The sequence below is a fragment of the Hyperolius riggenbachi genome, chromosome 2 (genome assembly GCF_040937935.1).
Source record: "Hyperolius riggenbachi isolate aHypRig1 chromosome 2, aHypRig1.pri, whole genome shotgun sequence".
Lineage (NCBI taxonomy): Eukaryota > Metazoa > Chordata > Amphibia > Anura > Hyperoliidae > Hyperolius > Hyperolius riggenbachi.
Genome location: NC_090647.1, coordinates 370,776,724 through 370,920,902, shown reverse-complemented (window position 1 = coordinate 370,920,902; position 144,179 = coordinate 370,776,724). Strand labels below are relative to the sequence as shown.

The 144,179-nt window shown below is 44.8% G+C and overlaps 1 protein-coding gene and 2 long non-coding RNA genes across 4 annotated transcripts in view; 2 read left to right on the top strand and 1 right to left on the bottom strand.

Moving 5' to 3' along the window:
- Nucleotides 1–2,543, top strand: part of SLC16A1 (solute carrier family 16 member 1) — an 85,084-nt gene extending 82,541 nt beyond the window's left edge. Inside the window, exon 5 of the mRNA XM_068269726.1 lies at nt 397–2,543. Coding sequence (XP_068125827.1) covers nt 397–650 — 254 coding nt within the window. The 3' untranslated portion in view covers nt 651–2,543. The remainder of the gene's footprint in view (nt 1–396) is intronic.
- Nucleotides 2,544–65,049: 62,506 nt separating this feature from the next.
- On the bottom strand, nt 65,050–138,292 carry LOC137544492 (uncharacterized). 2 transcript variants are annotated; one of them, XR_011025883.1, is made up of 4 exons: nt 138,116–138,292; nt 130,057–130,207; nt 110,303–110,442; nt 65,050–65,188 (listed from the first exon to the last, which is right to left on the bottom strand). It is a non-coding gene; the product is annotated as an uncharacterized lncRNA (long non-coding RNA). The 2 variants fall into 2 exon arrangements; XR_011025884.1 differs by lacking the exon at nt 130,057–130,207.
- Nucleotides 92,542–137,382, top strand: LOC137544491 (uncharacterized). Its single transcript, XR_011025882.1, has 3 exons — nt 92,542–92,677; nt 99,401–99,510; nt 134,169–137,382. It is a non-coding gene; the product is annotated as an uncharacterized lncRNA (long non-coding RNA).
- Nucleotides 138,293–144,179: the final 5,887 nt, after the last annotated feature.

Sequence of the window (144,179 nt, the reverse complement as noted above, 5' to 3'; positions counted from 1 at the left end):
TCCCGGGGGAGCAGGTAGGAGAGGGAGGGGGGAGAATGTCGCCGCGGGGGGGGGCTTTGAGGTGCCCCCCCCGCAAAATGCCTGCAAGTAGGAGCGATCAGACCCCCCCTGCACATCATCCCCATAGGGGGGAAAAAAGGGGGGCGATCTGATCGCTCTGTGTGGCCACGGATCTGTGCTGGGGGCTGCAGAGCCCACCCAGCACAGATCCAAACAAACAGCGCTGGTCCTTAAGGGGGGGTAAAGGGTGGGTCCTCAAGTGGTTAAGTGGTTAGAAGGCAATATGGCAGCTTCCGTAGGTCTCACACCTCAGGTTCCTTTTAAGTTCACAGGACAGTTCTGTTAGTGTTGTTACATTCCGGTTAACTTTTTTTTTTTTTTTTTTTTTAATTCTAGGCAAATTAAATGACATGTACGGAGACTACAAGTATACATATCAAGCTTGTGGGATTGTGCTGATCATAGCCTCCATTTACTTATTTGTTGGAATGACCATCCATTACAGACTTCTTGCAAGAGAGGCAAAAGCGGAAGAGAAAAAGAGCAAGGAAGCAAATGGTGGTGAAGCAGACCATAGAGCCATTAATGAACTGGCAGTTCTCCCTCAGAATTCTGACGACGTTGTAAAAGAGGAGGAAAGCAACATATGAGACTGGCTTTAATATATATATTTTTTGTAAAAAAGTGCTGTGTGGATCCTGTCAACAGACACACTCGTACTGCACATTAGTCCCGTGTAGACTTGTATTTTTAAGCCTTATTTGAAACATATTTTTTATGTTTAAACTTTCACAAACATTTCATTAGACAAACTAAATGTTGCTTTTTTTTCAGGTATACGAATGTTAATACGTGCCTTATTCATGCTTTCATTATTTTAATCTTGTAGTTTATTTTATTTGCTGACTTCTATGGGTGTAACAAAAATCCACCCATTAGATGGGTTTTTATTCAACAGGGAAAAGTAGAGAATACAAACAGCCTAACCATTCTCAGTGCTTGGGTTCCGTCTTCCAAGACTTTCATCATCACATTAAAGTTCAGATGCCGCTATGATCAAATATTGGAATTAATCTCTACCCCTGAGGTGGCTGCCTTCTTAATCTCATGGGTTTTACAGACAGGTTTCATATTTTTGATTGTCATAGAGAAACTGATATATTAGGATTTGATTGCTTCTGTAATGTAGATGCTGTGTGAATTTATGAAATCTGTGCAGGTATGGTGTGCTCTTCAGTATTAACTTCTTCACTGCCGGAGAAGGCTGTTAGATATCTTTTAAGCTCTCCAGCGTCCAAAGGTGTGAGCCTTTCCGGGACTGTGACCAAGTCTCAGATCTTTCAGGGTTTGACTTGCATTTGCTGGTCAGTCCATAATTAATGCTACTGCTGAGCAGAGTGAAGAAATAAGGCCAGTGCACTGTTTTTTTTTTTTTTGTTTTTTTCCATTTTATACATGTATAGAATATTCCACTATTTAAGTTTTGAGACTTATTTGCTTAATATACAGGGGCTAGTAAACTGCATTTTTAAAAGTTAACTAATTGCATTAACTTTTTTCAAGTATGATAGGTCTGGAATTTTTTCCCATTTTAAAATTTGTGCTCTTAATGAAATGCATTGTTCGTTTTTTTTTTTTTTTTGTGTTTGCCCATGTAACACCGCTGCCGTTTGGCTTAGCACACTTCCCTGATTATCTCATATCATTTTGGTGAGCATAGCACATCCTAATAATTGTTTAACAATGTAGAAGGATGGTATTGGCAGCCACTTCTCGTGGCTTGTCAGTAGTTGTTTCCATTTTCATGAATATTAATCATGCCAAACGGCTTTTTGTTTAGTTTTCTTAGTACACAAACTCTTCATATTGGAGAGCCTTAAATGGCCTTACTACCTTCATTTCAAATTGCAGCTGATTTTGCTGTTTGAATCTAGGTTGTTCTACTGGCTTCTCGCTCTGAAGCAGCTAGTAATGTGCATGTAATAGTCCCAAACAAGAGCTGGTAAATGGGAACTTGTCAAGATGGCTGTGCTTCAGTCAAAGCTACCAATACCTGACTTGGAGTCAATTCAATAGTAAAGCAAGTGTATGTTGCACATGTAGGCTCTGCTTTAGCACTGCTTAAGCAGAAGTTTCATGTACTTGAATAGTAGCTTTGGTCCTGACAAGTAAGCCATTCCAACAGGTTCCTTTAAAAAAGTTACAAACCTGAATCCCTACCTCCTTAACATCAACAGGCCTGCTGGGTTGTACTATTGCTACCTCCTTTCTTTTTGTTTTAGTGATTTGCTAGTCTTGTATAGTAATTGTCATCAGAGTGAGAGTTTATATTTATATATGCCTTGTCTCCACTTAAAATGACACTTCAGCTGTCTCTAGGCATTCAGTAGAGGTAAAATGTGATTGGTCTAGTTCAACACTTCACTGCTAGAGCAGCAGACTGCTTGTTAACAGTATGGATGAAATGTTTGTTTGATATGGCCCATGTGAAGATTGATGTACTGTATGCAACTTGTTTTAAATAAAGAAAATATTTTATTTAACTAGACTTTCATGGTTTTTTTTTTTTTTTTGTTTTTTTTTTTCTCTTTTTCGATGAATTTATCATTTGAGAGATATATTGATTTTCACCTCAGGTTTCCTTTCAAGGGTTTACAACGAAAGCAAGTCTTAAGGGGGGAAAAAACACCTATGGAGAAGGAAGGCTCTGGGTCCTACAGAGACTGCAGTTCCTCACAGCCACTTTGTTCCAGCACTGTGACCCATGTTTCAATCTGCCGTCACATGAGGCTTTGGGAGCTCAACTGCTCCCACAGATTGGGGGGGAGGGGCGGTTGGGGGGAGAGCTCTGCAATGTGCAGGCGTGTGTGCGGATACCTTTAGTGGCCTCAATTCACTAAAGGCAGTTGGGTAAAATTTAGAGCTGTAAAATACCACATTCGGTATTTTTCTTTCCTTTTTAAGCATTACTGAATACAGTAATCCTTAGTGAATTAAGGCCAATGTGCTCAGAACACAGCATCCACAACATCCAGTCAACATCCCTTGGATCCCTCGGATTAATACAGTTGTACATGGAACGGTAGTGGGGGTGCTGAGGTAAGGATTAATTAAAAGAAAAATAGTAGTCAGTGCAATGTTAGTAAATGTTAATCGTCCCAGTCAGTCAAATTTTATATTCCCTTAAGGTGCTCTTGACTGCCACCTGCACCTTGTTCTTGGAAGGAAAAAGGTATTATGTAGAGTTGTCATTAGTAACAACAAGCAATATTACTGAAGCATTAGTACTTTTAGCAGCTGCTCTGTATCCTTGCTAGAGGTCAAGCAGCACAGGGCTTTATATGGATAGAAAGAAACCAAGGTTTCTAACACTTCTCAAGTCTAAGGCTACTTTCACAGTGGGACGTTGCGTTTTGATGCGACATTAAAGTCGCAACGCAAACAACGCAACGACCCAAAAATGTCACAATGGAACTCTAAGCCCTGTTATCGTCGCATACAGGCAATGAAAAGTGTGCTTCCAGGTCATTACTGAGCATGTGCAAACAGTCCAACGCAGTTAATAACGTGTATAACGCACAGAATGCAGCACTTTCTAATAATGCTACACGTTACACACAAATGCAACGTGTGCACTGTGAATGTTGCACAGACTTAGTATTGCTGTGCGTTAGCACACGTTAAAGTATTTTCTAACGTGACTAACAACGCACTGTGAAAGAGGCCTCAATAGAGTATACATGGGCCTCATGGCAGTATTCTGAGCTGAATTCAGTGAAATGTTTGCATTTCAATTGAAACTATGGCCCTGATTCAATAAATGTTTTTCCTTGCAGGAGATGTTTTCATAATTTAATGAAATATCTTTTTCAGTTGTAAGCATTCAAAAATGTAATCAAAGCAAGATTGAAGCCAAGCTTTTAAAGCTTATTTTTAATCTACAGCTACTCTCACATGGGTGACTGATGCGGGTGCACATCCAATGCCTATAGCTTTCTGCTGGTGGCTAACTGATCTGCTGTTTGTAGCGAGCTGCCTCATGGTGTAAATGGAGATTTACACTACATAGAAGTCAGTGAATCCCATGCTTTCTATAGGAGCTGTTCCAATTCTGCTGCAGATTAAGTGGGCATGCTTAAAGTGTACCCGTGTCGACATGTAACATCATGAGCTAAACTTGTATCCACAGGACAAAGTACATTAATAACTAGGAAGTTTTGCTTGAAAGTGTTAAATTCTAGGCATGGAAGTGACAGTTTGTCTTGTGGGTACCTTGTCAGCTATATAGTAAGCACTGATGAGCAAATTTAGCCAAGTTTTCCTGGCAGAATACAACTTCTGAGAGGGCAAGGAGAGATAAAATACACAATTGACCTTTTTCTTACTCTTTGACACTTAATAGGCTGCCACTGGTTAGAGACCGTTAAACTTTTCACCTTTGTAAATGTTTAAATATTAAAAAAAAACAAAACCTGCAATACTTGGTCATTTTTTTAGGTTTAGGAGGATAAATATGAGGAGTAGGAGGATAAATTGTTTATCTCATCAGTTTATTTTCACCTCAGGTTCACTTTAAAGCTGCCAATTCTAAACGCAAACTTGTGTCTTACACACTTTTTTCCAGGCTCTGCGGAAGCCTATGAAAACCGTTGAAAGCCTATGATTAACAGTGTTCATTCTTACTAGGCCCTTTCCCATATCCGTTCACTTGTCATCTTCTGCCTTCATCTGTCCTTTTCACTTTCTGCATTGTTGCTGGGGACAAGTGACTTAGAGAATCTGTACTCTAAAATTCTTACAATAAAAAGCATACCATTCTATTCATTGTTCTCCTGGGCCCCTCTGTGCAGTTTCTGCCACTCCCTGCTGCAATCCTGGCTTGTAATTGCCAGTTTTAGGCAGTGTTTACAAACAAGACATGGCTTCTAACCAGCATGTAATAGGCTGAGAGGAGCATAGTCTGTGACTCACGCAGAGCCTGGAGGGGGCGTGGAGAGGGTGTGTATAGCTTCTATCCTATCACAAGCAGAGCAGCACATTCCTGCCTTCGTGCCTGAGCCCGACAAAGGAAAGAAAATTAGATTATATAACCTAATACAGCCACTGTGCAACTAGGAAAGGTTGCAGTAAGACAGACCACATTAGAACATGTATAGGATAGAAGAAATAAGGCTGAAAATGTTGTTAGTCTCTTAAATACCGATGGAAGCCCTGGTAGTTACTCATTGGTTTGAAACGGACCAATAGGAATTCTCCCTCTCCACTGAGTGGAAATACCAAAGTAGCTGTAGATCAGACTGGACACACAACAGAAGGTAACGTAAACGATACAAGCACTGAATGCACCTACAGTGATGTGAAAAACTATTTGCCCCCTTCCTGATTTCTTATTCTTTTGCATGTTTGTCACACTTAAATGTTTCTGCTAATCAAAAAACATTAACTATTAGTCAAAGATAACATAATTGAACACAAAATGCAGTTTTAAATGATGGTTTTTATTTAGTGAGAAAAAAAAACCTCAAAACCTACATAGCCCTGTGTGAAAAAGAAATTGCCCCCTGAGCCTAATAACTGGTTGAGCCACCCTTAGCAACAATAACTGCAATCAAGCGTTTGCGATAACTTGCAACGTGTCTTTTACAGCGCTCTGGAGGAATTTTGGCCCACTCATCTTTGCAGAATTGTTGTAATTCAGCTTTATTTGAGGGTTTTCTAGCATGAACCGCCTTTTTAATGTCATGCCTCAACATCTCAATAGGATTCAGGTCAGGACTTTGACTAGGCCACTCCAAAGTCGTCTTTTTGTTTTTTCTTCAGCCATTCAGAGGTGGATTTGCTGGTGTGTTTTGGGTCATTGTCCTGCTGCAGCACCCAAGATCGCTTCAGCTTGACTTGATGAACAGATGGCCGGACATTCTCTTTCAGAATTTTTTGGTAGACAGTAGAATTCATGGTTCCATCTATCACAACAAGCCTTCCAGGTCCTGAAGCAGCAAAACAACCCCAGACCATCACACTACCACCACCATATTTTACTGTTGGTATGATGTTCTTTTGCTGAAATGCTGTTACTTCTACGCCAGATGTAACGGGACACGCACCTTCCAAAAAGTTCAACTTTTGTCTCGTCAATCCACAAGGTATTTTCCCAAAAGTATTGGCAATCATTGAGATGTTTTTTTGCAGAATTGAGACTAGCCTTAATGTTTTGCTTAAAAGTGGTTTGCACCTTGGATATCTGCCATGCAGTCCGTTTTTGCCCAGTCTTTCTTATGGTGGAGTCGTAACACTGACCTTAATTGAGGCAAGTGAGGCCTGCAGTTCTTTAGATGTTGTCCTGGGGTCTTTTGTGGCCTCTCGGATGAGTTTTCTCTGCGCTCTTGGGGTAATTTTGGTCAGCCGGCCACTCCTGGGAAGGTTCATCACTGTTCCATGTTTCTGCCATTTGTAGATAATCTCACTGTGGTTCGCTGGAGTCCCAACGCTTTAGAAATGGCTTTATAACCTTTACCAGACTGATATATCTCCATTACTTTTGTTCTCATTTTGTTCCTGAATTTGGATCTTGGCATGATGTCTAGCTTTTGAGGTGCTTTTGGTCTACTTCTCTGTGTCAGATAGCTCCTATTTACCGGTAAGTGATTTCTTGATTGAAACAGGTGTGTCAGTAATCAGGCCTGGGGGTGACTACAGAAATTGAACTCAGGTGTGATAAACCAGTTATTTTTTTAACAAGGGGGCAATCACTTTTTCACACAGGGCCCTGTAGCTTTGGAATATTTTTTTTTTTTTCTCACTAAATAATAAAAACCATCATTTAAAACCACATTTTGTGTTCAATTATGTTATCTTTGACTAATAGTTAACGGTTTTTGATGAGCAGAAACATTCAAGTGCGACAAAACTGCAAATGAATAAGAAATCAGGAAGGGGGCAAATAGTTTTTCACATCACTGTATGTACAATGGTTACTATTGTGAACCATGTCTAACTTTTTTTTTTTTTGGCCCGAATTTACCAAGCTTTTTTGGGGGCAATCCACATCCAGTAGTGAAACCCAGACAATTAATTTTTTGTTTACTCGGTATTTGTAAGGTGTTTGAGTGTATCTGAATCTTCGAATATCATTTAGCCCTTAAAGTAACCTGAGCAGCATTATTAAAAAAAAAAAATGCTAAAAAGAAACTAATCTCCTCCACCTAAGGGAGGTATGTAAACTGTGCATGCTGTGAGGGGAAAACACAAACACTTATGCACCCCCCCCCCATACCCGCATAAAAGAAGCCTTTATCTTCTCTGCCACTAAGTCACAGGTTACCGGTAGTTCTTTGTATGTCCATGGACATGTGATGCATGCTGGGATTTGTAGTTCCCATTGATGTGATTAAAACCAGCGGGAACTTGCACCTGTGCTGCAGAAGAGAGAAGATGGAAGCTTCTATATGGGCATGGAGCAGCCCAACTAGGTAAGTGAATGTATTCCCCCCCCCACAGCATGCAGTGTTTGAACTTCACTTAGGGGGGGTTCGTTTGCAAATGTGTTTTTTTTTTTGTTTTTTTTTTTGTTTTTCCTTGAATCTTTTAACCTGCATTTCTGTCTGGATTTATGGGTCTAAAAGCGGTACTTTTTTTTTTTTTTTTTTTTTCCCCCAAGAATTTTCGGCCTCCACTTCTTGTGTCATAACTCCTAAAATGTCATAATAAAGGTATTTTAGACATCCCATGTATAATAAGACTAGAACACAATTGTTGAAGTAATTACATTTTATGAATAAACTTAAAAAATAGTGAAAGTGTACAAATAAGACACCAGGCTATACAGTATGTACATATACCAAATACATCTCCCGCGTGAGGTATATTTTGGAACAGGGAATGGCACAGAGTGACATTACAATCTGGGCACTAGAAAGGCGATTCCTTTCGGACTTTGTTCCCTTTGCTACTTTGCTATCAGTCTTAGGTAGCAGGCAGAGAGTCAAAATCCAGGCAGAGGTTGGTACAGGTGGCAGACAGAGTAGTCAAATCCAGGCAAAAATCGGTAACCGTAAAGCTATGTACTCACGGTGCAATTTTTGCCGACGACCAATGATTTTTGAGCACTTAACGGTTGTTTCTGCGATATTGTGATATTGATACAGACACACAGCCACGTGAACGTTGCGCTGCAATAACTATCATGGTGGATCAGATCGCTAAGATCCCCAACAACTCTCGCAAAGTACAGTGATCGCTGGAAGTCTCGTTTGCTCCGTGTAATGTCACGCATACCCGCCGGCAGGAACAGGCACCGCTGACAGTTGTCAAGGGGACGTCGCAGGACCCGTCGGGTGGTGAGTATGGAGAGTAAGGCAGATCAGCAGATGCACTTAGTTCAGAGGCAGTTGGGAACCAAATGGCTATATTGTTTATATCCTGTGCTTTCAAGTGAGCTTCTCTGCCATGGCAGTCAGGTGACACAGCGGAGCGATCAAATTACAACTTGGGATTAGAGACAAATGAGGAGAAATTAAACAGGCTAAACTCTCTATATACATAGGGTGCATTTCTCTGTTTTCCTTCTGCCCTATGCAAAAGTTCAGGTCCACTTAAAATTTTTGTGCCGATGACGATCCACTATTTTGATTGGCCGGCCGGACCCCGGAAGAAAAGTGGGGACATGGAGATAGTAGCTGGAGTCCCGATCACCCGTGGGACTCAAACGCTCCGCAAAGCAAGTATTTCCTTACCACGAGCTGAGCTCGGGATTACCACGCTGGGCTTATGTTTCCTACCCCAAGATGAGCTCGGGGATACTGCCAGGAAGGAAGGACACCTGAAGTGAGATGGATATGGAGACTGCCATATTTATTTCCTTTTTAATCAATACCTGTTGCCTGGCTATCCTTCTGATACCCTGCCTTTAATACCTTTTAGCCATAGACCCTGAATAAGCATATACATATCAGGTTATTCTGACACTTTTTTGTCTGCTGCATGCTTGTTTCTGGTGTGATTTAGACACTACTGCAACTAAACAGAACAGCAGGGCTGCCAGGCAACTGTTATTATTAAAGTATCCAAGTCCAGTGCTGAAAGGTAGATTTGGGTATAGTCAGCGTATAGGTGATATTAGAAGCCAAAAGAACTGATGAGCTGACCAACACCATACGTGTAGATAGAGAAAAGGAGAGGTAAAACAGTTAGAAGTTGTGGCGAGGAGGTGCTGCCGGAGTGAGTGACTCTGAAGGTCCTATCTGTGAGATGAGGAGAGCCAGGAGAGAGCAAGACTCTGAATGTCCATGGATTAGTTGATTTGGAGAAGGAGAGGGTGGTCCACCGTGTCAAAAGCAGAAGAGAGATCTAGGAGTATGAGAATGGAGTAGAGGTTGTTGGTTACTTTGAGTATGGCAGCTTCAGTTGAGTGGCTGGAGCTAGATTTGAGGTAATCATAAAATTAGCGGTGAGGTGACTAAGTCAGTGTAGACGTGTCACTCAAGTAGTTTGGAAGAGCAGGGGAGGAGAGAAATAGGGTGGCAGTTGGGCAGGGAAGAGTCAAGGTTTTTTGAGTATTAGACTTATGAGGGCTTGAGTATGGATGGAAAGATGCCTTTGGATAGACAAAGGTTGAAGAGGGAGGGTAAGGCAGGTGAGATGGTAGAGGATAAGTGAGTAATGAGGTGAGAGGGCCTGGGGTCGAAGGGGCATGTAGTGTGACATGACTTAGAGATGAGATGAAAGTGATTTCAGATAGTGGTGAGAAGATTGTTAAGGATAGGCTTGTGTTTTTTTTTTTTTTTTTTTTTTTTTTTTTTAACCCTACAGGAGACTGAAATGCAGGGTGTGTGGGTGGGGGGGGGGGGGGCGTAGGAGGTAGTTGATTGTAGCAAAGAGATTTTTTTGGTTGTAGGACTGTGAGGAGATTAGTGAGGAAAAGTGTGTGTGTGTGTGTGTGTGTGTGTGTGTGTGTGTGTGTGTGTGTGTGTGTGTGTGTGTGTGTGTGTGTGTGTGTGTGTGTGTGTCTTTGTAACTCTGGAAGTGCTCAGGCAAAACTTTTTTTTTTTTTTTGTGTAGCGTGGCTTAGCTGGTGTGGGAAGCAGGGGGTAGTGCAGGGTAACTGGTGGGGGGCAGCAGAGGTTAGGGTAGCTTATAGATGGTTTGGTGGGAAAAAGGTCCATTAGAAGCCCCTGTACTATAGACTCACAAGTTTTTTTTTGTTTGTTTGTTTTGTTTTCTTTTTTTACCTCTAAATCTAGGTGCATCTTATAGTCCAAAAAAAATATGGTAAGTTCTCACTGTATGTACTGAGTTATAGTTCCCAAAATCCTACAACTTTTATATATGCACGATACTGAGCAAGACTGCATGTGCATGCTATAAACCAGCTGCTATCTTTTTCTTCTGTAGACACACATGCTTAAAGCGGGGGACTTAAGGCCAAGCAACAATGGCAGTTTTATGTTCTTGATTCTATATTAACAACTTCTTACAAAATGGCAGTTTTATAAACGTCCAATATGTGCACTATTAGTGAAAATAGGGGCCCACGGTAGCACACGCGCATTGAAACCCTTCAGCCTATGGTATGTAGTTGTTAAACCAACACTTACCAAGAATGCAGCAGTATATATACTCCCTACGTAGTTCCCGTTCCCTGTTACTATTCCTGTTCCAGGGGCATAGATATGTCGTTTTCTTTTAAAGAGATACTCCGACCAAGAATTGAACTTTATCCCAATCAGTAGCTGATACCCCCTTTTACATGAGAAATCTATTACTTTTCACAAACAGACCATCAGGGGGCACTGTATGACTGTTATTGTGGTGAAACCCTTCCCACAAAGAAATTCTGAGTACTGTGGTACATCTGGCAGTTTCCTGTCTGTGAACCTTGTTGCATTGTGGGAAATAGCTGTTTACAGCTGTTTCCAACTGCCAAAAAGCATGCAGCAACTACATCACCTGACAACAGTAAAAATGTCACCATGTGAATCAGGGATTTAAAAGATTTTACAATGGCTAAACACTAACTAAATCATTTATACATATAATTATTGTAAAAATGAAGCACTTTTTTATTACATTATTTTCACTGGAATGCACAACACACATTCGTGCCTGTGATCAATGATCACCATCATTGCGAAAATGAAAGTGAAAACATAAACGTACTAATTTACTGTTCACAGTACATAGGAATATAATGCAGGGTGACATCTAGTGTCGGTTCTGTCAGATTTGCTTACTTTTTCGCGATCGTGGTCCTTTAAACATAAAATATACAGTATATGCCTCCTATCTGTGACTATTCAAGTAGATACAAGTAGTTTTGTTTTTTCCCAGTTGTACTATTTGTAGCAAAAAGTACACTATTGCAGTACAAAAAAGACCCTTAGAAACTAGCATAGTAAAATAGTAAAAAGACCATCTGCTTTTCAAGATACTTGTTTAATGATTTCTTAAGACATTGATGTTTTACGATTCTACCAAGTAATGTTACCCTGTTCACTTCTCATGAATTCATTTACAATTTTGGCATTTGGGTTGACGTCAAAATGCTTAACCAGATTAAAGGAAAGTCAAGGTTATTATAGACTTAAAGGGTACCTGAACTGACATGTTGCATATGATAAAAATGATAAACTTGTATATACAGTTTGAAAAAGAAAAAAGAGAAGCGTGCACCTTCCGTCCAAAGGTTTATTCCTGGCAATGTGACTGTTTCAAACCATACGATTCTTCAATATTCCATGTTGCATAGTGTCATACATCAAACATCATTTACAACCAGCATCGATGTGGCTTACGTATCCATGTACGAGTGGGTCATCAGATGGGAGGTGTGTACAATGGTGGTTAGCGACGGCTGTTTCGCATCTCCTGACGCTTGGTCACGCTGCGTACCACTCCTAATGGAGTCCGTGAGCTTCCGGCATTAAGACGGGGTATTAAGTCTCGCCCCTTCCGGCCGCATCACTTCCTCCGTGTTAGAGCTGGTTACTGTGACTACGGAGATGCCTCTCTAAGGGTCACAAGACGGAAATTCAAGTTCCGTCTCTTTTCTAAGAGCCAAAACCCACACAATCGGCCTCCGCAAAAGTGCGGAAAAGGAGTACATACTATTGTATGCCAGCGTCACAAGTTAAGGCGAACAGTGCAGCAATAATAGGCACCTGTTCGTCAATACAACTATATCTAGTGGCGTTTTAAGGCTATGTGTGTAGGGGGCTCTGTTAACCCCTCAGAAGGCTAAGTTCCGCAGTCTCAGCAACTAGATAAGGTGACTACAGTGACTTGTGACAAATACCAAGTGACTATTAAAAAATGGGGATAAATCCAATGCTACATTAAGGTTCTCCATTGTTAAAACAAGAGTGGGCATCCTAGCTCTGGGATAATTTAACCCTATAGAGATACCTAAGTGAAAGATAAACCCAGATATAAGCAAAGCTCTTATTCGCCTATTTGAAGTGAGTATAATTAAAAGGGGGCCGCTCCTACTGGTCATTCCGAAACTTTACCTCCCCAGAAGTCTGGAGAATTGGAATTAGGGCCTCCCACCTATCATCATATGTCTGGGGGTTCATAAAAACATATACTCATTTTCTTACAACATTACATTACGCCCAAATTGAGCTATCTCAGGGGTCTAGCATACAGGAAAGTTCTGTTTTTTCATTAAGGCCTAGGGGGCCCATAGCTTCAGTTCTCAATATCAACCTTGTTTCTCTCCTTAACAACAATTTTTCTCTATCTCCCCCTCTTTGGGGGATCTCTTGCTTCTCCAGGGCTGCATATCTTAAATTGTACTGGTCAGTTACATGTTCAGCCCTCATGTGTTCTATGAGTCGAGTACAGCCTTTTCCCGATTTTTATAGAACCCATATGTTCTCCAAATCTTACTTTCAATGGTCTAGTGGTCTGTCCTATGTAAAAAACGGTCTCGGACAAAAATCCATTCCGGGGGCATGTCAGACATTGGTCCAGGTACGTGGACGACGTCCTGGTGGTCTGGTCTGGAACTGAAAATGAATTTATGGAGTTCATGCAATACTTGAACACCAATGATGTAAATATGCAATTTACGTCAGAGATTGATGAACATGAGGTAACCTTTTTGGACATTAAATTAATGGTAGAAAATAACCACTTAATTACAAAGGGTTTTAGAAAAAGCACCGCTACCAATTCCATTCTTCATGCACAAAGTTTCCATCCGAGACATGTAGTAGAAGCCATCCCCTATGGCCAATATTTGAGGTTAAGGCGTAATAACAGCAGGGACAAAGATTTTCATATGCAGGCGGATGAACTAACTTCTAGGTTTCAGAAAAGAGGTTATGATATGGACTTGCTTAAAAGATCCAGATTAAGGGAATGGAAACAAACCAGGAAATCGTTATTGATTCCAAAAGAAAGAGATAGTGCCAGTACAGCAAGAATGACATTCACGTTCGATTATTCCTCGATGGCCGATCGGGTTAGAAAAGCCATACATTCGAACTGGTCCATAATTGAGAGAGATCCCGATTTGAAAATGATGTCAAGTACAACTTCCAGGGTGGCGTTTAGACGCGCCTCTACGTTGGGGAATATATTAACTAGAAGTGAGTTTATTTCACCTAGAAACAAAGATTGGTTGAGTGCTACCCTACCTCTAGGGAACCATAAGTGTGGTCATTGTAAATGGTGTAAAAGATTGCTTACTCAGAAATCCATTAAAGTAGGCAAAGAATGGGTGCAGATAAAAAACTTTTTTACTTGTCAAACAGATTTTGTGGTGTACACGTTGATCTGTCCATGTGACCGGTTTTACATAGGACAGACCACTAGACCATTGAAAGTAAGATTTGGAGAACATATGAGTTCTATAAAATCGGGAAAAGGCTGTACTCGACTCATAGAACACATGAGGGCTGAACATGTAACTGACAAGTTCAATTTAAGATATGCAGCCCTGGAGAAGCAAGAGATCCCCCAAAGAGGGGGAGATAGAGAAAAATTGTTGTTAAGGAGAGAAACAAGGTTGATATTGAGAACTGAAGCTATGGTCCCCCTAGGCCTTAATAAAAAAACAGAACTTTCCTGTATGCTAGACCCCTAAAATAGCTAAATTTGGGCGTAATGTTGTAAGAAAATGAGTATGTTTTTATGAACCCCCAGACATATGATGATAGGTGGGAGGCCCTAATTACAATTCTCCAGACTTATGGGGAGGTAAAGTTTCGGCATGACCAGTAGGAGCGGCCCCCTTTTAATTATACTCACTTCAAATAGGCGAATAAGAGCTTTGCTTATATCTGGGTTTATCTTTCACTTAGGTATCTCTATAGGGTTAAATTATCCCAGAGCTAGGATGCCCACTCTTGTTATAACAATGGAGAACCTTAATGTAGCATTGGATTTATCCCCATTTTTTAATAGTCACAAGTTTTATTTGTCACAAGTCACTGTAGTCACCTTATCTAGTTGCTGAGACTGCGGAACTTAGCCTTCTGAGGGGTTAACAGAGCCCCCTACACACATAGCCTTAAAACGCCACTAGATATAATTGTATTGACGAACAGGTGCCTATTATTGCTGCACTGTTCGCCTTAACTTGTGACGCTGGCATACAATAGTATGTACTCCTTTTCCGCACTTTTGCGGAGGCTGATTGTGTGGGTTTTGGCTCTTAGAAAAGAGGCGGAACTTGAATTTCCGTCTTGTGACCCTTAGAGAGGCATCTCCGTAGTCACAGCAACCAGCTCTAACACGGAGGAAGTGATGCGGCCGGAAGGGGCGGGACTTAATACCCCGTCTTAATGCCGGAAGCTCACCAACTCCATTAGGAGGGGTACGCAGCGTGACCAAGCGTCAGGAGACGCGAAACAGCCGTCGCTAACCACCATTGTACCCACCTCCCATCTGATGACCCACTCGTACATGGATACGTAAGCCACATCTATGCTGGTTGTAAATGATGTTTGATGTATGACACTATGCAACATGGAATATTGAAGAATCGTATGGTTTGAAACCGTCACATTGCCAGGAATAAACCTTTGGACGGAAGGTGCACGCTTCTCTTTTTTTCTTTTTCAAGTTGTTGAATTGTTTCTTCTCATGTCCTTATGCGGAGCACACGTCCTGTGACTAGTGATACAGTGTTGCTAATAGTGGGTCACAGAATGCTATGCTGTAGTGGAACCACGTAGTGAAGCTCACCATAATAATTCTTCGTTAAGGGATGTGCCACACAATTGCTTTTTGATCTATATGCTGACAGTTCTTGTATATACAGTGCCATTCCTGTATAGAAATGGGCTGGGTTTTTTTTATTTTAATTTTTTTTACAATTTCTCACTGTATGGGTTGAGAATTCAGGTATGCAAAATAGTTTCTCGGCAGATTGAAGCATAAATGCAACCTGATTAACCAGCATTAAAACTCTTGCCTTGCATAGAACAACTTTTGAGTCTGTGGAATGCGTACGAGAGCGAACGGCGCAGGAGACAGCCGGTATATGGCTGATCTTGCTGCTGCACAAGTCCCAGCCGTATTAAATACTATTCCCCCTCCAGGCCGCCATGGATTGTAGTCAATGAAATAATTCGGCTTCCAGCAATTGCTGGAAGCCGAATTATTATGTTTTAAAAGTAACTTCAGCTCCGTCTTCTGACAGCGCTGAAGTTACTCCCTGTGCGCTGCTATAGCCGTAATTCCTATTACGGCCTATGGTGGCACCGGCTGCACCGAAATCTCCATGCGCTGATTTCAGCGTGTTCGCGTGGAATAGAGAAGGTTTATGCTTCATAGATTCTGGCTCTGGAACACTTAAAGAATGTATTTCAGCCGAGACCATAGAAACCTCAAACTGTCTGTTGAGAAACTATTTTAAAATACAAAATAAATGATTCATTTTCATGTCAAGTTTGCTTAAAGCTAAAGACAGACAGAGAGGTAGCAAATGGTTATACAACATAGCACATGGTTGTCTATGTGAACAGGGTATAAGTTGCATGATCATTTGAATTTACAGAGACCCAGCAATTCAAGTGCGGGTTAGTCCTTGGGAAGGGTGTCATAGCTGGGGTTGCAAGATCAAGGAGGACACACAAAGGGTGGGGGAAAGACCATGCCAACAGCTTAAAGAGTCTGAAGTGAGAATAAATCTCGCTTCAGACCTCAGATAGCAGGGGCATGTGTGCCCCTGCTAAACCGCAGCTATCCCGTGGCTTAACGGGGGTCCTTGATCCCCCAAATCTCCTCCGTACAGCCAGGGAGCGCTTCCTGGTTGGGGCAGGGCTAACCGCCGCAGCCCTGCCCCACACACGTCTGTCAGCGCGTATCTCCGCCTCTCCCCCGCCCCTCTCAGTCTTCCTTCACTGAGAGGGGCGGGGGAGAGGCGGCGATGCGCCGCTGATAGACGCGACTGGAGGCAGGGCTGCAGCCGTTAGCCCTGCCTCCAGGAGCGACCAAGTCTGCGACCAAGTGTTGCAGTGGGGGGGTGAAGGGACCCCCGTTTAGCCGCGGGATAGCGGCGGTTTAGCAGGGGCACACATGTCCCTGCTAACTATGAGCTCTGAAGCGAGATTTATTCTCGCTTCAGAGTCTCTCTTTAAAGCGGACCCAAACCAAACATTTTTTTTAATTAAAAATACTTTAGTTGCACCACTCTGACACATACAAACATAAACACTCCTTCAAACCTATGATCATTTCAGTGCATGCTTTTCACCCTCCTCTTTTCATATCTAGGGTTATACTGGGGGCAGCCATTAGCAATTCCTCCATTGCCGGACACCATTTACTCCACCAGTTTGCCGGATTTTGTCCCGGCAATTTGAAAGGAAGGGAGGGGTTCCTCCAATAAATGTAAAATTGTTTATATTTGTCATCATGCAGCTGAAAAAAGGCTGCTATTATTATAATCTAGAAAATAGATTTTATTTCTGAAATCTTATATTTTTTATTTGGGTCCACTTTAAAATCTAAAGGGTGAGGGAGGGACACATAAGGTAGGGCTGTGGCAAAGGTGCTCAGCTGAGAGAGTTAGTGTGGTAGATGGGGGGATAGGCCATTTTAAAGAAATGTTTAGAGGGCTTGCTTTAAAGTGTTGAAGGAAGAAGCGAGTCTGGGGGGGGGGGGGGGGGAGAGTGAGGTTCCATAGGATGGGGGCATCTCTTGAAAAGTCCTTTAGTCGTGCATGGGAGTGAGAAATGTGTGGGGCAGTCAGGCGGAGATCATAGGAGGATTGGAGGGGGGTGGGCAGGTATATACCTGTAGATGAGCTCAGATATGTGGGTTGAGCAGGTCTTGTGCACAGATTTGTAGTCCAGGCACAGAATCTTAACTCATCCTGAAACAGATATGGAGCCAGTGTAGGGCTTTGCAGATGGGAGAAGTGGAAGCAGAGCGGTGGGAAGAATGGATGAGAATGGATGAGTCTAGCTGCTGCGTTCATGACTGATTGAAGGGGTGCAATGCATTTCAAGGGGAGGCTAGACATTTGAGATTCAAACAATAGTATTCAAGGCAAGAATGTTCATTCCAACCCTTTTCTTCTAAGTGTAATGGCAGCTAATAACGTAATCTTCAATGCCAAGAATGGGGATTTTGCAAGCAAAATGTTTACATTTATTTTCTCAAAACTTATATCTATGTATAAAGGTAGCCATACATCTAGCGATATATGGGCAGATTCGACCAAGAGACCAATCTCTCTCTTATTGAATCTGATGAGAGATCTGTCAGCTGCCCATACACCACAGGCCGAATCGATCCAGAATATGCCTTGTACGCCACATCCGCCGCCCCAACGCTGTGCCCCCCTAATGAAAAATGTCCCCCATGCAGGTATACTGTACATTACCTGTCTGCTGCCTTCACTTGTCCCCCTGCTGGCTTCCTGGATTCCTCCACTGCATACACGCCCCCCCCCACGTGGTTTCGAAGTAACAGCGTGCGTGTGATGCCACATGCGCGCCCTTACTAGGAAACCACGTGGGGCGTGTATGTATGAACAGGAGAATGTGCCCAGAGGTAGTGGACAAGCGGAGGCCACGGACAGGTAATGTACACTTGCACGGGTCACTGGGGGGAAATTTCACATTAGGAGAGGGACAGTGCAGGGGGTTTCGTCGATCATTGCAAAATTTCACACCGTTCTTGCCGCGCACTCGATCGAGCAAATCGGCCCTACATCTTGCAGCATGCGTGATCCACCATGTTCGCCTCGAAATTGGTCGCATTGTCGGGCATGCACTTGGCGGCACTGATTTTCTTCCAATTCGAATATAATCGAATCGGATGGTCGATTTGCAAAGTTGTTATACCCTTACTTTCTCCTGTCCACAGAGAGCGATGTCTTAATCCTGAGTGGGGACAGGCTTGTTCTCCCCACCTGCCTCTTCAGTGGTAGCCTTTGAGGTAACCCTGGTTTGTAAGTATAACACTTACGCTTCATATTGCATCCTTCCCTTGTCCAGTACATACTACACTATAGTGGGTTCTCTCTTTCCCCTTTTATATCTTTACAAGTTCGGATGGTCGATTGGCCGCCAAGTTGTCTGATGAATGGCCAACTTTGTTTTTAACTGATGCTGTTGAGTGCCCTTTGTCAGTATTGGAACATCTTAGAATCCTTGTACTGCATAATAGTACAGCTGCGTAAATAGTAAAACATTTCCAATCAAATTTGTACCTCTTTAACCTCCCTGGCGGGAACGCAGTTTCAGAGGCTGCGTCCGCCGGGAGGATTTTTTTTTATAACAAAATGTGTTTTATATCGATTAGCTAGCTAACTATGTCCCCCAAGCCCCGCCGCACCATTTAGCACTCCCCGATCGCCGCTGGCAATACGTACCCCTCCACTATCCCGCGAGAGCCGCAGCTTCCCATTGAGCTTCACTCGTCGCGATGACGACGATCGGAGATGACGTCATCCGCAGTCCTGATCACCGCCATAGCGAGGCCTGTAGCTGATTGGGAGGTGGCGCCATTGCGGGATCCCTGGGGGGTACGTATTACAGCGGCGATCGGGGGGGGAGCGGAGGCACTTGGGGAACTAAGTGCTAGCTAACAGATATAAAACACATTTTGCTACATAAAATCCTCCCGGGCCATGTGATCCCCTGCGGCGGCTAGCCCGAGCTTAGCTCGGGCTTACCGCCAGGGGGGTTAAATGGAACCTAAACTCAAAAAAAAAATTCCTCTTACCTGGGGCTTCTACCAGCCCCCTGCAGCTATCCTGTGCCCTCACAGCTCCTCCGGTCCCCCGCCACCAGCTAGTTTCGTTTTTGCCGACTCTAACTTGGCAGGCTGCCCCGCGTACCTTTGCATGCGTTCCTGCTGGTGCAGGAGGCTATAGCGGACGGCAACACTTATCTTTGTATGTACAAAGAAACTAGCCTTTTTCGAGTTTAGGTTCCCTTTAATGAAGTTTTGAAACGTGGTGTTCAACCAGCTTTCATAAAATCAAAAATGCCAATCCGAACTATCAGATTAATATCCGTTTTAATTCTTAAATCGTCATAATGTTCAAAATTACACTAATCTTGGCATATCCAAACTATTTGTGCTCATTAAATAAATGCACAACAGGTTTCATGTATTCAATCTGATGTTTCTGCTTGCCTCCACTCTAGAACTAGGAGATCGCTTTGCCTGCCAAGGGGCCAGAAAGCACAAAATACAATTTAAATAGCCACATCCTCCTACCTAGCCTCAGTGCTTACCTGTCCCCTGGACAGACAGGATACAATCTCCAGACTAGCTGGGAGGTCTGAGGGTAAGGCCAGCCCTGTCTCTGCCTGCCTGCGGGAGTCTTCAGATGGAGACTCTGCATGGCGATCCTCTAATGGTGTGGAGGTCCGGGTAGTCGATGGGCACGGAGGGCAGGCCTAAGCATGCAGCAGATGCACCTCTGCAGGCATGGTGGAAATTCGCCTCCAGCTACCCGATAGTAGCACTGAGCAAAGTACGGCGTTTCCACTTGAGGCTCCGGCAGAAGTATTGACTTGGTGGCTCCCGGAACTTCCGCCGGCGGGGGGTGGACCTCAAGCGTCGTGGGAATGCCGCACACGTCTATTTAAGACGCATGGTCACGTAGATGCAGCGGCATAGTGTGCTGGAGCAGCGTTCCCTCTGCCATCCGCAATGGAGGATACCTCTCAGGGCAGGGACAATATGGAGCATACTGACACCGACCAGGTAAGGTCTTGTTTTTGTCAGTACTTATGGGGCAAAAGCTTTTTTTGTGTTGTACTCTGTTTGGCATTGTTTCTGCTTGTGTGTTTCAGAACCTCACACCACAAGGGAATGTGGTGTATGCCAGAAAAAGCTAGCTCCCTCCTATCTCAAACCCCTGTGCAATGCCTGTTTACTACAAGTGGTAAAACTTAAGTGGTGACATGTTTAATGTTATCTAAGTTTTAGGATCATTTAGTAGAAAGGTTTTTAGCTGCAAAGGAAGCCCCCACTTTACCGTCCACTCCTCAGGTAGTCCCACCAGTCTTGGATTCAAACATACCTAGTATATTTGGGGCACAGAGGGTTGCTGATTCCTCCTAAGAGGAGTTAGAGCATGTAGGGGAATCTTCCGCTCAGGAAGGAGACACCCAGAGGCTCTGATAGAGGAAAATTTAAACTGCTACCTGATCAGTCTACTGAATTGTTAGAGTACATTTGCACGGCTTTGAATATTCCTATTGATAAGCCTAAACCTGCTTCTATTGAGGATGATATGTATTCAGAACAGCTGGTTCAGAAACTGGTGTTTTTTCCTGTGCACAAAACAATGATTGATTTAATTGTGGGTGAGTGGAAACGGCCTAATAAGAGGCTGTTTATTACAAAATCATTTAACCAGTTCACCCCCAAGGGTTTTTATCCTAACGGACCAGAGCAATGTTCAGTTGTCAGTGTTCCTCCCTTTTATTCCCTAATAACTTTACTACTTATCACAAGAAAATGATCTATACCTCGTTTTTTTCGCCACCAATTAGGCTTTCTGTGGATAGTACATTTTGCTAAGAATTTTTTTATTCTAAATGCGTTTTAATGAGAAAAACAGAAAAAAAAGAAGAAAAATCATTATTTCTCAGTTTTCAACCATTATAGTTTTAAAATTAAACATTCTCCTGTGGATAAAACAAACACGTTTTATTTGCCCAGTTGTCCCGATTATTAAACAGTTTAAATGATGTCCCTATCACAATGTATGGCGACAGTATATTATTTTGAAATATAAGTGTTATTTTTCTGTTGTTTTTTTTTATTCTGGCCATAATTACAAGCCCCTATGTAATAAATTAAAACTAATTTCCCCCCATAAAATATAAATTAACAAAGCTGAGTCCCTAAGGCAACTATTTATTTATTTTTTTTAGCTGATTTTTTTTTTTTTACAAGTGTTTTTTTTTTGGGGGGGGGGGGGGGGGGGGTTGGAAGTGTAATTTTATTAAGATCTGTATGTACTTGAAAATGAATGTATTTTGTAGGTGTAATATACTTTTTGGCCACAAGATGGCGCTAGTGAACACTCATAGGAAATGTTTACTTTTTTTTTTTCTTCTTTTCTTCACTTTATTTAATTGTTACATTTCCTGTTATTGTGAATGGACGTAGCCGCTGTTCGCGGTCACGTCCATTCACTCCAGGCACTGCGATTGGGTAGAGGACCATTCGGTCCTCTTCCCCAATCACCCAGCACGGAAGCCCGACGGAAACAGCGGCGGTAGCGGCGCACACACGGCGGTAGCAGCGGCGGGAACGCGGGACGCATTAAAACGTCATGTTGCTGTTAATAGCGGTAAGCATGACGTTTTAATACGTTAGGATGTCAGTAATTGGTTAAGAGGTGAAATCCTTTTAGGTTGCTTTCCCAGTGGGACGTTATAGGCGCACGTTAGAGCAGCCTGTAACGCAGCCCAACTTACAGTAATGAAAAATCAATGGGCTGTTTACAGTGCCCACGTTGCGTTACAGTGTAACGCTGCACGTTCAAAGAAAGTGCAGCATGCTTTGCGTTATAGCTGGTTTTAGCTGCGTTAGACTGTTTGCACATGCTCAATAAGGGAAGAGTCCGCTATTGTTCCTAGCCACATGGCTAATTAATATTCACTGCACTGTAGTGTTGTCCAGATCATGAACAATTCGGATCTTTGGATCTTTTTTGTGAGTCGAATCATCCGGATCATCACAGTGAAGGATTCAGTTCACAGTGGATCTCTGGTATAAACAGGAACTGCAGCTTCTGTGCACAAGCACAATCTTCCTGCTGCATTTCTCCCTTCCCCATTAGCACCCTCAATGTGCCCTCATTCTCCTGCCCCTCTCACTCTGCTGCACCCCTGCTTCCCTAGTAAAATCATCCGAATCATTGAAAAGATCTGGACTTCCCAGGATAGCACCAAGAGCCTCATAACACGGCTCAATCTGACATCCAACTTCAACACCACCATGGGTTGCGTTAGGGGCACGTTATGCGACCTTAACGTCCCCAAAAACGCAACGTCTTGGTGTGAAAGAGGCCTTAACGAGGAGGTAGCCAAGTGGTCGAAATGTCCTAAAATTGATGCTGCCATTTCATAATTATTTCAAAGATTCAGCTATCCCTTTTAAGGATACGGGATTGCTTAAAGGCTGAGAAGGATATGGATTTTTCCTTTTAAATTAATACCAGTTGACTGACTCTCCTGCTGATCCTGTGTCTCTAATACTTTTAGCCACAGCCCCTGAACAAGCATATGCAGATCAGGTGCTCTGACTGAAGTCAGACTGGATTAGCTGCATGTTTGTTTCAGGGGTGAGATCCAGATACTACTGCAGCAAATTGATCAGCAGGAGAGTCGGACAACTAATACTGTTCAAAAGGAAACCTCCATATCCCTCTCAGTTTAGGTTCCCTTTAAGGATATATCTGATAGGAAAATGTAAACTCTACTCAAAAAAGCCTGGGAGGCAATTTCTGCATAGTTATCTCCTAATTTAGCAGCCACCTGCACTGCTCGTTGTTTAATTTTATGGCTGCAGGAGAGATGCAGGCTCGTTTGAAAGATGGTGCTCCACTTGAAAACATTTCCCTGTCAGCTGCCACTATGAAGCTAGCAGCTAAGGTCCTTGCGGATGCTTCTAGTGAGGCTGTCAGAATTTCTGCCAGGAGTCTAGCCTTAATGAATTCTGTTTGCAGACTTTTATGGCTAAAAAATTGGAAAGGTGCTATGGCAACTAAAGTTAAACTGTGTGGCCTCCCATTTGAAGGAGACCTGTTGTTCGGTTCAGCCCTTGAGCAAGCTCTAGAAAGGGCAACTGTAAAGAAAAATACTTTTTCTCCTTTAAAGAAAAAACATGCCTCTAGAAAAAGATTTCGGGGCCATAGAAAAAATTATAGAGGTAAGGAACTGAATAAATAGCAAGTGAAAAAAGAACTCAAAGCCAAAGGCTTCCTCTTCAATCCACAATCCTCAAACACCTCCAAACAACCTAATACTGAACAATGACTATGTTCAGGTGGGGGGCAGGTTGAAAGCATTTTTCTAAGCCTGGCAAAACATTTCAAAAAGCAAATATATTTGCCAGACAACAAGGAAGGGTACAGAATTCAATTTTCAAGACAACCTCCCAAAAATTTCAGTGACAAGTTTTTTACAGTCCCCAGTGAAGCAGTGGAGAATCTTTTCCGGATGGGGGTTATGGAAGAGGTTCCAGTTCAGGAGAGGAAGGGGGTTTTACTCCACTCTTCCTGGTTCCAAAACTGAATGGCGATTTCCGCCTGATTATAAGTCTTCGGTTTTTTTACTGTTTTGTAAAATACAAAAAATTTTGCATGGAATCAATTTCTTCTACAATTCAGCTTCTGGAAAAGGATTACTTCAGGGCGTCCAAGAATCTTATGGATGCATATTATCATGTACTCATTCTGCCAGCTCACTAGAAATATCTGAGAGCAGCAGTTCGCATTCAATCCCAGATCCTTCATATGCAGTTCAAGGCACACCTATTTGGGATTTCAAGTGCTCCCAGGATCTTAAAGATCATGATAGAAGTTGCAGCTCATCTGAGAATGCAGAAGATCATTCTAGTACCATATGTAGATGGTCTGCTGGTAGTTGCAAAATTCAAGTATACGCTCCAAGAGCATATTCAGATGGTTCTGACAGTTCTGAAGGACCTGGGATGGATCTTGAATCTAAAGAAATCTGACCTTACATGAGATCAGAGAAAACATTTCCGGGGGTAACTCTGGACACTGTGTGGATCAGGTGATCACTTGTACTCAGGAACTTCTGAGAGCAAAGTTTGTCACAGTAAGACAAGCTATGTCTCTCCTAGGCAAGTACTCCGCATGTATCCCTGCTGTAGCCTAGGCACAGGCAAACTACAGAATGTTCCAACAGACAATACTGTGTCAGTGGTCAGGCAGACAGGAGTATCTAGAGCAAAAGATCGACTTGTCAAATCCAGTGATTCATTCTCTGAACTGGTGGACTTCCAGGCAAAAGGTGTAAGTTGGATCTTGCAAAATCCAGTGATTATTACGACAGGTGAGTACCTCTGGGGATGGGGAGCTCATCTGGGTCGAGAATACATCCAAGGCAGGTGGTCTCCAATAGAAAAGACCTTCTCATCCAATCACAAAGAGTTGTTGGCAATCTGGAAGTCTCTACAGAGATGGGAAAATCTGCTCCTTAACAAAAACATGATTGTCCACTCAATCAGACGTCAGTAACTCACATAAACAAGCAAGGAGGGACTCACAGTCCTCCGCTAATCTCTCTATCTCTGCAGATCTTCCGCTGGGCAGAGAACAAGGTTCTTTCCTTAAAGCCGGTACACCTCAGAGGAAAGGACAATGTTCTAGCAGATTGGTTAAGCCGCCAGGAGCTAAATCAGAGCAACTGGTGTCTGAACAAAGAGGTATTTCTGATGATTTGCAGCAAGTGGGGTCTTCCATCCGTAGACCTGTTTGCTGCCTGGAACGATGCACTTCTTCCCAGATTCTGCTCCCTTAATCCCAGAGGCTCTCCAATATGTCTAGATGCATTTCTGCTTCACTGGGGTCTGGAGAGAGCATTTGTACACCCACCATTGAAGTTAATTGGCAAGGTACTTCAGAAAACAATCAAGGATCAGGCCACGATAATTCTTATCGCTCCAGACTGGCCAAGCAGGCATTGGTATCCTCTAGTACTCTCCCTAGCAGTAGAGGAACCTATGGTCCTGCCAATCAGGGAAGATCGGCTGTATCCGGGACAAATATGCCATCCCTCAGTGGCTAGTCTGAACCTGAAGGCATGGCTTTTGAGCGTCGCCTATTATTGAATAAAGACCTATTTGACAAAGTAGGCACTACCCTGCTTTATGCAAGGAAACCTGTCACTTCCACCATCTATCTCAGGATTTGGAAAGTGTTTTGTGAATTTAACAAAGACACTCCAGAAAATCTTAAAGTAAAATTTTCAATCCCAAATACTCTAGAGTCCCTGCAAAAATGGCTAGATATAGGTCTAAAATTGAACACCCTTAAGGTGCAGTTAGCAGCCCTGGGTGCATACTTTGATTTTCCGTTTACCTCAAATTCTTTGATTAAAAAGTTTATTAAGGCAGTGAAAAGGAAAACCGTGGTGAAGAAACAGACTGTTCCGCCTTGGGACTTGAACTTAGTCCTAAATTTTCTTACCACGTTCCCCTTTGAGCCTTTGCATCAAATCTCCATTAGAGACTTAACGCTGAAAACGTTTGCTTGTAGCAGTGAATACAGCCAGGCCTATAGGGGAAATAGAAGCCTTAATCATAAAGCCACCATTCATGACTATCCAACCGGATAGAATCACTTTTAAGTTACCTCCAAATTTTTCTTCAAAAGTTGTCACAGATTTCCACAGAGAACAGGAAATCTTTATCCCTTCCTTTTGTCCGAATCCTTCAAACCGAAAGGAAGAGAAGTTTAGTTCCCTGGATGTCAGGAAAATTATTTAGTTTTATTTAGATAAAACTGCTGAGTGGAGAAAGGATAATTTATTTGTTCAGTTTCAGGGTGCTTGTAAAGGTTTAAGAGCATCCAATCGTACTTTAAAGGTAATGTAACCCGGGTTTTTTTTTTGGTTTTTTTTAAAGGCAGATACTCATCTAAGGAGAGGGAAGGCTCGGTCCTAATGAGCCATCCCTCTCCTCTCCCGGTGGCCCCGGTGCTGCGCTGGCTCCTCCGTTCTCGTCCCCCGCCGAGGGGACATCGGAAGTCTTTGGGAGCCGAGTCCTCCCGAAGACAGGCGGCACGAACGCGGCATAGAGGGCGCGTGCGCAGTGTAGAGCGGCCTGTCTTTGGCAGCACTCGGGCTCCCGAAGCATTTTCGAAGCCTCCCTTCGGCCGGGAGACAGCTGTATTTGACCGAAACGGTTGGATACCGCTACGGGGAAGCCAGGTCAGCAGCGGGCACCGGAAGAGGAGAGGGAGTGTTCTATGGGACCCAGAGCCTCCCTCTCCTTAAGTGAGTATCTGACTTTAAAAAAAAAAAAAAAACGGTTCCCATTAGCTTTAAGTAACGGAAGGTCAGCCAGCCCCTGTTAATGTCAAAGCACACTCTACTAGGGCTATCTCCTCTTCCTGGTCAGAAAGGAATTCTGCCTCAATACTCCAAATTTGTAAGGCTGCCACATGGTCCTCTTATGACACCTTCATAAAGCACTACCGTTTGGATTTACCGAGTCATCAAGACTTGGGGTTTGGTTGCAAAGTGTTATCTGCGGTTGTCCCGCCCTGAGAGAGAGAATAGTCGAACTCTCCTACTTCTATCCTGAGTAGAGGCAAGCAGAAGTAAAAAGAAAAAAGACTGGGTCTCCACCTGGATAAATGCAGTTATAGCACTATTTTCTTGCACCATAGTGACAAAACACAACGTTTCGGCCAGCAGGCCTTTATCAAGTGTTACAAAACAGATTCAGTACTCACAAATATATTACACACCATGAATAAAAAACACCGGGCACCTACTTAAAGGGGCAGTACATTAGATCCAAAAAAAGTTTCTAAAAAGCATTTTAAATTGAATTCATCGTTCAGTCCTTTAGGTGCTAAAGTATTTAGCATATTGATCTATCTATGCTCACGTCTAAGCAAGGTTGTCTGTCCGTCCATTCCTTCCGCAATAATGACTTTTTCAAGTACGCACCAACGTAGTTCACCAACCGTGTGAGCACAATCGTAAAAGTGTTTCCCTATGGGAGATTTAAATTTCCTATTAGGATCATCATGGTATTTTCTATATAAACTGATATTACTGCGGTGCTCGTTAATCCTCACTCTGACCTCTCGGGAAGTTTGGCCCACATAGCCCATCCCACAGGGGCATTTAAAAAAAATAGACTACATTAGATGTGACACAAGAAAAAGGTCCATTAATATTAATTTTAAAGCACCTATTACGTATTACATCTAATGATGCTGCTTATGCTAAACAAGCAAAAAAACTTGTTGAAAATTTTACAGCACGTGGATATGCTAGAAAGGAAGTTGAGGATACAGCACAATTGGTTGCGCAACTGGATAGGAAAGATCTAAGAAAGAAGGCGACTAGAGTACAGGATTTTAGGGAAGTACAGTTTATTTCTACGTATGATAATCATGCAAACCTAGTGAAAAAAACAAATTTGGAAAACTGGTCATTGATCGAAGCAGATCCTTTGCTGTCTAAGGTGTTTTTCTCCCCTCCATCTTTTGTTTATCGGAAAGGAAAAAGTTTACGAGACAAACTAGTGAGAGCTGATATTAAAAAACATATTGTCCAACAGCAGGGGAGTAGCTAGAAATGACTGGGCCCCATAGCAAAAATGTTTTATGGGCCCCCCTCACGACCTTCCAACCCCACGGACCTCGGACCTCCCACCCAAACATTCCTCCAGGACCCTCCACCACAACATTCCCACACCCAGTATAGGTAGCCAGGTCTATCGGTGTCTTCAGAATAGGTGACCAGGTGTATAGATGTCCCCAGAACAGGTAGCCAGGGGGAGAGATGTCCCCAGAACAGGTAGCCAGGGGTATATGTGCCCAGTATATGTAGGCAGGGGTACAGGGCCGGTTCTAGACTGGCACATATTAGGGGGCAGTCAAAAATGGGTAGGGGGCAACATGTTCGAGGAAATTTTAAAAATGGGTGTGGCCATGATGTCATGTGGCTGGGGCTAAATAATGTAGTTATACTAGTTAATGTACTTACATAAAAAAAAAAATGAAGTAAATGCACATAATGACAGACAGCATTTCCCCAGTAAATGCATGTAATGAGAGACAGCATTTCCCCACTAAATGCACATACGACAGCTTTTCACCAGTAAATGCACATCATAAGAGACAGCTTTTCACCAGTAAATGCACATAAGAGACAGCTTTTCACCAGTAAATGCACATAATTAGAGACAGCTTTTCACCAGTAAATGCACATAAGAGCCAGCTTTTCACCAGTAAATGCACATAAGACAGCTTTTCACCAGTAAATGCACATAATAAAAGACAGCTTTTCACTAGTAAATGCACATAATTAGAGACAGCTTTTCTCCAGTAAATGCACAGAAGAGCCAGCTTTTCACCAGTAAATGCACATAAGACAGCTTTTCACCAGTAAATGCACATAATTAGAGACAGGTTTTCCCCAGTAAATGCACATAAGAGACAACTTTTCACCAGTAAATGCACATAATAACAAACAGCCAGTGTCCCCAGTATATGTAGTCAGGGGTATATATGTCCCCAGTATATGTAGGCAGGGTTATATGTGCCCAGTATATGTGGCCAGGGATATACAGGATCTTCTCCAAAAATTAGCATATTGTGATAAAGTTCATCATTTTCTGTAATGTACTGATAAACTTTAGACTTTCATATATTTTAGATTCATTACACACAACTGAAGTAGTTCAAAGCCTTTTATTGTTATAATAGTGATGATTTTGGCATACAGCTCATGAAAACCCCAAATTCCTATCTCAAAAAATTAGCATATCACGAAAAGGGTCTCTAAACGAGCTACTAACCTAATCATCTGAATCAACTAATTAACTCTAAACACCTGCAAAAGATTCCTGAGGCTTTTAAAACTCCCAGGCAGATTCATTACTCAAAACCACAATCATGGGTAAGACTGCCTACCTGACTGCTGTCCAGAAGGCCATCATTGACACCCTCAAGCAAGAGGGTAAGACACAGAAAGAAATTTCTGAATGAATAGCCTGTTCCCAGAGTGCTGTATCAAGGCACCTCAGTGGGAAGTCTGTGGGAAGGAAAAAGTGTGGCAGAAAATGCTCCACAACGAGAAGAGGTGACTGGACCCTGAGGAAGATTGTGGAGAAGGACCGATTCCAGACCTTGGGGGACCTGCGGAAGCAGTGGACTGAGTCTGGAGTAGAAACATCCTGAGCCACCGTGTACAGGTGTGTGCAGGAAATGGGCTACAGGTGCCGCATTCCCCAGGTCAAGCCACTTTTGAACCAGAAACAGCGTCAGAAGCGCCTAACCTGGGCTACAGAGAAGCAGCACTGGACTGTTGCTCAGTGGTCCAAAGTACTTTTTTCGGATGAAAGCAAGATTTGCACGTCATTCGGAAATCAAGGTGCCAGAGTCTGGAGGAAGACTGGGGAGAGGAAAATGCCGAAATGCCTGAAGTCCAGTGTCAAGTACAGGTCAGGCACTTCTGCCGCTGTTTCTGGTTCAAAAGTGGCTTTACCTGGGGAATGCGGCACCTGTAGCCCATTTCCTGTACATGCCTGTACACGGTGGCTCTGGATGTTTCTACTCCAGACTCAGTCCACTGCTTCCACAGGTCCCCCAAGGTATGGAATCGGTCCATCTCTACAATCTTCCTCAGGGTCCGGTCACCTCTTCTCATTGTGCAGCGTTTTCTGCCACACTTTTTCCTTCCCACAGACTTCCCACTGAGGTGCCTTGATACAGCACTCTGGGAACAGCCTATTTGTTCAGAAATGTATTTCTGTGTGTTACCCTCTTGCTTGAGGGTGTCAATGATGGCCTTCTGGACAGCAGTCAGGTCGGCAGTCTTACCCATGATTGCGGTTTTGAGTAATGAACCAGGCTGGGAGTTTTAAAAGCCTCAGGAATATTTTGCAGGGGTTTAGAGTTAATTAGTTGATTCAGATGATTAGGTTAATAGCTCGTTTAGAGAACCATTTCGTGATATGCTAATTTTTTGAGATAGGAATTTTGGGTTTTCATGAGCTATATGCCAAAATCATCAATATTATAACAATAATAGGCTTTGAACTACTTCAGTTGTGTGTAATGAATCTAAAATATATGAAAGTCTAAAGTTTATCAGTACATTACAGAAAATAATGAACTTTATCACAATATTCTAATTTTTTGAGAAGATCCTGTATGTGCCCAGTATATGTAGCCAGCGGTATATATGTCCCCAGTATATGTAGCCAGAGGTATATATGTCCCCAGTATATGTAGCCAGAGGTATATGTCCCCAGTATATATAGGCAGGGGTATATGTGCCCAGTATATGTAGCCAGATGTATATATGCCCAGTATATGTAGCCAGATGTATATATGTCCCCAGTATATATAGGCAGGGGTATATGTGCCCAGTATATGTAGCCAGATGTATATATGCCCAGTATATGTAGCCAGGGGTATATGTGCCAAGTATATGTAGCCCGAGGTATGTATGTCCCCAGTATATGTAAACAGAGGTATATGTCCCTAGTATATGTAGGCAGGGGTATATGTGCCCAGTATATGTAGCCAGAGGTATATGTATATATGTCCCCAGTATATGTAGCCAGAGGTATATATGTCCCCAGTATATGTAGCCAGAGGTATATATGTCCCCAGTATATGTAGCCAGAGGTATATATGTCCCCAGTATATGTAGGCAGGGGTATATGTGCCCAGTATATGTAGCCAGAGGTATATATGCCCAGTATATGTAGCCAGGGGTATATGTGCCCAGTATATGTAGTAAGGGGTATATGTACCCAGTATATGTAGGCAGGGGTATATGTCCCCAGTATATGTAGCCAGAGGTATATATGTCCCCAGTATATGTAGGCAGGGGTATATATGCCCAGTATATGTAGCCAGAGGTATATGTGTCCCCAGTATATGTAGCCAGAGGTATATATGTCCCCAGTATATGTAGCCACAGGTATATATCCCCAGTATATGTAGGCAGGGGTATATGTGCCCAGTATATGTAGCCAGAGATATGTCCCCAGTATATGTAGGCAGGAGTATATGTGCCCAGTATATGTAGCCAGGGGGTATGTGTCCCCAGGGCCGGATTCACAGTTTAGGAGCCTATAGGCACAGAAGTTCTGGTGCCCTAAGCCCCGCCCATCAACACCAGCCACACACCCCAACTCACGCCCCCTTTTCTTACGCAAGCTAATGTAAATATTACCAAAGGCAATTAGAGAATACCAACAATAGGCAGATATTGCCAATGACATGCAGAATTTACCAAATGTAGGCTATTACCAACAACAAGCAGATGTAGATTTAGGTGATGGGTGGATTCTATGGATAGGAAGGTGGTGGTAGGCAATATGGATGGTCTGTGAGTTGATGCAAATTTGATTACAATTAGCCTGCATGTTAAAAGTAAGCCAAATCAATATCAGCTGCAGGGGTCAAATTTAAATTGGTGTGGCCTCTTTCAAACAGGAGGCTGAGCTGTGCGGCACCAGCACAGAGCACTAGCAATTCTAAGGGCCAGCAGGTACTGATCAGTCTAATATATTGGCAGGCTGGCAGTGTTTGGTTGATTCTTGTGGCGGGCTGGTATTATTCTGTTAATCCTAGTGCCAGACTGGTAGTGATTGGTTAAACCTAGTGCTAGGCTGGTAGTGGTTGGTTAAACCTAGTGCTAGGCTGGTAGTGGTTGGTTGATTGTAGTGACTGGCAGACAGTAATTGGTCGGTTCTAGTGGCAGACAGACAGTACATTGATGCATTGTTAGATCGATTCAAAGAGAAAAGGGTTGCCGGCACTACAAAGTCTGAAACCGTATCACTGGGAATAAGGAAGGAGAGATGTTCTAAAGGCCACCTTGTTATTGTAATAGATACTGCGTGCTCATGACAGATGAATGGAATACACACATTGGATCAGCATCAATAGGAAAAACAGTGGTAGCCTCTACCGTTTTTGCCCTGCACCCACCACCGCCACCTTTTGACATGGTAGGACATCCTCCTCTTGCAACTGTTTGAATGCACAAGATGTTTGCACTTGACGAATTTTGCACTTGACGAATTTTTCATTGATGATGATGTTTTGTACCTACCTTTTAAATGTCACAATTTTTGATAAAACCATGGTGATTTACTTCAACCTGAAACACCATTAAAACAGCAATCACTGCAGTGCCTGACTCAACTGTTTTTCCTATTGATGCTGATACATTGATGCATTGTTCCCCTCCTCACAGCTAGTGGGAAGCAGCTGTGTCATGCCTCCCCACATAGAAACCACACACTGTTCGGGTATACCAAAGTGATGTCGCACTAAGGACTGAGCTTGAGGCCCCGTTTACACTTAATCAGTTGGTACACATTTTTTTTTCTTCTCCATAGCAGTGCATTATGAAAAATCTTTCAGTTAAAATGTGAAGAGTGTGAACTGAGCCATAGGAAAACATGGGCATTACTTTGAAAATCAGTTGTCCTTTCAGTTTTAACTGAGAGCAACTGATTAAGTGTAAATGAAGCCTAATCCTTACAGGTGACACTTATAATAATAGGAGACTCATCAGTCCTCAAAGCATACCTTAATCCTAAACATATGAAAGATAGATAGAGAGAGAGAGAGAGAGTGTGTGTTGAGCATATGCTTACAGCATCTCCCAATGTCTGCATCTGTTTGCCCGGTATCCTCCCCGCTCAAAGGGTCCTGGTCGGCACCCTGTGACCCTCACATACTATGCTGTGCATGTGCAGTTTGTCCGCGTAAAACACTTGGGGTTCCACTTACCAGCAAGCGCGGTCACAAGGCGCTCAAGCGCACATACTGTGCATGCACAGCGTAGTATGTCTGGGTCAGAAGGTGCCGACCAGGACCCTTAGAATGGGGAAGAAAACAAGCAAACAGAGGCAGACACCGGGCCACGGGAGGTGCAATAAGCATATGTACAACTCCCCTCACACACACAGAGCATCAATTTGAGGATATGTTTAGGACCAAGGTATCCCTTAAAAGAAATATCACGCATTTGTGAAAATGTGATCTACTTACCTGTTGCTTCCTCCAGCCCTTGAAAGATTGTGTCCCTCACCGTAGCTCCGCTCCGAGCTGGTCTTCCAGGGTCACCTCGGTTGCAGATGCTGACCCAGCGAGGTCGGTATCTTCTGCACCTGCACAGAATGCTCCCGGCTACGTGAGCGTGATCACGCAGGCTCAGAAGATACCGACCTCGTCGGGGCAGCATCTGCAACCGAGGTGACCCTGGGAGACCAGCTTGGAGCGGAGCTACGGTGAGGGACACAATCTTCCAAGGATGGAGGAAGCAACAGGTAATTAGATCACATTTTCTTTAAAATACCTGATATTTCCTTTAACCCTCGCTGACCACTGATATCCCCACTTCTCTAGCTGAGAGACTACATTAATCCCGCCTTCTAAACCGTGTCCCCTGCTGAGGCAATCCTATGCATCCCTTTACTCTTTTAACCACTTGCCGACCGCGCACTCATACCGCGCGTTGGCAAAGTGGCAGCTGCAGGACCAGCGACGCAGTTCTGCGTCGCCGGCTGCAGGCTAATTAATCAGGAAGCCGCTCGCGCGAGCGGCTGCTTCCTGTTAATTCACGGCGGGGGGCTCTGTGAATAGCCTGCGGGCCGCCGATCGCGGCTCGCAGGCTAAATGTTAACACAAGCGGAAATAATCTGCTATGTTTACATTTTTACAACGCTGCTAACAGTAGCAGCGTTGTACCAGATCAGCGATCCCCAGCCAATCAGCGGCCGGGGATCGCTGTCACATGACAGGCAGGAGCCTGTTAGAGGCTGCACAGGACAGATCCGTTCCTGTGCAGCCTCGGATCTCCAGGGAAGGGAGGGAGGAGAGGGAGGGGGGGGGAATTTCGCCGCGGAGGGGGGCTTTGAGGTGCCCCTCCCCGCAACACCCAGGCAGGCAGGAGCGATCAGACCCCCCCAGCACATCATTCCCCGAGTGGGGAAAAAAGGGGGGCGATCTGGTCGCTCTGCCTGGTGTTTGATCTGTGCTGGGTGCTGCACAGCCCACCCAGCACAAATCAGCTAAAACAGCGCTGGTCCTTAAGGGTGGGTCCTCAAGTGGTTAAGTGCCCCCCCCCCATCTGACACCTACAACCTGGCTTTCAGCAGCGTTTCCATAGGGGGACACCTCAGCACTGACCAGCTGTCACCTGACCTGATTACAGCAGCAATGACATCTGATCAGGTCAGGTGACAATTGGACTTAGCTGAGGTGTCACCCTTTGTAAACACTGGGAAGCATCACAGGATTGTCTCAGCAGGGGATACTGTTCAGAAGGGGGGGGGGAGGGGGGGGCATTATAGTTTCAGCTAGAAAAAGCAGGGGGGAGGATCAATTAGGGTCCTTAGCCTCTCTCTGTCTCCCTGCATGACCAGTCACAACTTTGTCCCTGTACCTGGCTGCAGATCTCGCTGGCTGCAATGCAGGTCTGTGTAGCTGCACGCTGTGATTGGAATAGCATGATAGCAGTGGCATCTTCAAATGTTCCGCCGGGCACAGGCTAAACCAATAGACATGGGGAGGGGGAATGGGGGGCAGAGCTGTGGCCTGCAGCAATCATCATCAAGCCATTTGTTTACAGCATTCCGTGCTGCTCTCCCCACCACTCGCTGTCACTTTACTAACAGGACCTTTGCCTGCACCATGTGAGAAGGAGGGGTACAGAGCTTTCCGTGCTTAGCCTAGCTCTGCTTTCTCTTCCTCCCTCCCCCTACACACTTTGAAGTAACCAAAATGTCTCCCCTAATAGCTCCGGGGGGGGGGGCTACAGAGTGGAAATATAAACAAAGCCAGCCGGGACAGTGCACAGAGCCGCTCTCATCTACCTGACACCCCCGCCTGTAGCCTGCTCGCAGCCGAAAGGCAGTGCTGCGTCCTGACTCCCTGTGTGTAGCACTGTACACAGTGATAGGCGGGGAGTCCGACACTCGCTGTGCGGCTGACATCTGATGCGGGCAGCCAGGGAGGGGGGGCCCGGACGGCAGCCGCATCATAATTAAGAAAAAAAAAGTCCCCCGACTCACACGGGCCCCCTGTGGCGTAGGGGCCCCATAGCAAAGCTATGGTGGCTATACCGAATGCTACGCCACTGTCCAACAGAATACGTTCCTGCCAAAAAAGATGTGAACATTTGCTTGTTTTAATTGCCAAAATTGTTCCAGCATTATAAAAGGCGACCACGTTAGACATCCTACTAGGGGCTATAAAATTAATATTAATGGACATTAGTCTTGTGTCACATCTAATGTAGTCTATTTTTTTAAAATGCCCCTGTGGGATGGACTATGTGGGCCAAACTTCCTGAGGGGTCAGAGTGAGGATTAACGAGCACCGGAGTAATATTGGTTTGTATAGAAAATGCCATGATGATCCTAATGGGAAATTTGATTCTTCCATAGGGAAACACTTTTATGATTGTGATCACACAGTTGGTGAACTACGTTGGTCATTATTGCGGAAGGAATGGACGGACAGACATCCTTGCTTAGACGTGAGCATAAATGGATCAATAAGCTAAGTACTTTATCACCAAAGGCCCCGTTCACATTACAAACGCGGACGGGCACGCACGCGGAACGCAACGCGTACGAACGCACGCCATCCGCGTTTGTATGCGTTGCGTGGCTGATCCCTTCACTGAAAAGTGAATGGGACAGCCATGCGTTTTGGCAAAAAATGCGTGCAGCATGCATTCCCGGACCGCACAGGTCCGGAACGCATGCAGTGTGAACATCAGACATTGCACTCTATGCAATGTCTGATGTCGTGCGTGTCGGCCACCTGCATGCGTTTCCAAAACGCGGCTGGAAACGCGTGCAGTGTGAACAGGGCCTAATGGACTGAACGATGAATTCAAATTAAAATGCTTTTTATGAACATTTCTTGGATCTAATGTACTGCCCCTTTAAATTTGGCCATTTGTTCTTTAAGTATGTGCCTGCGTGTTTTGGGCGTGTTTTTATTTATTCATGGTGTGTAATATATTTGTGAGCATTTGTCATTTTGTAGCACCACGCAGAAAAACAATTACCGGTAAGTGTAATTATTGGCTTCTGTGGGTGCCTACACTATCTACCTATTAACTATCGCAAAAATTGTAAAATTTAAAATCCATAAACATTTAAAAATGTACATTTCTCCCAGAGTAACATGCATTATAACTTACTTTTTTCCTGTGTCACATGTGCCTGTGCACATATGCAATTCAATTTTTCTCCTAAGTTTTCTCCTAGGTGATATTTTCACACCTCGTCATAAAATGCTTTTCAGACCACCGCCAAGCAAGAAAATACTCAAAATAATGTTGATAGTACTTTTAACTAGCGTTTTGGGTATTTGTTAGTGTAAAGGGTAAGTGTAAAATGCTTAAAAGTTATTTAAAAGAGAATATGAAAATTATCTACTAGGAAATAAAGCAAGAAAAAAAGTTGCATATGGGCCCCAGTCTCTTACAATTTCCTTATGGGAGATTCTCATTTATTTCTTTGTTTGCAAAAGCACTCAGGGCTTGTTCACACCTAGGGAGATTTCGCCACAATTGGTTTTGTCAGTAAAACTCACTTTTTGTGATGGCATAACACAAAAATAGAGGGGATCTGTTTATTCCCATTGTCTCTTACCCCTGTAGTAGGGGAGCCAGATTCCTAGCCAATAACCTAGTATTGCATAAGCTGGTAATAGGTAGTAATAAGAAGGGTCTCGTTAGTATAAATTAATTTTCCCTTCTTAAAACTAAGTATTTGTTAATAATTCAGCTTTAAAGGGAACCTGCGGTGAGAACCATATGGAGGCTGACCTATTATTTATTTTTAAAAGGAAATAAACTATGAAGGAAATACATTCTGAAGTTTGTAGATGACACAACAGTAGTTGGTCTCATACAAAACGGGGACGAGTCTGCATACAGGCATGTAGTGGGACAGCTTTCTTCCTGGTGCAGCAGCAACAACTTGGAACTACATACTCTTAAACAATCATGGAGATGATAATAGACTTTAGGAGATCTCCCTCCAGCACCTCACCTTAACCATAAATGGATCCACAATAACCCAGTTAGAGTCATTCAAGTTTCTTGGGTCCACAATCTCAAACAACCTAAAATGGGACAACCATACTGCCACTATCGTCAAGAAAATGCAACAGAGGATGTATCTTCTATGGCAGTTAAAAAGCTTTGGCCTACGTAAAAATGTAATGGTGCAGTTCTACACTGCAATCATCAAATCCACCATGACATCATCTGACTGTATGGTTTGGCTCCTACTCAACATTCGAAAAGGGGAGGCTGCAGTGCATCATCCGAACAGCGGAAAGGATAATTGGCTGTAGCTTACCGTCCCTGCAGGAAATTGCCTCTGACCCCTCTCACCCTGCTCACTCCATCTTCCATCGCATGCCTTCAGGAGTAAGATTTCCGATCAATCGCAACTAAAACCTCTAGACACAGAAACAGCTTTTTTCCTCAGGCGATAGCCATGCTTAATGCAGAACCACGCTAATGCTGCTAGGACTTGAAAGTAATCAGCACAAAACTGAAAAGAAACAATTCTCACCTTACTTCCTGCCACTATACTTGCATACTGTTCTTGACTTGTAATATATATACTGTCTGTCCTTGTATTGTTTTTTTTGTTTGTTAAGCAACTGCCAAGACAAATTCCTTGTAAAAGCAAACTTGGCGAAATAATTTGATTCTGATTCTAAACATGGCAGCCTCCATATACTTCTCACTTCATGTTTCCAGTAAGTGAGCAACTGTGGTTTCCCATGATGCCTGATTCCCAGATATGACAATCATCTCTGAAAGTGAGGCACACATCCGAACCGTTGGTGTATAGTGAACCTCTAGCTAATAAATTTTACAGAGCCACATCAACTCAACATGCATACAGCTAAAAGATTTCAGAGGGCCTGAGTCCACTAATGCAGTTGTGTCCACTTTTCAGCATTTGTAACATTGATGTGTAACTGAACAACGGACACAACTACGTCTGTGGGCCCAGGTCCTTACTAAAAAGTAATGCAAAATGTAATTTTGCCACCTTCAAATTACATTTAGCATTGCTTTTTAATAGAGGGCTTGTTGGTCTTTTAGTCCTTTGAACTTTAACCCCCCTGGCGGTATTCCCGAGCTGAGCTCGGTCTAGGTAGCAGGAGCTGGAAGCGGTAAGCCCAAGTTAAGTTCAGGCTGGCCAAAACTGCCGCTCCTGCCTGTTACCTGTATCCCACGCGTGATCAGTGCTGGCTAGCAGGACTCCAGACTTCTCAGCCCGGCCACTGGGATCCCCTTCAGCTTTGCTTTTCTTACGCGATCCCGGTGGCTTATCAGCAGCGACGCGTATGGCGTGGGGGCAGCACCAATTTTTTAAAGTGGATCTGAATTTTTGCACAGGGCAGGGGGAGAACATAGAGAAAATGTGCCTTGTATGTACTGTATATAGAGAATTTAGCCTGTCTGATACCCCATCTGGACCCCTTTCTGCACAGGGCAGAAGGTGAACATAGAGAAATGCGCCCTCTATTTAGCCTGTCTGATCCCCTCAATCTGCTGCACTGCACACAAGGTAAACCGAGAGAAATGCAGCATGTATACATGTAGAGAGTTTAGCCTATCTAATTTCTCATTTGTCTCTAATCACAAGTTGTAATTTGATCTCTCCCCTGTGTCACCTGACTGCTATGGCAGATAAGCTCATTTGAAAGCACAGGATGTTAACATTATAGTCATTTGGGTTCCCAACTGTTTCTGCATTACTGTTACCGATTTTTGCCTGGATTTTGACTACTCTCTGCCTGTCGCCTGTACCGACCTCTGCCTGGATTTTGACTACTCTCTGCCTGCCGCCTGTACTGACCTCTGCCTGGATTTTGACTACTCTCTGCCTGCCGCCTGTACCGACCTCTGCCTGGATTTTGACTACTCTCTGCCTGCCGCCTGTACCGACCTCTGCCTGGATTTTGACTACTCTCTGCCTGCCGCCTGTACCGACCTCTGCCTGGATTTTGACTACTCTCTGCCTGCCGCCTGTACCGACCTCTGCCTGGATTTTGACTACTCTCTGCCTGCCGCCTGTACCGACCTCTGCCTGGATTTTGACTACTCTCTGCCTGCCGCCTGTACCGACCTCTGCCTGGATTTTGACTACTCTCTGCCTGCCGCCTGTACCGACCTCTGCCTGGATTTTGACTACTCTCTGCCTGCCGCCTGTACCGACCTCTGCCTGGATTTTGACTACTCTCTGCCTGCCGCCTGTACCGACCTCTGCCTGGATTTTGACTACTCTCTGCCTGCCGCCTGTACCGACCTCTGCCTGGATTTTGACTACTCTCTGCCTGCCGCCTATGACTGATAGCAAAGGGAATAAAGTCCAAAAGGAATCACACTTCTACTGACCCGATTGTGATGTCGCCCTCTGTGCCATTTTCTGTTTCAAAATATACCACATGTGGGAGGTGTATTAGGTATATATGTACATACTGTATAGTCTGGTGCCTTATTTGTATAGTTTCATTATTTTTTAAGCTTGTTCATAAATGTAATTATTTCAACAATTTTGTTTTCCAGTCTTTTATTTATATGCAAGATGTCTACCAGGCCTTTATTTTGATATTTTAGTGAGTTAAAACTTAATTGGAGGGCTAAAATTCTTTAAAAAAATGTACCGCTTTTAGACCTATAAATCCAGACAGAAATGCACCGCCAGGGAGGATAAAGCATTCTTTCCTATTTACACAAGTTCTCCTTTCAGGTGCAGCCCTTGCCAATTGAAGTTCCCATGCCATGCCTATGTAGCTTTCCAAAGGACTGTTCCAGGCAACCTTGTATCCAGTGGCTAGTCTAGCGACACATTAATCCAGTTGCATCTCATTGATCATCCGTAATCCAGTTTGATTTATGGGACAAAAATGATGGTTTTTTGTTTGGGGGTCCAAAAAATGGATGGAGGGGGTAGCAGGAAGGACAGGGGTGGTTGTTCCCCCCCCCCTCCCCTCACCTGGGTCCCTGTCCTCGCTCCTCCTCCAGCTAGTTTCGATAATTTAAAATGAATCTAATCTATTAATGTAGCAAGCGGCAAGCAAGCTCCCCGCCGACCGCTATCACCCCTGTCCTGGCTGCTACCCTCCAGCATGGCGGCCCCCTCTCTCCCCACAGGCTGGGACAGAGAAAAGGATCCGTGTAGAGGGGGGACCGTTTTCCTATTGCCTGCCACTGTACCTACATGTATCGGGATCCATATGTGTTGCGGGAAAATGCAGCAAATCTGGACCTTCTGTTCAGGTTTTGAAAACTGGTCCCCGCAAACTCATACAGATCCGTTTTTTGTTTGGGTGAAGACGGCTGCTATTTTTAACTGCTATCCGTGGCTCCGGTTTTCATCAGGTTTTAAACACGGAGCCATGGATACGTTTCCGGACCTAGTGTGAACTAGCCCTAAGAATGACTTCATTTCCTAGAAAGTAAAGCATCTTCGGTTCCTGGCATTCCAGGCATCGGGCCCGTGAATCGTGCATTCATGCAAATGGATCTTGTAGCTTTGACATCACCTTGTAAATGATACAAGCTGCACTGGCTGTTGGCTTGGCCTTACAGAAAGTTAATTTTAGTTACTTACAACGTAATGTTTATAGGAGCCTTACATGATTTTACTGCAGAGCAATCTAAGCCACTGATCTTTTCACGAGTTTTTAAAGCCCTAGTTTTTACTCCTATTTTAATGCATATGACAGGAAATTTGAATTAATTAGCTTTGAGCAATGTTAATGCATTATATGCATGTACTTTTTTTTATTAAATATATTGAAATTTCTTCCCTGGCAGTACATAGTAGCATTGTTATTGCCAGGGGAGGGGATTTCTCTCCTCGTTCAGCCAGCACACCACTCTTTCCACTGCAGCTCTACAGTTCCTCCTCTCTTCTTGTGTATATATTATTATTACTAGCAGCAGTGGCGTAGCAATAGGGTTGCGGAGGTTGCAACCGCATCGGGGCCCTTGGGCTAGGGGGGACCCGTAGGGCCCTCCCTGAACAGCAGTATTAGCTCTTTATTGGTCCTGTGCTTGTAATGATCACTTCTATAAATGCTTTGAACGATAATATTCATTAACAAGCTGTTCCAACCCAATCTTGCACCTCTGACACCAGGGGCGTAACTAGGAATCACCGGACCCCCCTGCAGAAATTGAGCGGGCCCCCCTGGGGCTGGGGGGCTGGAGGGGTCACAGCATGAGGGGGGAGAGCTTGGTAGCACGTCGGTGGGGATGGAGGACGGTCCCCCCCTCACCTTGGGCTCTCCCATCCAGCATTGAATAGAGCGTATGCAGTCGGCGGGCAGAGGCAGATACATACCTTCCTTGCATTCCACGGATGTTCCTTGCTCTAGCTTCTGACGCGACCTCCTGTATAAACAGGAAGTCGTGTCAGACACTAGAGGGAGAAACATCTGCGCTGGAACGCAAGGAAGGTATGTATCTGCCACTGCCCGCCGCCTGCATACGCTTTATTCAATGCTGGAGGAGGAGCGCAGAGGGGAGAGCCCGAGGTGAGGGAGGGGGGGACCGCCCCCCCACGACGTGCTACCAAGCTCTCCCCTCATGCTGCGACCCCTCCAGCCCCCAAAAACTGCCCTCAGTGCCGTGCCCCCCCCCCCCCCCCCGCGAGAGCAGGGGCTGCATCCCCTATTGTTACGCCCATGTCTGACAGTGTTGTCCTTGGCAGGTTTTGGTGCACCTTAGCAATTGTGATGTATAGAGTGCTTGGGGGGGCCCCATGTAAAATTCGCACCGGAGCCCATAGCTCCTTAGCTACGCCACTGACTAGCAGACCTAAGCCCGTTACAATAACAGGCTCAAGGCCTCCCTCACAACCCTACTCCCGCTCCTGTCAGCGCACATGCAAGCCGTGCGCCCCGACTCACGCACAGGTGTCCGCTTGCACGGCTGCGCTCCCCCTGCCTCCGTCTTCCTCCTGTCCCAATGGCTGCCTGCGTGCCACACGTGCAGTGGTGCAATGGCGTGGACACAGGGACAGGAGAGGACACAGGGACACGGGATTTATTGTATAGGATTATTGATGTAAAAAGTGCCAAAATGTTATGAAATGAAACATTTACCCCTAGGACTACCTAACCATATGAAATGTTGACTCTTTTTATTTCCCTATTTTTATTTTTTTTTAGCAAACTGTGATGGGTGTGGAAAGTATAAATGCTTCATTACTTACATAGTTGAGAGGAACTAGACAGGTATTGATGAGTGCTGGTCACAAACAGTTGATCTTTCTGCAGCAGAGAAAAGGTGGGGAAGCTCTGTACAGGATCTTCTCAAAAAATTCGCATATTATGATAAAGTTCATTATTTTCTGTAATGTACTGATAAACATTAGACGTTCATATATTTTAGATTCAAATACACACAACTGAAGTAGTTTAAGCCTTTTATTGTTTTAATATTGATGATTTTGGCATACAGCTCATAAAAACCCAAATTTCCTATCTCAAAAAATTAGCATATTTCATCCGACCAATAAAAGAAAAGTGTTTTTAAAACAAAAAAAGTCAACCTTCAAATAATTATGTTCAGTTATGCACTCAATACTTGGTCGGGAATCCTTTTGCAGAAATGACTGCTTCAATACGACGTGGCATGGAGGCAATCAGCCTGTGGCACTGCTCAGGTGTTATGGAGGCCCAGGATGCTCCGATAGCGGCCTTAAGCTCATCCAGAGTGTTGGGTCTTGCGTCTCTCAACTTTCCTTTCACAATATCTCACAGATTCTCTATGGGGTTCAGGTCAGGAGAGTTGGCAGGCCAATTGAGCACAGTAATACCATGGTCAGTAAACCATTTACCAGGGGTTTTGGCACTGTGAGCAGGTGCGAGGTCGTGCTGAAAAATGAAATCTTCATCTCCATAAAGCTTTTCAGCAGATGGAAGCATGAAGTGCTCCAAAATCTCCTGATAGCTAGCTGCATTGACCCTGCCCTTGATAAAACACAGTGGACCAACACCAGCAGCTGGCATGGCACCCCAGACCATCACTGACTGTGGGTACTTGACACTGGACTTCAGGCATTTTGGCATTTCCCTCTCCCCAGTCTTCCTCCAGACTCTGGCCCACTTGATTTCCGAATGACATGTAAAAGTTGCTTTCATCCGAAAAAAGTACTTTGGACCACTGAGCAACAGTCCAGTGCTACTTCTCTGTAGCCTAGGTCAGGCGCTTCTGCCGCTGTTTCTGGGTCAAAAGTGGGTTCATGCTTCCATCTGCTGAAAAGCTTTATGGAGATGAAGATTTCATTTTTCAGCATGACCTGGCACCTGCTCACAGTGCCAAAACCACTGGTAAATGATTTACTGACCATGGTGTTACTGTGCTCATTTGGCCTGCCAACTCTCCTGACCTGAACCCCATAGAGAATCTGTGGGATATTGTAAAGAGAAAGTTGAGAGACGCAAGACCCAACACTCTGGATGAGCGTAAGGCCGCTATTGAAGCATCCTGGGCCTCCATAACACCAGTGCCACAGGCTGATTGCCTCCATGCCACGCCGCATTGAAGCAGTCATTTCTGCAAAAGGATTCCCGACCAAGTATTGAGTGCATAACTGAACATAATTATTTGGAGGTCGACTTTTTTTGTTTTAAAAACACTTTTCTTTTATTGGTCGGATGAAATATGCTAATTTTTTGAGATAGGAATTTTGGGTTTTCATGAGCTGTATGCCAAAATCATCAATGTTAAAACAATAAAAGGCTTGAACTACTTCAGTTGTGTGTATTTGAATCTAAAATATATGAAAGTCTAATGTTTATCAGTACATTACAGAAAATAATGAACTTTATCACAATATGCTAATTTTTTTTAGAAGATCCTGTATTCATGGTGAAAGGCTGGCTGGTCTTCACTCCCAGCTCCTCCATGAGCACTTCATGTGAGTGGGGGTGGTCAAAGCAGTTCATTGCGGTGCAATGTCTGCCAGCTCTTTCTGGCAGTCGCATAGACTGCAATATTACATGCGGCTATGTGTTGCCCTTGTGCTTCATCTTGACATGAGTATCTGTAAGCGACACAAGTATTCAGCAAGGCGGCGGTAAGCAGTGCAAGTGTTAGGGCCCGTTTTCACTGGGATGATTAATGTTTATTGCTGGTAATCACTGGCATATTTCAACCACTTAAGTATCAGCGGTCTCTGGCCCCTTAAGGACCAAAGACCGCTGGTACAATACTTACAGAATCCCGACGAATTGCCACGCCTACTTGCCGTCACCGCTGCATGCCGGGATCCTCCTGACATAGACTCTGCCGTCTCTAACGGCAGAGTCATGTGAGCCGGTCAGGAGCCGCTTTCATTGGCTCCTGACCGTGTCTCATCAATGGAAGCGGCTTACATTGATCGACACAGCCAGAGCCAATGAAATCGGCTCCTGACCAGCTCACATGGCTCTGCCGTCATAGAGAGAGGCAGAGCCAGTGAGCTGCGGCGAGAGACGTCTGGTATGAGCGGCGGGGAGTGACGGAAACGGCGGATGCGCGTGCGGGTGGTGATTGAAATCTACGCCCTGCCAGCCAGGAGCCAACCAAAACAGGGCGCAGATTTCAATCACTGTGGTCCTAAAGTAGTTAACTACTACAAGACTGCTCCACTGGCCACAGCGGCAGCCCCCGGACCGCCTAACGCCAATTGGCGTCAAGTCCTGTGACACGGCTGTCCCCCTGGGGCACTTGGGAGCGATCGGCTCTCATAGGCAGAATCAGACCCCACCAACAGGAGACTGTTGGTGGGGAGAAAAGGGGGGGGGATCACTTGTGTGCGAGTTGTGCGACCCTGCAGATATGCCTTAAAGCTGCAGTGGTCAATTAGGGAAAAAATGGCCTGGTCTTTAGGGGGGTTTAGCACTGCAGTCCTCAAGTGGTTAAAGCACTAGCACAATATAAAGTATATGGCAGTGATCTCACTGCCGCGATCGCCGGCAATTCACCATTAGCGGCAATTGCAAAACGTGCTACATGCAGCATTTTATTGCGATTTTAGAGCGATCGCGATTAGATTGCTAAAAAGCACTAATCGCAATCACTCAAAAATCGCGAGAGTGTACCGTGATTTTGCTGCGATAATCGCAGTAAAATCACCAGTGCAAACCTCGCATTTGCCATTGTGAATGGGCCCTTAGACAAGCTGGGGTGAGTGATGGGTAAGCGAGGGTGTTTGAGTTTGGCCATTTAGGAACGGCCACAAGTGTTTGGTAAGGTGACTGCAAGCGGTACAAGTGTCAGGCATATTGGTAGGAAAGTTAGTATTGGATGCATCGGTAAAAGGGTTAGTGTTAACGGATCGGGTAGAGGGAAGTGGTAGAAGGGTACAGTAGGAAATAGCCCTGATTGAGAAAGAAAAGTTGCTAAGCTGGTACAAGAATACGAGTAACAGTATACATTGGCATAAACTGCACCAAAAATGTGTAACAGTGCTTATAAACGTACATGATGATGTGACAGGGTAAAATTACAGCAAACAAGAGAAAGCAAAAAAGTATGCAGATGAAAACATTTTTTTTTTAGTCAAATATATTTTTTAATGTTACTATAAATAGGTAGGGCGTCAAATGTGACTACACCATACGGACTGGACAGTGTAGGGCTCTGCCATTCTGAGCAATACCAACCTGCATGATGAATGGGGGGGATGGACCTTGCAGGAGAGGGGAGAAATCTGTCATCTCTCCTGCAAAGCTCCTGACCATGTGAAGGAGAGGGGCCTCATCCCCCACCTTCGGTGCCCAAACACAGGTGTGGATAGGGACCCCATGCATGTAGGAATAGGTCCTGGGGGTACCTTATGATGGAATCTGGGAGTCTAGTTGTTCCCAGCAAATCCTCCCCCCCCCCCCCCCCCCCCCACTTATAGCTGTCTCTGATAATTTGATGGTCCCTTCCTCCCCTCTTAGCTTTTCCTAGCTTTCAGGAGGCTGGCAGCAGGAAGTTATGCTTATAAGTATCTTTTTACACATGTCACTTTTTAAGCATGTCAAAAACATTATCCCTAAAGGCATTTCTTTATATCTTTAATTTTTTGTACCCATAAGACATATACGCTATAAGGCCTCTTGCACACTACATGCGATTCCGATTTTTTTATACGATCCAATTTTTGATTCCAATTTTAAAAAAAATACTGCATGCTTCCACGTTTTTGTAACCTGAATCAAAAATCGGATCATATAAAAAATTGGAATCGCATGTAGTATGCAAGAGGCCTAATACTTATAATCTGTTTTAATGAAAAAAGTCTTCCATTTCTTTTCAGTGTCTTGCTCTGTAATTTGCTATCCCAGTCTGCAAGACTTAGTGAGTCCCTGAGCTGTTTAAGGCTGCTTTCACAGTGAGACGCTACAGGCGCATGTTAGTGCAGCCTGTAACGCAGCCCACCACACAGTAATGAAAAATCAATGGGCTGTTCACAGTGCCCACGTTGCGTTACATTGTAATGCAGGACGTCAGTTGAATGTGCTGCATGCTACGGCGTTATGCGTGGCTAAGCCGCGTTAGACTGTGCGCACATGCTCAGCAGTGTTGGAGGAGGAGGTCTTCCCTCCTCCTCCTCGGCCAGGCACATGGCTAATTAATATTCACTGCACGGTGTGACGTGCAGTGTTTACGTCCTGGAGCACCGCTCTGTGCGGTGATTGGCTGGCGGGACCACGTGATGCCGCATGCGTCCAAGAGTACGCATCGCAGCATCACGGACGCCAGAGTGAGCTGCACAACGCGGCTCACTCTGACGTCCACATCTAAGAGCACCAGACGTTGCGTTAGGGGCACGTAATGCGACCATAACGGCCCATAAAACGCAACGTCTTGGTGTGTAAGTAGCCTAGAGTTAGCTTTTCTAAAATTCATAGCTTTTTGTTCCCTTGCTCATACTGTAGCTCCCTTAAATAACAATAATAGTTTTATAGCACTTTTCTCCCTGGGGACTCAAACCACTGTGACCTGCGTATGCAGTCTCAAAGGCCCGGGAAAAGAGGTGGGTTTTTAGCCTTTTCTTAACGTAAACCGAGCATCATTTTTAACACCCAGGGCAGCTCTATAGCAAATTAAAAATGCATTCTAAAAATGTGGTTTATTATAAAAAAAAACCTTTCATTTTACCTCATCTTTTTACACTTAAGGGTTCAAATAGGCACCTCTTCCGTCCTTGAGGACGAGAGCAACCAATGATGGAAGGCAGATTCTAAGAAATCACCTCATTAGACTTAATTGACCACAAACAAACCCCCATTGTACTTCAAACAGAAAACATTAGTCACACTTGAAGAATTTCACACCTAGCCTGGAAAATGGCAGCGGAAAAGTAGCAGGGGTTTGAGCCTCTGAAACATGGCAGCCCTTTCAGCTATTTGAAGCCAGCTGCTTAGATCCCTTTAAAGATGTCCAGAGAATGAGCTTTTCACACTGACTGTGAAAGCGAGTTCCATAGATTAGGGGCTGCATAGGAAAAGGCCCGAGCACCAAATGTTAAGTGTATCCTGGGAATAACCAGCTGCATCTTACTGGCGGAGAGGAGGGTGCGTGGAGGGGCATAAAGTTCCAATAGATCCGCTATGTATTTGGGTCCTATGTGGTTTAGAGCCTTGAATGTCAGCAGGCAGATCTTAAAATGGATTCTCCATTTTACTGGCAACCAGTGAAAAGTTTGCAGTACTGGGTGATGTGTGAGCTGCAGGTGGCATTGGCTAGGAGTCTTGCTGCTGCATTCTTTAGTAGTTGTAAAGGGTGCAGAACCTTATCTGGGGTTCCGACGAACAGGGCATTGCAGAAATCCAGATGGGAGGATACAAATGCATGAACCAGGGTAAGTAGGTCTTCAGCTGGGATAAGATGCTTGATTCTCGCTATATTTCTCATATGGAAGAAGGAAGTCTTGACGACAGCTGACGTGCTGTCTGAGTGTTAGCTTTCCATCAAGGATCACCCCAAGGTTTCGCAGAGTCTTTATACTGTACAGTATCTCCTCCAATTGCTAGTTTGAAGTGGGGAGAGTTTTGGACTTTATCCATCATGTGTGGCCTGCCTACCACCAACACCTTTGTTTTGCCAGAGTTCAGCCTCAACCAGTTGGTGTTCATCCAATTTTGTAACTCCACTAGACAGGCATTGATGGATACTGATGGGTCTTGAGAGCCAGGCTTGAAGGACAGATACAGTTGTGTGTCGTTTGCATAACAGTTGTATCCTAGGCCATAGTTCTGGACTATTTTGCCCACTGGGAGCATGTACACTGCAAAGAGTAATGGAGATAGCACGGAACCCTGTGGAACTCCATAGCCAAGTGGCACTGCGTTAGAGTATTGTATGCCCAGACATACTTGCGGTGTCCTGCCAGATAGGAAGGACTGAAACCAGCTAAGAACAGCACCCCTTAGGCCACAGTAATTCTTCAATCTCTGGATTAGTATTTCATGATCCACAGTATCAAAAGCTGCAGACAACTCAAGAAGACTCAGAATTGAGCGCTCCCCCTTGTCTCTTGCTGTAAGTAGATCATTCATTACTCGGACTAGTGCCGTTTCAGTGCTGTGCCTTTTCCTGAATCCTGATTGCAAGGTATCAAAATGTTATCTGTAAGCCTAGCTTCTAGCTGGTAACTGCTTTCTCGATAACTTTTGATAGGAATGGTAAGTTTGCCACAGTTCTGTAGTTTGGTCACAGAGTCCGGATCCAGTGATCAAGAGGGGTTTTATGATTGCTTTCTTTAGTTCTTCCGGGAACAGTCCACTTTGCAAGGAGCACTGAGTTATTTTGTGAAGTGCTGGCCTGATCAGCTCTGGGCACTGCATTAAGGATCCAAATGGGCCAGGATCCAGGTCGCAGGTAGTGGGGCAGAGACTTTGGATGAGAACACCAAAATCTTCTTCACTCAGAGTGTCAAAGACTTGCCATGGTCGTATGGTAGTAGGCATTTAAATACCAGTTAAAATATAATCATATCATGACCGCTATTTCCCAAGTATTCCTGAACTACATTTTATATATTTGAAATTACCAAATCATGCAGAACAGTATCCTGATTTGTTCAGTTACCATTTGAGTTAAGTAGTTGTCTTGTATTGTTGATTCTGTAAAGGAGGGGTAAAGTAGTGGCAGAAGGAATCCTAAGGATAATGATTTTCATAAGTACAGTAAATGGCATTTATAAAAGAGATTAAAGCGTCTTTCGCCAAGAATGTGTGATCATGGTATGTCTATACCAGGCCCTTAAAAATGCTAAAGACAATCCAAGAGTCCATTTAGTGGCATCCAGCAGCCACTTACACTGCTACATATTGTGAGAAAACGCGGAAAAGCCGCCGCGTGTACTCAGAACAGGGCGGCTGATTCCGCGTCCAGCGCGGCGGGTGATTTACAACACATGTCTGGTGTGGCTGGGACTGATAGTCCACACAGGTTCAGAAGGACGCGCGCGCGCGCCGAGAGCCAGAACTTTTATGACAGCCAGAAGGGAGTCAGCTGACCAAGCCGGTCAGCTGACGATTCAACCAGTTCCCATTGGTCCAGCACTTAGGGGAGGCGCTGGAGAGCGCTTTGCTATATATACTGGGTGCTGGTCATTCTCTGGTTGTCTGCTGTTGCGATCACTACGTGGAAGCACTCAGACCTTTTGTCAGATTCTCTGTTATATTTCAGACTAGTTCCAGGGTGTTGATGATCAAGGACCTCACACCCAGATTAGGGACTTGTATTACCATTCTGTTATACTTCAGACTAGTTCCAGGGTGTTGATGATCAAGGACCTCACACCCAGATTAGGGACCTGTGTTACCAACCTGTTATACTTCAGACTAGTTCCAGGGTGTTGATGATGACGGACCTCACACCCAGACTAGGGAATTGTATTATCATTCTGTTATACTTCAGACTAGTTCCAGGGTGTTGATGATCACAGAGCTCACACCAAGACTAGGCATTGTTTATTATCTGTTATGACCTTCTGCTTTCCTGACCTCTCTTCTAATTACTGATTTTGTACTTCGCTATATCTGATACTCCGTTGCCAAACCTTGCTTGTCTTAGGATTCCGTATCAGTCTTTCCCTCTGTATCTGATCTGTCTGTCTGTTGCCGACCTGGCTTGTCCGACCTCGAGAACTATCTCCTCTGTTTAGAGATAGTTCACAGATCTGTCAGTGACACTCCACCATTGGTGTCATTCACACTCTGGTCCTTCCCACACTCCTCCCCTTGGGGAGCTTCAGGCCTTGGAAGGAGCCTGTTCTTTGGGCAGTATCCCATACTGCCTGGTACCCCCTTTACGGGGGCCCTCCTCAAAGTATTACTGTTGCACCAAACACTCATATTACTCAGGTGTCCAGAGGTTAGATATATATCTGATTATCGGTGATACTGCAGATCATCAATAATCGGGTATATATCTGCATTCCGGGCGATACTGCAGATCACCGGTAATCAGATCCTCTCTGTGTTACACCGATCGTTACACATATACTCTTCTTTGGCCAACAAACAGCAGTGAATATCACACTCCTGTGCCTTCCTAATAAATGCGTACAAAAAATACTGATTAAAAAAAACTCTTGATCTGTAGCTGCTCTATGAACTTCCATCAATGAGATCAATATGGAAACACCTTTATATGCACATCTTAGTTGGCAATTCTTACCAGAATCAATCTGAAAAACTGTTGTTAAATTCAGGCAACATTCACAGTGGGACGTTGCATTGTAATGCAACGTTAAAGTCACAATAAAGCATTACAACACAACGTAAAAAAAAAGGTGGTAACACACATTAATGCTGCATTACTGTCGCATACAGTAGGTACAGTAAAGCATACAGGCAATGAAAAGTATGCTTTCCTGTACCCGGTAACGTCTGCGTATAGAGGTAACTCACTGCAGCAGTGCGTTACCATAACGCTAAACATTACAAAGCGACGCTAACGTCGCACTGTGAACGCCCCATAGGATTAGCATTGCAGTGCGGTAAGCTGTGTTATAAGAGTTGATAAGCCCTCAGTGTTTTTCATGGGGAAAAAGCTGTAAAGGATTTTAATAAGTTGTTTATGAGCTTCACACATCACATTTTTTCTTCAGTTCACCTTATATCCATAATCAAAACAAGCACAAAAATGTAGCCTTGATATGATACGGAGATGTTCTGCTCAGTCGAAATACACTACATGGATGATACTTAGCAATAAAATTTGAATTGCCTTAAACTTATACAGTAATTGCAGCCACAGCAGTTTAATTTTAAGAGCTTCTAAAATAGGTTAAAGTCCACCTAGCAATGTGCGTAACAAAGACTGCTTACATGCTAGTTAGTGGCCTGATTTGTACTGTATATATGGGTGTGGAAAGACACAATGATCATTTTGTAAATTTCCACTGATATGTCAATTATAATTCCTACCACATTTACAAAACGCTTATCTATGTAACATTTGTATTGGAATTTCTTTTTTTTTTTGTATGTCTGTAAAATATTTGGTTGAGATATATATATATATATATATATATATATATATATATATATATATATATATATATATATATATATATATATAACAAAATTTGTTTACATTTTCTAAACATTAATGTTTCTGGAATACCCTCTCTCACACCTCCATAAGGCATTGTGCACACTACAGAACTAATGCAGTAAACTTTAGAAAGTTTGCCATGGGCAGGTAGTGGACGGCAGTTTTAACGTTGCTACTGCTGACTGCATAGGCTGAGTTGTCCATTTAGTAGTGTCTATGCATTCGGGTTCTTCAAATTCGGAGCCTTATTTTAACCACTTGCCGACCGCGCACTCATAAAGCGTGTCGGCAAAGTGGCAGCTGCAGGACCAGCGGCGCAGTTCTGCGTCGCCGGCGGCAGGCTAATTAATCAGGAAGCAGCCACTCGCGCGAGCGGCTGCTTCCTGTTAATTCACGGCGGGGGGCTCCGTGAATTGCCTGCGGGCCGCCGATCGCGGCTCGCAGGCTAAATGTAAACACAAGCGGAAATAATCTGCTTTGTTTACATTTGTACAACGCTGCTAACAGTAGTAGCGTTGTACCAGATCAGCGATCCCCGGCCAATCAGCGGCCGGGGATCGCTGTCACATGACAGGCAGGAGCCTGTTAGAGGCTGCACAGGACAGATCCGTTCCTGTGCAGCCTTGGATCTCCGGGGAAGGGAGGAAGGAGAGGGAGGGGGGAATTTTGCCGCGGAGGGGGGCTTTGAGGTGCCCCCCCCCCCGCAACACCCAGGCAGGCAGGAGCGATCAGACCCCCCCAGCACATCATGCCCCTAGTGGGGAAAAAGGGGGGGCGATCTGGTCGCTCTGCCTGATGTTTGATCTGTGCTGGGGGCTGCACAGCCCACCCAGCACAGATCAGCTAAAACAGCGCTGGTCCTTAAGGGGGGGTAAGGGTGGGTCCTCAAGTGGTTAAGAATCTGCATGTGGGCAGGGGGCGTTAACTCTTGTCGCTAGCTCTGGCCGATGCACTCCACATTGCATTCCAACTCTGATACTTCCTCCTTCAAAGCCAGAAGGAGGATGTAAATTAGTGATGTGAAATCTGACATTGAACGCTGCAGGCAGAGGCAGTGACAAGGGCAAGTTAACACCCTCTGTTGCTGTCCACATTGATTAGAAGAATTTGTAAGGAGATTCAGATTTCAAAGGACCTAAACACATCAATACTACTAATTAGTGTGACCCGCGTTGCTTTGCAGTAAAACTGACAGTATAGTATGTGTGAGCCCTAAGTCACTGCACCCACACAAACACTACAAGGAGAAAATGGACTCCATTTATCATCTTAAGTTTGTTATTTATTCCACATGAGTGATCAGCTAAGGGTCTATTTCCACGAGTTCTGCATCAGTTTTTCTGCAACCAGATTTCTGGATGTGGCTATTTACGGCCTATTTCCACTGGATGCAGAAAAACTGACTTCAATGAATGCCTATGGGCCTGTTTCAACTAAACGAGATTTGCAGATTTCTGCATCATGCATCTTTTCCCAATCCCATACAATGTAGAAAAAAGGGGTTCTGAAGGGCACACCATCACCGTTGTAGTCGGGTGCTTGACACAAAGACATAGGCAAATGTCACAAGTAGAACTGTAGAAGAATGTGTCAGCACACTGCTTTTCTTATTGAATCAAGCTCTTTTTTAATGAGCCATGCATTATATAACGTGCAAAACCGACAATTGTTTCGGGGGCCTCGCAGGGTCAACAGCATGCATGTTGTTGTAACTACGCCTTGAAGAAGGGGGACCCTGCGAGGCCCCCGAAACAATTGTCGGTTTTGCACTTTATATAATGCATGGCTCATTAAAAAAAGAGCTTGATTCAATAAGAAAAGCGGTGTGCTGACACATTCTTCTACAATCCCATACAATGAACACGTTGGTGGAAACAAACCCATAGGAATTCATAATTTTTCTGCATCAGAAAAAATGCATTTAGTGGAAACAGGCCCTAATGCTAATTACATCACGTAAATAGAGTTAAATTCAATAAAACATTCCCAAAGTGGTACCATTTGAATGCTAGCCCAAGTGTATTTGTATTTTCTGTTATCTTAACTAAAGGAGCAGGAGTTAACATTTACTCAAATTTAGCAGAGCCCACCACTCTGTCTACATATATCAGCTTAATATTAGGTGTTTTTCCTTTCCCTGAAATCCCTGATAGGCTAGGCAGAGGGTGTGATGGTCAGCGTTCTATTCCTATGCTGTAGGATGTTGCAATTTAAATAGGAACTTGTAACGATCGGTGTAACACAGAGGGGGTCTGATTACCGGTGATCTGCAGTATCACCGAGAATGCAGATATATACCCGATTATTGATGATCTGCAGTATCACCGACAATCAGATATATCTCTAACCTCTGGACACCTGAGACAAGAGAGTGTTAGGTGCGACAGTAATACTTTGAGGACTATACCTCAGAAGTAGGTACAGAAGCAGTAAGGAATACTGCACAGAAGTACGTTCCTTCCGTTAGCCTAGACTCTCCCGTGGGAGGAGCTAGGCTGAGAGTAGGAAGGACAGAGTGTGAGTGACACCAGTGAGGGTGTCACTAACAGGTCTGGGAACTGCCTCTAACAGTAAGGCCAGTTCTCGAGGTCAGGCAAGCCAGGTCGTTAACACACAGACAGATAAGGTACAGATTCAGGAGACAGATACGTAATCCAATGGACAGGCAGAGTTTTGCAACGGAGTATCAGAATAGCAAGGTACAGAATCAGGAGGCAGATACAGAGTCCAGGAACGAGCAGAGTTTGGCAACAGGATATCAGAATAGCAAGATACAGAATCAGAGATCAGAGGAATGGTCAGGCAGGCAGAAGGTCATAACAAATACAATACAATATTCCTAAGCTAAGGTGTGAGCTCCGTGATCATCAACACCTTTGGAAACTGATCTAGAACACAGATACTGACAAGGTCTGAGTGCTACCACGTAGTGATCGCAACACCAGACACCAGAGAAATGACCAGCACCCAGTATATATATACTATAGCACTCTCCAGCGCCATCCCTAAATGCTGGACCAATGAGAACTGGTGAAAATGTCAGCTGACCAGCTTTGTCAGCTGACTCTCCTCTGGCTGTCATATAAGCTCTGCCTCTCAGCGCACGCGCGCGTCCTTCTAAACCTGTGTGGACTATCAGTCCCAGCCACACCACACATGTTTTGCAATGTATCTGCTGACTCGGGCGTGGGACCCACCGCGCTGCTCTCCAAGCAAGCGGCGGCCTCCCCGCGTCCAACCACACTATCATTAACATTGTCATGCGCGCAATCTGCCGCATCCAACGCGGACTCCACCGCTCTGCCCATGCGGCATGCGTCGGTTTCTCTGCGTTGTGCCGCCATGTTGGACGCAGAAACAGCCGCCTCACTCTGAGTACTTGCGGCGGCTTTTCCACGTTTCCTCACAGTACCCCCCCCCCCCTAAGGAGTGGACTCCGGACAGCTCCTACCAGGCTTCTCAGGATGCAACGCGTGGAACTCCCTTCTTAATTTGTCCGCATGCATGCGACACTCAGGTACCCATGTTCTCTCCTCAATACCATACCCTTTCCAGTAAACCAGATATTGTACTGAGTTCTGTACTATGCGTGAGTCTAAAATCTTCTCTACTTCGTACTCAGGTTGGTCATCTACCATCACGGGAGGAGGGGGAGTGGGACCCACATGGACTGCTGGCTTAAGCAGTGACACATGAAAAGATCTTACGCCACGCATGCTGGCAGGAAGATCAATGGCATAAGTAACATTGTTGATCTTTCTAGTTACTGAAAACGGACCCACAAACCTGGGACCCAACTTGGCTGAGGGCTGTTTCAGGGTCAAATGCCGTGTGGACACCCAGACGAAGTCTCCTGGTTGGAACTTCCACTCTAAGGAACGTCTTTTGTCAGCTTGACCTTTTTGACTTTGAAACGCATTCTCCAAATTATTTTTTACGATGCACCAAATGTCTTTAAATGACCTTTGCCAGGCCTCCAGAGCTGGAAACGGAGTGGAGGCGACTGGCAATGGGGAGAATTTAGGCAATCTCCCAGTCACTACCTGAAACGGAGAAAATCCCGAGGAAGAACTTTTTAAATTATTGTGCGCAAATTCTGCGAAGGGCAAGAACTTGACCCAATCATTTTGCGCTTCTGCCATGTAACACCTCAAAAACTGTTCTAAAGATTGATTGACTCTCTCAGTCTGACCATTGGTCTGTGGGTGGTAGCCTGACGAAAATGACAGTTCCATGCCCATTTGGTGACAAAATGCCCTCCAAAATCTCGAGACAAATTGGACTCCCCGATCTGACACTGTTTTCCGGAATGCCGTGCAATCGGAAAACGTGGATGATGAACAAATCGGCCAACTCCTGGGCCGAGGGGAGTCCTTTCAAGGGCACAAAATGGGCCATTTTACTGAAGCGGTCGACTACCACCCAAATGACCGACATGCCCTCAGACCTGGGAAGCTCACCCACAAAATCCATGGACAAGTGGGTCCACGGCTCACTCGGGGTGGGCAAGGGCTGCAATGTTCCCACAGGTGCCAGCCGGGAGGGCTTACTTTTCGCACACACCGCACACTCTCTAACATACTCCTTGCAGTCTGTTGCCAGAGACGGCCACCAAGCACACCTGGCAACAAGATCCTGTGTTCTGGAGGCCCCAGGGTGTCCTGCGTTTTTGTGTGAGTGGAACATCTGCAAAATCTGAAGACGGAATGGTAGTGGTATAAACATAACCCCCTCGGGCTTCCCCTCCGGGACGTCCTGCTGAAAGGGACTTAAAGTCTCTGTCCAGTCTTTCCAAGTCTCAGTTGTTGCTAGCACTAATCTCTGTGGGACAATGGTCTCTGGGACAGAGGGCTGTGCTGTCTCCGGCTCAAAGCATCTGGACAGGGCATCTGCCTTAATGTTTTTGCTACCCGGAGTGTACGTAATTATAAATCTGAACCTCGAGAAGAACAATGACCATCGAGCCTGACGGGGGCTTAATCTTTTAGCTCCCTCGATGTATTCCAAATTTTTGTGATCAGTGTAAACTGTAATCGTATGTTCTGCTCCTTCCAACCAATGACGCCATTCTTCAAAGGCCAATTTAATGGCCAGGAGCTCCCTGTTGCCTATATCGTAGTTTCTCTCTGCCGGAGAGAACCTACGAGAAAAATAGGCACATGGGTGCAATCTACCCTGCAACCCTGACCGCTGAGACAGCACAGCCCCTACCCCGACCTCCGAGGCGTCCACCTCAACAATAAAGGGATAGGCGGTGTCAACGTGTCTTAGGATGGGTGCAGAGCAAAACAAATCTTTCAAAGTGGAGAATGCATGCAGAGCTTCTGGAGACCAGTGGGTGGTATCTGCCCCTTTTTTAGTGAGACTGGTAAGGGGTGCAATGACAGTGAAGTACCCCTTTATGAACCTTTTATAGTAATTAGCAAAGCCTAAGAATCTCTGAAGAGATTTCAACCCTACAGGTTGAGGCCATTCCAGAACAGCAGAGACCTTGGCAGGATCCATAAACAGGCCCTAGGTGGAAATTATGTACCCCAAAAAGGTGACTGATGTTACCTCGAAGATGCACTTCTCCAATTTATCTTAAAGCATGTTCTGCCTTAGTTTGTCTAACACAAACTTGACATGAGTCCTATGCTCAGAGAGGTTGTTTGAGAAAATAAGTATATCATCTAGATATACTAGGACGAATTTGCCCAACACCTCTCTGAATACCTCATTAATTAGTTCTTGGAAGACGGCCGGGGCGTTACACAGCCCGAAGGGCATCACTAGGTACTCGTAATGCCCGTCGGGCGTGTTAAAGGCCGTCTTCCATTCATCGCCCTTTCAGATTCGCACCAGGTTGTATGCCCCCCGCAAATCCAATTTCGAGAAGATCTTAGCGTTGATGACCTGCGTGAATAAATCGTCTATCAAAGGTAATGGATAGCGATTCTTTACTGTAATCTTATTCAGACCTCGGTAATCAATACACGGCCGTAGGCCTCGTCTTTCTTCTTAACAAAAAAGAAACCTGCGCCCGCAGGCGACCGGGAAGGGCGAATGAACCCCTTGGCTAAATTTTCACGAATGTACTCCTGCATGGCCACTTTCTCTGGCCCAGATAAATTGTAGAGATGGCCCCTAGGGGGCATACAACCAGATCGGAGATCAATGGGGCAATCAAAAGGGCGATGTGGAGGTAACTTATCAGCAGCCTTGGGACAAAACACATCAGAGTACTCGGAATATTGTACTGGTACCCCCTCCAAATGAATCCTGGTCTGGCCCAGTGTCACCCTCCCTAAACACTGCTGAAAACAATGCTCTGACCAACTTGTTAGTTGACCAGTCGTCCAATTAATCTGTGGGGAGTGAAGGTGCAGCCATGGCATGCCAAGGATGACTGTGGAGGTTGTCATGTGTAATACAAAAAACTTTAGTTTCTCCCTATGTAGCACCCCTATAGTGACTTCCACCTCTGGTGTTTGAGACAGAGGATGATTATATTGCAGGGGGGAATCATCTACTGCTGTAACCTGAATGGGTGGTTTTACCGGGGTGAGCGGAATACCTAATTTCTTAGCAAATTCGAAATCCATAAAGTTAGCTGCAGAGCCTGAATCAATAAAGGCCTCAGAAACCTCAGTTTTATCTTCCTATGTAACAGTACAGGGAAGAAGTAACCGTTTATCCTCTAGGGGTAAAAGTCGCACGCCCAGGGTGTTACCCCCCACAACTCCTAGGCGGTAGCGTTTCCCGACTTGTTAGGACAATTCCGTACTCTATGACCCCCCTCTGCGCAGTAAAGACACAGCTGCTCAGACATCCTACGTCTCTGCTCCACTTGGGATAGTTTCGACCGACCAATTTGCATTGGTTCGGGTGGAGACAAGACGGGAGGAGGTGGAGTTACTGGAGGCGCAGCGTAAGACACCATTCTTACACGGTTACTACCCCGGGTCTGCCTCTGATAGCGCAGCCTGTGGTCGACTCGAATGGCCGATGAAATGGCCTCATCGACTGTTTTTGGTTCAGGCTGACTTAACATCAGATCAGAGACCTCATCTGACAACCCCGATAGGAAACAATCCAAGAGGGCATAGGTGTTCCACCTGGCTGAAACTGACCACCTCCTAAATTCTGCTGCATAATCCTCGACCGGACCCTTGCCTTGACGCAAAAGCTTGAGCTTTCGCTCAGAAGTTGAAGCAAGGTCTGGGTCATCGTAAATTACTGCCATAGCTTTAATAAATTCATCCACTGAGGTCAGGGCTAGATCTTCGGTGGGCAAACTATACGCCCATGTCTGAGAATCGCCTGATAACAAAGTCTTAATAAATGTGACCCTTTGGGCCACAGTTCCTGAAGATCGGGGTCTCAACTCAAAGTAAGATAACACTCTACTTCTAAAATTTCAGAAGTCAGATCTGTGACCAGAAAATTTCTCAGGTACAGGCAAACGTATGTCAGAGCTAGGAGGGGATCGCACCTCATTCACTGCCGTCTGGAGGGTTTGTAAAGAACCAGACAAGGCGTCAATCATAGTCTTGTGACTACCCAGCACTTGGTTGATGTAGTCCACCGAAGTGGCAAGTGCGCCCAGACGGTCAGAGTGTGCGTCCATTTGTATTTTGGTCTGGCGTTCTGTAACGATCGGTGTAACACAGAGAGGGTCTGATTACCGGTGATTTGCAGTATCACCGAGAATGCAGATATATACCCGATTATTGATGATCTGCAGTATCACAGATAATCAGATATATCTCTAACCTCTGGACACCTGAGACAAGAGAGTGTTAGGTGCGACAGTAATACTTTGAGGACTGTACCTCAGAAGTAGGTACAGAAGCAGTAAGGAATACTGCGCAGATGTACGTTCTTTCCGTTAGCCTAGACTCTCCCGAGGGAGGAGCTAGGCTGAGAGTAGGAAGGACAGAGTGTGAGTGACACCAGTGAGGGTGTCACTAACAGGTCTGGGAACTGCCTCTAACAGTAAGGCCAGTTCTCGAGGTCGGGCAAGCCAGGTCGTTAACACACAGACAGATAAGGTACAGATTCAGGAGACCGATACGTAATCCAATGGACAGGCAGAGTTTGGCAACGGAGTATCAGAATAGCAAGGTACAGAATCAGGAGGCAGATACAGAGTCCAGGAACGAGCAGAGTTTGGCAACAGGATATCAGAATAGCAAGATACAGAATCAGAGATCAGAGGAATGGTCAGGCAGGCAGAAGGTCATAACAAATAATACAATACAATATTCCTAAGCTAAGGTGTGAGCTCCGTGATCATCAACACCTTTGGAAACTGATCTAGAACACAGATACTGACAAGGTCTGAGTGCTACCACGTAGTGATCGCAACGCCAGACACCAGAGAAATGACCAGCACCCAGTATATATACTATAGCGCTCTCCAGCGCCACCCCTAAGTGCTGGACCAATGAGAACTGGTGAAAATGTCAGCTGACCAGCTTGGTCAGCTGACTCTCCTCTGGCTGTCATATAAGCTCTGCCTCTCAGCGCGCGCGCGCGCGCGTCCTTCTGAACCTGTGAGGACTATCAGTCCCAGCCACACCACACATGTTTTGTAATGTATCTGCTGACTCGGGCGCAGGACCCGCTGCGCTGCTCTCCAAGCAAGCGGCGGCCTCCCCGCGTCCAACCACACTGTCATTAACATTGTCATGCGCGTAATCTGCCGCATCCAACGCGGACTCCACCGCTCTGCCCATGCGGCATGCCGCGGTTTCTCCGCGTTGTGCCGCCATGTTGGACGCGGAAACAGCCGCGTCACTCTGAGTACTTGCGGCGGCTTTTCCGCGTTTCCTCACAGAACTCCAGTGAAAATAATGTAATAAAAAAGTGCTAATTTTTACAATAATGATATATAAATGAATTAGTCAGTGTTTGCCCATTGTAAAAGCTTTCCTCTCCCTGATTTACATTCATTTATGACCTTTATCACATGGTGACATTTTTACTGCATTTTGCAAAAAGGATGTGTGCATCAATCACCAAGTGAACCCTTAAATACCTGGCTTAGCAGATGAGGCCTAATTAGCTTATTAAATGAGGCATACAGTAGCTCCAGCAAATCTGCATTCGCTTTCACATGCCAGGATTTGCAGGGTTTTGCCAACTAATTCACAGCAACATTTTTGCCCTGCGGGGGATTAGTTTGCGCAGCATTTAGCACTTATCCAGGATCGCCACGTGGAGGCCCCCCTCAGGATCCCAGGAAAAGGGGGGCCAACAGGGCACTCCAAGCACCCTTACTGCTCAGAGACCCTGCCCTGGGTCTCTGAGCAGTCAGGGTGCTTGGAGTGCTCTGTTGGCCCCCCTTTTCCTGGGATCCTGGGGGGGGGGGGGGGAGGGCCTCCACGTGGCGATCCTGGATAAGTGCTAAATGCTGCGCAAACTAATCCCCCGCAGGGCAAAAATGTTGCTGTGAATTAGTTGGCAAAACCCTGCAAATCCTGGCATGTGAAAGCGAATGCAGATTTGCTGGAGCTATGCTTCATTTAATAAGCTAATAAGGCCTCATCTGCTAAGCCAGGTATTTAAGGGTTCACTTGGTGATTGATGCACACACCCTTTTTGCAAGACATTTTTACTGCAGGCAGGTCACTGGAAGTAGCTGCTGCTTGCTTTTCTGGCAGCTGGAAACAGCTATTTCCCACAATGCAACAAGGTTCACAGACAGGAAACTGCCAGGACCATGGTCCTCACAGTTTCCTGTCAGAGGGGTTTCACCACAATATTGGCCATACAGAGCTCCCTGATGATCAGTTTGTGAAAAGGATTAGATTTCTAATGTAAAAGGGGGGTATCAGCTACTGACTGGGATGAAGTTCAAATCTTGGTTACTGTTTCTCTTTAAATGGAAGTGAGCCATATTGGGCATGATTCACAAAACTTTTTCACCTGTTCTCTGTTTTCACCTTATTTATTTTACATTTTTTAAGTTTCCAAAGAGCAAACATATAACATAATTAAAGTAAGAAAAGTAATATTGAAATGAAGTTAATCAGGAACAACTTACTTTGAGTGATTATTTTGCTTGTAAATGTGCTGAAAGCTTAATTTTCGAATTAAGACATTTCGAATTAAGACATTATTAAGAATTATTTCGAAAAGTTTTGTGAATAGCGCCCATTGTGGTGAAGTGCCTTTGGATCGGGGTGAATGTGTGGCAGTATCATTCTCCTCTTTGCTCTTCTTTAACTTGGCTGCTGGAATACTTGTTGATTCTCAGGATTTGTGCACAAATGAACTGATCATATAGTTCATTTATGGTGTTTATACATCTGACCTGTAGATGGCACGGACTGTGATACTGCATACCAATACTGATACAGACTTGGAATGAAGGGCACTGCCATAGGCGCCCATTATAAAAGTCTCGATTTGCGGCAATGAAGGGAAATTTTTGCGCACGAAGGCGCCAAATACAATCACGGGTCCCAAAGGCTTCCTGCTATATAATGCCGCAATTTGCACAGCGGTAAGCTTCAGCGCTCGCAATTTTATTGGACGTTTCCCTTTATTGCTGTAAATTGCGGTGGGGGTTAGGTTAAGGGTTAGGCAACGAGGGGGGAGGGGGGGGGGGGTAAGGGTTAGGTATCCATAGAGGGGTTAAGGGTTAGATATCAGTAGAGGGCAGGTTAAGAGTTAGGCATTGGTAGAGGGAGGCTTCTGTGTGAGAGTAGGGGTAAGTTAAGTCATAGTAAAATATCAGTAAAGATTACTGATATTTTACTATAGGAATGATGTAGTAAAATATCGGTGATCTTACCCATATTCTACTAGCATCAATCCCCTGTGCTCTTTTTTTTCGAGGCGCTTTTATTCCATGAACTAGTAGACCCAAGCCAGTTTCAAAATGGTTGAATCCCCTCTCCTTTCCTCTCCTCCCATCCCTCTCACTCTCCCCGTAACCACCGCAGTCACCGCGCATGCGCGCACCCACCGCGCATGCCGCCTGTCTGTCCTCCCTGAGCTCTCCTCAGTCTCTGCGTCCCTCCCTGCACATGCGCAGTAGCGCAAAACACGGGACACACACACACACACACACAAACAGGAAGTGCAGGGATGGGACGTAGAGACAGTTAGGTTTTATTATATAGGATGCATTCCTGCCTGTTTGTGTGCTGGATATACAAAGCGAAGCATGGCTTGATATACAGAACTGCACTAACTTGTAAATAAGCCTAATTCCAGTGATTCTGCACCCATGACCACTGAACACAACAACACTGGAGCTGTGGCCCCAAGCAGCGTCTGGCTACCTAATACTGGGGCTGTGACTGGCTAACTAATACTGGCGGCCTTTGTCTAGCTAAAGTGGGGCAACCGCATTGCAATAGTTTGGATGAATCTACGTTGGGGTGCAATTTGTATACCCTTGCCCTGGGAGCTCAGCCTAGAAACTGCCCTGTCGCTTAACATATGTTTCACTCCACTCAGACTGCTGCATCAGAGGCATAAATCATATCCACTACACTGGTAGCATAAAAGAGCATGCACTAGCTGAATCATCTCCCAGCAGACTGCAGTGGTGCAAAAAACCTTTGCAATTAGCATACTACTCTGTGCTGCCACTTGGATATGCAGGTGAAACTTGATAGATTAGAATATTGTGCAATAGTCCATTTATTTCAGTAATTCAACTTAAAAGGATAAACTAATATATGAAATAGGAACCCTTTGCAGGTGTTTTGGATTACTTGGTTGATTTGTCTGACACTTTGAGCTTAGAATATTGAACATTTTCACAATATTTAAATGTTCTGAGATTTTGAGGTTTTCATAAGCTGTAATGCAATCATCAAAATTTTAACAAATTGCTTTGCATGTAGTTAGTCTATTTCATATATTAGTTTCTCCTTTTAAGTTGAATTACTGAAATAATTGGACTTTTGCACAATATTCTATTTTTTTCGAGTTTCACCTGTATATTGGTGTCTCATGTGGTAGTGTCCACACAGGCGAATGCTCCTCTCTCCCTCTGTCTTTATTTTGTTGCATACAATTGCGATGAGATTGCAACTGAGCCAAAAAGTCACACTGCACAGTACTGTTGCAGTGCGCTCATACAGTGAGGCGGCTGCGCTGAATCACTGCTACCACTGTTCACGCTGCACACCAGTCACCTCAGCCCACCCAATGTGCTGTCTCTATGACGGCAGACCTCTGTGAGTCAATCAGGAGCTGATATCATTGACTCCTGACCATGTGATCAATGTGAGCCAATGAGATTGGCTCACATTGATGACAGGGTCAGGAGCCAATTAAATCTGCTCCTGACTGGCTCACCGAGCTCTCCTGTTATACCGACAACAGGCTGAGTGAGCTGCAGTGGGTAGAAAGTGATGAGAGTGGTGAGAGCGCGCGGTGTCAGTAAGTGAACTCTATAACAGCTTCCAAACAGGGCTTAGGTTTAAATCACCGCCATCCGAAAGTGGTTGAAGGACATCCGAGGTGACTGATGAGACAGCCAAGCACAAAAATAAGTATGCTGTGTTCCTTTTTTACTTTCTCTGCCTGAAAGAGTAAAGATCAGGTATGCAAGTGACAGTGTTGGGACTGCATCAGACTATAGTGTAACCCAAACTGATAAGGAATTACAGCCATAAGGCTGGTTTCACACCAGGACGTTGCGTTTTAGGGGACGTTATGGTCGCATAACGTGCCCCTAACGCAACGCCTGGTGCTCCCTGCTTTGGACGTCAGAGTGAGCCGCGTTGTGCAGCTCACTCTGGCGTTCGTGATGCCGTGATGCGCACTCTTGGACGCATGCGGCATCACGTGGTCCCGCCGGCCAATCGCCGCACAGAGCGGCCGCTCCAGGAAGTAAACACTGCACGTCACTGAGTGCAGTGAATATTAATTAGCCATGTGCCTGGCCTCTCTCCGCTCCTCCCCAACATTACTGAGCATGTGCAAACAGTCTAACGCGGCTCTGCCGCTTACAAAGTACTGCATGCAGTACGTTATATTATGGCGCAGCGTTACACTGTAACGCAACGTGGGCACTGTGAACAGCCCATTGATTTTTCATTGCTGTGCGGTGGAGTGCGTTACAGGCTGCTCTAACGTGCGCCTGTAACGTCCCACTGTGAAACCAGCCTTAAACAGCTTTCTGGCCGTAAATGGCTTCTGAGAGTAGGAAAGAAATGAAGTGTCAATAGTTCATAGATTTGAGCTCTGCCATACTTCAATAAATGTGTCATTGAGCAGAGACAATGAAACAATACAAACTACAATTAAATATAAAATAAAACTGGGATATTGAAAAAAGAAATTTTTAGGAGTAGGAGAATAGACACTATTGTTTATCTCTTCAGTTTATGTTCACCTCAGATGTCCTTTAAGGCAAAGTGTACAGCAGCCTTCATCCTCAGGGAAACTTGCTGACTGCTGTAAATCTGTAAAGAATCATATGAACAGGACTTGGTTATTCATTTACAGAAATGTCATGATGGCTCTTTGCTAGCTACATTACTACAACTATAGCATTTAATAACTGTACACTATGTAGAGCAGGCATTTGCACATTCTGGTGAAGGAAATGGCAGGTTTGCATTACAGGACCATGATCACGAAAATTATAAAATGTAAAATACATGTAAATACATACATTTCTTTTCTGTAAATCTTTTTTTCCCTGTTTTTGTCACTTACAGTAGGTAAAAAAAATATGACTAGTTTTGGATTAGTCCATTTCCTCAAGGGGGTTTTCCCTATTTTCTTTAGGCAGCGTTCACATTCTGCATATTGCATTGTGACAGGATTGCAACATAATGATGATCAAAAGTCGCATCGTTAGGAGTGCGATGAGACTCATACTATGAAGCATACATTGCATTAAAGGGAACAAGAGGCATCAAACAAGTAAATACTTACCTAAGGAGATGGAAGCTTCTGGATCCTCCAGAGGCTTTCCACCTCGTCCACTGCCACTGCTTGGGCTCCAATGCCCTTAATATTGAGGCAACACTCCAGTTCTGGCATGAGCATGACCATGCTGCACCGGTGTGAGCAGGGCTGTGCCCGTGCCTACGCAGTAGCATTGAGACACTTGGGCACAAGTGGCACTGCCTAACTGCGCAGGCACAGCCATAATAGTGCAGGTACAGTATGGCTGTGCTTGTGTCTGAAGAGGAGCGCAGCCCGGAGGTTCCCAATCGACAAGCCCTTGTTGGTAAAACGGAGGAAAAAATGGGACCAGAAAATGGCAGGGGAAGCCTCTATAGGATTGAAAGACTTCCCTCATTATTAAAATAAAACAATTAGACTAGCGCTCTAAGTTAAATTCTAAAAATAATCTCTAGAAGTTCATAACAGGTGCTAATGCTGGATCAATCATGGAATCGTGTGTACAGATGGTATCACAGTACCAAATGTAGTGTGATAATTGCTAGGGATCAATGCCCTCCTTCGTGTCCCCACTCACCAAATGTTGCGGCCTAGATGGTACCGTATAAGCCTTTGGGGTATTGGCCACCCCACAGCCACTCGATAAATATAGATATTCCTGTACTACATCACATAGCGTCAGGCCCAGCTTTGGACTTACTGATTTTACAGCTGTGTACTTGCTTTGTTTTAATATGTTTCATATGCGCATTTAAAGAAAACCTGAACTGAAAATTAAAAGTCAAAATAAACATACACAAGTCACACTTACCTCCCGTGTAGTGTACTCCTCAATCCCTTTCTCCTCTCCTGCGTCCTGTTTGTCCACTGTGATCAAGGAAATTCTCCGTCCTCCATTTTGAAAATGGCCATTACCCCATAACAGCTTCCTGGTCAGCACACTGTTAAACTGTAACATCGCCCAGTTGAGACATAGGGAAACATGGACATTACCGGGCACTTTAGTTTTCCACTCAGCTATAACTAGAGTGACCATATTTTTGTGGGTCCAACCTGGGACGGAGGGGGGGGGGGGCGTGGGGGGGGGGCGGCGCGCGCAGCGCGCCGCGGCGAAAAGTGGGAAGGAGTGAGGAGCACGCAGCGGCGAAGACTGGGGGAGGGGGGCTGCGGCGCGCCGCGCCGAAAAAATGGGCGTGGCCCATGACATTGTATGGGCGGAGCTAACGTAATGATGTAACAGCGAGGCATAAGAAAGCAGTGTTTACGCCATGATGTGGACAAACGAGACTTTGTGTCATGGGTGTGCAGAAACTGTGTGATGCTAATAGTATACCGTAACCACAAAGCAGCAAACATAGCCATCTATGACCATTAAATAATAAATGCAGTAACAGTTACCCCGGACACCAGAAAATAAACGCAATAGGCAACATGTCAGTATAAAATAAATGCAATGCGGGCAAACATGTCAGTACAAAATAAACGCAATGCGGGCAACATGTCAGTACAAAATAAACGCACTGCGGGCAAACATTTCACCAGAAAAGAAACGCACTGCGGCCAAACATTTCACCAGAAAAGAAACGCACTGCGGGCAAACATTTCACCAGAAAAGAAACAATGCGGGCAAACATTTCACCAGAAAAGAAACAATGCGGGCAAACATTTCACCTGGAAAAGAAACAATGCGGGCAAACATTTCACCTGGAAAAGAAACAATGCGGGCAAACATTTCACCAGAAAAGAAACAATGCGGGCAAACATTTCACCTGGAAAAGAAACAATGCGGGCAAACATTTCACCAGAAAAGAAACAATGCGGGCAAACATTTCACCTGGAAAAGAAACAATGCGGGCAAACATTTCACCAGAAAAGAAACAATGCGGGCAAACATTTCACCTGGAAAAGAAACAATGCGGGCAAACATTTCACCTGGAAAAGAAACAATGCGGGCAAACATTTCACCTGGAAAAGAAACAATGCGGGCAAACATTTCACCTGGAAAAGAAACAATGCGGGCAAACATTTCACCTGGAAAAGAAACAATGCGGGCAAACATTTCACCTGGAAAAGAAACAATGCGGGCAAACATTTCACCTGGAAAAGAAAGCATTTACTCACCTGGCAGAAGTGTCCGGCCTCTGGCGCGCTGCTCCGTCCCTGGACCGTCTTCCTCCTCCTGCTCTTCTCTCCCGCGCTGACAGGGCTACGGCAAGATGGCGCCCGAAGCCCTGTACTAGTGACACAAATAGGTCTCCAGTACAGGGCTTCGGCAGCCATCTTGCCGTAGCCCTGCTCGCCTGCCGGTGTCGGAAACAGACACCGGAAGAGGAGGCTGGAGCGGGGCTGCGGGCAATGAACTGGCACGGCGTCTATAGACGCCGCTGCCAGTTCATTGAGGAGAGAGTGGCCAGAGTCCCGAGGCCGGGACGTCCCGCTGCTGAAAGCGGGACGTTTCCCGGGACCTCATTAAGCCTGGGACAGCGGACCCCGAATCCGGGACGTGTCCCGGGCAATCCGGGACGTCTGGTCACTCTACTATAACTGACAGCAACTGATATATAACTGACAGCAACTGATCTATTTCAGTTCTGACAAAATGTTGTCAGAACTGGAAGGGATCATTGTCAGAAGAAAATGGTGAGCTTCTGAGAGGAACTGATGGCAAGGTAACGATTTAATGTTCATTTGAAGTTACCTCATGTGTTTATTTTAAATAATTTTACTCAGTACAGATTCCCTTTAAGTATTAAAGTGCAATATATATGAAGCATTAAGCTTTTATGAATAAATTAGATATGTTTATGTGAGCGTTCTTTTGTTTTCCTGGTGCTACAAACACATCCCTACTGGCGATTGGAGTGAGATGTGAAGGTGTCCTATCCACACATGTGAGATGGAGATCTGATCGAGTAACTGTGGGGTGGCCAATACCCCAAAGGCTTATACGGGCCCATCCAGGCCGCAACATTTGGTGAGTGGGGACACGAAGGCAGGCATTGTTACTTCATTATTAGACATTCCTCCCTTATTAGGTAAGTCTATCTTATTATACCCGAGGTTGGCCTCAGGTACATTTTAACCTGATAACGACTGCATCATGCCGATGGGCGTAAATGCGGCGGCAGCCCCAGGACCGCCTAACGGCATTTGGCATCAAGTCCTGGGGCGGGGATGCGCGCGTACATCCGCTTCAATGACAGAACTCCGCTCCGCCATTAGTCTCTCAGCTGCGATCGCTGCTAGGAGACTGTTAGACAGCGAAACCGTCGTCTAATAACACTGTACAGCACTGCGACCAAAGGCAGCGCTGTACTGGGGACAGCCGCGTGGCACGGCTGTCCTCCTGGGGGAGACAGGAGCAATTGGCTCTCATAGGCTAATGCCTATGACAGCCGATCGCTGTCATAGGCTGGTGGTGGGAGGGAAGGAGGGTTATAAAAATAATAATAAAATACATTTATATAAAAAATAAATAAATAAGCATCCTGGGAGCGATCATAGCCCACCAACAGAAAGCTCTGTTGGTGGGCAGAAAAGGGGGGTGGGGGAATCACTTGTTTGCTGAGTTGTACGGCCCTGCAGAAAGGCTTTAAAGCTGCTGTGGCATAATTAGGAAAAAATAGCCTGATCGCTAGGGGGTGTAAGCCCATGGTCCTGAAGTGGTTAAAGTACGCTTCACTGCCGCTGTACACTTGCACATTGACTATTAAACGCATAGCATACTGCGCGGTATTCTGACTGAAAGTGCCACACCACGTTGTGATGAAATGATATTATCCACAGTAAAGGAATGCAATGGAGGCAGATTGTATGGACCCCAGGGTCCTTTCACACTACACCTGTTGCGTTTTTTTGTCACAGTGGGAACTATGATGCAATTCATTCTACAGTATGTTCACGTCTGGTGCAATACGGCGGGTTCAGCTGGAGTAACGCAAAGCATGCTTACAGCGGCAGTGAAGCATACTTTGTGTATTGTATGCTTTACTGTGTGCATCACAATTTTACTTTACTGTATGCAATGTATGTATCACATTGCATTTCTATCACATGATGTAACTTTTCATCACCCGTTGGTTGCGATCTTATTGCAATGCAATGTGTATAGTGGGAAAGGACACTGAGACTAGGTTCATAGTGGGCGTTGAATTCCCTGTAAAAGCAGGAACACAATGGAATGGAAAAGTCACAGCAAAAGTTTTGTGTGCGTTACATCTATGGGATTGTTCACATCTTGGTGTTGTAAAGCTGGATTCACAGTGGTCTGGTGCATAACGCATGGATTAAAATGTGTGTGAACTGCAATGGAGACTGGACATAGACTGTAATACAAAGCCTGCATGCAGCGCATTAGAATAACGTGATCCGTTACAAAGCGGTACTGTGAACAGCTTCATAGAGTTGTAAGGGCAGTGGGTTGACATGCAGAATTATTCTGCAATGCAACGGAGCACTGAACTATCCATAATGGATCTCATTACACACATCCAATTCTACCACTTCTTTTTATTCTGATTATTATTATCTGTAGGCCCTCATACTACATGGAGGTGGTAAAATTGGTCAGTCATTGGCCAACTGAAATTGAAGGTGTATACCAGGCTTCACTCCCTGGGTGTAGGATTTGAATTAATGTGTATGGTATAATGCAGTCATCTGCAAACTTGGCTCTCCAGCTGTTAAGGAACTACAAGTCCCACAATGCATTTGCCCTTATGAATCATGACTGTGGCTTTCAGACTCTTGCAATGCATTGTGGGACTTGTAGTTCTTTAACAGCTGGAGAGCCAAGTTTTGCAGATTACTGGTATAACACATGCCTTGTCCATTGCAGTTCACACACATTGCATGCATTATGCAACATGCACAGTGTGAATACAGCCTTATGCTTTAGTCCGGCGGCACAATTATTTGAATTGCATGCGTTTTGTGGCATAGTAGAAAAGGCATGCAAAAAGGCATACAGTGTAAGTCTATGGGCTGCACAAAATTGCATTGTGTGTTTTCATAGGCAATATTATGAGCATTTTAAAATCACACGGCAAGTTCCCCTTTTCCTAAGTACTGTATGCAAATCGCATGCAATGCTTTCCTATGGAAAATCAGGAAAGCATGCAATTCACATGCATTATTTATGTGTTTGTGTGTATTATAACAATTTTTGCCCAAACTATTGACAAACAACCCAGGCTGGAACTGATAATCCCCTCTGAACAAGGTAAATTGTAGAGTAACATAGGCATAATTTCAGAAAGAGTAGGACTTGCTGAATAAGAGATACAGCATGATTTTTAAAAACAAAGAAATTGGACAAGCAACATATATATGTATCAATAATTTAAATTAACGAGACAGACCAATTCCTAATAGGAAATGACATCTCAATCTGCAGGATGTGCTCATGGGATAGCATAACAAGACAATCAACCACGAAGACAGATCCCGAATTAAAGCACCAACCTGACAACGTATAATATTAAAGGGACACTTAAGTCAAACAAAAAAAAATGAGTTTTACTCACCTAGGGCTTCCAATTGCCGCCTGCAGCTGTCCGGTGCCCTCGCCGTCTCCCACTGATCCTCCTAGCCCCGCCGGCAGCCACTTCCTGTTTCGGTGACAGGAGCTGACAGGCTGGGGACGCGAGTGATTCTTCGCATTCCCAGACACATTAGCACCCTCTATGCTGCTATATGGTATATGATATATGCTATAGCAGCATAGATGGCGCTATTGTGGCCAGGAACGCGAAAAATCACTCGCGTCCCCCAGCCTGTCAGCTCCTATCACCGAAACAGAAAGTGGTTGCCGGCGGGGCCAGGGGGATCGGAGGGAGACGGCGAGGACACCGGGCAGCTGCAGGGGGCTATTGGAAGCCCCAGGTGAGTAAAACTCTTTTTTTTTTTTTTTGACTTAAGTGTCCCTTTAAGTAGAAGAATAATTTTATTGAGAATCCATAATTCAACAAATTAAAAATCACCAAAAGGTGAAGCGGAGCGTAAAACCATTTTAAACAATTAAATAACAATAATAAATTACATAAAGAAATGGCAGTAAATAACTAGAGATGTTGCGAACATAGACTTTTCCGTTCGCAAACACGAACTTCCGCAAATGTTCGCGAACTTTAGACTTTAATGGGCAGGTGAATTTTAAAACCTACAAAGAATGTTTCTGGCCACAAAAGCGATGGAAAAGTTGTTTCAATGGGTCTAACACCTGGACTGTAGCATGCTAGAGGGGGTTCCATACCAAAAGTCCCACCAAAAACTATGGAGTTGACACAAAGTCGTTTTTTTTTTAATCCCTAAAGGGCAGAAATCACATTACATTCCTACAAATAATGCACTGGAGTGGTACTGTGCATGCAATTTAATGTAGCAACAATAGCAGTAGTGTGCACAGCTGTGGGTGTCAGTGGGCTGTGGAGTGTCACACACAGAGAAATGCAATAGTACTATCAGAATACAATGAAATAATGCACTGGAGTGGTTCAGTGCCTGCAACTTAGGGCCCATTCACACTTGAGCGGGAATCGCGCGATTCCCGCTAAAGGCAAACCGCTAGCGTTTTTTTTAAAACCGCTGCAGCATGTAACACATGGCAGTGTGCTCACTGCCGCGTTTGCGGTTAGCGATAACCGCAAACGTGTTACATGCAGCGGTTTGCTGGCAATTAGTGTTTAGCGATCGCAATTAGCATGCATAGCACCGCTAATCGCGATCGTCTCAAAACCACCGCGTGTCCAGTGATTTTTCTGTGTTAATCGCGGGAAAATCACTCCCGCAAAACGCCGGCGGTAATCATCGGCGTTTTGCGATTTTAGATGTGAACGGGGCCTGAATGAGGCAACAACAATAGCAGTATTGTGCACACAGCTCTGGGTGTGGGCTGTGGAATGTCACACACAGAGAAATGTACTATCAGTGAAATAATCATGCACTGGAGTGGTACTGTGCCAATTACACCAGAAAGGAAATGTATGCATCAACCAAGTGAACCTGACAAATCTGGCTTTGCAAATTTGGCCTATTGGCTAATCACGAGACATTGCTCATGCAAATATGCATTTGCTTTCGCATGCCTAAATATGCAGGGTCAAAAACCAAAACCGCAAAACAATCGCCCTGCGGGAATTAGTTCATGCTACATTAGCACTATCCAGGGGCGCCACGAGGAGGCTTCCCATTGCCCCCATACAACCGGGGGGCCGCGGGGGTCCCAGGCTCTCACCGCCTCGAACCCACACAGCGGCACCCCGGAGGGGGAGGCTGGGGGGTGCAGGCGATCTCCCCAGCGTGGCCAGCGCCGGGAAGGCATTGGGAAGCCTCCTCGTGGCGCCCCTGGATAGTGCTTTTTAATGGGGGGGGGGGTTCCAAGAGGGGGTGCTAGCTGATTGGCTGCCATGTGTCTGCTGACTGTGAGGTAAGGGGTCAAAGTTTGGCTCCATGATGATGTATAGGCCTTATGTTCGCAGTTCGCCGAGAACACAAACTGTTCGGGCCATCTCTATAAATAACCTCTTTCACTACCAATCTTTTCATACAGGTATCCTTAAGGATAATAACCCAGTGGGACAATTCTTGCAAGTAAGGAGGAACTGTATAGATGATTTGGACTTTGAAAGAGAAGCTGATACCCTAGAGAAACGTTTTCTAAGCAGAGGTTATCCTATGAAGGTAGTGAATCGAGCTTGAAAAGGAGCAACAGTGGCAAAATGAGTAGAACTCTTACAACTAAGGAGGACAAATGAGGATATGGTCACAATGTGCACAATGTATAATAAGCAGTGGACTAGCATATGGAGGATCATGGCTCGACATTGGCCCATTCACTTCAATATTTCTCTTATAATAATTGATATTATAGAATTTCTTGCACTTTATTACTATGATACATTTATTGACCTTTTTTGGCACAAAGCATTGCACTTATTACCTTATTGTCCTATAAAGACATTATATATTGAATATGTATGAGAGTGAGGTACTTATGTACTTTATTATTATTTGATTGTTTATCATGGTTTCACCCTTTGGTGATTTTTTTTAATTTATTGAATTATGGATTCTCAATAAAATTATTCTTCTACTTAACATTATACGTTGTCAGGTTGGTGCTTTCATTTGGGATCTGTCTTCGTGGTTGATTGTCGAGAGATACAGTATGTTATCACTTTTATGTGCTAAATGCAACCAAAATCCCTGTGTTTACTGTCCCAGTTTTTATAGCGAGTCTTCCTTTTTGGTGCTAGTCTAGATTAGGGGACCCAGCAAGCAACCTCATAAGGAACAGTTCTCCAATCACAGCACACTCTGCATTGTAGCTGTGTGTGTGTAGTTTACTACAACTCTGAACCTAGCAGTTTGAGGGGGTGCTGTCCACCCAATCATGTTCAGGAGTACTGCCAGCAGGTGGAGAGAATATGCTTTGGAGAAAAGAGAACAGTCTGGTGCTAAACATTACAAAAACAGTCGAGCTGCTCGCAGACTTCAGGAGGGCTGCCTCCACCCCTCCTCCCATCTTCATTGATAGCATGGAAGTGACAAGAGTACCGTGCACCCGTCTTCTGGGTACTACCATCTCCAGTGACCTCAGCTGGAAGGCTAACATCTCCACCATCCAGCGGAAAGCCCAGCAGAGACTATACTTCCTTCGCCAACTGAGGAAGTTCAGCATGGCCCAAGAGATTCTAACAAACTTCTATGCCGCCACCGTGGAATCGATCCTCTGCTCTTCCATTTTGGTCTGGCATGCTGGCACCACCGCCAGTGACAAGCACAACTACAGAGGGTCATCAGGACAGCCGAGAGGATCATTGGCAGACCCCTCCCCTCACTTGCACACCTATACAACACAAGGCTGCGTCCTAGGGCACTGAAGATAGCTAACAACTCTTCCCACCCAGGCAACCGCTACTTCAGTTTTCTCCCATTGGGCCGGAGGCTTAGGGCCACCCCCACGAGGACCGCCAGACACATGAACTAATTTTTTCACTCGGTTGTCAGCCTCCTAAACTCCCTCCACATTCTCCCATCGGTCCCACGTGACAAGGGGAATCAATCGGTCACACCAAATGACTAACTCAACCCCTATGTCAGCCTGAACTGTATACAGTTTTATGTACAATGAGCAATGTAAATGTAATTGATGTTCTTGATGTTCTTCTACTTGATTGTTGTTCCTCTGCTTGATGAGTCCTGCTTACTTTGTCCACCTATCCAAGTCCTTCTCTGGAGCTATGTATTGTGCTAAACCCAATTCCGGGCGTGACTGTTATGCTTGGCGAAATAAACATTTCTGATTTCTGATGTTAGCTGAATTTCCTTGAGATTTCCTGCTGGGTCACCTAAATTAGACTACCGTCCTGTATTTTGTGTAGCGTTGAGCTGGTTATCTTATACTGTTAAGCTTCCTGGTGTTCAATTCCTGCAGAATTTCTGTGCAAAGCATGGTTCAATTTAATTCTGCTCCAGGGCCTATGCCGCCTGACGCAACTGCGTCGCTTGGCATCACGGGCCAACCTCCCCTGCAGTGTGGATACATTTAGTGTGCTTTTTCATGAAACTGGTACCTGGCAGGGATGTCACCTCTAGCCATTACTATTTGTGTTTACTACTAAGATGATGTTTCACCAAGGGGGTGATTGAGAGGCAGTATCATTATACACATATGATGCTTTGATTTATCGGGATGGCCTAGAAAAACCCATAGAAAGTTTATTAAATAATTGCAAAACTAAAGGTTTTTTTTATTTTTTTTAACTTCCATTTTCAAGCTATTTGCATAAAGATTGCTTGGAATTCACATCAACTTGAAATGATTTGCATCTCAATGGCTATCCCTGGCAACTACAGTACATTGGATATCCACAGCAGCAACTGCAGCCAGGAGATTCTCAATGCCTCCTTTATTCTTTTAAAGGGGAACTTCAGCCTAAACAAACATACTGTCATTAAGTTACATTAGTTATGTTAACTAAAATAGATAGGTAATATAATCTCTTACCCACCTTGTTTTAAAAGAACAGGTACATGTTTGTGGTTTCATGGGTGCAGCCATCTTTTTCATAGGGGCAGTCATCTTTTTGGTTGAAAGGAGGTAACAGGGAGCATGAGACACAGTTCCAAGTGTCCTGATCACCCCTTCCAGCTGCACGCGGTAAGCTTCCAATCTCAAATTCAAAATTTAAAAATAAAAAAATTGGACCAAAACAGCAGAATGAGAACAACATCATGAATCCCATCATGCTTTGCACAGCATCAGAGGAAAAATGCCTGGGCAGTTTTCTTCTGTGCAGCAATTTGGACATAATGTCACACAAAACTCCAAAAGTGGGTTGGACAAAATTATTGGCACCCTTTCAAAATTGTGGATCAATAACATTGTTTCAAGCTTATGATGCTCCTTTAAACTCACCTGGGGCAAGTAACAGGTGTGGGCAATTTCACACCTGAAAGCAGATAAAAAAAAAAGTGAAAAGTCCACATAATCATTGCATTGTGTGTCTGTGTGCCACTCTAAGCATGGACAACAGAAAGAGGAGAAGAGAACTGGATTTAGAAACCTAAATTGTGGAAAAATATCAATGTCAAGGTTACAAGTCCATCTCCAGAGATCTAGATTTGCATCTCCCTGGGAGTGGTCGGGAGAGAAAAATTGCTGAAAGGTTGCAACGCAGGATAGTCCGGATGGCGGATAAGCAGCCCCAAACAAGTTCCAAGGAAATTCAAGCTGTCCTGCAGGCTCAGGAAGCATCAGTGGCAGCATGAACTATCCTTCCACTTTTAAATTAAATGTAATGCTATAGCAGAAGACCCAGGAGGACCCCACTGCTGACACAAAGACATAAAAAAAGCAAGACTACAGTTTGCCAAAATGTACTTGAGTAAGCCAAAATCCTTCTGTGGACAGATGAGACCAAGATAGAGATTTTTGGTAACGCACATCATTCTACTGTTTACTGAAAATGGAATGAGGCCTACAAAGAAAAGAACACAGTACCTACAGTGAAAAATGGTGTAGCTGGCAGACTAATTACATCATTCCCTACCATCCACGACGTCCTGGAGGGGGAATAGTAATTAACACTGCCGGGACTTGTGCAGGAGCAGCGCAAGCTGTATATCGGCTGTATCCTGCGCCCTAGTCTCCTGGCGGCGTATTCGTAGGTACGCTTTAAAATTGCTGTTGGGAAAAAACACCCTTCAAATAAGAGAGACCTGATGCAGTTTGCAAAGTCCAAAATTCCAGGTGAGCAGTGTAAGAAGCTCATTGATGGTTATAGGACTGATTTCAGTTATTTTTTCCAAAGGGTGTGCAACCAAATATTAAGTTAAGTCCAGCCCATTTTTGCAGTTTTAAATTACATTATGTCCAATTTGATTTTTTCCTACTTTTTTTTATTTTTATTTTGTTCCAATACACACAAATGGAATAAACATGTGTATAGCAAAACATGTGTTAATGCAATACTTTTCTGTGAAAAATACTTGATTTTCTGGAAAAAAATTTCTTGGGAGCCAACAATTTCGGCCATGACTGTATACCCTCAGTACATGCATTTGTTGTCATCTGCATTCTCTCTGCTCATTAGGAATTGAAAGCCTTATAAATGTAGGGAATATTGCCAGGGACTTGAGATGGTCAATAAAATGTTAATAATATTGGGATGCATGCAAATTGTGTGAAGCTTCAAATTAGGCCAAATTAACTTCTTGCCAATTTGCATTGGCCCAGTTCCATGCTGCATACAATTTTCATGCAACCTTGAATTATTAGCATCTTAATGGCCATCTCTAAAATAACAAAGTCCTACTTAGTGAATCTGCTCTGATTGGTGGACTACTATAGGCAGACCTTTAAATGTATGCCTTAAAACACTTTTCTCTGGTTACTTAGTTTTCTTTACCACTGAGAAGCAACAGTTTAACTTAACTAAAGCATGTGTATAGTTTTGGACTAAAGAGCTGCTCTGAAAGCTTATTTAGTTCTGGGATTCCATCCAAAGCTACTTAAGTCTGGGAGCACTCAGATTCTTGGCTCACCGTGGCATAAGGACAGCGTGGCATACTTTTTAGAGTTCTTAATATAACAATTTCTGCGCTAGACTGATGGGCTCTACAGGAGGTCCTGGATATCATTTAGTGTAACCTTGACCCTATCTTGTGGCTTGATATCTTAGCTTCTCTGTTCTTCTCACTGCAAACAAAAATGTCAACTCAGTTTACTTTAGCATCTCTTCCGTTTTCAAATCCCTGTGGTCAAAACAACATGCAATAGTGCTGTGAATGCAGGAAAGTTAGACTATTTTGTCAAATTGCATAATTTCTGTTAAAGAGAATCTGTACTGTGAAAATCTTACATAAATAAACGTGCCGGCCTGTTTGTTGTTTTTTCCTAGCCCCCACCCCCTGCGACATTTTGGTGCTCCCCGCTGCTTTCTTGGTAATTAAATCACTGTTTCATTCATTGTTTTTGTACACAATGAAGATGGCCGCCAAACAGGATATACATCATTGGAGCAGGTGCCCGTTTGCATTGGCTCCTCTCAAGCCTGATTTAACTGCTGAAATGTTACTGCCACTTGTTGCCTTAGCTGCTTGTCCTGGCTTTGAACTGAACAAGAACACATCCATGAGCTGCAGGCACGCTGGCTGTGAGCAGAGACCTTGCCTGTGACTTGTACACACAGCACCCACACAGAGCCTGATGGGGGCGTGGAGGGGGCGTGCATAACTTCTCCCTATCACAGCAGAGGCAGTGCATTATTCCCTGGGTCGATAAAGCTTGACAAAGGAAAGAAGATTAGATATATTACAGAGACCGCACAACTAGAAAAGCCTGCAGTAAATCAGACCACATTAGAATAGGTATAGAGGTAAAGGAATTTATAGGATAAATAGGACAGAATAAATAAGGCTGAACATTTTGTTACAGAGTCTCTTTAAGCTGGAAGGAACCCAAATAAGGCTTTCTATTACACTGCCTGGTTTGGTTCACACTGCAAGGGTTCAGTACCATAGATGATGACAGCACAAACACTGTCATGGTCCTGGGAGTGGAAGCCTTGTTCACAGGTCGTCCATTGGGTCCAATGCATCGGACATGTTATAAATGGCTTGCCATAATTATCGTGCATGTGGTAAGTTTGCATTCTATCACTGCAATGGACGGAATGGACACCAGATAAGAATCGACATGTCAGTACTATAGATGGTCAATAAGGTGGAAATCGTTCCAGGATTATGCAGATCTTGCATGCAAATTTATGGAGCCTGAATATGCAACGATCGAATTCTGCCAGGGTGGAATTCAACTGGTGCATTTTTTTGCAGATGGAATTGTTTGGTTGTGCACTAATCTTCAGGTACGAGAGGCTGCCACCGCTATCCCGATGTTTATTGTAATCAAAAAGGCACTTAGGGCTGGGACCCACTAGGGTTTTTTTTGGCAGCGTGTTGGGATCGATAGGCCAGTCATTCCCATAAACGCTTTGCCAATGAAACTGATTGGTGGGGAACCCACTAGTGCGATTAGGGGTAATTGCAAGTGCAGGACTTGCAGCAGTTTGAGCATGTTTATAGTAGTGCCGCAAAATTGCTTTCCAAAGTGGTTTTGCAGCAATTCGTGGAGGGAGCGATTGAAAATTTAAATAAAGATATTTATGCTTACTGGGTGTCTATTTCCGTTTTCCGTCTGTAGCCATGCCCCTTAACAGAAGAAGTCGCAGGCGCTTTTCTGACTGATCCTAGAGAAGCGCCTACGACCTCTTCCTTTAGGGGCGGGGTTACAGACGGAAGCCGGACACCATTGCTAATTGGAAGCGCTGTACAGTTTACAGTACAGCGCTTCTAATCGCCAGGAAAACGCAATCGCATTAGAAGTCGCTGCATCGATTTTAGAGTGCTGCAGCGATTCCTATTGGGCACCATGCCTTACAGCGAGTGGAATGGTTACCTTGGGATTAACCACTTGCCAACCAAGTGATTTCCCATTGATCTGTGCTGGGTGGGCTCTTCAGCCCCCAGCACAGATCGTATTGCAGGCAGGGCGATCAGACTTCCCCCCCTTTTTTCCCCACTAGGGGGATATCCTGCTGGGGGGTCTGATCGCCGCCGCTCTGCTGTGCCTTGCGGGGGGGCTCCTCAAAGCCCCCCTCCGTAGCGCTATTCCCCCCTCCCTCTCCTTCCCTCCCTCTCCCTGGCTCTGTGGGCGGTACAGGACGGCGATACGTCCTGTACCGCCTCTGATAGGCTTCAGCCTATCAGACGGCGGCGATCCCCGGCCTATCAGAGGCCGGGGATCGCCGATCTCCTTTACGGCGCTGCTGCAGCGCCATACAGTGTAAACTCCGGGGATTTCTTCCCCGCGTGCGAGCCGCGATCGGAGGCTCACAGGCAGTTCACGGAGACACCCTCCGTGAACTGACATGGAACGCCCGCTCTCCATGGAAACCCGCAGACAACCAGTTTACGCCGATCGGCGTTAGTTGGTCATCAAGAGGTTAAGGAATCCAAAATGATCGCTTTGTGCTGCTGGCACTGGTTCATCAATGGTGTCAGACCAGAAGCATGTCGCTATAACATGGGTTAAATGACCACTTACGCCTTTGCGACACACCTTCCGGTAGCAAGGCAACCCAAGCTTCCTGCACAGACCATATACAAATGGGCGTATGTATATAAATGTAATAGTTGGAGAAACTAAACAAATGTAAAATTTCAAATACATTCTTGTGTAAACACCAGGGCACAGCAGTGTCCACATTACCACGGTGCAGGCTGGGTTACTCCCAAAGCAATGTATTCCCTGGGCCTGTGGTGAGTGTCATAAGCTCACCAGTCTGCTGGCATGCCTCCTCCTGTGTCCCATGTCTTTCTCCATGGCCACCGGGGTTATGAAGTCAGTACATGTGACGGGCTCAGGTGATAAGTACGTCCATGGAGAAAGACTAGAATGACAGGGGGAAGTACACCAGAGCACAGGGGAGCCTGTGGCACGGGCCCCGCGGCTGGACAGATTCCCAATAGATTTCATGCTGAAATGAATTGGAAATGTGTTTGCACTACACTGGCAGCAACAGATCACTCTCCGATCATATCTGCTGTCCTTCTGTCAGTGTATGAGCACCTGGAGTGACCTAGAAAATGTCTTTGTTTGGAGGGCTACTGAGGGTGTTGCTAGGTTACATGAGCGGTTGCATCATTGGACTAAGTGTCATTTAGTGGTTACAGAGGTTAAGCAAAGTAGCACCCCCCCTAAACACATAATTCATAATCAAGAGAAGAAAGAAAAAAAAGACTTATCTAAAACTTTCTTTTCCATTCTCCATTCATTACAGTGGCAAGACGAGTTTGCTTTCACCTTAGACCCAGAGTTTGCCAGTGCACTCTCACTGCAATTTCCTAAGGGTTACATCCTTTCACCTACAATCTGTTACATATTGATTGACTGAGAGCTAAGTGTCTTGAGCTTGAAAGTTATGTATTTTTCTTTCATTGATGACCTCATGGTTACCTGATCCAAAGAGGACTTGACAGAAGGCATATCTCTCCTTATTCATACTTAGTATAAACGAGGGTTGATCGTAAAAGATCAGAGAGTGATCTGTTGGCTGCCCATACACCGCAGGCTGATTCCCAATCAATTTCATCATGAAATCTATCCGGAATCGGCCCTGTGCCACCACCTGTGCCACCTAGTCACCATTTTTGCTGTCCCTCAAATGTTAACGTGCCCCCCTTAGTGCCCGTGCATTAAAATCTCACCTGTTCCAACTGCCACCAGTGTCGCACGCATCACACACGTGCTAGTGCTATACGTGGCAGCCATGTGGGATGCGAATGGAGAAGCAGAAGCAGGTGGACACTTGTGGGAGCAAAACAGGTGAGATTTTATTGCATGGGCTCCCGGGGGGGCATAATTACTTTTTTTGGGGGGGGGAGGCAGTGGGCAGGGGTTTGATCATCAGACATCGCACGTCTTTACCGTTATGTCGTTATGCTTATTGCAGCACCAATTTTTATCCGATTAGATAAAATTGTGGAATCAGATGGTCGATTGGGCCACAAAATCGCTAGATGTATAGCTACCTCAAGAATCTGCAACAGAGTTAATAGTTCTAGTATTGATTTAGAAATCCAAGGTCTGTCACCTACTGGATGTCTAAAAAAGGAGACACAAATTCAATAGGTTCGAGAAAAAGGAAAAGGATGAGGCAATTTCAAAATGCACCTTTATTCTTCAGCTGGGTACAGATATAGTGGTAAGCAGTAGGAGTGATAGAAAGGTGGCCTGACAGCTGTTTCGTAATGTGACTCACGTTGTCAGAGGCCCAACCTAGACATCAACCATCAGTAAAGCCCAGTCTAATATGCTATCCCACTTAAAAGGGCTGGGCCACATTGCAGACCTCTTTTTGATAAGTCAGCGATGGATTTGCATTTTTAAAAACCGGCTCCCATTGACTTGCAAAATTGCAGTGATCACAATTTTTCCATGTTCAATCACAGACAAACAGAATGCCCAGACCACCGCAGCAAATGCAGTCCATGAGTGACTCCTATAATTTAGTGAGCCATGGGTCAGTAATGAGGAGTTGCACTTCTACTGCAGCAGGCAATTTTGCTTTCTGTATTGCAAAAACTAAAATATTTCCCAATTTATTTAGCATACAATTTTATATGCACATTTAATTAGATACATTAATTCAATCTAGGCCAGATTTAAAGATCGACTTGGGTTCCTCCAGTATCCAACTCTGGAGAGCCTTATAAAAATCAAACCAAGTATACATCAGAAATGTCCTTTTATACAGATAATATTAACAAGTAAAAAGGGTAGCGTATTATCTGTTGTTATTTAGAAACAGGTAGGGAAATGCACCTATCCAGTGATGACTAATAGAAGGAAGTTTGTGGGTCATCCAACCTGCAAGGGAGCCTGGGAAAGCTCCCAAACTGGGAGTAAATATCCTTGTCTAATCTTCACGTCCATGTGCTTTTGTAGCTTAGAGTAGGAATGCACAAACCAGAGACTTGGCATTCCGCTTCACATATTTGCAAATGTATGAGACAGAAACTTTCTTTTTTTATTTTATAACAGGTACTAGCTGCCAGGGGAATACTGTATTTTGTGTTTAGTTTGTCTAAAGGTGGCCCAGACACAGTCTGAGAGAACAATGTTGTATTCAGCGTATGAAAACAATGAAATGAATGGCAAAAATCTAACAGATGGATGTAGATTGAGCATAAACTACGCTGGCACAGTGAATTATGAGTTCATGGGAGGATAATGTGTAAAATCATGTTAAGGTGCAGCAGACCAGCACTAAGATAGACTTTTGGCAAAATGCATGTGTAAAAATTAGCATTATATGAATAAACCAAAATGTATTTAGTGGCTCTTTTTTTTTTTAGCCAACAGGTATATCTTCCAAAATTACTTCTCTAAAAATATATAAATAAATAAATAAAAAAAAAAAAGAAAGAGTGTGTAACACCAGCTTTGGACAATATTTTGTAATACAAACTCCCCTTCACATAGTGTACATACTGTATATTTCCTCATCCATCAGGATCTCTTCTTACTTTGATAGCCTCCGTGGAGGATGAGCCTGACTCGTGCTGAGACAAAAAGCTGAGAATAGTATGGACCAGTCATGCTCGTCAGCAGTTATAAAGTAAGGTTCCCCTTTTTTCCAGTGGAGCAGCCTTGGGGGGTGGGGGGACACTTCTGGGGCCCGCCCAGGGCCGTTTTGGGGGGGGGGCAGGACGGGTCACAGCATGAATGGAGAGCATAATCACCTACATCAGCGGAGAGGGGGGCAACTCCCCCCTCACCTCGGGCTCTCCCCTCCAGCATTAATAGGTGGTGTGACGTTTAGGGGATCGCAGCCAGCACGCAGTACACAGTTGCATAAAACACAAAGTCCATTTATTTGGCAGCAGTACTATAGACAGCTTTTTTCTAGCATAAATAGAAAATAAATGGCAAGCTTACTTCAGCTTTGTAGTCCATATAGCAGTAATAAGGGGGCAGGAAAAAATGGCGCACAGCTCTGCCGGAACATTATGGCGCCGCCATTCAATTTAGTATAAAACGCTGTTTAGCGTTCTGTAATTACATTATTGCGCATGGCCATTGTCAGGTTGGAAGAGAAAATTATGGTGTGGAGAAATTAAAAACATAACTGACTATTGATATAGTACAGTGGTAAAGCACTGAACTTTGGTGATATTTTTGTGCAGGTGCAGGTTCGAATCCAGTCAATGCTCCTTTTTTATTATTATTATTTATTGATAGATGCGCTGCTATCTGTAAATTGATAAAAGATTACAAATACTTTTTTTATGAAGTAAAAGTTTTGTGCTTTTAATATCCCAGCTGCATAACGTATGCAAGGTTACAGAAAACCTGAACTGAAAATTAAAAGTCAAAATAACCATACACAGGTCATACTTACCTCCCGTGTAGTCTACTCCTCAATCTCTTTCTCCTTTCCCGCGTCCTGTTTGTCCACTGTGATCAAGGGAGTTCTCTGTCCTCCATTTTGAAAATGGTCATTACCCCATAACAGCTTTCTGGTCAGCACACTTTTAAACTGTCATATCGCTCACTTGAGCCATAGGAAAACATAGACATTACTTGGCACATCAGTTGTCCTCTCAGCTATAACTGACAGTAACTGATAAATAACCGACAGCAACTGATATATTTCAATTCTGACAAAATGTTGTCAGAACTCGAAGCGATCACTGTCAGAAGAAAATGGTGCGCTTCTGAGAGGAACTAATGGCAAGGCAACTATGTAATGTTCATTTGAAGTTACCTCATGTGTTTATTTTAAATAATTTTACTCAGTACAGGTTGCCCTTTAAGAAGGAAGTGGGGACACAGAATAAAGATGAGAGACAAGGAATTACTGCCTGCAAATAGAGATGGCCCGAACGGTTCGCCGACGAACGGTTCCAGGCGAAAAACGGTTCGCCGGCGAAGGCGAACTTTCCTGGAAGTTCGATTCACCCCATAATGCTCTATGAGGGTCAACTTTGACCCTCTACATCACAGTCAGCAGGCACATTGTAGCCAATCAGGCTACACTCAGCCCTGGAGCCACTCCCCCCCCTTATATAAGGCAGGCTCCGCCGGCCATTACACTAACTCTTGTGCCTGTTATAGTCAGAATAGGGCGAGCTGCTGCAGATTGTTTCTCCTAGGGAAAGATTATTTAGGTTCTTGGCTTGCTCCTGGCTGAGTCTTATTGCTATAATAGCACCCCACAACAGCTCTTTTCAGAGCTAATCCTGTTCTTGTGATCTATTTTTTTTCTTCTGTGTGTCCCACTGACACTTGTGTTGCATAGACAGCCTTGCTAATTCATACTGTATGTGTGCCACTGCCAGCAGCCCAGCACATTCAGTGACTACCTGTGTGTGTGACAGGGAGCTGCACATTGTAATACCCAGTACTGCATATACCTAGTACCTGTTGTGTTTAGTTAACCCACCTCATCACTGCATATACCTACCTTTGTGTTCAGTGAACTCACCTCACTACATATAACTACCTTTTGTGTTGAGTGAACACACCTCACTGCATCTACCTACCTTTTGTGTTAAATGAACACACCTCAATGCATATACCTAGCTGTTGTGTTCAGTGAACCCACCTCACTGCATCTAACTACCTTTTGTGTTGAGTGAACACACCTCACTGCATATGCCTAGCTGTTGTGTTGAGTGAACCCACCTCACTGCATATAAATACCTTTTGTGTTCAGTGAACCCACCTCACTGCATCTACCTACCTTTTGTGTTCAGTGAACCCACCTCACTGCATCTACCTACCTTTTCTGTTCAGTGAACCCACCTCACTGCATCTAACTACCTTTTGTGTTGAGTGAACACACCTCACTGCATATGCCTAGCTGTTGTGTTGAGTGAACCCACCTCACTGCATATAAATACCTTTTGTGTTCAGTGAATCCACCTCACTGCATCTACCTACCTTTTGCGTTGAGTGAACACACCTCACTGCATCTAACTACCTTTTGTGTTCAGTGAACCCACCTCTCTGCATATAACTATCTTTTGTGTTGAGTGAACACACCTCACTGCATATACCTAGCTGTTGTGTTGAGTGAACCCACCTCACTGCATCTACCTAGCATCCCCAGAGATGGACAAAATGGACAAGCCAGGTAGCGGAAGAGGTAGAGGCAGACCCAGAGGAAGGCCACCTGGCACTGGCAGGTCTGTGCGAGGTCGTGTTGATGTGATTTCGTGCGGCCCTGGCCCAAAGTACAGTGCTCAGAAGAAGGCACGTCCCATCACTTCCCAAGATTGTCAGGACGTGCTTGACTATTTAACACAGAACACCTCATCTCCCGCAGCCACCAGCGCTACTGCAAGCACCACACCCATTGCATTTGACACTTCGCAGGAGTTATTTGGTGTGGAAATCACTGATTCACTGCCAATACTGCTACAACAAGATGAAGGCGCTAAGCTAGTTACATCACCTCATACGTCTGAGTTAGGTGGTGATACTATGGACGTAACGTGTGAGTAGGGGGATGATGAAGTACCTGGTGTTGGTGCGTTTTTAGAGGTGTCTGAGGAAAGCGAAGCTGGGCAGGATGATTATGATGACGATTATACGGATGCCATGTATGTTCCCAATAGAGGAGATGACCAGGGGAACAGTTCAGAGGGGGAGTCAGAAAGGAATAGGAGGAGACGAGTCCCTGAAAGAAGCAGAGGGAGCTCGTCCTCAGAAACAGCTGAGGGCAGTGTCCGGCGTCATGTATCACCAGCTATGGACAGCCAGCCAACATGCCCTTCAACGTCAGCTGCTGATGCCACCATAGTGCCATCACCCCGGGGGGCTCTGCGGTTTGGACATTTTTTAACGTGTGTGCCTCAGATCAGAGCAAAGCCATCTGTTGTCTCTACCTCCAAAAGTTGAGCCGTGGAAAGGCCAGCACTCACGTAGGGACAAGCGCCATACGAAGGCACCTGGAGAAAAGGCACTAACAGCAATGGGAAGAACACCTGAGGAAAAGCAGCACCCAAAAGACAAGCCACCCTCCTTCTCCTCTTCCTGCTTCAGGTGCAGCATCTTCAGCCGCTTTCTTCCTTACACCTTCACAGCCACCCTCCTCCACTCCGCCTCTGCCCTTGAGCGGTTCCTGCTCCTCTGCCCACAGCAGCCAGGTGTCCGTGAAGGAAGTCTTTGAGTGGAAGAAGCCAATTTCTGCCAGTCTCCCTCTTGCTTGGTGTCTGACAGCTGGCATGGCGGAACTATTCGCTCGCCAGCTTTTACCATACAAGCTGGTGGACCTGAGGCTTTCCGTAAATTTGTGGCCACTGGGACACTGCCGTGGAAGATACCAGGCCGCAATTATTTTTCTAAAAAGGCCATACCCAAACTGTACCGTGAAGTTGAGAGACAAGTGGTGTCATCTTTGGCGAAGAGCGTTGGGTCAAGGGTCCACCTGACCACGGATGCCTGGTCTGCCAAGCAAGGGCAGGGTCCCGCTACATTATGTACACAGCCCATTGGGTCAACCTGGTGAACGATGGCAAGCAGGGAGTATGTGGCTGCGCGGCGGAACAACTTGTGACACCTCCACGGCTTGCAGGCAGGCCTCCTGCCACCTCCTCTCCTTCTCCTTCTCCTCCTGCTACATCCTCTTCGCTGTCATCCTCCTCCTCCTCCTTGGCTGGGTGGTAGTTCAACTCTATTGGTGCTGCCATCTCCTCCTCTCCAGCTACACAGCCCCATCTGCCCAGAGCCTACGCTGCATGCCAGGTACAACGGTGTCACGCCATATTAGACATGTCTTGCCTCAAAGCGGAGAGTCACACTGGACCAGCTCTCCTAGCTGCTCTTAACAAAGAGGTGGAGCAATGGCTGACCCTGCACCAGCTGGAGATCGGCAACGTGGTGTGTGACAACGGCAGCAATCTCCTTTCCACGTTGAATTTGGGAAAGCTGACACATGTACCCTGCATGGCACATGTGCTGAATCTGGTCGTTCAAAGATTTGTGTCAAAGTACCCAGGCTTAGAGGACATCCTGAAGCAGGCCAGGAAGTTGTGTGGGCATTTCAGGCATTCTTACTTGGCCATGGCATGCTTTGCGGACATTCAGCTGAAAAACAACTTGCCGGTGAGACGCTTGATATGCGATAGCCCCACTCGCTGGAATTCGACCCTGCTCATGTTCTCTCGCCTGCTAGACAAGGAGAAAGCCGTCACCCAGTACCTGTACAATTACAGTAGAAGGACACAATATGGGAAGATGGGGATGTTTTGGCCACAGAACTGGACACTGATGCGAAATGCATGCAGGCTCATGCGGCCGTTTGAGGAGGTGACCAACTGAGTGAGTCGCGCTGAAGGCACCATCAGCGACTTGATCCCCTACACTTACTTCCTGGATCGTGCCGTGCGTAGAGTGGTGGATAAAGCTGTGGAGGAGCGTGAAGAGGAACAGTTATGGCAGGAAGAGTCGTAGGAGCAATTTTCATCTGAACCAGATGTTTCCTCAACACCTGCGGAAGCACAGAGGGGGGAGGAGGAGGAAGAAGAGGAGTCGTGTGGGGAAGAAGAGGAGTCAGACTCTGATGATGAGGAAGGTGTTTCTGTGGAGGAGAAGGAAAAGGCTGCGGCAGAAGAACAACCACAGCAGCCATCACAGGGGGCTTGTGCTGCTCGATGTTCCCGTGGTATTGTTAGTGGCTGGGGGGAGGAAGAGGACTTGCGTAACGTCACTCAGGAAGAGCAAGATGAGATGGATAGTACCTCTGAATCCGACTGTGCAGATGGCCCCTTTCATGTTGTCCAGCCTGTTGAGGGACCCCCGTATAAAAAAACTCAAGGGGAATGACCTGTACTGGGTTGCCACGCTACTAGACCCTCGGTACAGGCACAAAGTGGCAGACCTGTTACCAACTCACCTGAAGGCGGAAAGGATGCAGCACATGCAGAACAAGCTGACAATGATGCTTTACAATGCGTTTAAGGGTGATGTGACAGCACAACGCAATAAAGGTACCAATGACAGTAATCCTCCTCCCATATCCACGCAGGCAAGGACAGGATGCTCCAGCAATCTCATGGTGATGTCGGACATGCGGACATTCTTTAGTCCAACGCTTCACCGTAGCCCTTCGGAATCCACCCTCCACCAACGCCTGGACCGGCAGGTAGCTGACTACCTGGCCTTAACTGTGGATGTAGACACTGTGAGCAGCGACGATGAACCCTTGGACTACTGGGTGCGCAGGCTTGACTTGTGGCCAGAGCTGTCCCAATTTGGCATCCAACTTCTCTCTTGCCCTGCCGCAAGCGTCCTGTCAGAAAGGACCTTAAGTGCAGCTGGATGCATTGTAACTGAGAAGAGAAGTCACCTAAGTCACAAAAGTGTTCAGTACCTGACCTTTATCAAAATGAATGAGGCATGGATCCCGGATGGCTACTGCCCGCCCAAAGAGTAAGTCAGTCCCCACACACAGCATCTCTGCATGTACGCCATGTGACTGCTGGCTGCCTGCCCCAAGACTGAGTCGCTCTCCACACAGCACCACTGCCTGCCAGCCACTTGACTGCATTCTCCGCCACCAACAGGGTCCAGGACTCCAGGCGGATTTCTGAATTTTTTAGGCTGCTGCTAGCAGCGGCCACTTTAATAATTTTTCTGGGGCGTTTACATGCAACAACAAAACAAAAGGCATGTACATGTGCCCATCCCCCTTCTTGATCATTACCTTGCCGCGGTGAAAGGGCTTGCGTATCACAATGAAGCAATGACCGCCGGCTGTATGAGTGTCTGGGGGTTGGCACACCAAAGATGAAATGGTTGTTGCTTCATTGTGGTCAGACCAAATTTGATCAGCTGGACAGTCACTGTTCTGTCATTCAGCTACATCAGCCGGGTGACCATATGGGCTGTAAAGCCACCATCACCTGCACTCTCATCATGGTGCGCACCAGTCCAGCATGGCCGTCACTACACAAACGGCTGTTTGCAGTCACTGCATACCTTTCACTGCATCTGTGACTGCACATTGTATTCTACCTGGCAGTCAGTGCATACCTTTCACTTGACTGGATGGCAGACTTGCCCTCCATAACTGATTCTCGTCAAAGAATTTAAAGTAGATTCATTACATTAGGGCCTCAAAAGTCCTCCTGAGTCCTGTATTGTTATTTTTGGTAACTACCTCGGGGTGGGCATGCCTGCTGCCCTCCTTGCCTGGATGTGTGGTGGTAGCCGTTTGTTAGGCTACAACTCCAGACCGGAATCACACCAGGAAGGATTCCCCGGCCATTACCCATGGTCAGTGGTCACAATGGCAGACTTGACCTCCATAACAGATTCTCGCCGGAGACCAACCTGTTGAATTGCAGTGAAGGCACCATCAGACTTGCCCTCCATAACTGATTCTCGTAAAATGATTTAAAGTTGATTCATTACATTAGGGCCTCAAAAGTCCTCCTGAGTCCTGTATTGTTATTTTTGGTCACTACCTCGGGGCGGGCAAGCCTGCTGCCCTCCTTGCCTGGATGTGTGGTGGTAGCCGTTTGTTAGGCTACAACTCCGGACCGGAATCAGACCAGGAAGGATTCCCCGGCCATTACCCATGGTCAGTGGTCATAATGGCAGACTTCACCTCCATAACAGATTCTCGTTAAAGGATTTAAAGTTGATTCATTACAGCAGGGCCTCGAAAAAGTCCTGGTCGTCGGTTCTTTTACTTTTACATTTAGGACCAGTGTATCCCCTGCCGTGCCTGCTGCCTTTCTTGTGGTAGCCGTTTCTTAGGTTCCAACTCCGGAACAGAATCGAAACAGGATTCCTTGGCCTGTTGGATGGTTACCCGCCGTGGACACCATGGTACTGTGAAAGTACCAAAGAAAGTTTCACACAGTTGAATAAATGGCAGAGTTGCCCTCCATAACACATTCTTGGCAAATGCTTTCGACTTGGTTTGTCTTACGCTGGGTCAAGGGTCCATCTGACCACAGATGCCTGGTCTGCAAAGCGTGGTCAGGGCAGGTACAGGACTTATACAGCATGGGTCTCAGGCTCCCACTTCGGACTGGAATTGAACCCTGATTCCCCGGCCATTACCCTTGGTCACAATGGCAGACTTGCCCTCCATAATAGATTCTCGTAGCAGGTACTGAACAGCAAGTAAAAAATGTAATGTAAAAAAAATAGATGTAAGCTTTAACAATGGTAGAGAAAGAACCATCGAAAGTTGATAAGGCAGACAGACATTACCTAACCAGACATCACTGAGTGAGGAAGAGCAATCCTCGCCATGGTGCGCAGTAGTCCAGCACGGCCGTCACTACACAAACAGCTGTTTGCTGTGTGTTACACAGTGAGTTTGGTGTGTCCGTGTGAAGCAGTACTCTAATTACACTCCCTGATTGATGTATACACGTGCAAGAAGTTTTAAAGAGAATCTGTATTGTTAAAATCGCACAAAAGTAAACATACCAGTGCGTTCAGGGACATCTCCTATTACCCTCTGTCACAATTTCGCCGCTCCCCGCCACATTAAAAGTGGTTAAAAACAGTTTTTAAAAGTTTGTTTATAAACAAACAAAATGGCCACCAAAACAGGAAGTAGGTTGATGTACAGTATGTCCACACTAAGAAAATACATCCATACACAAGCAGGCTGTATACACCCTTCCTTTTGAATCTCAAGAGATCATTGTGTGTTTCTTTCTCCCTGCATCTCTCAAGGACGCGAAGTTTCAGGCTGCTCGTTTCTTCCTGCAAACAGCTTTGCCCTTGTCTAATTCCTCAGTATGTGAAAGCCCAGCCAGCTCAGAGGACGATTTATCCAGCTTGTAAAAGATAAGAGAGAAGAGAGAAGCTGCCCTAATCTAAATAATACACAGGCAGTGTGCATAGAGGGGCCTGGAAGGGGTAGTTCATAGCAGAACCACAACACTGAAGAACTTGGCAGCCTTCCAGACACAGGCTGACAAGTCTGACAGGGGAAAGATACATTGATTTATTACAGAGACGGTAATAGCAGAAAGTGCTGCAGTAAGCCAGAACACATTAGAATAGCTTTTGGAACTTGTAGGATGATAAAAAACAGGATGCAATTTTTGTTACGGAGTCTCTTTAAAGCACTTTAGGCCTGTAATTTAGCATTCAATTTCTGCCCTTAAAACGCTGCTTTGCGTCAAATCCAGATTTTTTTTCCCCGGGACTTTTGGCATGTATCCCACTCCGCCATGCCCCCCTCCAGGCCCCTTGAAACATCTTTTCCATCACTTTTCTGGCCAGCATAAGTGTTTATAGTTTTCCAAGTTCGCCTCCCCATTGAAGTCTATTGCGGTTCGCGAAAGCTCGTGTGAACCGAACCTTCCGCGGAAGATTACAAACGGGTTTCATGAACCCAAAACCGGAGGTTTGGGCCATCTCTACCTGCAAACTGATGAAAAATAGCTGCACTGATTAGTCAAAGAGAATCACTACAGCTATTTTTCGTCAGTTTGCAGTCAGTAATTTCTTGTCTGTCATCTTTATCTTAACCTTGCATACGTTATGCAGCTGGGATTTAAAAAGCACAAAACTTTTACTTCATAAAAAGTATTTTTAAACTAATCTTTTATTAATTTACAGATAGCAGCAGTATCTTTATCTACTAAAGTAAAAAAAGTAACAATGAGCAGATTCAAATTTGCAAAATTAACTTTCTAGACCAGTGCTTTACCACTGTGCTACACATCCTTTTCTCCAACCTGCTCTAACAATATTCATACATAGTTTTACATCACTATGTGAAACAGCACCATCTATCGTTTTAATGTTTGACTGCAAACATCACAGTGCAGCCTGAGTCTCAAGCATGCCCTGTAAACAATGCCGGCAGCAGCAGAGACTAGAGGAGCTCCCGACCGTGGATGGATGAAGACGTACAGCGTGGTCATTTGCCTTGAGCTGACGAGGGCAGCCACCCAGCACCTATGGCTTCACATCAGGGAGAGCAAAGCAAGTAAGAAGCCAATAAACAGGAGTTTATTGTGGGCAGTAATCTACAGTGATGTGAAAAACTATTTGCCCCCTTCCTGATTTCTTATTCTTTTGCATGTTTGTCACACTTAAATGTTTCTGCTCATCAAAAACTGTTAACTATTAGTCAAAGATAACATAATTGAACACAAAATGCAGTTTTAAATGATGGTTTTTATTATTTAGTGAGAAAAAAACCCTCCAAATCTACATGGCCCTGTGTGAAAAAGAAATTGCCCCCTGAACCTAATAACTGGTTGGGCCACCCTTAGCAGAAATACTTGCAATCAAGCGTTTGCAATAACTTGCAACGAGTTCTTTACAGCACTCTGGAGGAATTTTGGCCCCCTCATCTTTGCAGAATTGTTGTAATTCAGCTTTATTTGAGGGTTTTCTATCATGAACCGCCTTTTTAATGTCATGCCACAACATCTCAATAGGATCCAGGTCAGGACTTTGACTAGGCCACTCCAAAGTCTTCATTTTGTTTTTCTTTAGCCATTCAGAGGTTTATTTGCTGGTGTTTTTTGGGTCATTGTCCTGCTGCAGCACCCAAGATCGCTTCAGCTTGAGTTGACGAACAGATGGTCGGACATTCTCCTTCAGGATTTTTTGGTAGACAGTAGAATTCATGGTTCCATCTATCACAGCAAGCCTTCCAGGTCCTGAAGCAGCAAAACAACCCCAGACCATCACACTACCACCACCATATTTTACTGTTGGTATGATGTTCTTTTGCTAAAATGCTGTGTTACTTCTACGCCAGATGTAACGGGACACGCACCTTCCAAAAAGTTCAAATTTTGTCTCGTCGGTCCACAAGGTATTTTCCCAAAAGTCTTGGCAATCATTGAGATGTTTTTTTAGCAAAATTGAGAAGAGCCTTTAAGGGAACCAGAGACGCCAGAAAAAAAGATTTTATACATACCTGGGGCTTCCTTCAGCCCCATACGCACGGATCGCTCCCATGCCGCCGTCCTCCGCTTCCTGTATCAGCCGGTTCTGGGTCCCGTAGTTTTCGGCCAGTCGGCGTCAGCACACGGCCAATTGTCCGCATCACAGGGGCTCCCAGCATACCCTTACGTGTAGAGGGATCCCCTGATCATGCGGACAATTGGCCGCGTCCGCCGGAAGTGACGGGACCCGGTACCGGCGGATCCAGGAAGCGGAGGATGGCGGCGTTGGAGCGATCCAGGCTTATGGGGCTGGAAGAACCCCCAGGTATGTATGAAATCTTTTTTTCTTTTTCTATGTCCGGCATCTCTGGTTCCCTTTAATGTTCTTTTTGCTTAAAAGTGGTTTGCGCCTTGGCTATCTGCCAGGCAGACCGTTTTTGCCTAGTCCCTTTCTTATGGTGGAGTCGTGAACACTGACCTTAATTGAGGCAAGTGAGGCCTGCAATTCTTTAGATGTTGTCCTGGGGTCTTTTGTGGGCTCTCTGATGAGTTTTCTCTGCGCTCTTGGGGTAATTTTGGTCGGCCGGCCACTCCTGGGAAGGTTCATCACTGTTCCATATTTTTGCCATTTGTGGATAATGGCTCTCACTGTGGTTCGCTGGAGTCCCAAAGCTTTAGAAATTGCTTTATAACCTTTACCAGACTGATAGATCTCAATTACTTTTGTTCTCATTTGTTCCTGAATTTCTTTGGATCTTGGCATGATGTCTAGCTTTTGAGGTGCTTTTGGTCTACTTCTCTGTGCCAGATAGTTCCTATTTAAGTGATTTCTTGATTGAAACAGGTGTGGCAGTAATCAGGCCTGGGGGTGACTACAGAAATTGAACTCAGGTGTGATAAACCACAGTTAAGTTATTTTTTTAACAAGGGGGCAATCACTTTTTCACACAGGGCCATGTAGATTTGGAGTTTTTTTTTCTCACTAAATAATAAAAACCATCATTTAAAACTGCATTTTGTGTTCAATTATGTTATCTTCGACTAATAGTTAACGGTTTTTGATGAGCAGAAACATTTAAGTGTGACGAACATGCAAAAGAATAAGAAATCAGGAAGGGGGGCAAATAGTTTTTCACATCACTGTTAAAACGCTATTTACCGTTTTTATAACAATGGTAAATAGCGTTATATTACATAACCATGCACCATTTTTTCCCTGCGCCTCTTTTGGGTGTATGCCAGTAGTAATAGTCCAGCTGATTGAAATACAGATCATTTAAGCCAAAGCCATACAAACAGCAGTCCCAAAGTATGGTTTGGCTCTCTCAGTAATATCTACTAAACAGACTTGTCAGGAGCTCAGCAGCACACATGCTCCTCCACATCAACTCCACTCAGACTGCATGTGAGCTGCTTCCTGATATGCAAATAGGTTAGAGCTTTCCATCAGCTCTACAGAAAACCAGGTGTGCACCTGGGTGGAATGGGAAGTGCCGCCCTTCTTTTCCTCCCTTCCCTCCCATTCCGGGAGTCCGGCCCTGGAAAAAACAACAAAGGCAGCAACTGGCTTGCTGCCAAACAATACCCGGACTCCGTTCCAGGTAGGTACACATCTCATTTTTAAAGGTACCACAGTCCAAATAAAGGGAAATGTACCTCCCGTCCAGCACCCAGCCAATGCCCCCTAAAGTGGCAGCAGCGCAGGCAGGAACACAGGCATACCTCTTTGCATCCCACCGTCGGAGGTTCCGCTCTCTAAGCGCATGACACTACTTCCTGTTTATCAGGAAGTAGCATGTGGCACTTAGAGATCGGACCTCCGCGGTGGAACACAGAGGTATGCCTGTGTTCCTACCCGCCACTGCTGCCACCTATTAATGCTGGAGTGGGAGTGTTGAGGGGAGAGCCCAAGGTGAGGGGGGGAGTGGCCCCCTACCCCACTGATGTAGAAGGCCATGCTCTCCCTTCATGCTGCAACCCCTCCTGCCCCCAAACCGGACCTGAGCGGGCCCCGGCGGAGGGCATCCAAATTTTCGCAGGGGAGCCCAGTGATTTGTAGTTATGCCCCTGCTTTTTTCCTTATTCGTTTTTGCTCTAAAATTTGCGTTCCTATGCAACTTGAAATCTGCATTCACACACAAACTCAGATTTTAAGGTGAAACATGCATGCAAAAAACTGCACATTTTATGCCAAAAAAATGAAGAATTATAAGTATAAAAAGGTTATTTGTATCACTTAGGTGATAAATAGATCATTTATGAGAAGTTTTATGAATAGAGCGTGTGTTGGAAACTTTTATTATACTCAAAATGTATACTACACCCTTGCTTGACACATTTTGGTAAGTTACAGGCAAACATTTCATGAAAATTAATGGAACCACTTTTTGCACAGAAATCCAGAAAAAATTGAACACCAGGGAGGAACTTCATCACCCAATCAGTAGTAGATTCCAGAGGCGTATCTAGAATGGGTGCAGGTATGGCTCGTGCCATGGGCGCCACAACACCATGGGCGCCATGGCTGCCTTCTCCTCCCTCATGCTTCACCACCATACTGAAGGATGCCTCTCAGGCATGTGTACCTGCTCTTATACTGGAGGACATCTCTCACTACCTATACTGGGGGGGGTCTAATTATACAGGGGGATAAACAGGGGCATAACTAAGCCCCACCGGGCCCCCCTGCAGAATTTCAGAGCGCCCCCCCCCCCCCCGGGGCCCGCTCGTGACCGGTTTTTGGGTGCTGGAGGGGTGGCAGCATGAGGGGAAAGCCTTGCCCACAGTCGGCGGGGAGAGGGGAAGTTCCCCCCTCTCCCTCACCTCGGGGCTCTCCCCTCTGCGCTCCCCTCCAGCTAGTGAACCTGTGTGGGCAGCGAGCAGCAGCGGCGGCAGGATACATACCTTCTTCCTTGCGTTCCATCGCCGCCTTCTCGCTCTAGCAGCTGACGTCCCTTCCGGAAGCGGAAGTGACGTCAGCCGCTAGAGCGAGAAGGCGGCGATGGAACGCAAGGAAGAAGGTATGTATCCTGCCGCCGCTGCTGCTCGCTGCCCACACACATTCACTAGCTGGAGGGGAGCGCAGAGGGGAGAGCCCCGAGGTGACGGAGAGGGGGGAACTTTCCCTCTCCCCGCCGACTGTGGGCAAGGCTTTCCCCTCATGCTGCCACCCCTCCAGCCCCCAAAAAACGGCCCCGAGCGGGCCCCAGGGGGGGGGGGGGGGGCGGCCCCCCCGCGGGCGCAGACGCTGCAGGGCCTATTGTTACGCCCCTGGGGATAAATGCCAAATCTATGCTGGGGGGGGGGTTACCTATACTGAGGGACTACTTATACTGGGGGGGATGCCTCTTACCACTTATGCTAAAGAAGGCTACTTACACGGGGGAGGGGGGTTACTTATACTGGGGGGGGGTTACTTATACTGAGGGGAACCTCTCATTACCTATACTGAGGGACTACTTATACTGGGGAATACCTCTTACCACTTATGCTAAAGAAGGATACTTATACTGGGAAGACATCTCTAACTACATATAATGGGGGGGGGGGGGGGGGCTGGAACGTAAACATGGGTCTAATTATACTGGGTGAACTACCTCTGGCTACCTATACTAGGGTGCTACCTCTGCTTACTTTTACTTGGGGGTTAACTTTAGCAACCTATACTGGGGAGACTTGTATCACTGAAAGAAAAGAAGCTGTTATTATGGGCAAGGTGGTCTGATGGGGGAGGGGGGTGCAATTTCAGTGTTTGCCATAGGTGCTATGTCACCCAGATATGCCCCTGCCTCTTTCCCAAGTGAAATCTTTACCTTTTCTCAAATAGATAATCAGGCTGAAATTGTGTGGTTGAAATTGAGGTGAAACCCCTCCCCCAGTGTGATGTCAAAGCCATGTTCATGACAGATTCCTGTTTGTGAACTTTGTTGCATTGTGGGAAATAAACGCTGTTTCCAACTGACATGCAGTCAGTATCTCCCTCTGTGCATCCTATACAATAAAACCCCTGTGTCCCTGCGTCCTTCTGTGACCATGTGTCCGTGGTTTTGCCCTACCGCACATGCGCAGCACGTGGGTGGCCATTGGGACAGCAGGAGGATGGGACCAGGAGGGTGTGCGTGTTCATGTGTGCTGACCTGCGGGCGGTGTGGCGATGTTGGATGGCAGGAGGGGAGGGGGGTTGTGAGGTCAGAGGCCTAGGGCCCGTTATTGTAACAGGCCTTAAAGGGGCACTATGGCGAAAAATGGTAAAATTTAAAATATGTGCAAACATACAAATAAGAAGTACACTTTTCCAGAGTAAAATAAGTCATAAATTTATTTTCTCCTAAGTTGCTGTCACTTACAGTAGGTAGTAGAAATCTGACAGAAGCGACAGGTTTTGGACTAGTCCACCTCTTCATAGGGGATTCTCGGGGATTTATTTATTTTCAAAAGCACTTAGTGAATGGCAGTTGCTCTGTCCAACTGCCAAAAAACTATGTAGCGAGCAGGGAAAGCTGGCCAGCATCGTTGTTTAAATCCTTTTTAGGGAATATCCTTATAAAGAATAAAAGCCTTGTTGAGAATACCCTATGAAGAGATGGACTAGTTCAAAACCTGTCATTTCTGTCAGTTTTGTACTACCTACTGTAAGTGACAGCAACATACGAGAAAATTAATTTATGGCTCGTTTCACTCTGGAAAAAACGTACTTCTTATTTGTCTAGGTTTGCACATATTTTCAATTTTCAATTTTTCACCATAAATGTATAAAAAAACCACAACCTTTTAGCCTATCAGATTGTTAGTGGGAGTGTTTATAGATAATGGCAGTTGGTGCTGTCTTTCTTTTCAGGTCTGCTAGTAGTTAAAGGACATCTGAGGTGAACATAAACAGATGAGAAAAACAATTGTATCTATCCCCCTTTTCCTAAAAATGACGTTTTTAGATATCCAACAGTTTAATTTTATATATAAATCTAGTTTTTAAATTGTTACTGTTTCATTGTATCTGATCAATGACACCTTCATTAAAGTATGTCAGAGCTCAAATTATGAATTATTGATCCTATTTATCTCTTTCCTGCTCTCAGAAGCCATTTACTGACAGGAAAGAGATTTATGGCTGTAATTACTTAACAGTGAGGGTTATGCTATAGTCTGACCCAGTCAGACCTGGACAGAAACTGTCACTTGCATACCTGACGTTTAACTTTTTCAAGCAGAGAAAGAAAAAAAAGGAACACATCGTAGTTATTTGTGTGCTTGAGACTGTACATACACATGTCTATCTCATGTCACATGTCACCTCAGCTGTCCTTTAAGATGGTGAAACACAGGCTGACTGTGGATCAAACAACATGAACGAAGAACACGGCAAGTATCATTCATTTCTTGATCTATATTCTATGTTTGCAATGTATTGTTTAATTTTTTTTCCCTGCTAATATATTTTGGTACAGTTCCGATTTAAAGTTTTTTTGGCTTAGTAACTATAACAGTCAAACATGGTGCAAAGTAATAAAAACATAATTTTTATTGGCCAAAACAGATACCACAGATCATCACAGCTAAATAAAAGCTCAATGGCTTGTCCAAGTTTTTTTTTCTTTTATTACTAATATGTTTTTACTGTATATAGCACCAACATATTACGCAGTGCTGTACAGAGTATATTATTATGTCACTTAACTGTCCCTCAGAGGGGTTCACAATCGAATCCCTACCATAGTTATATGTCTATGTATGTATCGTGCAGTGTATTTATCATAGTCTAGGACCAACTTAGGGGAAGCCAATTAACTTATCTGTATGTTTTTGGTATGTAGGAGGCACCCGGAGTGCCCGGAAGAAAACCACTTGGACACAAGGAGAGTCTACAAACTCCATGCAGATAGTGCCCTGGCTGGGGTTCGATCTGGGGACACACTGCTGCAAGGTGACAGAGCTAACCACTATGACACTGCGTTACCCCCACTAACAACTATGCCACCGCGTTTCTTTAATTTCAGTTTTGAACTGTGTGAAAAGGGGTTACAAACTTTTTTTTTTTTTTTTATCGCTGTCCTGTGTTAACATTTCAAGAGATTTCCCATGGCTTCCTAACCCTTGGTTCTTCGTAGATCTTTTTGGAGTAAATATGAAAATAAAATTGGCAGTTCCTCGGAACTGAAAATGAACAGTAGTAAAACAAATCTTGTATTCTAATTTCTCATTTTCAAATGCTTATTACGCTATCAAATACTAAAATAAAAAAACCCAGCCACCAATAACTCATTTTTAAAAAGGCGGCAGGATATTCTATATGACTTTCCCACTAGTCCAGGGGTCCCCAAACTTTTTCGGTCAAGGGCCGGGTCAGCATACTTCAGACTGCTGGGGGGCCGGAGTATTCATGAAATGTAGAAAACATTACATTGAGCCTAGGGTGTGTAAACTATTCACTGTCTGATAGTATAGGACATATATGCAGGACGCAACAGAGGAGAACTCCTCCGGAGGAGAAGCAGCCATTCATGTGGCACCCAAAGAACATCTTTGCTACAGACAGTGAAGCATACCCAGGTGACAACCTGCAGTCCAATTGGACCCATGTGGATTGGTGGTGCCAGCACTGCTATTCTACATGTGGGTTGCAGATATTTAAAGATGCAATGGACCGCATCTATAAGTAATAGATTTTGAGAGTGGGGGGCTGGTGAAAAAGCCTCAGGGGGCCGCAGTCGGCCCGCGGGCCTTAGTTTGAGGACCACTGCACTAGTCACTCAAGTCACATGTTTTGAATACCTTTTCTGCATTTCACACTGATGTTGTTATCTCAATTAGAAACTCCAGCTTTCCATAAGTCAGAGCTTATATTGCATACTTTTTTACTTTATAAGTAGGTAGTCAGGTAGTGACATCACCAACATTTTAATTGATGATATAACATGCATATGTAAAGGATCTAAGGATGTTAAGGGCAGTTTCTCTGCAGTGCAGCTCACTGTAAAACAATGTTCACTGATTGGTAATTAGAGGTCATTTAACTCATGTGATGCCTAGGAAAAAAAAACATTTGTGAACAGGGAACAAACTAAAAGTTCACTAATTCAAGATTTGTTTGTATCAACGCTAAATAACATTTAAAAACTGTATTCACATCATTATTCTTTAGCTCATGTGAGTGGACCTCTACTGTATAGCCTGCACGGACCAGTATAACAGCCCACTTCTGATCATAGCACAGCATAGCACTACTTATTTTGACTAAAGACTACTTATTTTTCAGAGGTCAATTAATCCCAAGAGATTTGTAATCTTACGCATTTTGTGGTCAGCAGGAAAAACAGGTTTCTTTCAGCAGTTTATCCAACTCAAGGATTTTTTATTTGTCTATATTCAGGGGATTTAAAACGGCAGGTTCATTAGGAATAACAAGTTCAGTGTGTCTTATTTTTCCCACAAAACCCTGAGATTTCAACATACCATTATAAATTGAAAATACATGGGGAATATAGCTGGTGTTAGGCCTCATTCACACCTAAAATCAAAAAGTCCGATCTGATTTCCGAACAATTGTTCATAGAAGTGAATGGAAAAATTGATCAGAAATCAGATCGGATTGTTGGAAATAACGATGTGACAGTAAATCTGTCAGAAAATTGCATCGTGTGTACATAGCATTACATGCCAAGGCTCAGCTGTGGTTGAGAGACTTAGATAGCAAAAGTAAGCCCATCTGTACCAATCATATAGAAGAACTATTGTACCAGAAGTTGCAGAAAAGCATGATGCAGGCTGGAACAGGTAGAAGCCAAAACACTTAACAGTGCATTATTAATGCTGCATAGATCTGCTGCATATGGGGTTGAATAGCTGCAGAGCGCAAACCAATCAAGTGCCTGTCAAACTGCTGTTCATCTGTGACAGCGCCGTCTTTGCATGCAGAAATAACAGAACTGGGCATTAAAGAGACTCTGAAGCCATTTTAAAAACTTGTTTTTACTTGTTATTGTAATAAACTTACCTGGTGTGTGGTCTCTGCAAGCTGCTCTGATAGTTTGGAGCAGCTGGAGGAAACTTCCCTTTCCTCTTTGATCAAAGGCATCCCCAGCTCCCCTGTACACGTGAATTAGAATTATGGCATTCCCGGCTCCCCTATAGATGTGGGTCGGCGTGTTGGTTCTGGCAGGATGCGCGCAGCTCAGAGCTGTCTTTATAGGCTGAGGAGGCGTGTCTGATGGGGTGTCAGCGGTGATGTCATTTCTGGGGGCTGGGCTTGTGCTCTGCCTCCTGGGTATTTAAGGCCAGAGTATTCACTTGCTTGTTGGCCTTGATACTAATCAGTTTGTTGGTTCTTAGCGTAGTCAGTGAGGTTTGAGAGATACATTAATATACTGTGTACATGCACAATATATATGTACTCTAGTTAGCCAGTCTTGCTTTTTTGTAATTATATTATTGTACAATTTTGTAGTAACATCTTATTGTCTATTTATCTGTGTACCAACCTCTTACCTGCCTCTTGACCTCACTCTTGTTTTGTCCTTCTGTACCACTGCCATCTGATACACGAGTTCGTATCTGCTTGTCCCTGACTTCGTTATTGCCTGATCCTTACAATATGACTGACATCTGACTTATGTGTATAACCCTGCCTGTTTATTGACTATGATATTGCCTTGCTACTCATACCTCTGACTTTGTGTATACACTTTTACGTTACCTCATCATGTATCAGTGTGATAGTTATTTAGCTTAAAGTGAGCCAGAGACTAAGCACCCTCATGTATTTTACTATATATATCTGTGGGAACATTAGAGAAGACCCCTACCCTGCTCTCTGTTTCACCCTTTACTGCTCAGCTTGCTTGTTATCAGCCCTGATAAAATCCCAGACTGAGCATTCAGTGTGGCTTTGCTCAGGAATCATTATAGCTGAGTCTATCTTCTCTGATGTATTTTCAAGCCCAAGCCTGCCCCCTTCTGGCTCTGCTATAATGACTCAGCTATAATGATTCCTGAGCAAAGCCAAACTGAATGCTCAGTCAGAGATTTTATTAGGGCTGGTAACAAGCAAGCTGAGCAGTGAAGAATGAATCAGAGAGCAGGGTAGGTGTTTTCACTAATGTTCCCACTGATATATATGGTAAAATACATGAGGGTGCTTCGTCTCTGGTTCACTTTAAGGAACATGGGCAGTGCTAAAATCCTGCATTCCCATGGCAGAACGACTTTCAAAGTCGTGGATTTTGCTGCCCGGAGAGGCAGAGCTTAGAGCTGTAGCTCTGCCTCCATTAGCGTCAATCCTCTTCTGATCCCCGCCTCTTCCCCACCCCTCTTAGTGAAAGAAGACTGAGAGAGGCGGTGATCAGCAGGGATTGACGTAAGTAGAGGCAGAGCTACAGCAGAAAGCTCTGCCTCTACCAGGAAGCGCTCCCGGGGGGTTTTTGCCCCAGGGATTTGGTGGTTATAAAACCCTTGTTCTGCTGCGGGAATGTGGCGTTTTAACACTGGCCTTATTCCTTAAGCTAAATAACAGGTAAAAATACGTTTTTAAAATGGCATCAGAATCTCTTTAACCTCCCTAGCGTTCTGGACGAGCTAGGCTCATCCAGAGACGCCGGAGGTCACCGCTCAGGCCCCGCTGGGCCGATTTGAATAATTTTTTTTTAAAACACGCAGCAAGCACTTTGCTTGCTGCGTGTCTCACCCGATTGCCGCCGCCGATCCGCCGCTACCCGCTGCGATGCAGGGCCCCCCCAGGCGAGAGCCCGTGCGCTGCCTGGCCAATCAGTGGCAGGCAGCGCTGAGGGGTGGATCAGGTCACCCTGTGACGTCACAACATCACAGACGTCGATGACATCACGACGTGCGTCGTCATGGCGACGGGGGAAGCCCTCCTGGAAATCCCGTTCAGAACAGGCTTTCCGGATGGGTGATTGCGCCTGGGGGGGATCGGAGGGAAGGGAGGGACGCCGCAGGGAGGGGGGAATCATGTAGCTAGCGCTAGGCTAGCTACATGATAAATTAAAAAAAAAATAGCAAAAGACGTCAGAACGCCAGGCAGGTTTTAAGCAGTGGATAAGGTGGTCTCATTAGATTGATCATGTTTTTCTTTAGATCATAAAAATAGAAGAGCATATGTAATTTATACAGGAAGCAATGGCAACCGGATCCACTATAGGATCCACTAAATTGCACCCCCCCGTCCCGTGATACGTGGACTTATGAACCCATACTACGCCCCCAGTATAGGTAGTCAGGTATGGGTGTGCCCAGTATAGGTAGTCAGGCATAAGTGTCCCCAGTATAGGCAGCCAGATGTAGGTACCCCCAGTATACATAGCTAGCTATAGGTGCTCCTAGTATAAGTTAGCTAGGTATAGGTGCAGCCAGTATTGGTTAGCTAGGTATAGGTGCTGTCAGTATAGGTTAGCTAGGTATAGGTGCCTTCAGTATAGGTATCTAGGTATAGGTGCATCCAGTATAGGTGCCTTTGGTATTGGTAGCTAGGTATAGGTGCAGCCAGTATAGGCTAGCTAGGTATAGGTGCCTTCAGTATAGGTAGCTAGGTATAGGTGCCTTCTATATGGGTAGCTAGGAATAGGTGCTTTCAGCATAGGTAGCTAGGTATAGGTGCCTTCAGCATAGGTAGCTAGGTACAGCCTGCATAGGTTAGCTAGGTATAGGTGCCCTTGTATGTGCAACTATCCTCAATGCTTGCTCCAATTGCCGCTCACTTGCTGCTGATCTCCATCTGTATAGCCGCTGATACACTCTCTACTTCCTGCCAAACAGGAAGTAGAGAGTGTATCAGCAGCTATGCAGATGGAGATCAGCGGCAAGCGAACAGCGATTGGAGCGGGCAGGGAGGTGAGTTGCACATACGAGGCTTCCCGCTGCGTTTACTCTGCAAAGAGCAAGAAACATGGAGGGGAGCCCCAGGGAAAGGGAGGGAGAAGTTGGGCTCTCCTCTCCGCAGCTGAATCCCAGTGTGGCCGCGGCTCCCCCCCTCCCCCATCACTGCGCCCCCTCAAAGCGCTCAGGGCGGTCGCCCGTCTGGCACACCCATAGAGATGGGACTGGCTTCATTAACCCCTCCCTTTCCCGTTTCCTTGTCCAACCCTGTTCTGTGGAATACAGTACCATCTGGGTACCAACTTAAATTGGGTTAGCTGGACATTATGCTAGCTGGTGACCAGTTGTCATTATATGTTCTGTTCCAGTCTGTCACCTTAGTTCCAAGTTCCCTCTCCTACATGTGCACACCTCTGCATCCCATGGAGTACCTTTTATGGCTCAAGAATTTATAAAGGGTACTTGGCTCCTTATTCGGCACTATGCCCTTGCTGACATAAAATGCAAACTTATTTAAATTTAATCTGATAGGACCTCTCCTTTTTGCTGCCTTTAAATAGTTGCTTACGTGTCCCTAGGGGGTTTGATGGCGAAGTATTCCCATTTAACAGATCAAATAGTTTGGTATCTTTGTCCCCAAAGACTGGCCGGGGACAAAGTCGAGATTATCTTTTTAAGTTTGGAGTGGCGTTTGCCCCTTTTTTTTTTCATCATTTTTAATTAGCTCCCACATTGTTTTAAAAAAAATCCAGAGATTTTCTCTTCTCAACCAGGGGATGAATTAATCAGTAGAAACTCTATATGAACCAAAAATTAATTAAATTAACAAAATCATTTAAAATATCAAATATAGTCCATCAGGGATGCCCTTTATCTCCCTTTTTATTTAATTTTGACACAGAGGAATTAATACGGACAGTGGCGTAGCTAAGAAGCTGTGGGCCCCAGTGCAAGTTTAGCATTGGGGCTCCCCAAGCATGCTATAGATAACAAATGATACAACACACCAAAACCAATCAAGGACAACCACAGTGTCAGAGGTGCAAGAAGGGGATGGGAAACTGTGTGTTAATGATTACTACTATTCAAATTAACTATAGAAGTGAATATTATCAGCACAGGACCAATAAAAAGCTAATATTGTGTTTGAGGGGTGGGCCCCTCAGTGCCCCTCTAGCCCAAGGGCCCCGATGCGGTCGCTACCTCTGCACCCCCTATTGCTACGCCACTGAATATGGACCATTGAGGATAATGGGAACATTTTTGGTCTAACTGTGGGAGTTGTACTAGTCAAACAACAGGTTTATGCAGAAGACCTGATTCTGACATTAATGGACCCACATGCTTTAATCAGGGAAGCGCAAAAAATTCTTCACAATTTCTCCCTCTGTACTAACTACACACTAAATGAGAAAAATACACAACTTTTGAATTTAGCCTGTAAAAAGAGACAGTTGGTAAGATAAGTACCCTTGCTGATTTGGCACATGTACAGTTTATGCCTTTTGTTTTGTTGTTGCAGCTGCAGTGCAGCCAGAAAAATTAGGCAGGCATGTACACGCACCAGAAAAATTATTATAGCGTCCGCTGCTAACAGCGGCTTTAAATATTCAGGAATCCACCTGGAGTCCTGGACCCAGTTGGTGGTGGCGGAGAAGGCAGTCAACCGGCCTGTGGGCAGAGATGCTGTGTGGGGAGCAACTTAGTCTTGGGGCAGGCAGTCACACGGCGTGCAGGCAGAGATGCTGTGTGTGGGGACTGGCTTAGTCTTCGGGCAGGCCTGACTGTGCTTTTCAGACCAGGCATCCGTGGTCAGATGGACCCTTGACCCAACGCTGTGTGCCAGAGATGTCACCACTTGCCTTTCAACATCACGGTACAGTTTAGGTATCGCCTTTTTTGAGAAAAAATTGCGGCCTGGTATCTTCCACTGCGGTGTGTGGCTTTGCTTTTGTGTGCTGCTTTTCCTCAGGTGGTCATCCCATTGCAGTTTGTGCTTTGTAATCATGTGCCTTCGTAAGGTAGTTGTCCCTACGCGGGTCTTGGTCTTTCCACGGCTCAATTTTCGGTGGCAGAGAGTACAGATGGCATTGCTCTCTTCTGAGGCAGACACACAAAAATTTTTTTCACACCGCTGAGCCCTGGAGTGATGGCACTTTGGTGGTGGTGGAGTGTTAAGTGGGGTGCCAGAATCAGAGCAGGAGGAGGAAGATATGTCACGCTTCGGTGCGGAAGCTAAGAAAGATGAGGTGTTCTGTGTTAAATAGTCAACTACGTCCTGACAATATTCTGAGTTGATGGCACGTGCCTTCTTCTGAACACTGTACTTTGGTCGTGAAAGATATGCACTAACTTGACTAATACAATGTGCAGCCACACAGGTGCAGTTAACCGGTATGCATGGAGTGGTATATCACACTGCGTGCACTCACGTAGGTAGGTGGGTGCACTGAACACAACAGGTAGGTATATGCAGTGATTGGTATTATAATGTGCACCTGTCACACATAGACAGGTACCGGACAGGCACAGTGACACTGCGTGCGCTCACGTAGGTAGGTGGGTGCACTGAAGTGAACAACAGGTAGGTATATGCAGTGATGGGTATTACAATGTGCACCTGTCACACACACAGGTAGTCACTGAATGTGCTGGGCCTGGCAGTGGCACACACAGTAGGAATTACCAAGGCTGTCTATGCAACACAAGTGTCTGTGGGACACAAAAAAAAAAGATCACAAGAACAAGATTGGCTCTCAAAAGAGCTGTTGGGGGTTGCTTTTTTAGCAATAAGAATCAGCAAGGAGCAAGCTAAGAAGCCTACAAGAGCCTAACTAAGCTTTCCCTATAGGTCTCTGCACAGCAGCTCTCGCTTCTCTAATTACTGCAGGCACACGAGTGAGTCCAATGCCTGACGCTGCCTGCCTTTTATAAGGGGGGTGGGGCTCCAGGATGGAGTGTAGCCTGATCGGCTACAATATGCCTGCTGACTGTGATGTAGAGGGTCAAAGTTGTCCCTAATGATGCACTATGGGGGCGAATCGAACTTCCGGAAAAGTTCCCGGTTCTCCGTGAACGCAAACCGTTTGCCGGCATAAAGTTCAGGCCATCTCTAGTAAAAACCGCATGTGCTTCTATGTGCTTATATGCGCTACAAAAGCGCACCCATTCACTTGCATTGATGTGCGCTTTACAGCTCAATGCACAGGAATGCATGCAACACTACGGTTTTGTAACACAGCTCAGCGCAGCGCATAGATGTGAATGAGGCACATTTGATTACATGGTAAAATCAATACTTTGCAGAATGCATACGGCTATGCGCTGTGAAAAGCGCACAGAAACGGCCCTGATGTGAACAATGCCGAAGTCTGTACATTTTTGGGTAGCAGAAAAAAATGGTGCCGCTAAAAATATCACAACATTATATAACAATAACAACAGTAGATATAACAATATAACAACATTAGAACATTATAGTTTTTGAAGTAGTTATCCTTTTAGAAGCTTGCAACGTTATAGTTTTTGTCATATTATTTCATTGATATGTACAGATTTTACGTTTTCAAAGGTATTATCGTTTTTATGTGTAAAAGGGTGTTTCTTCAGAGGGAGTGGTTAGGGTTAGGCACCACCAGGGGGAGTGGTTAAGGTTAGGCACCACCCGGGAAGCAGTTTGTTTTAGGCAACACCAAGTGGGGGTGGTTAGGGTTAGGCAACACCAGGGAGGTGGTTAGGGTTAGGCAGCACCGGGGGGAGGGGGGCACCCTTGAGGTTAGGGTTAGGCACCACGGGGGGAAGGGGGGGATTAGGGTTAGGCACCAAAAGGGGAGTGGTTAGTTTTAGGCACCACTAGGGGAGGGTTCTGTGTTGTGAGGGTAGGGTTGGGTTAAGCTGTATTGTTGAATTACTTAACGATATTTAACGTAAATATCTTTTTGTTATTATTTTGTTGTCTGTTTTTGTAACGGTATTTATTCTTAACCAAGCTTGACAACAACGTTTATTGTTATCAGATTTCGTTAACAACCGGCACCATTTCGTTATCAAGTCCCTTTTTTTCACTGTGTCCTTTTTTCATGCACGCAAATTTTTGTATTGCCAGTGACAAACTTTTTTCAGTGAAGAGACAGTGATAACCCTGGTTGATGTTCCGACATCTCCACTCTTCTGTCCAAAACCAGTTTTGACAGTGGCTGAACTTTAAATATGGTGCATTATACTGTACGTAACATTTTACACAGCTAAAAAATAAATAACTTTGTATAATTCTTTTTAAATTGTGTGGTAGAAATTGTTTCCCATGACAGACTGCAGAAGACCATCTTTTTTTCAGCACTGTTTGCAACCCTAATATGCAAAAGGTTTTTTTTTAACTGTGGTGTTCAAGTTCTGGTAAAAACTGGAATAAACCACTTAGTTAATGTGTGAAACACAGAACTATTCACAGCTGTTCTTGGTCATATCATGGCTTGTACTGCCATCTTGTGTACAGCCAGTGCTATTGCAATAGTTAAAGTAAACCGCTTTCTGTTTATCCCATGGTTGACTTTAATGTTTATACTGTAGTCCAAAATCTAGATAAATAAATTGGTTATTTTCAAATGCCTATTTGAAGGAAAACTGCTGATGAGACAAAAAGTACTATAATGATCTAAAAAAAATGCGAAAATATGTCTGCTGCATGAATTGCTCTTGAGCTATATTGCTGGTGTGATGGGAAGTGTGATGGGTTTATGTATTTTTTGTTGTTTTTTCTCCTTCAAAATATTATTGTACTTAAAGGTGAACTCTGAAATCTGGAGAGACAGCAGAGTGATTCTGTAAACTTTCCTCAGGCTTTGCCACTGTTGCATGCACTGGTAAAGGTGGACTTAAAGGAATTCTGCAATTTTATTTTTCTGTCTGCGTAACCCATACTATGTAGGCCTATAAGTCTGGGAGCACCCTTGTCTGTGCAGAAAAGTATGCACTTCATGGTATGTATGTTTCTGCGTTTTATGTTTTTGGATTTTTTGCGGTTTTCCAGCTTTTGCATTATTAATAATATTCTTTTTCAACAAGAGGAAAAATACATTATCAATGCATGCAAATAAGTTTTCTATTTCCCATAGGAAAGCATTGCATGCAAATTGCATGTTTTTTGCATACAGAAAGAAGGTATTTGCTGTGCCATTTAAGGGCTTTTTATATACTACATACAAACTTGATGCATTTCAATCACACACAGGCAACATGTATTTATCAACCACTTGAGGACCGTAAGCTTACACCCCCTAGTGACCAGGCTATTTTTTGCAATTAAGGCCATTGCAGCTTTAAGGCCTCGCTGCAGGGACGCACACAAGTGATCCCCCCCTCCCCCCTTTTCTCTGATCGCTCCCAGTATTGATGGTTTATTTTTTTACAAATATTTCTATTTATTTCTAAACCTATTTTTTTAATGACTTTCCTATCCCTCCCTCCCCCTGCCAGCCTATGTCAGCGATCGGCTTTAGCCTATGACAGCGGATCACTCCTGTCTGTCCCAGGGGGACAGCCATGTCACACTACTGTTCCCAGTACAGCACCTCTGTGGATCGCAGCGATGTACACAGTAAATAGACGACGATATTGCCATCTAACAGTCTCCTAGCAGCGATCGCCGCTGGGAGACTGACGGCAGAGCGGATCTCAGTCATACAAGCGGAGATGCGCACGCATCGGGGCACGTGATCTCCTGCAAAACACGCCCCCAGGACTGCACGCCAATTGGCGTTAGGTGGTCCTGGGGCTGCCCATCGGCATGAGGCGGTCGTCTACAAGTTGAAACTTACATGTTAAGTCCCACATTCTATGTGTAGTAGTAAGTTGTGAAAAGCCATACTAATAATTAAAAAAAAACTTACGGCCCACATTCTTGATATGGCTTTAAATTTGTATTTTCCTCCTGTTTGTGGCCCTGGTACCACTTTTTTCCTCAGCTTTCTGTTTATCCAATTCATGAGGGTAATTGTCCCAGATTTCCAACGTATTTTCAATTGTTCAACTGCAAAAGAAAAATACATAAATTATATTTTTAATATTGTTTCATTTCAGATTTCTGGTAACAGGACAAACATATGCAGCACTGCATTTTGAATTTCGATTGGGAAAGTCTACAATACGAAATATAGTGTTAGACACCTGTAAAAAGATCTGGCAAGAACTTCAGCAAGACTTTATGCCTTTCCCAGATTAGGCAAAATGGGAGCAAAACATTCAACTGTTCTGGCAGAGGCACCATTTTCATAATTGCCTGGAGACTGTGGATGGCAAGCACGTCAGAATGGTTATGCCTACATCCTCTGGCAGCCAATATTTCAATTATAAGATTTTTTTCCAGGGGCGTAGCAATATATCAATTAGGAGCAGTTTGGATACAGATAATAGTGAGGACAGCCGACATTGGTAATGAAGGGGAATGTGAAGCACTCACACAGCAGGGCACAGGGCTGTGCTCATACCTGACTCTGTTAAGTTCCCCAGAGCTGCGCCATGCTCTATACACACAGTGTTGCTGCTACATCCAAAGACAACTGTAGCAGGGAAAGAAAGGGGGCAGTGCTGGGAGCTGCAGGATATCTGCAAATATTCTGGTGTTTCAATTTATGCCTGTCCCCAGACACTTCACCAGCCCTAGTCAAAGGGGGTATTCTTTGCAGCTGTAATCCCCCCCTGTGTTTGCCTATGGGTTGCAGAGGTTGTTTCTATGACCACAGAGTCATGTGAGCCGGTCAGGAGCAACTTTCATTGCCTCCTGACCGTGTCTATCAATGTAAGGCAATGGGAGTGGCTTACATTGATAGACACAGCCAGGAGCCAATGAAATCGGCTCCTGACTGGCTCACATGGCTCTGCTGTCACAGAGACAGGCAGAGCCTGTTAATTGCGAGGAGATAGCGGAAAATTGTATACTTACCTATCAGTAATTTTCCTTTCCTGATGCATCCATGGCAGCACATACGGGTAGTTGCCCCGCCCTCTACCCCCCCATTGGACAGGTAACTAGATAAGTTTAAGCTACACCCCTCAGCACCTGTCTAACACTTTTTCGACCTCACCGAGCAAAGGGGTAGGTTGTATGTGCTGCCATGGATGCATCAGGAAATAAAAAATTACCGATAGGTAAGTATACAATTTTCCGTTTTCCTAATGCCTCCATGGCAGCACCTACGGGATTTAACTAGAAAATAACACTATAAGGAGACATGGGAGGGCCCCAATTGGCTGGCGCACAAAGAAAAAGATTTAATAAACTTAATTATCTCTCCGTTGCGAGATCAAATAGACTGTGAAGTTAACACTGTTTTTCCAAACTGTACAGTAGAATTTACAGCAAGGTCAACTTTATAATGGTACATAAATGTGTGAATTGTTTTCCAACTGGCTGCTTGACAGATCCTCTCTGCCGATACTCCGCTATAGGCTGCCCATGAAGTGGCAACTGACCTAGTGGAATGCGCACCAAAGTGTTCCGGAGGTTCTAGGTTGATAGCCCTGTATGATGTCTGTCTGCCCTTCACTATCCAAGAGGATATTGTTCTAGAAGAGGCTGGTTCTCCCCTCCTGTACCCCATTGGGATCACAAACAGTCTCTCTGATTTTCTGAAGGACTCAGTGACCTGAATATACTTCTTGAGAGCGTGTCCTACATCAAGCTTATGTGGTCTATCTTCGCCCTGTTGTTGGAAGGTAGGCAGTGCCCACTCTTGGTTGAAGTGGAAAGTAGAGGAGACTTTTGGAATGAAATGCTGTAATGGTCTTATTACCATTCTATCAGGAAAAAAGACAAGGTAGGACTCCTTGATTCCAATCGCCTGTAGTTCCGATATTTGCTTCGCAGAAGACAAGGCCGTTAACAGTACTGATTTTAATGTTAGAGTCCGTAATGAGCATGACTCCAGTGGTTCAAAGGGTGGCCCTGTGAGTGCGTCCAACACTGCAGGCAAATCCCACTTGGGAAAGATGCTTTTCCTCGGAAGCCTTAGTTTCATCGCTCCCTTCAGGAACTGTGACACTAGTGGATTAACCTGCTGGGCGGTCTGGACGAGCTCAGCTCGTCCAGTACCGCCGGAGCCTGCCGCTCAGGCCCTGCTGGGCCGATTTGGCTCAAATAAAAAGCAGCACACGCAGCCGGCACTTTGCCAGCCGCGTGTGCTGCCTGATCGCCGCCGCTCTGCGGCGATCCGCCGCGAGCAGCGGCGAAAGAGGGCCCCCCTAGCCGCCTGAGCCCAGCGTAGCCGGAACAAAAAGTTCCGGCCAGCGCTAAGGGCTGGATCGGAGGCGGCTGACGTCAGGACGTCGGCTGACGTCGATGACGTCACTCCGCTCATCGCTATGGCGACGATGTAAGCAAAACAAGGAAGGCCGCTCATTGCGGCCTTCCTTGTTTATTCTGGGCGCCGGAGGCGATCGGAAGATCGCCTCCGGAGCGCCCTCTAGTGGGCTTTCATGCAGCCAACTTTCAGTTGGCTGCATGAAATAGTTTTTTTTTTATTAAAAAAAAACCCTCCCGCAGCCTGCCTGGCGATCTTAATAGAACGCCAGGCAGGTTAAAAGCCCACCTTACATCCGTTAGTGCAGATAACGCTGTCACCTGTACCTTCAGTGCTGAGTAGCTTAGTTGTCTATCTAGGCCCGTCTGCAAAAACTCCAGAATCTGATAAGGAAGCAGTTGGAGAGGGTCAAAGTTCTTAGCTGTGGCAAATTCCAGAAACCTATTCCAAATGGCGTGATAAGTTCTGTTAGTCGATTGTTTCCTAGATTTTAGTAATGTCTGTATTACCTTCTCTGAGCAACCTGCTTTCCTCAATCTCTCCCCTTCAATAGCCACACCATCAAACCATCATTCGTTTTTCTGGATTTGGGTGTCGGATTGGTCCTTGAGTCAACAATATTGGTGTTACAGGAATTTTCCAAGGGTGTTCCACTTTCAGGTTCCATAGTAATGAGAACCAGGGGTGATGAGACCAGTATGGGATGATGGCTATGAGGGTCACCCTCTCTCTCGTCAAACGCTTGAGCAGTCTGCTGATCATCGGAACTGGTGGAAAAACATATCCTAACCAGAAGTTCCAAGGCGTCGTCAGTGCATCCACTGCCTCTGCTAAGGGGTTCGGTCGGCGCGAGAAAAATCTCCGGCACTTCGTATTCTGTGCTGTTGCCATCATGTCCACATCCGGAATACCCCATTTTTGACAGATCTGTAGAAATACTTTCTTGTCCAAGGACTATTCGTTGTTGCAGACACAACTCCGACTGAGAAAATCCGCCGCTACATTCTCCACTCCCGGATTGTATATTGCTTTCAGACTGGCTAGATTGTCTTCTGCTAATCTCATGATCCGTGCAGTTTCCTGCAACAGTCTCAAACTTCTCGTGCCCCCCTGTATGTTGATGTAAGCAACCGCCGTTCTGTTGGAGCATGCGCAGTCACCTGGTCCCATACACCCTGCGCTGTCCTTTCCCTGCAGTGGGCTCCCCAGCCCCTGCCGCTGGCATCTGTTGTTACAATCAAGGGTTCTTTGTGTTCTATGGGGTGTGCCCTGGACAAATTGGTCTCCTGTTGCCACCACTGTAGACTGTTCCGCATATAACCCATTATATGGATCTTCTGATGCATACTGTGACCGTCCCATTGGGACAGAAAGCCCCACTGGTAAGTTCTTGAATGCCACTGTGACCAACGTACTAGGGTATTGTCGAGGTTAGAGTCCCCAATAGGCTCAGGCATTGCCTTGCCTGAAGTAAAGAGCTCTGGCTGGCCTCCTGTGCCCGATCTATTATCATAGATTTCTTTTCTGAGGGCAGACTGACCCTGTTCTTGTGGGCCTGAAACCTTGCCCCCAAAACACCATATCTTGGACTGGATCCAACTGGCTTTTTTCCAGCTTATTAGCCAGCCGAATTGTTGAAGAACTTCTAGTAATGTCTCTCTTTGAGTAAGGATAAGCTGCTTGTCTTGCGCTAGATGAATCACATCGTCCAGGTAGTGGTGGACTCTCAAACCCTTCACACGAAGAAGAGCTACTACCTGAACTAAAATCTTTGTGAAGGTTCTGGGCGCCGTACTTATTCCAAATGGAAGAGCAGTAAACTGTAGGTGTAGATCACCTACTGCAAACCTGAGATAACGGTAAAAATCTTCTTGTCTTGTGGCCAGAATCACTGATTGTAACGACTCCATCTTGAAATGATGTATTCGAATGTGCTTGTTCAACGCCCTGAGGTCTAATACAGGCCTTAAATCTCCATTTTTTTCTTTACAAAAAATAGCGGTGAATTCGAAGTCTCATGCCTCTTTCTTTCTCCGAAACAATGCACACTGCTTTCTTCTTCAACAAATCTTGCAGGTATTCGCTGAGCACCTCCCTCTTGAAGCGTGACTGGGGAATCCGAGTAGGTACAAATAGGTTCTCCGAAGGCTGAGACTTGAAGCTCCAACGATGTCCTCCAAGCACTGTCTCCACCACCCAAGGGTTCCCAATGTGCTCCGCCCAGACGTGTCCGAAGACTTGTAGTCTTTCTCCCACCGGACACACCTGGGCAGGCGCCTCATCAAAAACCCTTCGGGGTGTTTGCTTGCTGACTCGCTGCTTGTTCCCCTTGCCAATTCCAGCGATAGTCCTTACCAGGTTTGTAAGACCTAGCATTACGAAACCTTGACTGTTGTGGGTGACTCTGTAGATTAAACGATTTCTTTGGCTTACGATCATGGGGAATTAGCCCTGATTTGCCTCCAGTTACTCGAGAAATGGCTGTGTCAAGCTTCTCACCAAACAAGTTTTTTCCATCGAACCGAATTTTGCACCAGTTCTGTTTCGACATCTGGTCTGCCGACCATGTCCTCAGCAAAAGGGCTCGTCTAGCAGTTACTGCGTATAGCATGGATCTTGCGGTGTAACGTACTAAGTCTACTGCCACTTCTCCTATGAAATCTGAGGTAAGTTTGAACTCTTCCAGGGCGGTTATCAAGGCCTCCTTGTCAGCATCTGTAAAGATAGCTGTCTCCAAATTTTCAGTCCACACTCTCAAGGCTCTGCTGACAGAGGTTAAAGCTATAGACAGCTTTACTGCACCACCAATTACTGCATAAATCTTCTTTAGATCCCCATCTATCTTCCTGGCAATAGGCTCAATAAACGAAACTGCGTCCTCTATAGGTAGCATGACTTGTTTGGCGAGTCTCATCACTGATGCGTCCACCTCCGGAATTTTGTCAAGTTTCTTGCTCTGCTTCTCTGGCACCGGATATAATTTTGTAAGTCTGTTATTGAGGCTAGGCTTCTTTTCCAATTTAGTCCATTCTTCTTCTGTTATCTCTGCAATTTCGTCTATAAGTGGGAACGTTGTCGTGTTCTTTTTCAGATGCTTGAAGTAAGTTTTCTTTTGCTTTACCTCTTTCTGAGCTTCCTCCTCCTCATCTTCCCATTCCAGGGCTTGTTTTACTGCCGTGATATAGGGTTCTACCAAAGCAAATTCAAATCCTGCTTGAACTTCATCACCCAGTACCAAGTCCCCCTGCTGGGATGTCGACAGCATTGGTTCCACAACAGGTGCCTATGGCATGTTGGCTATAAACTCCACCATTGAATCCTGAACTGCCTTCTTTATAAGTTACGGTACTTCCACCGGTTGCTGTTGTTCAGTAGACATCTGTGCAAAGCATTTGTGGCACACTTGATTCTCTGGCATAGCTCTTTGCCCACGGGCCCAGCAGTATTTAGAGGAGTATCTTCTACGTCCACAATCATAGTAGTAGTCTCTGGGTGACCTGCTCCGCGATCTATAGTAGGATCCTGAGGAGTAGTAGTTTCTCCTAGGTGATCTTGATCTTTCTGATTGGTGCTTCTGCTCCTGCCTTTGATCTTGGTCTCTTCTGGGGCTGTCAGGGGACAAACAGATATGCTGTCTTTATCTTCTGCTCTCTTTTGCCTAAACAAAAAGAAATACTTACCTGGTGCACACATACCTATCAACCTGTAGCTGATCTACTTGTTGCGCATTAGGGTATCTCTCTTGACTGATGTCCTGCTCTATATTTGAGCTGCAATCAGTACCAGTGCTGTGAAAACAAACACAATGGCAGACTGAGTCAAACACTGCTACAGTCGCCGCTTTGTATTGTGGAGAGAGGGGGAGACACCAACTGACCCACCTGTAGTGATCGAGATAAGCTTCTGGACGAATCTCCAATCGACCAGCGTCCTCCCTGCATATGGGAAACCACGGACGCCAGCCCGGCGTGGAGCCCAGATTAAAACTGGCGCAGCTCCTCCCTCCAGGTGTTACCCGCTGGGACGCAATGATGCATACTTCCGATCGCATGGAACGCAACCGGAAGTGATGGTGACATGACGCGCATCCTCCATACAGCTCTCCGAGTCCGAGCCAGTGACTCCTGGAGGAAAAACCGCTAGCGCACTGTACGGGCTGAAACACAGCCCCAAGAGGTAAACTAATAACCCTCCACAATGCAGCAGCGTTTAGCTGGCTAGAATATAAGGTTGGGGCACTCCTCCAAGAGCAACATTTAGCCACTTGCCTGACAGCCCCCAATGAGGAGTGACCCTAACTCCCCAAGACCAGCAGAACGGGGGTCTTGCCACAGAGTTACATTTGGTAGCTACAGGGCCTATCCCAGGAGAGGCTGAACCTGGTAGATAAAAAATTAACCACCGCAGTGGCTGGTATAGTGCACCCTCCAAATACCTGTCCGAGGTGAGGATGAAAAACATAGACAGGTGCTGAGGGGTGTGGCTTAAACTTATCTAGTTACCTGTCCAATGGGGGTAGAGGGCGGGGCAACTACCCGTAGGTGCTGCCATGGAGGCATTAGGAAACATCGGGTTTGAGCGTCACGATCGGCGGTGGAGAGATGGAAATGGCGAATGCACGCTGCGGACAGTGATTGAAATCTACTCACAGCCAGCCAGGTGCCCACCAAAACAGGGCATAGATTTCAATCACCGCGGTCCTAAAGTAGTTAAAATCCACCTGTGGTAATATTCTTCTCTAGAGGACAGACTTAACTCTGAATATCTGTTAAAAAGACAATTGCATCCTCTTCGTAACTTAATGTCATAATGAAAGTGTAATTACTGCTTCTGTTTGAAATGATTGCATGTTAAATAGACCTAAGTTTTGCATGGTTATCAGGCCTCAATTTGTCGTTTCAAAAATCAATTAAAAGCTGCCATATTGACATATTGCATCCGCTTTAACTGTAGTTGCTATAACCTTTGCGTTGGCATTTCCAAATAGCTTATTAAAGAATAAATTAATTTAGCACTTTAGATGCTTTGTAGTATACACTGCCAGAAAAGCACAAAGTGTTATAAATAATCTATTGAGAAAATGCTGTGTGAAAGAAATCATTGTAAAATTGAAAAAAAGTACAGAGGTAAATATTAATCTTTCTCTGTGCCTTAGTGTGTGTGCCCCCCTTAGCCTTATATGGTGTGTGTGTGTGTGTGTGTGTGTCTCCCTTAGTTGTTCTTTCTGTATGTGTGTGTGTGTCTACTTCCCTTAGGGCTTCTCATCTCGTTCCCGCACGAGGCTTCTAGAGTTGGCTGAAACTACGTGGTAAATCGGGATCAGAACGCCGCGTTTGCACAATCGATGGTAACTGTGCAATGTGAACGCTCCCATTTACTTGAATGGGATTGTTTACCAACGAGTCCCTGACGCTTGGCGGTAAACACTGCCAATGGTCCGTGTGAACCAGCCCTTAGTAGTTCTTTCTCTGTGTGTGTGTATTTCTAATCCTATCATAGTGATACTCTAATGTCCTACTATATTATTATTATACTAGGTGGCCTAAGCCCATTTAAAAACGGGCTCTAGGTCTGTGTGGAATCCCCTCCCCCTCCCACCTCCCCTCCCCTTTCCTCTCCTCCCCTCCCCTCTCCTTTTCTCTTCTCCCCTCCCACCTCCTCTCCTCCAGCCTCCCACCTCTCCTCCACTCCCCTCCCACTCTCCGCCGCACTATCACAGCGAGCGCATGCGCCCACCCGCCGCCCGCCGTTATTATTATGTATTTACTGTGTATATCAATTACATCTTCTTAAGCACTTTACAGAGTACATAGTCATTGTCACTGACTGTTCAATCTAATCCTACCATAGTCATAGTCTAATGTACGCTGACCATACGTCCCGCTTTACCCGGGACAGGTCCCGCCTTCGGGGTCTGCTGGCCCAGGCAGGATGAGGTCCCGGGAAACGGCCCGCTTTCAGCTGCGGGTCGTCCCGACCTTGGGACTCTGGCCAGCGTAATGAATGAACTGGCTGCGGTGTCTAATAGACGCCGAGCCAGTTCATAGCCCGCAGCCCCGCTCCAGCCTCCTCAGTCTTCCTCTTCCGGCAGAGCAGGGTTACGGGAAGATGGCTGCCGAAGCCCTGTACTGGAGACTATTTGTGTCCCCAGTACTGGGCTTCGGGTGCCATCTTGACGTAGCCCTGCTCTGCCTGTCAGCGCGGGAGATGTGCTGCAAGAGAATTGTCCTGGGAGCTGCGCACCAGAGGAGTCTTCTGTCAGGTGAGTAAATAATTTTTTTCCCCCAGGTGTTGCCCACAATGCATTTATTTTGTGCTGCCATGTTGCCCGCAATGCATTTATTTTGTGATGAAATGTTGCCCACAATGCGTTTATTTTGTGCTGAAATGTTGCCCGCAATGCGTTTTTGTGCTGACATGTTGCCCGCAATGCATTTATTTTGTGCTGAAATGTTGCCCGCAATGCGTTTATTTTGTGCTGACATGTTGCCTGCAATGCGTTTGTTTTGTGCTGACATGTTGCCCGTAATGCGTTTATTTTGTGCTTTCATGTTGATATGTTGCCCGCAATGCGTTTATTTTGTACTGAAATGTTGCCCGCAATGCGTTTATTTTGTGCTGAGATGTTGCCCGCAATACGTTTATTTTGTGCTGACATGTTGCCCGCAATGCAATTATTTTGTGCTGACATGTTGCCCGCAATGCGTTTATTTTGTGCTGACATGTTGCCCGCAATGTGTTTATTTTGTGCTGACTAGAGATGGGCCGAACCTCTAATTTTAGGTTCGCGAACTGGGTTCGCGAACTTCCGCAGAAGGTTCGGTTCGCGGAAAAGTTCGCAAACCGCGAACTTCAATGGGGAGGCGAACTTTGAAAAATAGAAAAAATTATGCTGGCCACAAAAGTGATAGAAAAGATGTTTCAAGGTGTCTAACACCTGGAGGGGGGCATGGCGGAGTGGAATACATGCCAAAAGTCCCGGGGAAAAATCTGGATGTGACGCAAAGCAGCGTTTTAAGGGCAGAAATCACATTGAATGCTAAATTGCAGGCCTAACGTGCTTTAAAACATCTTGCATGTGTATACATCAATCAGGGAGTGTAATTAGAGTACTGCTTCACACTGACACACCAAACTCACTGTGTAACGCACCGCAAATAGCTGTTTGTTGTGTGTTGTGACGGCCGTGCTGGACTAGTGCGCAACATGGCGAGATTGCTCTTCCTCACTCAGTGATGTCAGGTAATGTATGACTTCCTTCTCAACTTTCCATGGCACTGTTAAAAAGCTTACGTTTTGTTTTTAAATTACATTTTCTACTTGCTGTGTACTTGTTCAGTACCGCTACAATGAGAATCCTATGGAGGCGGGCAAGTCTGACATTGTGACCCCGGGTAAAGGCCGGGGAATGAGGGATGGAATCCGGTGTGGAGCCTGAGCAACGCTACACATCCAAGGAGGGCAGCAGGCAGGCATGCACGCCCGCCCCGAGGTAGTGACCAAAAATAATAATACAGGAGGAAGACTTTAGAGGCCCTGCTGTGTATTTTAAATGAATGCTTTAACGAGAACCAGTTATGGCGGGCAAAGATGACACCACATTCCTTTCACGAGAATCATATGGAGGGTGGCAAGTCTGCCATTTGTGACCCCGGGTAATGGCCGGGGAATGAGGGATGGAATCCGGTGTGGAGCCTGAGCAACGGCTACCACTGCACATCCAAGGAGGGCAGCAGGCAGGCATGCAATACAGGACTTAACTGTAATGAATCAACTTTAAACCCTTTAACGGTAATCCGTTATGGAGGGCAAGTCTGCCATTGTCACCGCGGGGAATGAAGGTTGAATTCCAGCCTGAAGTGGGAGCCTTCTGAGACCCATGCTGTAGCTGCCCTGACCGTGCTTTGCAGACCAGACCTCTGTGGTCAGATGGACCCTTGAGCCAGCGGAAGACAAACCAAGTCAAAAGCATTTGCCAAGAATGTTTTACGGAGGGCAATTTTTGTTGGCATTTTTTTAAATTGTTTGAAAATGTAGATGGTTGTATTTTTAAATTGTTTGAAACTTTAGATGGTTGTATTTTTAAATTGTTTGAAACTTTAGATGGTTGCATTGCGTTCCGGAGTTGGAGCCTGATCAACGGCTACCACCACACATCCAGGCAAGGAGGGCAGCAGGCAGGCAGGCATGCACGCCCGCCCCGAGGTAGTGACCAAAAATAACAATACAGGACTCAGGAGGACCTTTTGAGGCCCTAATTGTAATGAATCAACTTTAAATCCTTTAACGGGAATCCGTTATGGAGGGCAAGTCTGATGGTGCCTTCACAGCGAATCACCAGGTTGGTCTCCGGCGAGAATCCGTTATGGAGGGCAAGTCTGTCATTGTCACCGCGGGGAATGAAGGTTGGATTCCGGCCCGAAGTGGGAGCCTGCTGAGACCCATGCTGTAGCTGCCCTGAGCGTGCTTTGCAGACCAGGCCTCTGTGGTCAGATGGACCCTTGAGCCAGCGGAAGACAAACCAAGTCGAAAGCATTTGCCAAGAATGTTTTACGGAAGGCAATTTTTGTTGGCATTTTTTAAAATTGTTTGAAAATGTAGATGGTTGTATTTTTAAATTGTTTGAAACTTTAGATGGTTGTATTTTTAAATTGTTTGAAACTTTAGATGGTTGCATTGCGTTCCGGAGTTGGAGCCTGATCAACGGCTACCACCACACATCCAGGCAAGGAGGGCAGGAGGCAGGCATGCACGCCTGCCCCGAGGTAGTGACCAAAAATAACAATACAGGACTCAGGAGGACCTTTTGAGGCCTTAATTGTAATGAATCAACTTTAAATCCTTTAACGGGAATCCGTTATGGAGGGCAAGTCTGATGGTGCCTTCACTGCGAATCACCAGGTTGGTCTCCGGCGAGAATCCGTTATGGAGGGCAAGTCTGCCATTGTCACCGCGGGGAATGAAGGTTGGATTCCTGCCCGAAGTGGGAGCCTGCTGAGACCCATGCTGTAGCTGCCCTGACCGTGCTTTGCAGACCAGGCATCTGTGGTCAGATGGACCCTTGAGCCAGCGGAAGACAAACCAAGTTGAAAGCATTTGCAAAGAATGTTTTACGGAGGGCAATTTTTGTTGGCATTTTTTAAAATTGTTTGAAAATGTAGATGGTTGTATTTTTAAATTGTTTGAAACTTTAGATGGTTGTATTTTTAAATTGTTTAAAACTTTAGATGGTTGCATTGTGTTCCGGAGTTGGAGCCTGATCAACGGCTACCACCACACATCCAGGCAAGGAGGGCAGCAGGCAGGCAGGCAGGCATGCACGCCCGCCCAGAGGTAGTGACCAAAAATAACAATACAGGACTCAGGAGGACCTTTTGAGGCCCTAATTGTAATGAATCAACTTTAAATCCTTTAACGGGAATCCATTATGGAGGGCAAGTCTGATGGTGCCTTCACTGCGAATCACCAGGTTGGTCTCCGGCGAGAATCCGTTATGGAGGGCAAGTCTGCCATTGTCACCGCGGGGAATGAAGGTTGGATTCCGGCCCGAAGTGGGAGCCTGCTGAGACCCATGCTGTAGCTGCCCTGACCGTGCTTTGCAGACCAGGCATCTGTGGTCAGATGGACCCTTGAGCCAGCGGAAGACAAACCAAGTCGAAAGCATTTGCCAAGAATGTTTTACGGAGGGCAATTTTTGTTGGCATTTTTTTAAATTGTTTGAAAATGTAGATGGTTGTATTTTTAAATTGTTTGAAACTTTAGATGGTTGTATTTTTAAATTGTTTGAAACTTTAGATGGTTGCATTGCGTTCCAGAGTTGGAGCCTGATCAACGGCTACCACCACACATCCAGGCAAGGAGGGCAGCAGGCAGGCAGGCATGCACGCCCGCCCCGAGGTAGTGACCAAAAATAACAATACAGGACTCAGGAGGACCTTTTGAGGCCCTAATTGCAATGAATCAACTTTAAATCCTTTAACGGGAATCCGTTATGGAGGGCAAGTCTGATGGTGCCTTCACTGCGAATCACCAGGTTGGTCTCCGGCGAGAATCCGTTATGGAGGGCAAGTCTGCCATTGTCACCGCGGGGAATGAAGGTTGGATTCCGGCCCGAAGTGGGGGCCTGCTGAGACCCATGCTGTAGCTGCCCTGACCGTGCTTTGCAGACCAGGCATCTGTGGTCAGATGGACCCTTGAGCCAGCGGAAGACAAACCAAGTTGAAAGCATTTGCCAAGAATGTTTTACGGAAGGCAATTTTTGTTGGCATTTTTTAAAATTGTTTGAAAATGTAGATGGTTGTATTTTTAAATTGTTTGAAACTTTAGATGGTTGTATTTTTAAATTGTTTGAAACTGTATCCATTCAAGTGCAAGTTATGCACTGACTGCCAGGTATAATGTGCAGTCACAGATGCAGTGAAAGGTATACAGTGACTGCAAACAGCCGTTTATGTAGTGACGGCCGTGCTGGACTGGTGCGCACCATGACGAGAGTGCAGGTGATGGTGGCTTTTCAGCCCATATGCTCGCCCGGCTGATGTAGCTGAATGACAGAACAGTGACTGTCCAGCTGATCAAATTTGGTCTGACCACAATGAAACAACGACCTTATTATATTTGGTGTGCCACCCCCACCCGAGACACTCATATAGCCGGCGGTCATTGCTTCATTGTGATACGCAAGCCCCTTCAATGCGGCAAGGTAATGATCACGAAGGGGAATGGGCACATGTACATGCCTTTTGTTTTTTGTTGCAGCCGCCTGCAGTTCAGCCATAAAAATTAGGCAGGCATGTGCATGCCCAAGAAAAATTAGTATAGCGGCCGCTGCTAGCAGCGGCCTTAAAAATTCTGGAATCCGCCTAGAGTCCTGAACCCTGGTGGTGGTGGCGGAGAAGGCAGTCAAACGACCTGCAGGCAGAGATGCTGTCTGTGGGGACTAAAGGTAGTTATAGATGCAGTGAGGTGAGTTCACTGAACACAAAAGGTAGCTATATGTAGTGAGGTAAGTTCACTGAACACAAAAGGTAGCTATATGCAGTGAGGTGAATTCACTGAACACAAAAGGTAGCTATGTGCAGTGAGGTGAGTTCACTGAACACAAAAGGTAGCTATATGCAGTCAGCTGAGTTCACTCAACCCAAAAGTAGTTATATATGCAGTGAAGTGAGTTCACTGAACACAGAAGGTAGATATGTGCAGTGAGGTGAGTTCACTCAACCCAAAGGTAGTTATAGATGCAGTGAGGTGAGTTCACTGAACACAAAAGGTAGCTATATGCAGTGAGGTGAGTTCACTGAACACAACAGGTAGCTATATGCAGTCAGCTGAGTTCACTCAACCCAAAGGTAGTTATATATGCAGTGAGGTGAGTTCACTGAACACAAACGGTAGCTATGTGCAGTGAGGTGAGTTCACTCAACCCAAAGGTAGTTATATATGCAGTGAGGTGAGTTCACTGAACACAAAAAGTAGCTATATGCAGTGAGGTGAATTCACTGAACACAAAAGGTAGCTATATGCAGTGAGGTGAGTTCACTGAACACAAAGGGTAGCTATATGCAGTGAGGTGAATTCACTGAACACAAAAGGTAGCTATATGCAGTCAGCTGAGTTCACTCAACCCAAAGGTAGTTATATATGCAGTGAGGTGAGTTTACTGAACACAGAAGGTAGCTATGTGCAGTGAGGTGAGTTCACTCAACCCAAAGGTAGTTATATATGCAGTGAGGTGAGTTCACTCTACAGAAAAGGTCAATATGCAGTGAGCTAAGTTCACTCAACTTAAAAGGTAGTTATATGCAGTGATGCAAGTTCACTCAGCACAAAAGGTAGTTATGTGCAGCGAGGTGGGTTCACTCAACACAAACGTAGGTGTATGCAGTGATGAGGTGGGTTAACTAAACACAACAGGTACTAGTAGTAGGTAAATGCAGTACTGGGTAGTTAGTACAATGTGCAGCTCCCTGTCACACACACAGGTGTCATTGAATGTGCTGCTGAATGCTGGTGGGCTGCTGGCAGTGGTACACACACATTATGAAATAGCAATGCTGTCTAAGCAACACAAGTGTATCACACACACAGGTAGTAGTCACTGAATGTGCTGCTGCTGCTGCTGGCAGTGGGACACACAGTATGAATGAGCAATGCTGTCTAAACAACACAAGGGTATCACATACACAGGTAGTAGTCACTGAATGTGCTGCTGCTGCTGGCAGTGGGACACACAGTATGAATTAGCAATGCTGTCTAAACAACACAAGTGTATCACACACACAGGTAGTAGTCACTGAATGTGCTGCTGCTGCTGGCAGTAGGACACACAGTATGAATTAGCAATGCTGTCTAAACACCACAAGTGTCAGTTTCAAACACAGAAAAAAAAAATTGATCACAGCAGGATGAGCTCTGAAAAGAGCTTTTCTGGGGCGCTATTATAGCAATAAGATTCAGCTAAGCAAGCTAAGAAGGCAAGAGCCTGACTAATCTGTCCCTAGGAGAACAAGTCTGCAGCAGCTGTCCCTATTCTGTCTCTTGCAGGCACACGAGTGAGGCTAATGGCCGCCGGAGCCTGCCTTATTTAAGGGGGGGTGGGGCTCCAGGGCTTAGCGTAGCCTGATTAGCTACAATGCGCCTGCTGACTGTGATGCAGAGGGTCAAAGTTGCCCCTTATAGAGCATTATGGGGCGAATCGAACTTCCGTGAAAGTTCGCCGGCGAAGGCGAACCACCCGATGTTCGCCTGGAACCGTTCGGCCCACCTCTAGTGCTGACATGTTGCCCACAATGCGTTTATTTTGTGCTGACATGTTGCCCCGCAATGCGTTTATTTTGTGCTGAAATGTTGCCCGCAATGCTTTTATTTTGTGCTGAAATGTTGCCCGCAATGCATTTATTTTGTGCTGACATGTTGCCCACATTGCGTTTATTTTGTGCTGACATGTTGCCCACATTGCATTTATTTAGTGCTGACATGTTGCCCACCCGCACCCTACCCCTCATCCTAGGTTGGACCCAGAAAAATCTGGTCACTCTAAACTTATAGATGCAGCTCACTGTACCTCTAAATATTGGCACCTCTCATTTAGAATAGCAGAGCTGGCACCACCCATCCACATACTGTAGAAGCCAGCGAGCAGTCATTTGCTGGCTTCCAAGCTCACTCTGCATCAGGTGACACTGCTGTCCAATTATACAGCAGTGTCACCCGAGAATGCTCCACTGTCTGGAGACGTTCTTTGGGTGCTGTATAACTGAATGGTTGCTGCTGGGAGTTTTCCTCCGGGCATTTTATGTATATTCTGGCCCCCCAGCAGTCTGAAGTGTGTGTGTGTGTGTGTGTGTGTGTGCGTGTGCGTGTGCGTGTGCGTGTGCGTGTGTGTGTGTGTGTGCGTGTGCGTGTGCGTGTGCGTGTGCGTGTGCGTGTGCGTGTGTGTGTTATACAGGGAATACACGGTTTGTTTCTGCTGCTCGATTCTCCGTTCGATTGTTTTTGCCGCTCAATTCTGCAGTCGATGCTGTTATCTCCGACTTTTTTTTCTTAGCTTTTACCATTCACTTCTATCAGAAATCGAGCGGTGAAACGATCGAACAAGAGATCAGACATGTCCGAAATTGTCTATCAAGCCATCTATCTGCGGCACGAATTGTGTATTCCCATCATTAGGACATGCAATAAGCTTTTTTTACTTCATGTTTTACTTCCTGTTTGTAGTGACATGATGATACAAAAGGAATTAAGTAAATCTCTTTGTACAGCAATATACAGACTAATAAAATAAAACCTGTTTAGTGGATTGGAAGTTATATACACTTTTATTGCTTTATTACCTTCTATCCGGGGGCGTTGCTAGCCCTAAAGATTCATAGCACGTGCTACGAATCTAAATGGGAGTGCCCCGTATGTCCTCTGATACTTCCACCACATTAAATAGTCCCACAAGCCCATCTATATATTGCCGTCTATTGACATCATTGAGGGTACATTTCCATTGGTGCGGTGCGATTCCAGTGCGGAAAACGCATGTGCGATTTTTCATGCGGATGAGTTTTCCATGCGTTTTTCTATGTGATTTTGCATGCGTTTTGAGGCCAAGCGTTTTTAACCATGTCAATGCTGGTGTGCTTTTTACATTGTTTTTACACAAAAAAGGCATGGCAAAAACGCATGGGTTCTTCCTATTTAAATACATTGTATGTGATTCGCACATCACTTTGCGATGTACGAATTCTGATGGCTCTGTCGTGCAGATTTTTCTGCACAGAAAAACGCTAAGAAATCCTGACGAGTGGAAACAGTCCCATCCACTTGTATTGGTTATGCGAATCTGCATGCACAAAACGCATGCAGATTCGCTCTAGTGGAAACGGGCCCTCAGTTACAGACAGTTCAGCCCGGCATAAGGATACATTTTGTATGGTTGTGGGGATAGTTTAAATCGTAGAGCGGCAACAGGAGATCAGGAAGCAATAGGAACATCCCTGCAAGTGAAGGATTCCTCGGGCAGCAGTCAGCGATCATGCGAGTGCTCATCTCCCTCTTTTCTGCACTCTGGTTGCCAAAATAGTTGTAAAATGTGGTGCCTGCTTGTCATCAGGCATGTCTTTGAATGCAGTGGAAGGCAGCCGAACCGGACTGTGTGATTCTTCTCCCACTGCTCTGACTGTGCTGTGTGCAGTATGTGTACTGAAGGCTTCTTTAGGACATTCCTGAATACCTGTATAGTACACAGCAGGGGGCTCTGTATGTTTTGTATCACAGGCTTGTTTATTGTGAGGCTGGCAGAAGGGTTTCAGTGGGCAGACATGTAGCAGAGATAATGTGGAAATGTGAGAATGCAATGGTCATTAAGATGCAGCATGGGATTTCCAGCTTATATATGTATATATTACTCATGGCTCCCAACTGTCCCTTTTTCAGAGGGACAGTCCCTTTTTGGGAGCCCCTGTATCACCCTCATTTGTCCCTCTTTCAGGACTTTGTCCCTCTTTCTATATAAATATATACATTTCTATACTAAAAATGTGTTTGATGGACTCTAAACTTTATTCCCATCCTTTAAATTGATATATTACTAATTTTAAAATGATATATTATGAAGGAAAATGAACCAGGATAGAAAGGGCCAGTGTGGCTTGAATTATAAAACAACATATTTTCTTATGAAATTTTTATGGTATGTGTGACTGGAGGCGTGGCGGGGGTGTGGCCAGGGGTGTGGCTTAAGTGTCCCTTTTTCTCATCTCAAAAAGTTGGGAGGTATGATATTACTGTGTTCTTCATATTGCCTATGCCCATTCTTCTCTACCTCTCTCTCCCCTTTACTCCCCCCATCCCTCTCTCTTCCTATTCCTCTCTCCCCTTCTCTGTCTCTCTTCTCTCTCTCTCTCTCTTTCCTCTCTCTGTCTGTCTGTCTATTCCTCCCTATCTCTTCTTCTTTCTTTCTCTTCCTCTCTCTGTCTGTCTATTCCTCCCTTTCTCTTCCTCTCTCTCTGTCTATTCCTAGCTATCTCTTCCTCTCTCTCTGTCTGTCTATTCCTCCCTCTCTCTCCTCTCTGTCTGTCTGCCTGTCTGTTCCTCCCTATCTCTTCTTCTTTCTTTCTCTTCCTCTCTCTGTCTGTATATCCCCCCCCCCCCTCCCTCTCTCTCTCTCTCTCTCTCTCTCTCTCTCTCTCTCTCTCTCTGTGTCTGTCTATTCCTCCCTCTCTCTCTTCTCTCTCTCTCTGTCTGTCTATTCCTCCCTTTCTCTTCCTCTCTCTCTATCTGTCTATTCCTCCCTCTCTCTCTGTCTGCCTGTCTATTCCTCCCTATCTCTTCTTCTTTCTTTCTCTTCCTCTCTCTGTCTGTATATTCCCTCTCTCTCTCTCTCTCTCTCTCTCTCTTTCTCTCTCTTTCTCTCTCTCTCTCTCTCTCTCTCTCTCTCTCTCTCTCTCTCTCTCGCGCTCTCTCTCTATTCCTCCCTCTCTCCTCTCTGTCTGTCTGTCTATTCCCCCCCCTCTCTCTCTCTCGCTCTCTCTCTCTGTCTGTATGTCTATTCCTCCCTATCTCTTCCTCTCGTGCTCTCTCTCTCTCCCTCTCTCCCTCCCTCCTTTCTGTCTGACTGTCTGTCTATTCCTTTCTCTCTCTCTCTGTCTATTCCTCCCTCCCTCTTTCTTCTCTCTGTCTATTCCTCCCTATCTCTCTCTCTCCCTCCCTCTCTCCCTCCCTCCCTCCTCTCTGTCTGTCTATTCCTTTCTCTGTCTGTCTGTCTGTCTATTCCTCTCTCTCTCTCTCTGTCTGTATGTCTATTCCTCCCTATCTCTTCCTCTCGTGCTCTCTCTCCCTCTCTCCCTCCCTCCCTCCTCTCATTCTGTCTATCTATTTCTCTCTCTCTCTCTCTCTCTCTCTCTCTCTCTCTCTCTCTCTCTCTCTCTCTCTCTCTCTATATATATATATATATATATATATATGTATGCATGTATGTATGTCAGGAACCGGCCCCGCGGCACGGCGGCAGAAACAGTTCCCGACTGGGGGCTAGATTAGATCGCGAGGGGAGCAGCCTTATTCAAGCTAACACAAGGCTGTCACCCCTCAAAAACACTTCTCACTGCCACCACTAGCTGCTGCTAGACACTTCAACAATTCCCACTCTGCTGTCGAGTGGTCTGCACTCTGTCCAGCGATTTCGTATTTGGGTCAGCTTTGCACTTTAGGCCAGAATACGAGAACGCCACACACACACACACAATGTAATCACACAGTAGCAAGGCACAATCAGGCACGAAACCTGTAACGCAAATTACACTGCAGTCTCTCTCTAAGCTATGAGCTGGTTTAGTACATCAGAAGTCAGACTTATTAAATAAATATTTAATATTCCGAAAAAGTGGAACGGTGCAGAAAAGAATATATACAAAAGGTTTACAAAAACAAAGTAAAAATTACAAAGACACACTACAAGACAGTTTGCTTAAAAATAAAACGGGAATCAAACGTTACCAGTACGAGGTCTAACTTGGTCGTGGGAGGGCACGAATTTCTGATTTGATCAGGATCATCTCTAGCTATGTGCTACCTCCGAGAGAAGATGATCTGTGACTGTTCTAGGCCAACTTATATAGTCCGATTTGTAGCCCGGGCGGTACAAGTCCAGATATAATTTAATTTCCCACATTGTTCGCACAGAACGCTTGTCATATCCTTGCTGGCTGTGATATGCAAATTTCAAAGGTTCCTGTCCCACTTATGAACTTTGCAGACTTCAGTCAGCCCGATTGTATATTGACTGTTTACATATACACAAAGTTGAAAGCAATGCAACACCTTTTCAGCAGATTCAGGACAGAATAGAGGGTCATTACCTAATTATCTGTTTCCTTGCTGGAGGCCGCAGTGTCCAGAGGACATTGAATGCTAATGTACTTTACATGGCCATGCAGACAATCCAATTAGCAGCTTCCTTCAGCCTGGTGCCCAATTATACCCCAAAGCCAGCTGGCTTCACATACACATCTGAAATAGTACACAGCAGACAGAAATATGAAAAATGTGCTTCTTTATTATCCCAATATCACAAACAGCTGCTATATCATGACAATATATATATCTTTCTATTCTCTCTCTCTCCCTTAAACCGTTTTCAATTTTCCGCTTTTACACCCTTTCACGGGGGAAGGACCCTAAGATTGGAGTTACACAAAGAAAACTGCTGTAGGACATATGCCACCTAATTGTTATGTAGGGGATATGCTGCTGCTTAATTGTTATGGAACATTATTGTTATTGTATGAGTTCAGACACTTTTAAGTTGGTTGTTTGCAGTAACAGAGTAACATTCCCCCCCCCCCCCCCCCGGGGCTGGTGCCCAAAAGTGCCCCGAATCGTATGGGATCCTAGCAACGCCCCTGATTGTATCTTTATTACTTCCTTTTATCTGTGACAAATGTTCAGGACAAAGGAAATGGGAAGAGTTTTGGCAACCGGGCTCCAAAGAAAAAAAAGCTTTTTCATCCTCTCCCTCCCTCCACCCCCACCCCATGTTTTAAAAGCTTAAATTCAAGTTTGGATAGAGTCGCTTGTGAACTGGTTTAGTTATTGTTTATTTTTGTTAAGCTCTGCAGATCTTAGAACATATTGTACAGTTCACAAGAGTACTTAGCATTCTAAACAAAGTATATCCTATCCTGGCTGCATAAAATAAATTCAATAAAACAAACAGACAAATTAGAGGAAATATGAAAAGATGAGAAATTAGCAAAGCAGCTATAATTTCAGCTCAGAGTGAGGCCATTCCCAGGTCATGGGATGTACGTATTCTGACTGCTGATACATCATTGATTTCTTTCTTTCTTTTTTTCCCCTCTTTAGTCCTTTTCAAAGATCTACATCTTATCACTTTTAATTACTTTTTCCTTGATGTCAGTGATAAGTGCATTAAAGCAAAGAGAGACTCATGGCTCCCCCAGAGAGGTTTTCTTTTTTTTTCCTTGTTCCATTGCATGAGTTGCACAACTTGATTTTCTGATCATCTCTTTTATAATTACAATAGGATTAGGCAGGCAGCACCGATCAGAGTGACCGCTTCATTTAGATGTGAAGGGCTGGAACAGGAAAGGCCAAGGTTATATATAATTCAATGTAGCAGCAATCAATATGGTTCATTAGAGAGGGAAGACACAGGATAAGCTTTGTGATTTGGTTATATTTCACTGCTTGCTCAAGGGTAAAAACTTATGACACCCCACTCCCCCCGATAATGTGCATCTATCTTCACCAACTGATTGAGCGTCACTCTCACTGCTTGTTAACACTGACTGACCTGTAAAACTCAATGGAGCCGTACAGTACAAAATCAACAGGTTTTTAGTTAGATGTTCATTTAAAGAATGGATAAAGAGGAATTGTAGACAGTACACAAAGACTTGTAACTCAATTTCTCATGAAACTAGGTTAAAGCGGTATAAAACCCTGACATAATATTCAATAAAAACATGTTTTCCTACTTTTTATATGCCATACGGTTATCATATTTGCATTTGTGCATAAGTATTATTATTCATTTGGAAGTTATAGGTTTTCAAAAGTACCATTTTTTGCTTTGTGAGCTGACTTTGCATTTTATTAATAACTGGTTATTCGTTGCTGTTTTGCAGGCAGACATGTCTTCAGTGTCTCTGTCTCCAGCAGCTTCTGCATAGTCAGAGAATGTGTTACATTCCTCACTTGTTATCTTGTGTTTACTTAAATGTATTATTATCTAAAGTTCAGATGCGTCTGCAATTCACTGCACTCAACTTTCAAGCTCTGTGTGTAACCCTTCGAATACTGGTCTAGTAAAAAAAAAAATGCTGGTTGCATATAATATGCTGTAAATAATGTTTTAGAGCAAAGATGAAATGAAGGGTTATATTCCACTTTAAGTACAATTTTTTTTGTATAGATCTTTATTATTATGAATGATAACAACAGTATAATATTAAAAGGTTAAAGCTACCCTAAACTTAGGTGTGACTTTGTAGCTCTAAAGCAGTGTTTCTCAAACCTGTCCTTGTGATTCCCCAACGGTGCATGTTTTGCCGGCAACCTCACCTACGCATAGGTGGGGAAATTAGTGTCTTAGCTACATGGAATCCACCTAGCCGAGACACTAATTACCCCACCTGTGCATAGGTGAGGCTGCCTGCAAAACATGCACCGTTGGGGAGTCACGAGGACAGGTTTGAGAAGCACTGTTCTACAGTATAGATAAAGAATGTGATACTTCCCTGGTACCAGAGTGAATTTTCACCAATACATCGACACATAAAGCTTGTGCTGGCATGCATTCTTTTAGGAAATATATAATTTCTTGTCCCGCATGTCCTAATTATTGTTTACAAGGCTTTCCCAATATTACCTTAGAGTTGCAAGTACTTCTTGAATATTTCACATTCCACACAAAAATTATTGTCAGATATGTAAGTCTTTAAAAACCACCTCACATTTGTAGTATTGTCTCACACACACTAAAGGATCAAACCCATGGTCTTTAAGGGGAGTGCAACAGCTGAAAAGAGGGATGATGCCCTTTATGCAGTATTCAACAAAGAAAAGAGCTGGTACATCCAAAGTTAATCTTTATTGGTTCCATCACATGTAAAAGAATATGGCCAGCATTTTGGAGCCAATTAGGACCCCTTATCAAGGCAATGTTTGCTCGGAGGCAAAGATCTACAGAAACAAAAAGAAAAAAATTGAAATATAAACAAAAAACAAAAACAACTATTTGTACTACCTGAACCAGATACAGGGCCAGAGCTACCATAGGAAAAAATAGGCAATTGCCCCAGGGCCCCAGAGCCTGTAGGGGCCCCCAAGGTGTCCCTCGCCCATCTTAACTGTTGCTCCCCAGGGACTCTGCAGAGTCTGTTAAGTTGGGAGGTGATTGGGGGAGGGTCAGCAGTCAGCTCAGGGGCCCAGGAGGGAAATTTGGCTGCAACAAAGGGCCTCTAATGGCGCTTTTTGGTCGGGGGGGGGGGGTCTGTTAGGGGGCCTCCAGGCTAACTTTGCCCTAGGGCCCAATTGTTACTTGAACCGGCCCTGACCAGATAGTAGAGTGTATGTGCTATTTTACCCATCAAAAACGATTCCAGGGGGAGAGAATAATGATTCCAGAGTGAAAAACTAAAAAGGTACTGCAGGGGAAATAGATTGGACAGAGAGAAATGGAACTTAATGGAAGACCTGGTTCAGCTGGTTCGAATTTAAAGAATCACCCAGATACGCTTATCTCACATCCAGATAGAACTCCCTGTTTATAATGCCGAAGTCCCTTTAAGGTACTCCAATTTTTGTGTAAGCCCCCGTCCCCCACCCCCCCCTAGGCTTTGAATTTATTTTCAAGGGGGCACCTGGGACTTGCATGGAACACTTTCCTCAACTTTTACTCTTTTCTTTACTCTTATCCTCCTTTCTCTGATTCCTTCTAATTTCATCTCTTTTTCTAATCTCTACACAGCATGGCCGCCTCTTCATCTGGCTATCTTTAGCCCAATAGTTACATACTGTTTCGGTATATTCATCCAGAGGCTCTGCCTGAAAGTTTATCAAGATTGGGTTATGAATAAACTAATATGGGATCCTGGGTTTATGATCCCTTTGGGCCCTGGGCTCCCTCTGCACAATGTTCTCGCTATATAACTTGGTTTCTGTATCCCATACTGTATAAGGCTATGCTGCTGGCTCCTCTGGTCTGAATTGCATTTTGTGGTACATGTATTAATATTCTTTTTTGTTCCTTTTTTGGCGGTGCTGGTTTTCTACCAAAAACTCTTTATTGATGTACCAGTTCATTAATATTTCCATGGTGTATGCAATGCCTTTACTTCACATCTATTTGTATTTCAAAATGTTTGTTATAAATAAAGAATTTAAAAAAAAAAAAAAAAAAGGAACTGCAGTCATATCACTAACGACAAAAATCCAATTCATGCAGATGGAAATATGCAGACGTCCCAAACTTAACTTGAAATCATGTGACCCTAGAACCCTGGATGCAAAGCCAACCGATCAAGACAGAAGTGTATGAGGCGGAATCGTGGGAGACGAGCCCGGTAGTTAACCTCTCCTCAAGATAACTGTCAACAGCAGAGCACAGCATCCTGGCTATTAAGGATTGCCCTTTTGCCCAACATCACAATTTAACGACTTTCAGTTTGAGGTCGATCTCCAAAAATATGACAGGTCCCTCAAGCTCAAGCAATTTTTCTACAATAGGCCAAAGTCTTAAAAAGCTAATGAGTTCATGATGCTCAAGCATTTGTACCCCCTGGATCATATCCAATGATTGATACATATATCCAAACATTAAGGAACGACATGAACGTACAGGCCTCAAATAATACCAGAGTCAAATACAATACGAGTAGAGCTGAATGTACAACCTTGACAGAACTTTCTATGCATATGTCTATTATTGTCTAAATGAATCTGGTCAGTTCTCCATCCGTGGCTTGACCCTCCGTTTCGTTAGCGTGCAATCAGTGCAACGCATCCATCGGTCCAGAAAAATCACAGTAGACCCACGTTACCTTTGGAATGGGCCAGTGGCAACGGATCCATTGGTTACCATTGGATCCGTTCACATCCGTTCTCATCCATTCCATTACGGTCTGCAAAACCTTTCGTTTTTAAGGCTAATGTAAACTGGGCTTAGACATCTTCTCCCTAGGTTAATTAAGGCCAGTTTATCTAACCTTTTTGGGTAAGTGAGAGCCTCCTTCTTTTAGACCTGTTTTGTTTCTCACTTCTCCACTAGTTCAAAAATCTCAAAGTCCTTCCTGTAATGTGATTCTTAGAAATGTATTTCATGTTTTAAGCGGCCTTATGAGAGTTAAAAAGTGGCAGTATCATCCTAGCATGTTTTTATTTCTCTTTTTATGCTTCACAAAATTGTATTTGCTTTAGCTGCTGCTGCTTGGCATTGAATATGATTATTTAACTATCATGTATATTTTGTATGGTGCTCAGGCCCAGGGATCAGGAAAGTTGCACACATTATGCTCACATTGTGTCTGGTACAGTGAAGCAGTAACAGTGAATTCACAGACTGTCAGCTGCCCGTCTGGGAGAAGCCTTATGCTCGCATTGCGTCAGATACAATGAAGCATACAGTTAATGAAAAGTATGCTTTACTTCTACTGTTAATGTGTGTGTTTAGAGTTAACGCACTGCATACAGTGCATTAACCACAAAGCTCCTGCCGCACTCTGAATCACAGATTACAGTGCGGTAAGGTGAGTTACAAAGTGGCTGTTACTCTGCACCACAGTGCACCACTGTGTGGCCTAATGCTTAACTCTCACTGCAAAACACATATTCAAAGTGATTTAAGCAGAGTCACTCTGAAAAATGGTACAGGCAGCAAGATTCCGACTTTCTAAAAAAAAAATTCTGCTGTGAGAACATCCTCATAGGGTGACACTGGTGATCTACAAGCACAGTGTAATCATCCTTAGTGTGTACCAGCCCTTAAAGAGAACCAGAGATGAAGCACCCTCTTGTATTTTACCTTATAAATCAGTGGGAACATGACAGTAAACACCTAGGGCTTGATTCACAAAGCGGTGCTAACTGTTAGCACGCCTGTGAAAACCCCCTTAGCACGTCTAAACAAGCTTTTCGCGCATAAAACTTTACGCGCGCAAAACTTAATGCACATAAAACTTTACGCGCATACTGCACAGAGCGCAGGGCGCTCCGCGCGAAGTGCCCATTAAAGCCTATGGGACTTAGCGCGCGTAAAACTTTGCGCGCGCAAAGTTAGCGCGCGATCTGATTGAGAAATCCGGTGCTAACCTACTTAGCACCCTGGTTAGCGCGTCTAAAGACTTTAGACGTGCTAAGTAGGTTAGCACTGCTTTGTGAATCAAGCCCCTAATCTGCTCTTTGTTTCATTGTTCTCTGTTTAATCTGACTGTTATCACCTCTGATAAGAATCCCCGACTGAGCACTCAGTCTAGCTTTGCTAAGGAAAGATTATGGCTGAGTCTGTCTTCTCTGGTGTCTTTTCAAGCCCAAGCCTGCCCCCTTGTGGCTCTGCTATAATGATTCAGCTATAATTATTCCCTGCAAAGCCAGACTGAATGCTCAGTCCGGGATTCTTATCACAGCTGATAACAGACACTTTTAGCAGTGAGGATGAAACAGCGAGCATGGTAAGTGTTTCATCTAATGTTCCCACTGATATATATGGTAAAATACATGAGGGTGCTTCGTCTCTGGTTCCCTTTAAACAGTTTGCACTCAGCTGATGTTAAGCTTACAGGTCTGTGATCTCCTGGGTCTGATTTTATTTTTTCCCTTCTTAAATAACAGGAAAACTTGGACTGTATGCCAGTCCATCGGAACTGTCTCACACTGTGGTTCCCAAACTCTCATACAGAATTATATACTCCTTCATAAAGAAATCTAAGGTGCCTTAAAGCTTCTATTGTAGATTTTCAGGAAAGAAATAAAGAAATCTAAGGTGCCTTAAAGGGGAACTGGAGAGAGAGCTATATGGAGGCTGCCATATTTATTTCCTTTCAATCAATACCAGTTGCCTGGCAGCCTTGCTGGTCTATTTCTCTGCAGTAGTGTCTGAATAAAACCAGAAACAAGCATGTAGCTAGTCTTGTCAGATCTGACTTTAAAGTCTGAACCACTGAAACACCTGATCTGCTGAATGCTTGTTCAGGGGCTATGGTTAATAGTATTAGAGGCAGATGATCAGCAGGGCTGCCAGGCAACTGGTATTGCTTAAAAGGAAATAAACATGACAGCCTCCATATACCTCTCTCTTCAGTTCCCCTTTAAAGCTTCTATTGAAGATTTTCAGGCTAGAAAGTAATTCCAAAAAGTAGATTCCAAGCTTTGACCACATGGGGGCTCCAATGACTGAAAATTCAATAAATTCACCTGATTCAAAGCTTTTTTTTCTTTCTTTAACTAAGCAAGACACCACTACTGATAACAAACATATAAATATAGAAATTAAAGCAAACAAAAGAGGATAATTGAAATAGAATTACAGGTTTTTGGTGTATTACTCCTTCAATTAAATGTGCTTTACTTCCAAATCATCATAATGATGTGTTTGTTCTTTCTATAATGTTAATAAAAATATTTATCAAAAAAATAAATGTACATCATTGGAAATGTGGGAACCAGAGGTGTGTATATGTGTGTTCTTTTTTTAAAAATGTTTGCACCTTCTACTTAAATCTACAATGTGTAGAGTATAGAAACAAATGTCATGGTGTCAGAGATAAGTTAACACTGAGGTGAAATGATATTCTTCTAACCCTCTACACTGGCAACTATTGTAACTTTAAAAAAAAAACTTTAAAAAAATAATCCTGTTTAGAAAAGTTGTTGAAATTGTTAACACAACTTAAAGTGCGTATACATGCTCAATTACGGTTTCTTGCAGGGTTTGGGACTGAATCTATCGGGTGAAAGTTTGGGGCTGAAAGCTGCACAGACTCACTGCAAGCCTGCAAGCTAACGATGTGCTCTGTTGGTTTAGAGGGGTGAGAAACACTGGCATCAATCACTAGCGATCCGCACCTGCATTTCCAGCCAGCGGGGGGTGCAACAAGCTCCTACTTGAAAAAATAAGTATTATTAGATCAGGCTGGAGCCTGATCTACATTTTCCTCCTGCTCGCTATGCTTAGCTCCATGCCATAGCCATAGCAACTGCAGAGCTAAAACAGAGCACTGATAACAATGCTATCAGAGGAGCAAGGAACTTCAGCACCCCCTTGCCAGAGGCGAGAGAGCACATCCATCAACCCCTACCTCAGGAATGTGAGTGTGTCCCTTGTGTCCAGTGTAGCAGCCCATCTTCACCCCCATAGCAAGAATTGCCAGTAAACCTAGACCAGACATCCCGCTTTACCTGGGACTGGTCCTGGGTCCAGTGTGCCCTGTCCCAGGCTGAAATTTGTCCTGGCCGGGGTACTCTGTGTGGCCATGGACCGCGCCTTCTGACCACTTCCGATCCCCCTGCTCAGTATACAGTGTACACAGGCACAACCAGACGGCCGCATACAGAACGGTCCTTTTACACTTTATCAGTTGCTGTCAGTTCTAACTGAAAGGACAACTGACGTGCAGTCCAGTGTCCATGTTTCCCTATGGCCTCTTTTAAACTATATGCTGAAGAACTGAAGTTTGTTTCACAATGCACTGCTATGATAAACGCTATGAAAAAAAAACGCACAGCAACGCATTAAAACGCATTAAGTGTAAAAGGGCCCTTGGAGTCACTGGGGAAAATTTATCAAGAGTGTCTAAGACAAAATATTGGTAGGTTTTTAGAAATCTGTGCAGAAATGTCTCAGACATCCTAAGAATTTACTAAATACTGCGGATTCCTTCTTAAACTGTTAGGAATAGGTGTGTGGGAAATTGCTGTTGCTGAGGTAACCAATACATCTGCTGTATTGCATCAATGTCCAGCACTGGAAGGGTTAAGCACAGAACAGCTTCACAGGACTCAGCAGGGGGAGGAGCACTTCACAAATCATGCCTAGCCTGTAAGTATATCTCTAGTGTGGTCCAAGCTTGAACTGTTTTTAACCACTACAGGATCGACGCAGTTAAAAGTTACGTCCTGCATGTGGCAGTGCAGATCTGACAGGACATAACTTTCAAAACCCGTCACCACGAGGTATCGCCGCTCCCGCCGATCGCGCCGCTTTCTTCCCACCGCAGATCACTTGCTCTGCCGTCTATATGACGGCAGAGCTCTGTGTGCCGGTCAGGAGCCATTTTCATTGGCTCCTGGCCCTGTCATTACTGTAAGCCAATCCCATTGGCTTACATTGATTGACAGGGTCAGGAACCAATGAAAGCAGCTCCTGACCGGTACACAGCGCTCTGCCGTCATAGCACGGACACATCGAGTGATCTGCGGCAGGGAGCGAGCAGGGTGACCAGCGAGAGAGGCGGGACTGTGCGAAGATTCGTCAGTAAGCGTCGTTTTCTGCCGCTTTGCTGTACCAGCAGTCTCTGGTGCTTAAAGGGGCACTACAGTGAAAAACTGTAAAATTTTAAATATGTGCAAACCTATACAAATAAGAAGTACAATTTTTCCAGAGTAAAATGAGCCATATATTACTTTCCTCCTATAATGCTGTCACTTATAGTAGGCAGTAGAAATCTGACAGAAGTGACAGGTTTTGGACTAGTCCATCTCTTCATAGGGGATTCTCAGCAAGGCTTTTATTTTTTATAAAGATATTCCCTAAAAGGAATTTAAACAATGATGCAAGCCAGCCTCCCTGCTCGCTGAACAGTTTTATTGGCAGTTGGACAGAGCAACTGCCATTCACTAAGTGCTTTTGAAAATAAATATATCCCTGAGAATCCCCTATAAAGAAATGTACTAGTCCAAAACCTGTCACTTCTGTTAGATTTCTACCACCTACTGTAAGTGACAGCAACATAGGAGAAAAGTAATTTATGGCTCATTTTACTGTGGAAAAAATGTACTTCTTATTTGTATATGTTTGCACATATTTTAAATTTTACAGTTTTTCATTGTAGTGCCCTTTTAAGGGGGAAGAGACTGCTGGTCCAGAAATGGTTAAAGAAGCAAATGATGTTTGTAAAGAAAATAGTTGTATTTTCCACAAGCTTATGGCAAATGATGATTTATTGCGTTCACAATGATATCGCCCAGTGTCACTTCTCCCATTTGCATCAAAATTACTTGAACGCCACATTCATGCTGAACTACGTCAGTATTTATCTGCAAATTCTTTGCTTGATCAGTTCCAGTCTGGCTTCCGGGCAAACCACTCCCCAGAAACAGCCCTCACCAAAGTAGCCAATGATCTCCTCACAGCTAAATCCAAAGGCTATTATTCCATACTCATCCTTCTAGATCTGTCATCAGCATTTGACACTGCCGACTAGGGATGATCGGAACCAGCAAATTCCGTTCCGCCGGAAATCACGGATTCCGTCTGTGTTAAATTCCGTCGCTATGAAAATTCTGCCGGATTTGTATGGAATTCCGGATTCCGTTAGCAAAAAAATCTGTCTCTCTCCTCCTCCTCCTTTCAAAAGCCAGCTTACATACCATGGCTGGGAACTGAACCCAGGCCTTAGTGTGTGGTAGGCAACTAATTTATCCACTATACCACCAACAACACTACATGCTGAAGCCAGCCTAGCATGTACCATTATGATCAATCCAAGAGAAAAAGTAGCAAGCTTAAGGATTTTTAGAATGTCAAAAGCCAGCTCACCGTGGCTGAGAATTGAACCCAGGTCTCAGTGTGTGGTAGGTAACTGACTTAACCGCTATACCACCAACAACACTACATGCTGAAGCCAGCCTAGCATGTACCATTATGATCAATCCAAGAGAAAAATTAGCTGGGTTCAATTCCCAGCCATGGTATGTAAGCTGGCTTTTGAAAAACTACAATTCCCTGGAAGAGGAGAGAGAGGAGAGAGAGAGAGAGAGAGAGAGAGAGAGAGATTTTTTTTCAATTCCATAAGATTCCGCAGAATTCTGTTTTAGAGGTTAAGCAATTGATTCCGACCGCCGGAATCGGAATTTTCCTAATTCAAGCAAGCATCGCTTGCCCACTGTCGACCACACTCTACTCCTACAGATCCTTTCATCTATAGAAATAAAGGACCTCGCTCTCTCCTGGATATCTTCCTACCTCTCTGGAAGGTCTTTCACTGTTTCTTATTCAGATCAGGCCTCCTCTTCACATCCTCTGTCTGTAGGGGTACCTCAAGGCTCTGTCCTCGGTCCCCTCCTTTTTTCCATCTACATGCACACACCATGCATTTGGTTTTCAATACCACCTATATGCAGATGATACACAACTGAACCTCTCGGCCCCAGACCTTAACTCCCTCCTCACACGGGTTCCCGACTGCCTGTCCGCTATATCCTCTTTCATGTCCTCTCGCTTCTTAAAACTTAATATGAATAAAACTGAAGTAATAGTCTTTCCACCATCCCTGTCCACCTCTTTGCCTGATATTACAATAAATGTTAATAACACGTGTATAACTTCAGTTCCCAAAGCACGGTGCTTGGGGGTAATATTTGATTCTTCTCTCTCATTTACTCCTCACATTAACTCCCTAACCAGCTCCTGCCATCTCCATCTTAAAAACATAGCACGTATCCGACTTTTTCTCTCTCATGACACAACCAAAATGTTAGTACAAGCTCTTATTATATCAAGATTGGACTATTGCAATATATTGCTTGGTGAACTTCCAACTAACTGACTAGCACCGCTCAATTCTGTACTGAACTCTGCTGCTCGACTCATTCATCTCTCCTCTTGCTCCTCTCTGTCAAGCTCTTCACTGGCTACCAATTAACCAGAGGATACAGTTCAAACTCTTAACCCTAACCTACAAAGCTCTCCACAATCTCTCTCCCCTGTACATCTCCTCACTAGTCTCCAGATACCAACCCAACCGCAATCTTAGATCTGCACACAAGCTTCTTTTATCCTCTTCTACAATTACCTCCTCACATTCACGTGCACAAGACTTCTCACGTGCCTCACCCCTCCTCTGGAATGCCCTTCCACAGCACATCCGCCACTCTCCCACCTTTGAAATCTTTAAACGCTCTCTCAAAACCCACCTTTTCCAACAAGCATACTCTCTAGCGTAGGCCATGCACCCACTAAATAACCTAATTACACACTGCCTGTACATATACTGTATACTTCCCCCACCTCTTGTTTCCACCCCATTCCTTTAGATTGTAAGCTCGCAAGGGCAGGGCTCTCACCCTTTTGTGTCATTGAATGTTATTAATTTAATTGCTTGCACTCTGTTAGACATTTATACATTTTAGTTATCATGTTAAATTTGCTATTGTAATCAGCAGTTCTGTATTTTGTATCAGTGTTCATGTTTGATGTATATCATTGTCTGTATCATTATGTATCCCTTGTTTGTTTTCTTACTTTGTACAGCGCCATGGAATATGTTGGCACTTTATAAATAAATAATAATAATATCAGACTAACAGTAATGTACATGATAGAAAGTCTTTCAATGCACTTTCATTTACAGAGAAATTACAGTATATTTGCATTAGATTTTCACTGGTCCCACTGTTTTGAACTGTATTAGGCTGTGTTCCCACTTGCGCCAGATAACATGTGGTCAGCAGGAGTGGACAGTGAAGTGTCCGCTCTGATGGTCTGCTGTGGTCTAGCTGGAGCCCGGGGCAGATACGTTACCCCCATAGGCTACATGAGGATCGCATCTGCTCTTCCAGGATTATCGCTGACTGCACAGGAGTGCGGTCTGCTTGCCGCAACAGATCTAATGGATCCATTGCAGGCTGACATGTGTGAACAGCTCATATATAAATAGGAGTGGAAAATGGACAACAAATGTCCGTTCTCAGCTCAAGTGGGAACACAGTCTAAACTATGTAGTTTGTGACAACTGTGTTATACTTTAGCCTAATCCACTGGGTGGAGGTTGATGCAGATAAGATGTATGTTAGTAATTGGACTAGTATATTTTGTGCTGTTGTGGTGTGTTCATCAATATTCACTTGATCAGGTTAATGAACATGAAAATCATTCAGGATCAACATCATGTATAAATCTCTGAGTGTGATAATACAACTTCAATCCTGTGCCTCCTACTACACTTAACTGATCAACTGATTTTTGCCATTGAGATCATACTTCTATACTTCCATTTCCATACTGGAAAGACTGTATGTAGCCAACAAGCATGTTGCTGGGGGCACTAGCCACAGATCTCGTTGGGAGTGCCTGGCATATGGGGGCCAGGTGTGCCCACCGGCAGTGCTTCGAATGTTGGGAGACACGTAATACAATATATTGTATTCTACAAAATTAATTTTATTTTATTTCTACAAAATATTTGATATTCTACATCTTAATTGATATAGTGAAATATTGGTAATATTTTCTGATATTTCACAATAAATCAATGTATAAACACAAGGCTGTTTTTAGGCATAGTGTAACAAACGAAGGGGCAGCTGCGGCGAACAGCACCGCCGCCGCAGCTGCCTCTAGGACGCCGAGGACGGGACTGTCGCTTTCCCATAGGGTCGCTGTCTGACGTCAGAGGAGACTCACGGCGCCCTGGATTGGCTGATTGCAGGGGGCGTGCCTGTGAGGTCTGCTTCTTAAGCCTCCGGGCTTCAGTTGTTCCCTGTCTGCTGTCGTGAATACTATGTGTTAGCGCTCAGACCTTAGACTAGTATCCGGTGTGCTTTGATCTGGGAGGAAAACAGGTATTTCACACAAGACTAGGATTATTGTATATTATTGTATTGATTACCTGTGTATGACTCTGGCTAAACTCTGACTTCGCATTCGCTTGCTGATTCTGTACTCCTGCCTATCTGCCTATAGTTACTGAACCTCTGCCTGTTTACTGATTACTCTTCTGCCTCACGATTCTGTACTGATACATACCTCTCTGTTGCCGAACCTTGCCTGTCTTACCACTCTACTCACCAGTGGGCCCTAGCCACTGGTGAGGTGCTCTATACCCGCTAGCTCCACTGGTGAGGTGTTGCCTAGTGACTGATAGTACCTTCCCAGCTCCTCTGGGAAGGTTTAGCCAAATCTATCCAAGTCACCTGTTATACCTTTCCAGCTCCTCTGGGAAGGTCTAGCCTAGCTACTCTTCAGTTCCTGTTTTACTAGTTCCTTGCCAGCCCCTCTGGTAAGGAATAGTCAGCCTATTTCTGTATCCTCCTAGTCAGACCTTTCCAGCCCCTCTGGAAAAGGTCTGTGTGATTATTTGTATGATTTATTATTGGTCTCTTTCCAGCTCCTATGGTATAGACCAGCATTACTATTTTCTGTACTCTCTCTGTTAGTACCTTCCCCAGCTCCTCTGGGAAGGTATAATCAAATCTATACAGTCAGTGTACTGATAGTACCTTACCAGCTCCTCTGGTAAGGTCT